Source organism: Meleagris gallopavo, chromosome 1, assembly GCF_905368555.1.
Source record: "Meleagris gallopavo chromosome 1, MGAL_WU_HG_1.1, whole genome shotgun sequence".
Lineage (NCBI taxonomy): Eukaryota > Metazoa > Chordata > Aves > Galliformes > Phasianidae > Meleagris > Meleagris gallopavo.
In genome coordinates, this window is record NC_139404.1 from 138,543,445 (window position 1) to 138,687,623 (window position 144,179).

Below are 144,179 nucleotides of genomic sequence, written 5' to 3' on the forward strand. Positions count from 1 at the left end.
GTAGTCAACACACCTTTCTCCAAGATTTTGGAAACTCCTTTTGAAAAAACTTGTTCAGGAAAAATAAGTGTCTGCTCATACCTTCATTTTGAAATCAGCTTTTTTTTTTTTTTTTTTTTTTTCCAAATAAAAGGGGCCAAACCCTTAATTATCTAAATAAGCACAGAATTGTGCAGCCAGCACTGTTTCAATTTAAACCAGGTGATAGTCCTTGTGTGTAAAAACAGATTTCCCACACACATCAGATTTCAGAGTTATACTGGCACAATGTGGAAGCCATTTCTTGTTTGGATGTTGCTCTTAATAGGCTGGAGCCTGCTGATTTGCTTATACAAACAATCAGGGAGTAATCCCTCGGGAAGATTCTGGGGAAGGAAAGCAGGTAAAGGCCAAGAATAAAAAAAAAAACCATTTAAATTGGTTTTGTCTTCACAGCAATTTTAGGTGATGTTTGAAAAGAAATACCACCTACTTTTATTTAAAAACAACAAAATAAAGAAACAAACGAAATAAGCAAGAGAAGAAAGAAAGAGATGAAGAAAGAAAGAGAGAGAGAAAGAGAGAGAAAGAGAGAGAAAGAGAGAGGAAGAAAGAGAGAGAGAGAGAGAAGAAGGAAGGAAGGAAGGAAGGAAGGAAGGAAGGAAGGAAGGAAGGAAGGAAGAGAAAGAGAGAGAAAGAAGAGAAAGAAGGAAAGAAAGAAAGAAGGAAAGAAAGAAGAAAGAAAGAAAGAAGAAAGAAAGAAAGAAAGAAAGAAAGAAAGAAAGAAAGAAAGAAAGAAAGAAAGAAAGAAGGAAGAAGAAGAAAGAAAGAAAGAAAGAAAGAAAGAAAGAAAGAAAGAAAGAAAGAAAAAAAGAAAGAAAGAAAGAAAGAAAGAAAATCAGCATGTAGACTGAAAGGGAAGAACAATGTATGTATATTACATGAAATCCTAAACTATAAAATATTGCAAAAGGTCTACCAGCCTAGTGATAGTAATGAGGTATAAAGTGAGAAAACAAAATATGTATAGGTAGATTTGACTATATTTAACAAGCAGTAGAGAAGTATCTGAATTCATACACATGGAGAAAATAATAGGTACAAAGAAATAATTACTTTAGAACTTCTTCATTTTTATTTATAAGGAAGTACATTTCATGTATCCCAGCAGATACTTTACAAAGATCATCACAGATATGTATAATCATGGTGAAAAATGAACATAAGATGAATGAATTTAAGAAACGTGAGGTCCTTCCAGGAATGTATTATTTTGATTTGTTCTACAACAATGCAGTCTTTTGATACATTTGTTACATGGCTGAAGAATATTTGAATTTCCTGCTTCAATACACAGAGATGTTGATATCCTAGTAGTAAGAGTTCTATAATACATTACTGTTGTAGCATGTCCATTGGTTTCTCATGTCTAGACAAAGCAATGGGGTCACTAGTTTTCTTTTCATAAAAAGATCTTTTACTGCACCCTCTGCAAAAATTAACCTATGCGTATTATTAAGATCCCTCCCATTACTATTATTTCATGCAAAGTTGAGACTCAGCTTGCTGACATTTTCATTTGTTGATTTGGATCTAGCAATAGGAAACAATTTTGTGATTTTTACATATATTTTTTGTATCTTTATGGAGAATCATGCAAAAGTGTACGGCATATGTAGATTCATTTTTACTCTCATATGCATTCAGTCTGAGTTGTCTGGATTTGCTTTTTTAAAACATGAAGGCAGTGTCCCAGCTTATAGTGGCACTGCACAGCTGCATGAGAACATTACAATAAAATTTGACAAGTGCTATGCACTATTAAACTACGCAATATCAAGACTTACAGAAACCATAGTGCCCCTGGCTCTAGTGACCAAATTAAGCACCGTGTAAAGTGTATTCATATTCAAGTATTGTTCATATTAGTTAAGATAATTCCAAGCTTGCTTTTTAGGTGAAATTAACAGTTCAGTAGCAAAAGAGTGAACATGATAGGAGATTATTTTGCACAGGAATCGTAAAAAGTTTCAGTCTGCTGAAACTCTTACCAAAATGTTGGGATAATACAAAGTTCCAGAGAGACCAAGAAAATTTATCTGAGAAAAGTTTCCTGGCTAATAGAAATAGATGTGCATTTACCAATGTCCAGGATCAGGTGCAGGACTAATTAAGCTTTTTAAAATTGAAGACAGAAAGCACAACCAGTATTGCATTCAGTTTTGGGCACCTCACTACGAGAAAGATGTTGAGGCCCTGGAACATGTCCAGAGAAGGGCAACGAAACTGGTGAGGGGTCTGGAGCGCAAGTTTTATGAGGAGCAGCTGAGGGAGCCGGGATTGTTTAGTCTGGAGAAGAGGAGGCTCAGAAGAGACCTTATTGCATTCTACAACTTACTGAAGGTATGTTGTAATGAGAAGGGTTTTGGCCTCTTCTCCCAGGCAACAAACAGGACCCGAGGAAATGGCTGCAAGTTGTGCCAGAGGAGGTATAGATTAGACATAAGGAAAAATTTCTTCTCTCAGAGAGTGGTCAGGCACTGGAATGGCCTGCCCAGGGAGATGGTGGAGTCACGATCCCTGGCAGTGTTCAAGAGGCATCTGGATAAGGAGCTATGAGATATGGTTTAGTAGCTTGGGGTAATGGGAGGATGGTTAGACTAGATGATCTTGTAAGTCCTTTCCAACCTTGGGATTCTAGGATTCTATGATTCTATATAGAAGTATCACTCTACATTTTATTAAAATGTATACTCATTACCTCAAGCCTCTGTTACTAACAGTTATTGGAGACACGACTTGAGATAGACAGCGTGATCCAAAGGTGTTGTATCTATATGGCTGAATGTTTCTGTCTCAGGGACTGATTGTTCACCTCTGGGCTAGGTGCTGTAGAATGCTTTCATATCTGTGCCTTGACCATCCTCATCTACAGCAGACTGGCTTCATCTGCATGACATTTGCCACAGGTATCCCCACTGCCCCATCTTGGTGGTTTTCCATGGTTTTTTTGTGGGCTTTTTCCTAGTTCAGAGTGTTTAAAACATCATGAGATCAAAGCTTTAGTCCACCAGCACAGAAGTTATGTATCACACACTAATAAAGTTGCTATGTGTCATGGACATGGCGTGAATTTGGAATGTTCCAGAGTGTAAAGCTTGCCAAAAGTGTTAAAGAGCCAAATTTACTGAATTTTACTGGAATCTATTTTTCCTGTCTTGAGGGGCCTTCAGAATGCACAGTCCCCCAAAACCATTGCTGGGTTTTGTCTCACAGAGACGAGTTAGTATACTTTAAAAGCAAATCAAGGAGTGAATTCTTCAAGATCTCAGCTCATTTAGCATTAAACATGTACTCTGTGCAGTTTCCTATATGGATGTGCAAAACAATTAAATTGAAGTGGTGAGAAGGAATGAGAGCATTTGGGACATTACTCCAGTCATGTGTGTAAACAGGACCCCAGTATAGGTCCTTCATCACTGTGCCACATCACAGGATTGCAGGGGTTGGAAGGGATCTCTGGAGATCATCATTTCCAAGTCTATCTCCTTGTCCAGTTAACACCTTAATTAAAAACAAAGCAGCACTTAGATTTAAATTACTTCTAAAGGTGGTGAATGTACACATTGTTTCAGAGCTAAGGAGATGACTTAGGGATAGTGAGAGAAGTAAATCTTCACACTCTTTCAGAGGTATATCAGATCAAGTTGTATGGACAGCATGGATATTTATGAACACAATACCTTCAAAGAGAGATTAGATACCACTGTGCAATGCAAATGGGTGAAAAATGAATAACAGTATGTCATGTGAAACTGTCCAATGAAATCACAAATATAAATACTAAACTTTGCCCAGACAAGCAGATCACTGTTGCAAACAAGTTATTACTTCTCCAAATACCATTTACCAGAGTCTAACTACAGTAATCAAATATTTGGTTTGAACATGCATCTTAAATGTTGCCTCAGCTCAGCTATTCCAGTAGCTCTATCTGGAACAAAACGCCTGTAGCTGGGAATTTTTAGGGAGGGACTTCATGTATTTGCACAAAGCAGTGAGACTTATGACCTGATGAGGACTGCTGTTGGGTGATGTCAGTTTAAGTGATCTCTATAGTTGTGCTCAGTTGCACTGTTCAGGTAAGACTTCGCTCTATTTATACAGATTTGTTTAGCATAAAATAACATCAGAGCAGAGATTGGAGCAGAGAGGAAGGAAAAAAAAAAAAAGCAGGCGGGAGAGAGAGTTGATTGGAGTTAAAAAGTACATAAATCACTTCAGAAATATAATTTGCAAATTCATTGTGTGAAGTAATTAATCAAAGCATGGCTGAGTTATAGTACTTGAGAGACTTTGATCTGACAACTGGAAGAAATATAAAGAAACTACTGGGTATCAAGCTACAGTTTAGAACGCAAAACGTTTCTCCATGCTAGTCACAAGTTTAATTACTTCTTTTTTTCTACTGACAGACCGAAATTAAAATAAATGGGCCACATCGAGACAAATTTCAGATGCATGGAGCGCTTGAGAATATATTGTTCCCATAACACAGGAATGCCATGAAATATATTAATAAAGTTGTTCAGGTTTTTTTTGTTTCACTGGGAAATGTATTGAGATCAGAAAATGAAATACACAATAAATGCTTAACATTTTCTATTTATCTGCTTAATTTAGAGATTCTAAAGTGTTTAAATTTTTACTATAATATACACATCTCCCCAGGTTTACAGCAACACGTCACAAGGAGAATAATTATGGTAAAGCAACAGAGACAGTAGTCAAATATTAACAGAACTACCTTAATACTACCATTCATTACCCTCAAATACAAAGAGATTCAGTCTGAGTAATACATAGAGACTGTTCTGGTAACTCATATAGGCTTGAAGTTGCTGAAAGTGGCTTGAAATATTTTTAAAATAACTAAATGCACTTTTGGAAAATAAAATCTTTCTTGTGTAAAATGTTTGCAAATCCATAATATAGATATTACATTTTTTTAAAACTAAGTGACACTACTAATAAATAAATTACTAAGCCAGTTTGTACTGCTACCACACCCTGTGAAACACAGCTGCTGCTGGTTCACCATACTGGAACTTGTACAAATAACCAACAGTCAGAAGCCATGTATTAGGGTCAGCAATCTCAGGGTAAACATTTCTAGTCATTTGCCTTAAAGAGACAACATAAGAGTGAAAAACTGTTACATCACCTGTGTTCTGTCTGTTCACTTCCTATTCTATACTCCATATTGTTACGTACTCAAATCAAACAAACAAACAAAAACAACACAGATGAAAACCAACCTCTAAAACTATTCCTCTGCTATATTCCTCTCTGATAGGAAGAAGTCTTGAATTGTGCTTTAATCTTCAGGGCAATGACCTCACTCTTTCCCTTTCCTTTCCAGTACATTTCTCCATCTGTTTCAGACAATCTCTTACCTTCTTGTCACTGTTTTCTGCCCTGAGTTATCTGTAATCAGCAAAGAAACACATAATCGCTAATGTTAATGAAGAATTAGGAAGAAAATCCTCCTTTTTGTCCATTACTGTGGCCAGCCAAATACAGATGCTTCACTGGCTGCTGCTGTTGTTTCTCCATAACTCCTCTGTATGTGGCACACACAACAGCAATGAAGTAGACTCATTTTCCAGTCCCTGAAGAATGAATGGCATGGGTTATTGAGCAGTTTTACAGCAGTGGGATCCAGAAACCCTCCCGTAACTATGTGAGTCTGCCAAGCTTGACAGTAGGCTGGAGTTGTAAGAAAAGTGAACCATGTAACAGAAAGAGAATAGCAGCATTTCCTCTGGGAAACAAACCCAAAATCAAGGCAATACAAAAGACGTGAACACCCTTTTTTTATGCGATTCACTTATGAAATCATCCTTAAGTAAGGTTTTTTTAAAACACATTCACCTTTAAGAGTCAGGATCTTTAAGATCTCCATCTCCTGGGATACACTGGTATCTTCAGGTCTTCTTTAGCTTCATAGAAATGAAGGAATCAGTAAATCACATGGAGTATCAAGCCTGACGTTTCAAGCCTTAAGCTAAAAGTATAATCTTCCTTTCTGCATACAAAACAAAAGCACTGTTTTAAAGCACTGAAATGTCTCAGCAACTGCAGTTCTAGAGACAATGAGTTCTGCAAGTCCCAGACTCACCGTATCCTTCCTGAGGCCCTGTTTCCTTTCAGACATCAGTGTTTCTTTCCCAGGCATCCAGTCTCAGCTTTCAAACTGTGACTTACTGAGTTCTCATGTCACCAGAACTATGTTTTGCAATCCACTGGTTCCCAGGACTTTTCAAGATATGTGTCATCCACTGGTTCCCAGAACTTTTCAAGACTTGTGTCTATCTCTTGCAAGGCTACAAAAGACAGTAAAGGAGGGTTAAACAGGAGAAGTAGAACTAAAGAAAGAGAAAGAAAGAGAGAAAGAGAGAAAGAGAGAGAGAAAGAAAGAAAGAAGAAAGAAAGAAAGAAAGAAAGAAAGAAAGAAAGAAAGAAAGAAAGAAAGAAAGAAAGAAAGAAAGAAAGAAAGAAAGAAAGAAAGAGAGAAAGAAAGAGAGAAAGAAAGAGAGAAAGAGAGAAAAATAAATAAATAAATATATAAATAAATAAATGGAAAAGAAAAAGGAAAAGGAAAAGTAGGAAGGAAGGAAGAGAGAGAAAAAAAAAAGATTCTTGAGTCCTTCTGTGTTCTCTCTGAATTTATGAAGACAAATACGATTAGGGAAGGCCACCCCACAAATGGAATGTCTTCTTGTTCATACAAGTTTGTTTAAAATGTATCTACATATGTCTAAAAATCTCAAACATAGGGAATAAATTTCTTCTATCTCAGTACACTGAGAAAAAAAAGATCTTATGAAATCTAGCTTATCTTCTTAACTAAAAATGAAAAACTAATTGAGTAGTTTTCCAGAAGAACTTCATCTGTGGAAAAAGAATTGCAAGAACCCTTGAAAAATAAAACATAAGACAGTCCAAAATATCATTAACCTTTGTTACATTTCTTGTAATTTTATTCTTATTCATTTTCTTCAGTGCCTTACACAAAGAGAAGATTTTGTGACTTTCAAATCTTCCCTTCTGCCTGTGTTTTATATACCCACTTTCTTTGGATAAATTTACTGTGAGAAAACAGAATAGAAGTATTTGATTCAGAAGACAAATCTGGAGGGAGGATGTAGAGGAAAGTAGTGAAGAACAGATAGAATAGGAAACTCTCTGAATAAAAGGAAAAGGTAAAGGGACACAAGACAGTAAAATACAAAAGGCAAGAAAAGATAAATGTTGAAATGTCATATCAAGTGATAGAGAATCTTTTTCGACAACAATCTAACTTTTTTTTTAAAGAACAATTTCTAAATGTTGCATTAACTCAGGGTTGGAGATCTGTGCTGTCTATAGAAATAAAATGTAGCTGTCATAATCTTGGGTACCTCAGTAGTCACTGCTTTTCATTTTGAGATCTGTTTCTTTATGTCTGTCACAAAGATATGCAACACTCTTCTCCATTGGATAAGTAATGTGAATGTTACAAATATCTACTACAGACAGATATTTAATCCTTATTTTCCACCTATTGACATTCAACTATGCAACCCGCATTTCGCACAGAAGTGAACAATGTTCCACAAAAGCAAGCATCTGTTTCTTTGATCGTTTAACTTTACCAGCAGGTTATTTCCAGTTATTTCTCTATCCTCTTTCCCTTGGGGGAAAATAAAAATTTGATTGTTAGGAATTCTACTCTATTACCAACCTTTGAGGGACCTTGCAGCTGTTCATTAGCTATCAAGTAATCTAGAGAAATGAAGTCATTACAAAGGATGTACACCATCATCCAAGATTCTATGCTTTCTGAATTAGAAGTCTATATGATACCAATAGCAGTCTCATGAAAATTTGTTATTATATATAATCATCTATGTTACATTCAATTTCTGTACTAAGGATGTGGTAACAACTAAGAACCTTCTATAGTGTGGATCCAACCCCTTTTGATATACTTCTCCCTCAAAGTCACAAGTTGATCCTCTTCACCAGACTTCAGCTCTTCTTGCCCCCATGTAATGAGCCACTAATATGACATTCTAATCACTTTTTCCTTGGTTTTCCGTGGTGTCCCTCCTTGAATTTGAACAGGTGATATTCCTTAAATCTGGCTGTCTAAGAAACAACTTTACTTCTTTTTTTATTTTTTTTTTCTAATTTGAATATATATGTGAAATTTTAAAAATAAAATTCCCAACATTTTCATTAATTCTCTACAGGATGAAATCTTATTGATCTCTTCTTACAGGCAGAAAACTAAGAAGAATGATAAATTCCATATTTCCAAAGTTAAATATGTGAAAAGTGCAAGTGCATGTGAAAGTCCTGGGAAGAAGTCCCTTCTTCCCATTCTCTTAATTTAGCCTTAAACTTGTGGAAACGTCTGTAATCAGCACTGAAAAGTGTTCTCTGTGTTGATACATCATACTTGAGAAAAAAAAATGGATGACATCAGAAATCTGTGATTTTGAGATGAGATCTGCACGCGCTTAAAAGGAAGATAAAACAGGAGGGGGAGCTCTCAGTACATCGGCCAATAACGAAAGCAAGCTCCAGTGCAGCAATGTTTCCCAAGGCAGGAAAAGGATCAGCCCCTCTACTCCCTCTGCTTTCATCGGGGAAAAGGAACCATTTCCCTAACTGCAGAGACTAACCTTCGGCATTTACTGGCAAAAATATGTTTCTTCAAATTACACCTTTACTTAATCAAAAGCTTTCTTGATCAGTGGTTATATGCAGCACGTTATTTGTTGTATTACAAAAGAAAAACTGACCAAATTATCTTCTCACCTTTGCCTTTTTGATAGAATACACAAAATCTAACTTGATTCAGAAAGCAACTTCAGCAAACATCTAGAGAAAGATCAAGGACAACATAAGTAACAAGTCAGAGATCCAGGAAGTGTTGCACAACTGCTCTCTGTTATCACTTTCTCTTTTAGGTAATTATTTCATGTTTTCAGCTCAGAACCAAAACCTTCTCCTGCCCTGTGACTTATTATGTCAGATACATACCTTAGTTTGTGATCTACCAGTGATCCCCCCTAGAAATCACATTCCTTCTTTGCAGCTCTTTCCTCATTTATTGCATATTCAACTCACTCGAGTTGAAGTCAAGTAGAGACATTTGGGATGTCTGAATAGGAAACAGCTAATTAGAGTCTAGCTATATACACAAGTAACAAGGGAAAGAAGCTAACTTTGTAAGCAAAAAAGAAATATCATTGAAATCAGTCAGTAATAACTCATCCAGCCATTGCCATCTAGCAATTTCATTACAGGTAACAAGAAGACCATGAAGAATGATTGAAAAGAAGGTTTAATAGACACAGAACAGGCTAGACATGGGAAGAGAGACTGTAAATATTTTTTAATCACTGCCATCATAAATTTCTAATAAAATGAGATGATTTCTTGTCTTATAACCCTAGGCAAGGCATGTGTGATGCAGAAAAAAAATCTTTAAATGGTTCTAAAATGATCTAATTTTATTTGCCTGGTAATACTGCAAATAATTCTGAATGTAACCTTCAAAAGAGAAAACAACGTGACATTTTCCATCCTCCTATTTTGAGTTTGATTCAGCCCACTGAATACTGTAATATCAATAGATGCTAGGTAAGCTGAAAAATAAAAAGATTTAAAGAAAGACTATGAATAACAAACTACTTGAGACCAACCAAAACTAAATGAATAAATGTTGGCTATTTAATGCTTACAAACTTATCATGAAGTTAGAAAGAGATAGCTGAATTAAGTCAAACAAAAATAGAAGTAACAAATCTGTACAGATACCAAAAAATAAAAACATAAAAAAGAAGAATGGTCCAGGGAATAGAAAGAAGATTTAGATGATGCTTGCTTAATTTAGCAAACCAGATGCTGAGAAAAGAGTATACACTAGAGAAGAAGAAAAGCTAGTAAAGCTGAAAAATAAAAGTTCATCCAAGACTGATTAAAAAAAAAAAAAAATCTTGTGTAAGATTGCACTGGAAAATTTGAGGAGGGTTTCCAATTGCCAGAGAAATAAGATAGCAGCTCAATTATTTTTAAGATAGAACTTGGTACATCTCTGAATGCAATGTGGTTGACAGGAATAGAAGAGAGTGGTACCAAGGAGGTACTAGCTGCTCCACATGACCCAGGACACCCTTCCCATTTTATGCCCATACAAAACAGAGGCTTGTCATCACTGATACTCTGCAAACAGAAAACGAGGCTAAATTTCTCACTTTCACTTTTGAAGCAAATTATCCATTGCAAATTTTGCACTAGTTTTATTATTCAGTAACTTGTGTAGTAAATAGAATTAATCTAATATTAATTTGTTCAAGATTTTCTCTTTTTGTCCTTCACAAATCAAATATTTCAATTATGATTTACACAAATTAAAAATTTCTGTAAAAAAAAGTAGCATAAGTAAAAATGTAATTTAAAAGAACTGCTGGTTCCAAAACCACTCTGTAGTGTTACAGTCTCAAGGCAGTACTGCTCTAGCATCGAACCTACTTGATGAAAGCTATCTGTAAAAACATGAACATATAAAGTTATAGGGAGACGTCTATAATGTGATCCAAAAGTTGTAGATAAATATACACATCTATTAAGTTACTTATAAAGCAGAAATGTGGAGGGTATCTTAGTGAAACTTGTTTCAGAATAGCCTTTGGGCTATAGCTCAGACATCCTGAGGGAGCTGAGCTTCTGGAAGCTACATAGCACACAACTCCTGGGGTACCACACTGAGGGTTTTTTGTTTTTGGTTTTGGTTTTGGGTTTTTTTTTTTGCAAGGTTACTCTCTTTTATTTCACAGAGTTCACTCGTGGTATGTGCACTCACAATCCTCAGTCTGAATCAAGTCTGACCAACAAAACAGGCCTGAGCATGCTCCAGTTAGGGAGATTTTCCCCTCAGGGAAATCTTCTGAATCGACATGGTTCACAATACCTTAATGATCGAGTGAAGAAAGTGAAAGAACTTACCCTTAGTGATAGGTACTTAATTTAGTTACGGACCTCAAAACTGTAATTATCCACTTGCAGATATGGGTCTTTGTGCCCTTTTTTAACACTTATATATCTAAAGAAGCCCTGAGCTGGCAAGTTTTAGTGATACTACTGCTTTGCAAGTAGAATGACACAATCAGAAAGAAGAAGGAAATAAAACCTAAGCTGATAAATGATTCTATTCATTTCATGGGATAGAAAACAGGAAGAAGTCAGTTGTGTGTCCATTTGCAGATCTAGTTGGAAGTTCACTGGGAAATATTCAACTACAATTAAAATGGTTGCCATTAAAAAATCTTGGGTAGATGAAATGCGCAGTAGATCAAGTGGTAGCCAGTGTCTCCCTCAGAGCACCCTAAAAACTGGGTTTGAATTCATAAGTGACCTGATTGTACATGTGCAAATGCTTCCATATAAAGGTTAGGCACCCATTGTTACTGCAGCGTCTGTTAAAAAAGATAGCCATATCGGTTGCTAGGAGATGGCAGAATTCTCCTGGAGAAAAATCACTCCTGATAAAAAAAATGATTTTACATAAAGACCTTCTTAAATATAAATATCTTTGACAGCAGCTATTATTATTCACTGAGTTCCTTCGCAACTGAATAAATGGCAGAAAAATATATTATTCAAATATCATTATATCCTAAAGTGTTAAATAGATTTTTCTCTCTTTTTTTCCCTTCTTTTTTGTTACTCCAATGTGATATTTCTTTCCAGTTAAAATTACTGCCTTCCTTTTTCTGTAGACCATTATGTGAAAGAAACATTTGGAGAACTAAGCTCAAAAATTGAACTTGCTTGTCTTCCACTATGAAACCAGCTTTGCTTGAAACAAATTGTACGGTAGGATAAATACTTTACTGGGAAGGAGTTGGGATGCAGAAAGATGAAGGGAAGCTTGCAGCAAGTCTTCACAAATGGATGGATGGGAGAAGGCAGGTGGGAGGCTGTGTCTCATGAAAGCAACCAACCGCCCAATTTCATTTCAATAATGTTTGTAATTTTCTCCTTATTGGGATTGCTGGAAGTACAGCTACCCTATATTTGTGACCATGTGCCCAGCTTTTGGTGAATATGACCCTAACAAATACAACATGAAACAAATGATATACTTGCTGTTTTAAACTTGCGCAGTCAATAAATGAAACAATAATCTTTCCTGATTTAGTGTGCTCAGACTTGCCATTGTAGCCATGAGAACTCCTCAGCTGCAGAACACAAAGGCATGCTGCCCACACAATACACAGTTCCAGCAGCTGTGCCTTCCATTGACTCAAGCTGGAAGAAATGTAGATCAAATACCAACAATAACAGATCAATGTTGTAAATATTAGCATGAGAAAGAGTGCACCAAACTCTGAGCATGTCTTTTTTGTCCAGTTGTAATAAAGTTTCTCAAGAATTTTGCACATGGGGACAAGAGTGTATGCACAGGTATTCTAAGCGCCTCAGAACCATGCAGCAGCATGTTTTCTTGTACAAATATTGACAAGAATCCTTAAGTTTATTTGGAATTTTCCTAAGAAAGCTGCAACAATACAGTAATACCTCTTTGCTACTTTTCACACAGTTGTTTCAACTGCTGGCACCAGGAAATCCTTTTTGTTTTAATCAACACCACTTGGAGTGATGACGTTTCCTTTTTTCTGTTAGTGACAGACATGGTGCATTTCCTTGCACAAAGTTCTCATGAGAGACTTTTGTGCACGTATATCCAACTGCAAATGTGTATTTGCGAGGTAGCTGAAAAAGGTCACTATATTTTCTTCTTCTACTTTTCATTCCAATGCTTTATGTATCATTGATATACTTTCAAATACGAAAATGAACTCAAGAAAAGCAAAGGAACTACTGTCAACAGTTAGAATATCTGAGGAATATTTGGAAGATAAGGAGTTGTTCATTTAGTGAAGCTTTCAATTTAAGTTTGGTGCTGCTTTCCTCCTCAGTCTTCTTTCTACAGCTTACACGTGAACAAAAAATTGTACAGTAAGACATTGGTGCATTCTCAAATGCTTTATAATAATTAGACAATTAAAGTTATTAAGGTAATTAGAATGTAACATGCATATACCCCAACTATTACACAGTGGTGAATATTTTTGCAGCACCATACTTCTCTTTGCAATTTTTGTATAATACAGACAGAAAGAAGCACTAAGAAATTACTTCTCTTGATACGGGAACGAACTGAGCCTCTGCTGTGCTGGTGGCAGCAAGAAATGCTCTGCTTCCATTGCTCAGAGATCAGTCAGGACTGTCATTCCCCATTCCCACAAACCCCAGGCAATGCAGGAATTTGCCACCTCACACTCATGTCAGTGTTTGGGACCAAAAGAAAAGATACGCTTGTTTGCACAATGCTATTTCATAACCAGCACCATGAATAACTGAGCGAAATAAACATTTTGACTTCAAACTTGTACAGCTTAGCACGTGCCCTTCAAAGAGCTTGATTGCAGAAGCTGCACAGTCACTGATCTGCTGCAGTATATGTGTTTTGATGCCCTCTCTGTTCTTTCTTTCCTCTGCCTTGATGAAGTGAATTTGTAGGTTCCAAGCTTCATTCAGCTAAATAATGCAAAGCAAGAAACATTTTGTGTTTTCTGTATTTTTTTCCAATTTATCTTCTCCTACTATGACTGAGACTTCCTCTTTGTCTCCCATAGACCTTGGCATCATCCTTCAGTCCCAAACTTCCTTTTCTGCACCAGCTCATACCACTCCAGATAGCAAGAACTTTGACACCAACTTTCTTGATGGTGGGAGTAAATCCCAAGTTTTATTTGTTTTACAAGGCTTAAGACAAGGAGTTGTTGAATGCATTTGCCTCTCATTGATACTCTTTGTCAACAGACTTTTCAGAGTCTTAGAGTGCAAATGATAACACCACAGAAAACAAATCAGTAGTTAAAGTATAAAATGCACCTGAACCATCTCACCCTTTGTTGATGGAAAAAAAAAAAAAAAAAAGAAAAGAAAAGAAAAGAAAAGAAAAGAAAAGAAAAGAAAAGAAAAGAAAAGAAAAGAAAAGAAAAGAAAAGAAAAGAAGAAAGAAGAAAAGAAAAGAAAAGAAAAGAAAAGAAAAGAAAAGAAAAGAAAAGAAAAGAAAAGAAAAGAAAAGAAAAGAAAAGAAAAGAAAAGAAAAGAAAAGAAAAGAAAAGAAAAGAAAAGAAAAGAAAAGAAAAGAAAAGAAAAGAAAAGAAAAGAAAAGAAAAGAAAAGAAAAGAAAAGTAATAAAGGAAAAAAGGGGGGATTTACAAGCAGGAAAGGTATCAACTTTTTACAGTCTGATATTGATAAGACAAGAGGGAATGACTTAAAGAGGGCAGATTTAGGCTAGATATTAGGAAAAGATTTTTTACTCAGTGTGGTGAGGCACTGGCACATGCTGCCCAGAGAAGCTATGGAAGTCCCATTTCTGGAGGCATTCAAGGGCAGGCTGGATGGGATCCTGGGCAATTTGATCTTGTGCTTAGTAACTCTGTCCATTGCAGAGGGGTTGGAACTAGATGGTCTTTAAGATCCCTTCCAAAGGGAAGCCCTTCTATGATTCTGTGATTCTATGAAGACAATAAAAGTAACAGAAGAAAGAAAGAATTATTTGTTTCCAGAAAAGAAGATGATATGAAATGGAGCATACAAATGGTTTGACTGCTCCTCTTTCCAAACTATAAATTCATTTCTCTTTTCTGAACAGAACTGTTCTAAAGAGGTAATCTCAAATGGTCAGTTCAGGAAGGAAAAAATCATTATTGAGAGTTAGATATTGCATTATTGACAGTCAGATATAACAAAAGATTGTAGTTTTTAAATTCTTCTAAGTGACTAGGTAGGCACTGTATAAATGCCTGAAGACATTTTTTAGAATAGTAATTATTAACTGTTTCGTTTAGGGAAAATACAAGGCCTAATACAGATACTCATAGAATCATAGAATTGCCTGGGTTGAAAAGAACCACAAGATCACGTGGTTTCAACCCCTGCCATGGGCAGAGTCAACATCCACTAGACCAGACTGTCCAGAGCCACGTCCAGACTAGCCTTGATTGCCTCCAGGCATGGGGCATCCACAACCTCCTTGGGCAACCTGTTCCAGTGTGTCACCCACCACCCTCTCTGTGAAAAACTTCCTCCTGATATCTAACCTAAACCTCCCCTGCCTCAGTTTAAGACCATTCCCCCTTGTGCTATCACTATCCACCCTTGGAAACAGCCATTCCCCTTCCTGTTTATATGCTTCCTTTAAGTACTGGAAGGCCACAACAGGAAGAGCCTTCTCTTCTCCAAGCTAAACCAGACGAGTTCCTTCAATGTTTCCACATAGGAAAGGTGCTCCAGCCCTCTGGTCATCTTAGTGGCCTTCCTCTGGACTCATTCCAAGAGCTCCATGTCCTTCTTGTGCAGGGGGTTCCAAGCCTGGACCCAGTACTCCAGATGGGGCCTCACAAGAGCTGAGTAGAGGGGGACAATCACCTCCCTCTCCCTGCTGGCCACCTCTTTTTTCATGCAGCCCAGAACACAGTTGGCCTTCCGGGCTGCAAGAGCACACTGCTGGCTCATGTCCAGCTTCTCATCTACCAGGACCTTCAAGTCCTCAGGGCTGCTCTCAAGGAAATCTTCCCCCAGTTTGTATAAACACTTGGGATTGCCCTGACCAAAGTGCAGCACCCTGCACTTGGTCTTGTTGAACCTCATTAGGTTGCCATGGGCCCACTTCTCCAGCCTGTCCAGGACTGTCCCCCTGTATGCCTTCCCTTCCCTCCAATGTACTGACTGTAACACTCAGCTTGGTGTCATCTGCAAACTTGCTGGGGGTGCACTCAGTGCCATTGTCTATATCATTGATGAGGATGTTGAAGAGCACCGGTCCCAAGGCTGACCCCTGAGGGATACCGCTTGTGACCGGCTTTCCACTCTGACACAGAACCATTGATCACATATCTCATATTTGGAAACAGTAGAGATAATGTTTATTTTTTTTGAAATTCTTCCAAAAGAGAGAACTACGTGACTGGTAGGCTATTATTGCTACGTTGCAAGACAAATTAGGAGCTTTTTTTCTCTTTTTAATTCTATATGCTGAAATATATATATATATATTCATAACACTGTGTATTCTTAAGCCATGGAATCATAGTCATTTAAATAGGAAAAGACACTTACAGGTCATTTAGTCCAACTTCTCTGCAATAAGCAGGGATACCTTCAGCTAGATCAGTTGCTGAGGGCCTGATCCAGCCTGGTCTTGAATGTCTCCAGGGATGGGTCATCCAGTGTATCTCAGGGCAACCTGTTCCAGTGCTTCACTACTCTCACTGTGCAAAAACCTTTTCCATCATGTCCAATCTAAATCTCCCCTCTTTTAGTTTGAAACCATTTCCCCTTGTTCTGTCACAACAGATCGTGCTAAAGAGTCCGTCTCATTCTTTCTTACAGCCTCCCTTTTGATATTGAAAAGTCACTCTCAGGTCTCCCCAGAGCCTTCTCTTCCTCAGGCTGAACAGACCCAGCTCTCTCAGCCTGTGCACATAGGGGAGGTATTCCATACCATGGACCATTTTTGTAGCCCTCCTCCATGTGCATTCCAACAGGTCTACACCTCTTCTGTGTTGAACACTCCACACCCAAAAACAGTGTTCCAGGTGAAGTCTCAACAGCACAGAGAAGAGGGGCAGGATTGCCTCACTCTATCTGCTGACCACACTTCTTTTGATGCATCCCAGGATACAGTTGGCTTTCTGGGCTGCAAGGGCACATTACTGACTCATATCCAGATTACTATCCACCACTATCCCCAAGTCCTTTTCAGTAGGGGCTGTGCTCCACTCTTACGTCCCCCCAGATTGTAATGATAGAGAGGGTTACTATGACCCAGGAGCAAAACCTTGGAGTTGGATTTATTGAAACTTGTGAGGTCCTCCTGCTTGAGCCTGCCTAGGTCTCTCTTGGTGGCATCCCATCCTTCAGGAATGAAAAGTCTTAAATTCTATAGTAAATAGAGCATAATAATTATAAAGGGGCAAAAGCAATATATCAAGAAAAAGAACTACTGCCTTGAAGAATAAAGATTACCTTCCCCTCTTCTTTTTTTTTAATGCTGGTATATTAATTGCTGTTTCATATTCAGAAGAAAAATTGGACAATAGAACTGTGACTGAAAAATACTTTTATAAGAGAACTTGATGAGACTTGCTCCTGTTAAACAACCGCTTTTCTGAGATTCCTTTAAAAAATAAAAAAAAAGAAGAAACAACTCCAGACATGGAGGAAATACCTGGTTTTGTGTTGTAGGCAGTCATGAAAATTAGGAAGTGTATTTCTAAGTGTCTTGAACAACAGACCATGTCATCATGATAGACATTTGTATCGATGATATGTAATATCATGTATCAATGATATGTAATGTAGATTCTCTAACTAATACACATATATAGATGGGTAGGACACAGCTGGGTTCACAGATATGTACAGCAGAAGGCTTTCAAAGTGTTTCAATGGTAAAGCTACATTTGACTTCAGTAGAATAGGGACATATTTCACAATGGAAATTTGGACATTTATATCATCTCTTTAAATACATACCCGCTTAGTTGGAATTGATACAGACAAATTTTTAAAATCACAACAGTAAGAATAAATAAAACCAACAATATACCCATTTCACAAGCAAAAAAGTCTGAATTTAAATGCTAGCTCTGACCTCTGCTCCATGCACAAAGTTAATGGGGGGGAGGAAAAAAAGAGAGAGAGAAATTCCAGTATGTCTTTTATCAAAAGTCAATTCAAAGCTCAATATAAAGTTCAAATCTTTTGCAGCATACATTATCGTTAAGATGAAATATTTAGTGTTTCTGTATTCTGGTCATCTTTTGAAAATAACCTCCAATGGCTCAGAGGTGGCGGGTGCTGGAGTATTCAGTCAATTATTAAAGAATGTCTCATTTTTCATGAAGAAGGGTTGAAAACTGCTAATTTTTATTAGCATGCCATCGATTAAATTGTACCTTTCATTTTAACATCCTGAACAAATTCCCTAAACATTAAATTTTTCAGTTGCTTTGAATATTTTACTGCAGCTTTATAAAACCTTGAAACATTGCTATTTAATAGCCATGCCCATCTCTTGCCCCGGTGAATGGGTATAACTCTTTGTCCTGTGGACAATAGGAAGTCAGATTTTCAGACTTCATGTAATGTTCTTCAGAGATAAGCTTGTCAAAAATTATAGTAATAATATTTCAGGCTTCTCTGTGATAGTTGCAAGGTGAACACAAGGTTGGAACAAAATTGAAGTAGAACTACTTATATTTCGTTTCAGATTAAAATCTCACTAATATTTAATATTTGAATTTAAGCAAAATGTCAAATGTTTAAAAGGTAAAGTTCTTTTGATGACTAAAGGAGAATAAGAAAGAAATAGAAATTGGATTGCGAAACATTCCATCATGTTCATGTGGATAAGCACCCAGGCAGTATCAAATTTTGGAAAATATTTGCAAAGAAAAAAGCTTTTAAATGCTTATTTTTGTTTAAAACTTGATTCACAGAGTTAATTCACAACACACAGAGGGCAGGGGAAAAAGAAACAACTTCTCTATAGGATGTCAGAAAAGTATTCCAAGCAAAACTGCTCTGAGTTTCAATATCATCATCATACATTGCATCATATTTCCATGACATTTTACCAGTCAAGTAGGGTTAGGTTGATTTCCTGCCAAGGGGTAAAATCTTTGAGGAATGTGACCTCAATCCATGTCCACTGTCATCAACGATGCTTACAAAGACAGTCTTCTCCATGACTCAGATCAGCAGGCTAAACTTTGACAGCTAAACCAAAGGAGGTGGTGGTACAGTCATTGCCTCACAGGAAAGGGCAATTGCATACAAGTTCCTCAGAGAAGTGAAAAACATAATCCTGAACATCTTATGATTATTTTATGCTAATCCTATGATTAGCATCAGTGGCTTTGGCTGAGTATTTCTCCATCATCTCATTCATTCTCTTCATCTTTCTTTTCCATATTACTACAAACAAACAAATAAACAAATGAAAAGACAAATCTATTTTGCACTTCCCTGAATGGAAAGTTCTGGATAACACTTACATGTGCTACACTTCAGAATATAACCATAAACTTTAATTTCCTTTAAATATATTCACCAAGAATAGGTACAAAGCAAACGTTAACCTAAAGGGATGGGAAAAAAGCTGAAGTAAAAGATACGAAACCAGCTCAAATTACAATGAAAAGCTTCTTCATTTTTTCTATTTGCTATCCTCTGGCAACAAGGTTCAGAGAAACCAGTTTCACAGATTATGAACAAGTGAACAGGTGCCTGGAGATTAGATGTAGACCGGAAATAAGGACAGCCCTAATCCTGCTTTAAAATTGATTTCACAGAGGAAATGGACTCTGATTAATATTTATGACTCTGTTTCTTGTCTAAAATGATATTTTTTAGTTCAAGAGTAAAAAATTCAGATTATTGTGACAATTGTGAGAATAAATTAGGCAATATTTATTAATCAGATGGAAGAAAAAGTGCTATTGCTGATAATTATGAAATTGGATGAAAACTCTGCAAAACATGCCACTGGAGAAACTGATTATTTCTTGTCCCTCTTCTTTTACATCTCAAAGCTGGAAACACAGAACTGGAGTAGCTACTGCAGTGCAGAGTCAAATACTGCAGACAAGTCTATTGGACTGCAAAGCCCTACCTGAATAGTCGCATAATTTTACCTTTCACATTTAGTAGGAATGTGAAGACAAATAACTTATTTTCATAACATGTCAGCTTTAATAAGTTTCTCTTTTACTTACAGACACCTAAATTGTATCAGAAAACAATCTGTATGCTTTAGTCTTGAGAAAATGCATCAAATGACTCCCTATTTCCTAAATATGTAACTCACAATTCATCTAAGCTATATTCCCACAAAAATATCAGCACTTGATTGTGTGAGATTGAGAGGAAAAAAACTGGCGAGGAAGGGAAGCCTTGAGGATCAACTTCCCCTGGAACCAACCAGCCACCCATGTGTGCATATACACACAGACATATAAACCATACTTCTCACAACAGACTTCTCATTTTTTTTGTTTTTTTTTTTTTCTTTTTTTTTTCTTTCTACAGATAAACAGAGGTTTGCATACACATAATTAAAATAATCCTTTCTTTCTTGTTGTAATAATAAGGGCCACTGTTTTTATGTTTGGTCTTGAGTAACAAAATATTTATCCCAAAATACTTAAGAATAAATACTGGAAAGATGGGATAAGTTTTTGTTTTTAAACATCTGTTTTAAAGTGATATGAGGGAGTGAAATTAAATTTAATAATCTCTCTTCCTTCCTTTGCTTTTGAATTCATAAGACAGTGTGGTAGGACATGTGTTTCAGATCTACTGTGGTATTTTCAGATGTAGACAATTCATTATCCTTGGTTCTCCTTTTCCGTATAAACCATAATTTTTCTAAGTACAAAATTGTCTGCTAAATTGTCCCCAGGTTACACAACACAAAAAGTATTTGTATATGGTAAGGCATTACCTCCACCTGCTATAGACAGTGTTTATCCTTCACATTTTGTTGTTTGTTCTTTTTTTTTTTTTTTTTTCCTACTGGATTGTAGCCAGCAAGCCCAATAGTTGGTTGGAAAGCAAAAGATCTTTCATGTCAAATTGTCCGATTTAGTTTACATAAGTTTAACCAATTGTTGGTCCTTTTTTGAGGGAGTAGAAGGGAATTTCTTCCATGCTTTTTAATAGATACTTCTCCACTGGAAAACTCGTTTTTGCTGTCCTTGTCATAACCTAACTCAGATATGTGAGTGCTTTAATTCCGACCACAGGATGTGCTTTAATTCCGACCACAGGAGCAGATTTAGATACTCAGCTATAGGAATTCTGCATGAAGGTTAACAATTCACTTGAAAATGTTCATCCATTATGCCAACTACCTGCCTGTTTTGATTTATACAATGTTTTCTGAACAACTTTGATTATACCTGTGCCCACCTGTATGCTTCAGAGCATCATCCCTTCCTGGACCAGTAGATCAGCTTAATCAGAAAGAGAACTTCACCACACAGAACCTAAATCTTTTGACTGACCGTCCATTTAAATGTCAGTCAAGTACAAAGCAGAGACATAACATTTTTCTTCCCCCATGCCTAACAAAGCTGTGCTTAATTAGGCATTTAAGAGAGAGACTTAACTTCCACAGTTCTCATCACACATGTTATTTTCAAGTAACTCAATGATCTGAAACACCAATTAGTTTCAATTCACACCTATTATCCTCCTTTAGTTCACTGTTAATTCAAAGTCTAAATTCCCCTCCTTGACAAAATATGATAATTTTCTCTTTTTTTGTTTCCTCTGAAGTTCTGAAAACTACAATGCCAAATGCCATTACTTAAAACCTGTTACAGAAGACTGAAATCATTTCTCAACTTTCCTGCTCTCATGTTTTTATCCTCTTGCTTTCCCTCAATGTACTGTTTCAACATTCCTTTCTTCAACATACTTCTCACTAAACTAGTGCCGTATCTTTATGGGATCCCATGGTGCTGCCAGCAAAGAGGATTTGGACCAGTACAGTAGTGTAGAACACTACAAATAAGCAAGAAATAAAAGATTAGGCAGAAAGGCTGAAACATCAACCCTTCTCACACATTGCAAGCTATTCTGCAGTTCCACCAGGAGAATGCTTAATATGAAAAAAGAGAAGCCTTCAAAACCTAAATTACTTGAAAATGCCTGCAAACAAATAAGCATACAAACAACAACAAAAAAAATGCCCCCCACTCTATTTATTTATCAGTTGGTTATAAATAAATCAGTGATACCCACAGCTCCGTGGGTATAGCTTATTTTTGTCACTTATTTGTTTTGAATGTTACTGCTACTTAAAAACAGATATTAATGGATAAAAATAACTTAATCTTCAAAGGTCTTTTGTCTAAATTCCTTTTCAGAAAAGGACTTAGAAAAGAAAGTGAGAAAAGAAAATTCAAGTGAGTACCAGCATAAACACTTGAAAAATGCATTTGTTACTACTATATCCCATTATTTTTCCTTTTGAAAACTAATGCTCATAAATTCTGACAACTGATTACCTTAATTGCTCTTGTTAGCTTTTTAAAAGTTTATTCTACATAATTGTAAAATTGATCATCTGCTCCTTAGTTTTTGAATGCTAATATTGAGTTTTGTGAAAAAATATGAAGAGGAATGATATTTCAAATACCTTGCTAATGAGCTCACAATACAGAATTACCCATCAGTACTAAATAAGTTTTCCTCCATATACAATAAAAAGTTACTTACCTGTTCATGTGCTTTCATACATACTGCAGAATTAGCATGTTAGATATACTGTTTCGGAGTACTTCAAACCAAAAAAATCTGTTAAACTTTCATCTCTTCAGCTATATTGCCAATGTTGCGTAAAATAGATTGAAAGTCTTTCTCAGAAGAACTCATCATGAAATCTCTGCACATTTCAAGATTGATAACATTTATATGACTCTCTTTAGTATGTCCACAGACTGTATAAATGTTTATTGTGTATTGTATTTTTAAAAACAAGATTTTCAGTGAAAAAGTGGAGAGAGAGAGAGCTCCACATGTGATGAGGAGCTGTTTAGAAAAATCTGAGCTGAATCTGTTGGTTCAGATGGAAATTTGGACCTATTTTTAACATGAACCACGGGTACGTCTTCAGATTTTCTGATTTTGGCACAAATATTTACAGTTTATGTGTATGCTATACGGCACTGCCAAATAACCTTCAAGCTCTGGCTTATAAATCTTCTGCATACCTTCAGACAAATGTAAATATACATATGAAAATTACTCTAATGAAAATTTGAATCATCCCTCACTTCAGTTGCTGAGAGGACAAACACATGCACGCAGGTCGGTTTGCAGATAAGTATGTTAAAGACCAAAACAATCTCAACATCAGATGAAATTTAAAAGCCAAATTAGAACATACCCAAGATGTACTATCCATTTGAGACAAATTTATTTTATAGACCTACCATCTCACGCTCTTTTTCCAAACTGGAAAAGCAGAGCAATAGCAAAATAACTGCAAAGTATTCGACTCCAAAAAACTTCTGGACATTTTGTCCAAACAAAATAGCTCTTCTTGCTATGTAAATTTATACAGAATCTCCACAAGTATTTGAGATATCAAAATAGAGCAAAGAAATCTTGCCCACAAAAGGAATTAATAAACTTCATATTTGTATAATGACAGAAAGTGAGGATTAAAAAAAAAACAGCAAATCTTAGCTAGTGGTCAGAACTTTGACTCCAAACCAATGAGGAATACAACTGTACTTGCTTTGCAGGGGTTAATTCTGGAAATCTCAGCAGTATATCTTCTAGAACATTTTGTTGCATATTGCAGTCAAATCTGGCCTATCACCAGAGATTTAGCCTCTCAAAATTGAGGATGTTCAACCTCTAAGCACTTACAAATGCTCTGCTTTTCATCTACATTTCATATCAAATTTAGAAACATCTTTCATATGTTTAGTTTTAACACAGATCTCAGTACTCCTCAAACTTATTTTAAACCATTTCATAGCTATCCTTCCTGCCTGTTCAACATATCAAGTACTTCAGTGCCAGCTGGTGTCAAAAAAAAAAAAAAAAAAAAAAAAAAAAGTCTAAAAACAAAAAACATACTGCTGGCTGTCTTCTATCCTTGTTGGCACCCACTGCTTGAAGACAGATTAAAGCACTACTTGTAGCTCTTTCAGCTTTTTTCAGACAGCAGAATTTTATAGTGGGAGAGGCAATTAACAATACCACGCTTCAGCAAGAGACTTTTACTGAGCTCCTTTCTTCTGTTCTGAGATGAACTTCAATCTGATCCCCTTTTGTTTGGAAAACAGCTTTCTATGTACCAAACAAAAAAAAAAACAAAATAAAACAAAATAGCAACTGGCAGGGAAATGCAAGGTGGCTCCAGTATTTTTTTTTTTTTTTTTTTTACCATTCTGTCATAACCAGCCAAAAGAAGCAAGAAAAAAAAAAAAAGGTTGCTTTCATATTGTGTACATTAAATCTTTCAGCAGATTTACATGTTTTTTGAAAGAGACCTCAAATGTCATCAAGTTCTAACCCCCCCTGCCACAGACAGCGAGATCCTAGATCAGATTGCAGAAGGCCCCATCCAACCTAGTCTTAAACACCTCCAGGGTTGGGGCATCCACATTCAATCTAGTATTGTATCCATCTCCTCTTTCAGTTCCCCCTCACTTTTGGTTTCCTCACAAAGACCAGGCACCAGTCACCTTATTTCCCCCTATGCTCACTACTAGTTAGCGTTGGAAGAGATGCTAAACTCACCACTACAGGTGAGACAGAGTAATATCAAAGACTGCAGAAGTCTTATAATGTTGAAAGAAGAGATATTGCATTAACATTTTCAAACTAACATGCATTAATTAAGCCCTACTTAGGCATTTAACAAGAAAGATAACTGAAAAGTGCCTCATTTAGTGCATGTAATGAACTTATTTCCTTCAGCTAAACTCTTTCCTACAATCAGTGTGGCAAATTTCCTACAGGTGTGAGTTTTCTTTATACAAACACTAAAACGCTCAGATCTTTAATCAGATCCATTTTGTGGAGTACTCTTAAAAGGAAAGTATGGATTTTCAAACAAATTCCTATAGAACTTAAGCAGAAGTTGTATGAAGATTGTAATATTTATTCATCGTTATTTTCAGTTATTATTTCCATAATACAATTGTATTTAAAATAAATAAATACAAAAATATATATAAATAAATAAACGAGGAGAGTATACCTGTTCTTCCTGCCATTAGAAAGTTTAAAAATTACTAACAATGATAACCTAACTGGAAAAATAAAGCCTGATTCTGGCAATTTTAGAACCAATGGATGGAAAAATATCAACAGATTATAAATTACAGTATATGAATCTTCTAATATCACCTTCTAAAAGTAAAACTGAAAGATCTGCATCTAACATAGAAATTATTTTTTTTAATACGAAACTTTTCTTCTAGTAAAATGTTTATTACAAGAATTAAAATATTTCCATGCCTATTATTATTCCTTTTAAGCAATACATGACATTTTTCACCAAATGCACTACCAGTAGGTACATAAATGCATAAATATCACTGATGGAAACAGTTGGAGCTGAACTAAAACAATGGTTTGTGTAACTTCAGTGTTCATGATTACCACTTTTATAAGACACAGAAGTGCTTTTCACTTAAATATTTTAAATTAAAAATTCAATCCAATACATTATTAAAACCTTAAATTCAATGTCTTTGATTATTATTCATTGTTGGAACAAAAAGAAGTAATAACAGCAACTTCCATTTTGGCAGACAGTTTATGAACCAAACTAATAACTACTTTGCAAGCAGTAAATTTTGAACCTACATCATAATAGTGATTTTGGCATTTTTCTAGTTGCCCTAGTAGAACTACAGTAGCATTCTATCTCAAAAGTTCTGGATGTAATACAATACTTCTACACTTTATGGCTCAATTCCATTTAAAGCCAGCTAACTATAAATAAAATGTCCAAATTAACTGAGTTAGTATAGTTACATTATGGAGATGCTCCAGCCAGACTAGCTTATCTTTCTGAGTAACCAGTTTTAGTTTTTCTGTAGGCCAATTGATTGCACTTTGTAGACAAAGCTAAGACTGAGATTGAGTCAAAGATACTGACATCTAAACCAAAATACATGCCATTAGAAGGCCTGTATACATAATAGCAACTTCAAGATAGTTAAATTTATCTGGGCAAGAAGGAGCACTCTCACCTTCTTTACGGAAGCTTAGCCTATTTTTCAGGGAAAAAAAAAATAAATTAGAGTATCAGAAAGAGAGCTAAGCAACATTGCTCTATGTCCTATAGTGAAAGTAACTAGGTGAGAGATCCAGTACATCAGGGCATCTACAAAGAACCCTTTAGTCATTGGCTACAACATATAAAGTCACTAAAAGCCTACAAACTTAAGAAAATATTAGTTAAATTCTTTTGTACTGTTTCAGCAGTGAGATGCGAACATTTCTTAGCATTATCTTCTGAACTCTAGATCTCAAGTTGACAGCGGCAGCTAGCTACAACACAGGAACAGGAAATAGAAGAGAAAGGATTTTAGATCTAACATTGTATTCAGTATTTCTAATTGCTGGCTCTGGAATTCCTCTGCAAAGTCATGTAGACACTCATAGATCAAGTTTGAATAACCATACTGAGAAGTACTCCAAGGTCCATTACATTCTCCAAGGTTGCTTTTCACACAAACAACTGTTCTCCTCTTCCTCTTATTTTCTGGTTGCCAAACAATTTTTTTACCAGGCTGAAAACTCTTCTGATTTTTTGTTTTTAACAGTTGTTCAAAACCAATGTTAATCCGAAACAGTGCCTTACAGGTTTGACACAAAATGCATATATATATCCCCCAAAATAGTTGGATGCTAAGCAAAAACACTCTTCTGCAATGAAAATTTTTAATTGATGCAAAATAATTATTTCTTACAGCCTTCATTTAGAATGATTAACTTGCTATTTTTGACATAGCAATTGCTACATTTTATGAGAATTAAGAAAGTATCTCTTTGCTATATCTTGCACAATACTTTTCCACCAGATTAAAATGTTAATATCTCTCTTTTATGAAAGATTTTAGGCAAGAAAAAGAATGCACTCAATTTTATGCTCAAATGTAAAGTTCCAACTTTTTAGATTTGTATGTAAAAATAACATGGCCTATCCAGATTTAAAACATAACAATGTGAATCATAACTTCTGTGAACTCAACTAAAAACATAGATCTAGGATTCTGTTTCTAGCCATTACATGGTACCAGTAAGCACACAGTTTATGTCAATATTAATTGAGCAATGGGAAAGAAACAATCAAAGATATATAGCCAGAACTGTTCATAAGATAAATAAAAAGTTTACTGCTTCCCACACAGTGTAATTATTCTACAGATACGGGTCTGATTTTACCATGACTAGGAAATCAGAATACCATCAGCTTTTAGGAAAGTCACTTCCTCCCAGAAAAGGCAAAGTAAGTGTTTCTGTTAAAAAAGCTCAGCTCCCAGGAATTAAGCTGATGTTGTCAGCTTGGTGATCAGGCAGGAGAAATATTCTGAAATGAGTTTAGTTGCCTGAAATTCTCCACTGAACAGAGCGTCCTTTTAGTTCTCTTTGGCCGTTCTTACTGTGAATTTATTCCTGAGAAAAATTTAAATTATGGCATCACATAGGAGCAGATTACTCCCCATTTAGGATCTTGGAGTGACTTCAGACCTCTACAGGCAGAGAGGACTCAGGGTAGTACACCCCGAGGAACAATAATTGTTCCAGCAAGACTAGGCTGGTCCTTTCCCCATGCCTCCACCCTGTGCCAGCAATCTGGCATGCCTATGATCTACACAAAATACCCTGTATGACTCATATCAGTAGTTGATAGCATTTCTTAACAAAAGGAGGAAATTTAGGCCTGGTCTGGACTCTGTATTCATGGGGCCTAATTATTTATCTGCCAACACAGGAGCAGACGGCAAGGAGAAACCTACAAGCTTGGTCTGCTCCCACAAGCAAACACAGCTTGCCAAAACACTGCTTGCCTGGAGGGGATGGTCCTATGCAGTTTGTCTTCTCCAATGTTCTCTGCCATAAGTCCCAGATGCCCCATTCCTAGCCAGATTCTCCACTGGATCAGTAAGACTAGATTACAGCAGCATATTGAAACAGACCTCTTTACTCCAAAGTGAATAAGGAATAGCATTGCATGTATATATTTTGAGAACAGAAAATTGAGTTAATGACAGGGAACCTCAGTTCTCTGGGAGTTTCTGTTGGAAGACAAACGTAATATGAAGTCTGTTATTTCCTTATAAACAACTACTACTGGGGTTTCTGTTCTTGTTTTCTTGGGTTTTATTGTGTTTGTTTTTTTAAATGGAAAATTTATCTCTTGCCATCACCAAAGAAAAGGTATTCATATCCTCATTGTCCTTAGTCAACTTGAAATCATTCAGTAGTAGTAGACAGGATGCTCTCTCTTCCAGTCTAAAACTAGGCCTACCTACAGTCAGGCCTAAGTTGCTTTGCACTATAACAGGTTCCAGGAAAGACCGACAGCATCACAAAAAGCCTCTGCCATAAAGAATCCTCCAAAAATATTCCCCAAATTAGTGGTGTGGTAGACCTGCAATCCTTCGCTGTAACCAGCACAGAACTGCACTAAAAAAAGATACAATAAGTGTCTTCTAGGAGCTGACCTTCAAATCAATACTATTGTCTCTTTTTCTAATTTTGCAGCTGTCATAAGTGATTTCATTCCTCAAATGAAATTCCAGCATAACACTCTCAAACAAAGGACCTTGAAGTCCAGAGTTTGATTTCTACTTAGACCCAGCATTTGTTCCCCAAAATTAAGCTCATGGGGTTTTGGGAGAACTTGAGTTGTGAGGAAGTTTGCTTCAGAGATGGTGCACAGTTTGCCTTCAGAGCTCTTTTCTCAGACTGTTGTCAGTATGAAAAGTAAGCTGTCATCAGATCCCCTGGCAAGCCAATTTATTTTACTTATCTGGCAGAAGAAAACCTGACTAGCTTCCTGCCAGACTAGTAAAATGAATTGTCATACTGCAAAAGCTGGCACAAGGGAAGAAGTGGAACCATATGGTTAGAAATAGGTGCAGGGTTATAAATGTGTAAGGAGAAAGGATTGGGACTGCCAGTTTTCACAGCAACAATGAGATTGGCTGCTAAACCACACCCTTGGTACTCACTTGGTTCATAGCCGTGGACTGTAAATACTTTGCAGAATGTACAATTCATGAAAGGCAAAGGGCAGGAGGAGGCAGTAGCATTTCATTGAGTCATTTAAGATCTGGGGATTAATTCTTGGCCCTTTTGAAATCAGTGGCAAAATTATACTCCTCCATCTGGACAGGCTTACTACTTGCCTATCTCATCAGAGACCCATTACGCTGGTTGACGAACAATAGCAACACAAATGAGTACTTTAAATTAAAAATATACAGTTTCAGAGGAAAAGAAAGAAAAAAAAAAGAAAGAAAAAAAAAAAACAGTAGGAGGGAAGTGCCTTTAGCATTTGAAGCTATAGCTATCCAGAAAAACATTTTCTAATTTCCCTAACTACTGCTTATTGGGAAGCTTTTGCCAACATTTTGTCATACCATAAAATTAATACCCTGTGACTGTTCCCACTGAAATCATAAGAATTTCCACTGTATAAAAGGCATGTATAAATCATTATATGATTTAAACCACAGATACGAAACTCTGCAGAAGTTTGTCTGGAAAAGACAAACAGTAGCATTGTAACAAGACAGGAACTGTATTAAATGTTAAACAATGCCTTGGACTTTAAAGATAAGACATAGAATAGGCTAACAAACTACACAGCTGATGAAAACAGTGGTGAATTGAAGACTTGAACAAAAAGTGTGAAAAGGAAGAACATCTGCAATACCAAACTACTAGAGGAAACAGAACAAATACCCCTGTTTCTTTAGCTACAGTCTCTACTTCTAAGGCAGTTAAAATTGAATGAATCTAGAGGTGATACATACCAGCAGAAAAGTATGAAGAAACACAGGATAATGATACACAACTCTATAATCCTATAGAAAAAAACACAGATGTTATAGCTATATGGAACACTGCAAAATATTTTATTTACAGCATTGATTTAGACTGATTTAATGCATGAATTATTCTACAATTTCTCCACTAGTATATTTTCAGCAAATTCAAATCTTCTTAATAGATCTTCTAGAAAGACCTCTATCATACTGTAAACACTTCGAGGTTAAAGATACAGCACCAAATAAAGGAGAACTGGGGAGCTCCCAGGCATTAGACCTGATCATCTGTATTGCTTAACTGTTATTTCAGTCCTTGCCTCTGTTTTTGACTGCTACAGTACCGTACCCCAAAAACATATGTAGTGCCACTCAGATAGCTTACTAAGTGATTGCTTAGAAAACCAAAATGGGGACAGAATGTTAAGAAAAGTATGTAAAGTAAGTAAATTCTTTAAAGTGTAGGTTTTTGTCCCAGTCAAAATGACATGCTGAAGAAGAACTTACATTGTGAAGGCAATTTGACAATGGGCAATTGGTAGGTACAAAGGAGACTCAAAAGTAAGTGCTGCCCACTACTGCATACCATATAATGATCTGATACCCTGATTAAAGCCACAGGATATGTTCTTCCTTTTGAATCAAAAGAAAATGGAGAAAAATTAAATGAATAACCAAGCCTCACAATATTGCTATTAAGGTATTTTGAGAGACATTTTAAAGGGACATTAGCTACATAAATGCGGTTCTGTAATCAAACTGTTAATTATTAATAGTTGGGGAGCGCAAAGAGACTGAAAGAAATTTTAGGCCATTTACACTTAAAATAAAACAGATCTTCTCCTGTACTTTTAGGTAAGTAAAGCTCCACAAACAATATTTATACAGATTATGTCAAACAGGACACTGTAAATCTACATCAATGTTGCATATTGCATTCTCTAAAGTCTCTCCTAAAGTATAGGTTGCAAAGTCTAAGGCTTCAGTTTCCAAGTTAGTTCAGTTGGCTAAAGCAGGTTTTAATAAAGGGCACTGTTTGCTTATCATCGTAATGAAATTGCTCCAAGCAGGATGTTCAGCCAAGGTAATTAATAAACTTAAGAATTTCTGGACCATGAATACCAGTGAGATATTTGACTCATAAACATTTCTTTTTCTGCAAAAAGGAATTTTAAAGGAATGCAGATCTGCAGAGAAATTTAAATAGATAAATATACTGTATAGAAGACCATTTCACTCATGTGGATAATGAATCTTTAATTAGATCAATGAGGCTCAACAGAAGGCTAAACCAGAATTGTTGTTATTTGTTCTATATTACTTAACCTAACTACTGTGTTTTTATCTTTATTAAATGAAGGGATTATTGTCACAGATAGCATACAGATATCAGAACAGGAGGAAAAGATCATTTTCCCTGATGATGATGTGAGCATCTTTGCTATGAATTTATAAAAGGCTGTGTTTATGAAGGCTTAAAGAGAAAAAAAAGAAAAGAATTCATTTAATGCTGAAACTCTCACCAACAAAATACATTGTGATCTTACTTGATTCTCATCAAATAGTGCCATTTCATTAAGATGAACACACCTTGCATACATTTTCCTACTCAGACTTTTGGTATATTAGTACAGGCAACAGGCTTTACAGGTCTTTTAGAAGATAGATAGCTGTAAAATCTTTTCTGTTCACAAGAGAAAGAAGGTGTAAAGATTTGCAGCATTACCTAATCTAGTTCAAATGGAGAAAGGAAAAAATAAAAGCAGCATAATGACTTTGGAGTCCTAATCAATATTTTATAACTTACTCTCTCTCAAACTCTATGTACAACATGCAGAAGTCTTTGTGAAACCTCTGGTAACATTCTCAAATATCTGCCTTGGAGACTATCTCTTTCCACAAGCAGCTACCATTGCCTAGACTCTGCAATGAACAGAAAAGCATTTTCCCTTAATTAGAAAAAGCAGTTAATTAGTTAGAATTTTCCCTTTTTAGGACATCAGAGGCACAGCAGTTTCCACAATTTCTTTGCCCATAATGGAAAATGTCCTTGCCATATTGCTACCAGAGGAAATGACACTTAAACTAGAATCTGGAAGAAAAAAAATGTCACTGCAGTGCAAAGGTTTTATTCTTAATGCTATCAACAAGAACAGTACGAGAAGTGGTATCACTAAATTCCAGCATATATTCCACTGATGAGGACTGCATCCCCTGGGTATATCTAACAACAACCTGCTTTTGTACAAAAGGTACAGAAGTCTATAAGGACTCACAAATTATGTATGATTGCATATCTAAATGTAAATGAATTACATAATTACGTTTATGTTTTTAGGAAGATGGATTTCATCATCAAAACTTAATGTGTTTCTTAGTGTAACAAACATCAAAGTCCTCTGCAGTAAATGCTTCTATGTACAGCAAGAAAGAAATATGAGACACTTCAAATGACAGCCTGAATGCCGCTTTAATACCAGAGAAAATTTAGTGGTCTCCCTCTGCTTCAGTTGCTGTTTAGGTCAGCTAAAGTTGTGAGTCCTTAAAAACAGAACTCTGAACAAACAGAATACAATCCTCTAATAAAACGTAAGTTGTTGCAAAGTTGTATTTTATGTACTAATTCAAGGTAGCAGTTAAAACTCAGCACCCTGAACAATAAAAACAGTTTTGTGGAGCTTCTAAGCTGCTCCTTCCCCCACTGTCTTCTCTGTAACTAAGTGAATACGAAAGAGACCAATCAAACAAGATCTTTGTTTACCTTTCACTGAGAGATAGAAAGTAGTGAGCTTGTATATGCTCTTTTGTCCACAAAGAACATACACTAGATTTTGTTTGATACACGTTTTAGAAGTTTCTTTTAAGTTTTCACTTCTTAGAGAATAGTTGTGTTGCTATAGCTTTTGGCCCTTTGCTAACAGCAGCTTCCCCCTCCAAACCCCTTCAGAATCTGAAGCTTTTGATCTCTTTTATCTTCTGCTTGTTCATACCCTAAGAATTGCATCTGTAGCAAAGCTTGTCCTCTTAAGAGACCATTGACTTATTGCTAGAAAGCAAGGAAATAGCTTTCTTTTCACTACGAGTCCCCGTTGAGATAATACATTCTGAGGGACACACTCTCTGTGGAGCAATCAGAGCTATTGTTCACCACTGTTTGAAATGCACAGTGAAAATATATTACTGTGAAAAAAATAAATAAAAAATAAAGAGGAAAGAAGCTTCTGCCTAAGAGAAATACACAGATAGTGATCCAAAGAAGGCTTTCCTAAATATCAGAGATCAGGTAGTATCAAGCTGCAACTAGGACAATAGTACATATTGGACACAAACAGAGCATAAATACAAATAAATACATATATTTTATTTAATTTCTATGCCATAGAAAAGGGGAAGTGTTAATAGAACTCAACTTTCTGATTCAGAATTGCCCAGCCCAATAGACTGTCCTATGGTAACACAGGTCTGTGTTTTCAGAGTGATTTTCTAGGCATTTGTGATTCTCTTAAAACCTACTCACAAAAAAAAAAAAAAAAAAAAAAACCTACAACAAAAACAAAAAACACAAAAGAGTGCTGTCCTCCACTGCATTATCCCCAGTGTAGCTTTCACAGAAGCTTGGTGAAATGATGAATGCTTCCTATAAGGTATTTGTCACTTCCATCTTACAGAACTCCATACTATCAAGTAACAAGCAGGACAAATGAAGCTATCACAGTACTCCAAGTGGTTGAGACTAAACATCTCCCCAGAATAAGATGTGGAGCTTCTGAAACAGGTCCAGAAGAGAGCTGCAAAGGTGATCAAAGGTGTGGAGCACCTCTCCTACAGTGAAGAGCAGAAGGAGCTGGGCTTGTTCAGTCTGTAGAAAAGAAGGCTCCAGGGAGACCTCATTGCAACTTTCCAATACTTAAATGGAGCTTATAAACAGGAGGGAGACCAACTTTTTACACAGTCTGATGGTGAGAGTACAAGAGGGAATGTGTTTAAACTAAAGGAGAGGAGATTTAATTTAGATATTACAAAGAAATTCTTTACTCAGAAGGTGGTGAGGTGCTGGAACAAGTTGCGCAGACTAACTGTGGATGCCCCATCCCTGGAGGTGTTCAAGGCAAGGTTGGATTGGGCCCTGGGCAGTCTGATCTAGAGAGTGCCAGCCTTTCCCACAGCAGGGTGTTGAAGCTGGATGATCTCTGATGGTCCTTACAACCCAAGACATTCTATGATACTATGAACCTGTGAATAAAGCAGTTGTAAAGGTGCTCTAAGTGTGACATAGGGGCTCCTGAGTAGTTCCTCACTGTGCATGAAGATTTGTAATGGTGCAAAGTGGTTCCAATGCTGCCAGTCAATTGCACTGAAACACTGCATGTACTGTGCTCATGCAGTTCCTTATTTTGCAGCTTTTTATAGAGGAGCTAGTTTGCTTAGAATATGTCATTACTTCTACTTAGTAAGAGTGGAAAGATGATTTGAAATTATATTTATCTATCTCTTCAGCTGTGGTGAACACTCCTCACATACAATTTAAAGAGTTTAGCAAGCAGAAAAAAATCAAGTTTTTAAGAATTACACTCTAAAAAAGGAGAATCTCATTATTTATAAAACATTTTTTCTTCCCCAACACTAGTTTATAACACCATAGAGACTCAATATAAATGAAAGGAAATTACAACCACCCTATACATATTTGCTAGCCAAATTCTTAACACCTTTAACACATAAAGCAGGCCATGCCCCTATATCTTAAACTTAATAAATAAGCGTGGAAATTATTATTATGTGAAATCCCCTCTTTATTCTGTTTCTGCAACAACAGTTGAAGGAAACAATTATTCAGGGGAACAGCAAAGGATGAACTTTTTGATGGATTAGGAATTGCCAGGCTGGACACAGCCAAAGGGTTGTGATCAGTGGTTCTGTGTCAGGATGGAAAGCCGGTCACAAGCGGTGTCCCTCAGGGGTCAGTCTTGGGACTGGTGCTCTTCAACATCCTCATCAATGATATAGACAATGGCACTGAGTGCACCCTCAGCAAGTTTGCAGATGACACCAAGCTGAGTGTTACAGTCAATACATTGGAGGGAAGGGAAGGCATACAGGGGGACAGTCCTGGACAGGCTGGAGAAGTGGGCCCATGGCAACCTAATGAGGTTCAACAAGACCAAGTGCAGGGTGCTGCACTTTGGTCAGGGCAATCCCAAGTGTTTATACAAACTGGGGGAAGATTTTCTTGAGAGCAGCCCTCATGACTTGAAGGTCCTGGTAGATGAGAAGCTGGACATGAGCCAGCAGTGTGCTCTTGCAGCCCGGAAGGCCAACTGTGTTCTGGGCTGCATGAAAAAGAGGTGGCCAGCAAGGAGAGGGAGGTGATTGTCCCCCTCTACTCAGCTCTTGTGAGGCCCCATCTGGAGTACTGGGTCCATGCCTGGAATCCCCAGCACAAGAAGGACATGGAGCTCTTGGAATGAGTCCAGAGGAAGGCCACTAAGATGATCAGAGGGCTGGAGCACCTTTCCTATGTGGAAACATTGAAGGAACTCGTCTGGTTTAGCTTGGAGAAGAGAAGGCTCTTCCTGTTGTGGCCTTAAAGGAAGCATATAAACAGGAAGGGGAATGGCTGTTTCCAAGGGTGGATAGTGATAGCACAAGGGGGAATGGTCTTAAACTGAGGCAGGGGAGGTTTAGGTTAGATATCAGGAGGAAGTTTTTCACACAGAGGGTGGTGGGTGACACACTGGAACAGGTTGCCCAAGGAGGTTGTGGATGCCCCATGCCTGGGGGTAATCAAGACTAGTCTGGACGTGGCTCTGGACAGTCTGGTCTAGTGGTTGTCGACCCTGCCCATGGCAGGGGGTTGAAACCACGTGATCTTGTGGTCCTTTTCAACCCAGGCCATTCTATGATTCTATGATTCCATGATTTTGACCCTGGAAGCAGAGCAACACAATGAAAAAAAAGAAAAAATAAATAAAAATCTACCAATGTAAATTTATAAGAAAAAACGATTTTAAAGGGAAGTTTTGCCTTCATCTCCCAAAATAAACAAAAAATAACTCAGCTCAACCACTGCTATGTGAGCCCTTTGCACCTTCCGTATGGAAATATATAAAACAGTAACAAAAAAACTTTCTGATCTTCTATCCTCTCCCAATTACTAATTGTTCTTGTTGAAAACTTTTCTTCAGATACCAAAACTTATAGAAAAACTACGCAAATAACAGTTATTTGACTCTTTTATTACTAGTAGCATTAGTATTATTTTATGGAACCGTTATGTAGTTTGACTTTATTTTGCTTGCCAACTTTCTTTTCATGGCCTATGTCATCAGTCACTAGGATTACTTATGGGAACAGAAATGACAGGGATATACCAAATTTGGACTTGGATTGCCCTTTCCCCTTATAGAACCTACAGGATAAGATGTATTATACGTCCCCTATGAGAATCCTATCACAAAGTTTTGCCTCTCTAGAGACACTTAACTTTGAAGAAAATCCCTCAGAGCAGTGCCACATCTGTTCTAACTTTGGTGACTTCCTTAAAGTACAACTTACATGAAATCATGCAGCACGGGACTCCTATTAGGGCCATTTGTGGCTTCTGTTTACAATATCCACCACAGGGAGAAAATGACTATTTTGATATCACCTGAAGTCGTATAGATCCAGAGTAAAGACACTAGGCTCCCCTACCAGATCCAGTCATAAAATGAGATGCAAAACTGTCCCAGTTTTTATCATACCTTTCCACAAGACTAAAGGATACCATAAAAAGCTATACTGATAAGGCACTGAAATAAAGCTCTGTTTTGTTCAGATAGTTTCCTATGAGTAAAATTTAACCTAGTCTAGACCCATAGCACTGATCGGAACAGTGGATGTAATCTTTTACTGCATTTTTTTGTTTGTTTGTTTCGTTTTTGTTGTTCTTGTTGTCATTTTTAATAATAATACTGATTAATAATAATCAGTAAAAAACACTTCAAAAATAACTCCGAATGATCGCAATGAGAACAAAATATATTAGTCAAGTAGTCACTCCAGAAGTAATCCCTACCTACCAGCATGGGTAATCTTATGTCTTATTTTTTAAAGCAGTCTCCTGATTTCTGTAATTTTGAAGAGAGACTCACCTCTCAATTTAGGATCCTGCCCAAGACAATGGTGTAGACATCCCACACCACCCAAAAGAAAGACAGCTGCCAGGAATAGTGGTTACCTCTTGCGCTACCATACGTTTCCATAGGATACAATCTAGAAACCTTCTAGTCCAAGGTTTAAAATAAGAATTAAAAACAAATCAACTATCAAATGAAAAAAAATCTCTTGTGTGCATAAATTCTTTAAAGAAAACTTACAGTATCATGAAAACTTATAAAGAAAACTTATAGTATCATATGAGGTATACACATTAAGATATATCCCAATTGAAAAATAACAATAATTAATCTTCAGTTTTAAAACAGGACTATGAAATCACTAAAATTTTATATTATTACAAAATCAAAATGATTTCAAGAAAAATAGTTCATCATCATCTTCCTACCACCAGTACTGCAATAGCAACTACAGAGACAAGGCAAAGAAAGGTTGAATTTCTTGTGCAGGCTATTATATTGCAGTAAATACCTCTAAAATGGCATCTTCTGAAACAACAGCTCCCTTAAAAGAGATGACTAAGAACTAAGTTCTGTGTAGTGACTCTGTGATGTTTCATGTGCTCCTTTTCCTAACCAACTTCAGATTGCATCACAACAATTCTAGTAGAGATTTTTTTTTAAGTTACATATTTCACATTAAAAATGCTATTAAAGGAAATCATTACATAAAATACAGGATCTCTCCAGCCACTTTGTATGCCTACAGCATTTTATTTATTTTTTACTGCTGAGGCAATTTTTTCACTTGGAATAATTCTGTTTCCACCAGTTCAGATACACTACTGTAAGGTTACATAAGAAAATCTGAAACCCCTGTGGCTTGATACAAGTAACACTTTACAAAAAAGTCTCTTCCCTGATAGAGCTCTATTATTATAGATATTTGCAGTCCAGCAGGGAAGAGTAACAGTGAGTCACCCACTGGCACTACCCCAGGGAGATTACCCCTTCTTGATGTCAATCACAATGAAGTCTCTCATCCTTTCATTTGCAGCAAGGATGCAATGGTCAAGGGTGGATTCAAGAATATTTTTATCATGGTACTGGAAGAGGTCCAGATCAAATGATGCTCTTTTATGTCTCAGATGATGTTATAATGATGCTACTGAGACAATGTACTACAAAAACAAATATTTTATGTAAAGAAATCTTACTAAGCTTAACAAGAGATCAAAGTTCTGGGTCTCTAGGATGAGTGCATCCATCTAATACTATACAAAATACTATACAAAATTCAGACCCAAAATTCTGGTCTGAATTAGTAAAAACAACCTCAGCATTTTCTAAATGCAAAATAATCAGCTGGCATCCTTCACACCATGGCAGCCTAACCTAATTGCATATATAAGGAAAATGGGGTGATGAGATGTGCTGTGGAGACTGGCAACACCTCTGGACTGTACAGGATTACCCAATCTGAGGCCCTATTTTGAAATCTCCATAATGATGATGATGTCAACAGTAAAAACACATTTACATTTCTACAGGAACATTCAACCCAATAGCTTATGGAGTAATGCCAGAGCTGACATTAAATTTACCAAAGTGTTTCTGTGACATTAGATGAGAGAAGAATCACCCAGATAGTTGGTAAACTTTGGTCTCTGTAAGAATCGGCCCAGTGGGGCACTCAAAATACTGTTCTCTGTGAGACCTATGGTCTTTATATCCATGGAAACTATTAAAATCAGGTAATCAGCCAATCACCATACCTATTTTTCTGGGTTTCTTATTGTGTTGAATCTTGTCGACTACATGAGGATTGGGGCATATTTAAAAAACAAATCATGAAATAAAGTAACAGAATACATCAGTTGCTGAATGTACTTGATTTCAACTGTTTTTGTGAATAAAAACCTTGTATTTCCATTGCAATCCATTATTGCTTTCACTGCCATTATTTCTACCATTATCGCTTCTTCATATTAAAATGAGGTACAGAAATCAGATGGGCAAAGAACACATTCTGATAGGAAAAAAGTTGACTGACTTTAAACACATTGTTATATCTACAGACTTATCTGCCATTATAGATACATTTGCTTCTATAAATAAAAATGACATTATCCTAATGATGAAGTTTTTCTTCATCAAGGAAGTTAATATGTTTGTCAGAGAATTCAAATGTGCAGACAATAAAGGGAAGGGTGCTTATTTCTGTGAATTGTTAACTTCCTGGTGGTTCTGTTCCAACATTTATGCTGAAGAGTTATTACTTAAAAATGGTTTTATTATACAAAGAACATTAGCCAGCAAGTAGGACAATATTCCATTTTACTTGTTAATTTCTAGGCATGGAATAAAAGTTTCTAGGTCTTTTTACCTCATTAATGATTCAAAATGTTTTGTATCCAAGTGTCATCAAGTACAATCCAGACATGTTCAAGTATATGCAAGTATGGTATTTTCTACTTACGAGCATTTGATACGGCACAAGTGTTGAGTGACAGGAAATACCCTTGAAAGCATACCAACCAATTGGGAGTTCAAGAGGTTTAGAGAAGGGAAAGCAACTTGTTACATGCTATCACTTTGTATTACAAAGAAGAGTTTATCTAAAGTAAAAAAATTATTCAGCACTAGTTCTGAGTTCGCCTTTACACAAGCTAACATCAATTTTTGCTGCATTAAGATGCAAGTTAATACTCTAACTTAGCTTAACTATGCAAGTTTAATCATAACAGAAACTTCAAATGAATGCCTGTTAACTAAATCAAGAGGAAAAAAAAGTCATGGATTTTAGGTAGCAAAAGGATCTGTAATAGACCATATTGCAACGGTGATCTCAGCTAGGCCAATCTTTAAATATATGTTCTAGTGCAGGCCCAATTGAAGACCTTTCTCAGACACTTAACAATTAATATAGTTTTTTATAACAGACGTTTGACATGAGACTACCAAGCACCTCACTATCAGTACGTGTTTCTGGGAATAATATTATATTCTAAATAATGTATACAGTAGCTACTTTCTAATTAAAAAAATAAAATAAAATAAAATAAAATAAAATATAGCCAGTTCAGTTTTAACTGTATGCAGCATTGCAAACTCCCTTTTCAATGAGAAATTCTATTTAATAAATTCTTATACTGTTACAGGAATGTAATAAAACGTCTGAACCATAAAAATTTGTGATCTCCCATAAAATGTAAGAATGAACAAACTGATTTGTCTCAACATTTATACAGAAATAATTGGACTGAGAATTTACATGCCAAGTTTTTACTTGGAAAGAAATTTTAGGGACTGTTATTATTACAAAACACTGAAAACGTGGCTCATAATGGAAATGCTAATGGACTTTTAACTTCAGCAGTGCTAGCTAGACACACAAATGCTCACACACCCTGTAAAAACCTAAAGTTTTCTTAGATAAACTCTGCTTCAGTGTATAAAAAATGAATGACAACCTTTCCCAGTTTTGCAGTACAGTACAGACGTAAGTAAAGAAATCACTATCTTGCAAATTTCATGACCTTCCAGGATAGCTTTGAAGCAGGAATTAGTCCTGCTTCATAGTGATGAGTGAAGGCGTTTATAAGAATTGCTGACGAGGCATAAATTGCACTTTTTAGTTTGGTGATTTGTTGTTTTTTTGTTTGTTTGGTTGGTGTTTTTTGTTTTTGTTTGTTTGTTTTTGTTTTTTGTTAAGAGATCATTCTTTGAAGAGGTATCCATGCCCAAGATATCTCTGTAAAGTTATTTTCTCCTTTCAGGGCAAACTGAAGGAAGCCATTTGTTTCACATTATCTATCTGACACAAGTTTGAGAAATAGCAACCTAATCAAATCATACACGGTTTTCATTAGAGTTTACTAAAAAGTACTATCTGACATTGCCAGAAATGAATAATATATCTGACTATAGTAATGTCTATACAGTAAGACAAAGCCAACTATGACAAGAAATTCATGGCTACTGTAAAATACCTTTAGCCTATTCTGTTCTTACGACTTTTTCCACTAGATGCTTTCCACAGAGAATTGACTAGATTACTTCTAGTTCATGTTTTTAACTTTTCTGGGAGTGGTTCCCAGTACAGCTTTGAGAGTGAGACAAGGTCACGGTCTTATTAGGAGCCCTTTCCAGATTTAATCCCATGATTCAAGCCACCATCCGGTTTTAAAAGGGAAAAACCCTTTGTGGAAATATTAGCCTGACATATCTCCAGTCTAGACCAATAATTATGCTAAGGACAGAGCAAGTCTATTATCCACACACAGTGGGTGGAGATTTTGATAAACCAGCAGTAATAGGCGTCAGACTAGTCACCAAGGACTTTTCTTGCTTACTTGCTTTCATATAAAAAGAAAATTTAGGCTCATTCAAGAATTCTGCTTCCACTGGGATTGACAAACAGTTCATTTATTTCAGTCAAAGGCAATGGACTGCATTTAGTGTGGTGCCCATAAAACAGGAAATTGAATGTCGTTCAACAAAGGTTGACCCGCTCCTGTAGATTTTGTCTACACTTCTTTTGTTCAGAATGGGAAGCAAGGTTCCTCTAATTGTAACATTCTAATTCTTCTCATCACAGCCTTTTATACATCCAAATGAAGACATTCATTTAAAATCACCTATGTTTTGTCAAAATTGTACAAGTAAAACAAGTGTTGAGAACGGAAACAAAGCTGGTAAACTTCAGTTGAAAAAAAAACCACGCAATTCACTTTTATAGCGGACCAGTTTCCAACTGCAAGTACCTTATCCCTTGCTTTAGCTATGCACATAGAACAGGCTTAACCTTCATTAAAAACACCATGCAAAAAACTTCAGGTAGAAGTCGATGGAAACAACCACACCACGGTTTTGAATCCTACAAAATTAGACCTATAGAACTGGGGAACGTATTCTTGAATGCCACCTACTGGCACCTTAACTATTAACTAACTGCTCAAGCATTTTGTGTACCAAGTACTTCAATGAGACGTCTGAGCAGACATGTAAATACATACTTATCTAGGCTATTCCTCTTTTAGTCATACTCACTTCTGAATTCTAGAGTAGGGCAATCCAAGGGTGTCTTGCAGACTGTTTTTAGTAGGGCATGCTAATGTAATATTTATACAATCATGTTGGCATTCATCTTTAATGCACACAGACCACCATCCAATATCCACAAGCATGACTGCAAATCCTTTTGCCAGCCACCATGAGTCTATTTAGAGTGCTGAAAATGGTCTTTGCAATTCAAATATGCTCAGCACAGTACTTACTCATAGGGAAAACTCTTTATTCCATCTTGAAAGAGAAAAGAAAATAGATTTTCAAATATACTTTATGGACAAAGAAAAACAAACTATGTATAACGCTATTACAAAATATTTGGATTTTTTTTATTGCATTTTCCATCTACATATCTCAAAGAATTGTAAAGAGTCTGAGAAGTATTGTTATCTCCATTTTCCACGGAAGGAAATCAGAAGAGGAAGCTGAAATGTGGCTTTATTTTTTTTTTTTCTTACAAATGAGGCAGTCATTGAAAAAGGAAAGAAAATATTTCAGAAATTCTCACTTTTACAGGCCATTTTTCAGATCAGTGTTTAAAACAGATAGGGTATGTGATCTGCTTGCTTCTATACTAGTTCAAGAGGCTGACATTTTTAAATAGCTGCATGCAAATACAAAAGGAAATAAATATTTCTAACCTCATTGGAAAATACTGCTGATGCTATCTGACTTCTCAGAGCTATGTCAGAAAAAGAGCACTTAATTTCATTTGTAGCATAAATTCCTGTCATAAATTAACAGAGGCTTTGCTACAAAATGAAGCAGTTTCATACACAGCCACATGAAAGAACCCCCGCACAATCTCTATCAGTCTTCAGATAAGATGATCATCTATTGAACTAAGTTGATAAACTTGGTGTCAAGTTTGGTTTTCTTTCTTTCAATAAGGAAAATATATTATTTAATATTAAAATACCTAGAAAGATGTAGAGACTATAAAAATTACTACCTACACTGTCAGTGTTCTTCGCTCCTATGCTGCAACTAAGTTCTAAAAGATAACTCTTTTTTATAACCAATATTTGGTTTTATAATCTGTTTCTGGGGGAGCAGAGGATAAACAACAAAATTTGAGAACTCAAAGTGATGTTTTTCTTTCTCTTCTCCAAAGTAACTAACAGGAAGTAGTTATTATTTAATGAGTGGTGATGCTAAATGTAGATGGAAAGGAAATAAAGAAAATGCAAAGATGCAGTAAAAATAAAGCAAAGGAGATGCAAATTGAGAACACAAAAAGATTTTTAGGATCTTGAAGGTCTGCTCTAATGTTAACAGATACTGTAAGAAACAGCCATCACTGAAGCAAAGAAAGAATAATATTAATCAGGAAAGATTTAGTCAAATGGCATTGTCTTCCTGTAGATTAAAAACCATGTGATGGAGCTGGTATAGGTGAGTGGTAATTAGCACCCTTGGAGGGAATATCCAATTCCCTTCTCTAGCCAAAGGAGGACATAGTTTACACATTATAGCTCTTCCCAACCAACTTGGATTCTTATCAGAGCACTGCTTCTCAGTAACTTCCAACAGAGTTTGAGGCTTGAGAAAGTCATGTTTGCCATAACACAGTCTTCTGTCTGCTATCCAAAGCTAGTATATAGATTTGAACTGTTGGGAAAAAAAGCTGCAGCACTCTACTAGAGAAACACGAATTGCAAACAAGACATAGTGAAAGGAGGGAAACATAGCTGTCTAAACCTTCACAGCAAACCCTGGTTTGTTGAGTACCCATTCCCTTCTGCCTATATACCCATATAAGTGAAAAAGTAACTCACAGTGAACTAGGAGCAAATCTTCCCCCAACTCAGCTGTATACTGTTAGTGAAGATAACATCACTGGGAAGGCAGAACAGCTGTTTGCACTATGACAAAGCTAAGCTAGATGGTGCCATTCAATGAGGAAGCACAGTTAGGACTCTAGCAGTGAGTGCATTGTCACACTGACAGAAAGCACAAGAGCACTGTCCAGATCACCTCACACCTTTCCTTTAAGGATTAATAATATCTACTATAACCTGGCCTTAGCAGGCTTTGTCAGTTTGCACTTACAGTGAAACGCAGCTGATTTTAAATAGCCCTGTTGCTATATGACCAAATATCTTTGTCACAAAACTGTGGAAATTCTTGAAGCCATGGTAGCAGTTCCCCCCGTCGCCCCCCCAAAGGAACTTTGTTCAACTATCTCATGATAGGTAGAGCCAGTGCTCAATAATTTTTTTTTTTTTTTTTTTCCCCAGTATTAGTAGTTCATTACTGCCACTCAGAAAGTAAGCAAGAAATAGTTACTGGTCTGTGATTTGGAAACTCCCTTGTCTGTCTTAAGCAGTCTGTATGGCTGTAAGCACAGCTCTGCTTCAGGCTCTGTTCCTCAGTTGGGAGGAACGCTTCACAATAGTGTTGTGAAGTTAAACACAATAAACCCTCAGGAACATTGTGGTCATAAGAAGAGTGAAGCAGCAAAGGCAAAAAGTCAGGGCATATTTATTTTGCTGGCAGAATACTACTCTCAGAGCAGTAAGTCAAACGCACTCTTGGTGTAATGACAGGTAGAGTTGCAAGTGAGATGCGTTTGGCCTGTTGTTTTTAAATGGTATTGTTTCTGTTGCTAGCTTTTCAGACCCTGCAATCAAATAATTATTGTTTCCCTGGTTGCCAACTATTTTTTTTTTTTATTGGTAATACCAACCTTTGTTTATTCTTCTTCCTCCCATGGGAAATTTCAACACGCCTCCAGAAAGGATGTATGACTCTCATTTATAATAGGATCACTCCCTTTCTTCTCAGGGGAGGCTTTTTCTTTCCATTTTTTTCTCCCTCTGTATTTGTAGATGTGGACACCAAATCAAATCTCCCCTGTGTTCACATTCATGTGATCTGAATAAGATGAACAGATCAGCAGTTCTCACGAACTTGCCTAGGAGACAGCTCAAGAGAATTCATCTCAGACACAAGTCCATTTAAAGTGTTTAACATTCATTCTTGCAACATTAGCAACAGACCATACAATACAGTATTGAAGAATACGTTCTTTTTCTTCTTTCTTTAATGCAGTGAGTATTTTCTGAGGTTTCATATTCTTCATTTCTATACTGTTTTTGTTCTTTACTTCCTTCATGTTTTCTTACAATGCTGAATACTTTCATGCCAGCACGTGCATTTTACTGTCCTCTATCCTATTCCTTGGTGTGGTTTTAGTCTGAGCTACCCATCCTCCCATACTCCTCTTTCACATACATAGCTTATTTTGTCTTCTAATCATGAAGCATTGTGCTACCCTGCATCCTAAAAATTCCTTTTCTTTCACTAGGTCATCATGTACTTCTGTCAATCTCATTTGTAGCCCCCAGCTTCACTGCTGGCAACTCCTACTGATGACAGATGTCTCACAATCAAATAAATCTTGGCTTCAAGCCTCAGGGAAGCTCCAGACTTCTTTTTCTATTTGCTTTTTGCAGCAGCACCTTTATACAGATGCACCAAAGTCACCTCTTCCTGAAGTACAGCTTCTTTTAGACAATTTCAAGTCCCTCAGCACCATCAAGACTGAATACCTGTAGAAACAGCTACAGAAAAACTGCAGACAATGCTATTCAGCAGGGTGAGTTAGTATGGATGGCATCTTGCCCTGGGAGTCTTGTTCTGAGCAGTCAGAGCATGTCAGTGCATTACTTCATTACCTAATATATACAGCAGGAGCTCTAGTCTTAAGTTTGCAGAGGAACCTTCAACATACCAACCCTAAGCTACATATATATTCCCCTGCCACACAGTGCAATTCATTCATCTCTTCCCAAGCCTTCTTTGCCATTCATCCTCAGTATTACCTTCCTCCACTCATTTCTCCTACTTACCTTCGGCAAGAAAGCATATGCAATTGCCCAACGAGGGCTTAAATGAAGAGAGTCTAGGGTGTGCTAACTCATCAACTGACTAGCAGGAAAGTCTACAAATTCAGATTGGCTAGATATCCCAATGCTATATACACTCACATTGGCCTGGTGCCTATCTATCAGATGCTGGCAGTCAAATAACACAGCCTTCTAGCCTGCAAAAAAATGACTTGAGGAGCTATTCCAGTATATATCCAACACACAAAGTTATTCTGGCCTAGACTTTTTGCAATATCTATATGCTTCTGAGCAAAGAAGCCAAAAGGAAAGCATTTGCTAACTCAGCTTTCTGTGATGTTAGAGGCTATGTCTGCATCAGCAAGTTGTACTTTGCAATTGAAAGTCTGTGAACTAAGATAGTTACTGCTGGGAGTCAAATGCCCAAGCAACATACTTCTGGAAAGTGCTTTAATTTGGGCTAGCTCTAGATTATTCCTACAAACTGAAACCTCAACATATATTTCACAGAATCAAAGAATAATGGAGGCTGTAGGTGACCTCTAGATGTCATCTGGTCCAATCCCCCTGGTTCAAGCACAGTCACCTAGAAAGAGTTGCCCAGGACCACATCCAGATGGCTTTTGAATATCTCCAAGGATGGAGACTCCACAAGCTCTCTGGACGACTTGTACAAATTTTCAATTGCTCTGAGAGTAAAGAAGTGTTTCTTCATGCTCAAAACTTCCTGTGCTTCAGTTTACATTTTATCCAAAAAATTCATTTTACCTGCTCCGAGACAAACATCAATCTGTATTGTGGAGTAAAGAGATCTGTTTCAACAGTAAAAATGCAACTCTTTATCCTAGTTAAAATGCTAGTGTTGACCCATAGTTCGGTGGTTTTACCACATCCATGTTCTATCACTATTAACAATTTCTTACTTTAAAGTAGTATTCAATATATTATTCCTTTAAAAGCCTTCACATACTATAAGCACTTTCCTCATCTCTAAAAACAACACAAATTAATAAGGGTCATGTCCAAAAAATATATAACATCAAACTGCACTGCAATTCTTTAAGCTATAGAAAGATATTCTTCACTCATCCAAAACTTTTCAATAATGCAAATAAAGGGACTCCTTTCCACATTCACATTGCTTCCAACACTGCTGAGATTATATCCCAAGAATTCATACAGCTGTAATTAGCATCTGTGATAGAAATTTGAAAATAACTCTATCAAAACTTGCATGCCAACCAAAACAAAACACTATCAATAAACAGTAACCATAAACACACTGATGTCAGCTACAACATTAGAGAGGTACGTATAAGCATTAGGATACTCCATGCACTTGGAAGCTTGTCCAGCTCTAACACATTGCCATCTTAGACGCAGATCAAAAGAAACAGGCCCCAAGTGCGTTTTGAAATCGGTTCACAGTCTGATGGCAGGTTCACAAATTCTAGAGTACATAGGTGAGAACAGTTTGACTCAATACTACACAAGCAGTGAGCTAGATGCTACACATGCAGATGCCCAATGCTCTGAGCTTTGCAAGCACTCAAGACAACCCTGTCCAGTATTACTGAAGAGCTATGATTATGGTTCCGTGGCAGATTGTCAGCTGAGACAACATCAAAGTTAGTCAGATCCCTCACAAAAATACAATTCAGTTTGACCTGCACAGTCACTATCATTGTGGTTTAAAAGTTATCAATCTGCAGACAAGTACTACTGCTAGTATTTCAGAATAAAGGACATGAACAACAATGGAACCAGACAATATGATGTACCACTCTTGATGTCTTCCAAAAAGAGTGGAAAGAAGAGATATGCTACTGAAAACTCCAAGAAGGCAGACTTCAAGATGCCTCTTTTCTCTCTAGTGCTTTGTTTCTCTTCAGATCATTCGGAAAGACGTCTCCAAGTACAGTCTCTCAATCTTGCTTTTTAATGAGATTTGCACAGAGCAAAAAAATGAAAAGCTTCTGTTAAAACTACACTGTAAAATAAATTTGCGTCCTGCTCCAACGCTTTATTCATTCAAAATTTAGCCTACTTAGCCAGACAAATAAATTAATTATTCAACTTGCAAAATGAAGTATTACTTCTCTGAATACAGGAGGCAGAATCTGGCACTCAGAAGACTTCCTGCTAAACTGGCTTGTCCGTATAATACATCATGTTTTTCTTATACTTCTTTTAAGAACATATTAGGAAAGTACTAACTAGAATTTTCTGCCATTTTAAAATTCATCAGTTTGCATGATGGTAAGAAAATAAAAGAAAAAGGCTTTATCTAACCTTTTTTTGGAAAAATTTTTAAGAGCATGGCTGAGAGCTGAACATTCAAATGTGCTTCCAGGTCAAATCGTGTTAATTACTGTAGCCCTCACTTTATTTTTAAGTGTAGACAGGATGCTTTTTCCCTATTTTTGTGATACGCATGCTGCTTCTTGACTACATTCCCCCAAGAAGGTAATCACTTCCAGGAATTTTCATATCCATACAGAAAAGTAGTGCTGCCAGACAGATTAGTGTCTTAATAAAATGAGGGGGAGAAACAGGAAAAAAAAAAATCTTGTTACAAACAAAATTTCCATTGCCAAGACTTCAACCAAACAGTTTTTCAAAATTAAACAAGAATTAGTTACTCATGAAATATGCACGCTAATAAAGAGTCACAAAGCCAAGCGGAAATGCTCTATGCGGAGGCGTGGCTGTCTGTGTTAAGGTGTATGAGTCAGCACCACAAGGGTGGCACCTTCATCTATTCAAAAGCCAAAACCTGGGAGCCCTCTCCTGAGGGAGTGCCTACAATAGCCTTTGAAGAATTGAGCAGGGCTCACCCACTTTAAAACACAGCTGCTATGGAAGAAGTTATGTAATATCTGAATAGTTACAGGACCCGCCAAGTTTTATATTCCAGTTTCTAAGATTGTATATTTCTCTCAACCCCTACCCCCCTCCCCCCGCCACGCCACCCCCAATGCCTATTTAATAAAATTCAGCCTTGTGAATAGGGACCAAAATCCAGAGTGACTCACTTCCCCCTTCCAGAGTACCACCATCACGAGGTTGCAGCCATGCTACCTCCTGCCACTGAACCTGTGCATTTTGTGAAATTCACTCATCTTCAGCTAAGCAAGGAGGACTTTGCTCCTAACCCTCTTCTCACTTTCCTCCAGCCTAGACAGTGACCTGGTGATTAATGTACTGTCATGGAGCAAGGGCAGGAGGGGGAAGGGGAGTGATGTAGATATGAATAAGGACACACCTGAATCCAGTTTTCACACTTGCTCAACTAGTCTAACCACTATGCTAACCTCATGATCACGAGCAACCCATTTTTGAGTAACAATGTCTATTGCTATTCTAACTTAAATATATATATATCCACATATTCCTATTGGATCAGTCCCTCATGAAACTTGGACTACACCTTGACTCTTTTCTGGTTGGCATATGTTTCTAGCTACACATGCCAAATGCTGCAAATGCTATGAAATCTTTCAGATAAGTCAGAATATGCCTACAGAGCTGAAATATCTCCACAATTATGCAGCTGCTGAACAAGGCTGGTTGGATTTTTACTACTGCCAGTCTTCAGTGAACCATGCCTTAGGTTCAGATATAAATACTTATATGTGATATTAAATCTGCATATTCTATGTAACATTAATTTTAAGAAATATTCACTGTGAGAAAAACTGAATATGGAAGCATACCCTGCTGATCAGTGCCTCAAGTTGTGATCAAAGCTTGCATTCACCACTTCTAATAGCGTTCAAGAACTTTTATTTAGTAGGTAAACGTACTAGGCAATGTGAGCAAAGCAAGTAATTGAACATTCTTCTTCCTTTCTTCCATGGAGAGAGAGATAGCCCAAATATTATAAAAGAGTGCTAAGTGGACTGTCATTGGACATTAACAGTAAAATTACCATGTCAATCATGATTTGGTAATTTCATTTATTTTCTAAAATTTAATCTAGTTGGAAATGAAGATAGATATGATTTTATGTTAATTTGATTGTCATAAATCTACATATTAGTCCTGATTATTCCAGCTGTGCCATTTTTCCACGTCCAAATTACAAAAAACTTTCAAGTACCCTGCACATCTCACTCATTTTCCAAATATACAATCATCATTTAAAATCTCTCTTTTCTGAATGTTCAGCTAATAGCTACATTTATATTAATTATCTACACAGCCTTTTTGTATAGATACAATGTAAAGCCCTTTCCATTTATTTGATTTCCCATTGTAAAACACTTCCTCTTTCTTTCAGTTAAAGATTTTTCCCTTTTCAAAGGAGCCCTTTGCAACCACAGTTTTAATGTGGTTCTCTCAAGCCTTAGAAAAGATTACTTCCCTTTCTGCCAACTGTTCCATGCTTCTGCAATGCTTTCCTCATGTTTTCTAAGTCTCCCAGATGCTTCATCTCCCCACCTCTGTAGTTTAGCAGCTCCAAACTCCATAGTGTTACTAAAAAAGAAACAGAGCTGCTGACAGAAAATGCTTCAGTAAAATAAGCCGCTTCGGCATCAGGTGTGAAAAAAGCAATTAAGCAATACAACCTCTACATCTGCATAATTTTTCTAATCCACAGTGTGGCAGGAATCTCAGTGCTGACTCATACTTAAAAAACAAACCCTCCATATACAGGTTCTGACCTTGTAACAAACTCAAGCTGAAATAGCTACTTTGAAAGATTTGACATTTCAACAGTTGTTCACCTCCCCAAAACAAAACCTTAGCTCCTCTGTGCTTATTTTGTCCTCTTACTGAAGCAAGGCTATGCCAGGTCATAGTAAATTATACACCAAATGCTTTATCCTACTATATCCTGCCCTGCTGCTTTCTATCTCTACTTACACTCCAGAATCCTTTCACTTCTGACCTATTACAAGGATCTTATATCCAGCTGTGCTACACTCTTAACACAAACCAAACTAATCCACCTTCAATCTCCCAAGATTCCCTTTGACCCAGCTACTACAGAAGCGATGGCATGAGAGCAGATATGATCTGCAGATTATCATAATACAGAATCTCTCCACAGGGCTACTGCCAAATGCCTACAGGTTGAGAGATTTCATATGATGATAGTAGCCACGTTACTGAAGGGTGAGGTGCTTTAATTATGCCAACATTTGGATACCAAATAAAGTGCTTTCCAACTCTAAGGCAACTGTTTTAAGAAGCAAATTATGTGTTTTAATCTACTGAATATATTAAAATGCAGAAAAATAATGATAAAACACAAGGGTTCATAGAAATCGAGCGTGGCTAGAAAACCATTAATAATACTGATGTTTACAAGTGACAAAAAAAACCCTCAAGAATTCTAACAATTTAATTCAGAATAAAACTTCAAGATTTTACTAAAAAAACTGAAAGTTTTGAAAGAGAATTGACTAAGGAAATGATCATCTTACCCCTAAGTTAACTTAACACAACAAATGAAAATACTTGATGAAAACAAGTTCTTAAGTTTAGAATTCATAAAAAATGTTATACTGTAATTGTACTGTAATTTCATATCCACTGTAGCTACACCTGGGAAAAAAAGACCAAGTAGTAATATTTTATTATTATTAAGCTATGGAAAATTACAGGATAAAAAACTACCAAGCTTCAAAGTAAAACAGAAATCACAGATAGAAATAGTCTTCCAACTTGACAGCACTGCATGCTGAGTTCTTGGACTTTTTTTTTTTTTTCCCCCCAGAAGTGCTAGTCTTTATAAATATGAAAGTAAAAGTACTACCTATACTATTCTAGTATAGGCGTTTAAGTACTTGTGTTCTTACTAACTCAGGAGTTTAAATGAAAACTAAGATGGAAAAATATAACAATGATTTGGGGAAATTATTTTATTATACCATATTCTATATTTCTGAGCTCCAAACAAACATATCATGAACTGTTCAAATAAGATATTGTATTTATTTTATACTTCTGAAAAAGAAAAAAAAATCAATGATATTAAATAAGAATAGAATTCTGGAGTTCAAATCTGTATTTCTTCAAATAACTAAGAAGCCAAACAAAGAAGCTACTAATAGAGCCATACCAAGGAAACAAAAACCTAAGGCCTTGGCTATTACTTTTACAATAATTTGTAATTAACTCATAACTAATGGCAAAACAATTAGTGGCTTCTCAATTTTTTCAGTATTCCAAGTATTCTCTAGTACATCCAGCACTCAGTGTAGTATTAATAAAGTTATAACAGAACTTCCAACCAGAATCTATTTGCTTCACATTAATTTAAAAGTTCCAATGCTTGAACACAGCCAAGTTGTTATAGCAATTATGCTAGTTGAAAACTCACAAGCCTGGTCCTGATTTAAAACATCCAATTGTCAAGTTCCTTATTAACCTGCTGCATGAACTATTGCCAGGGCTAGAGATGTGCAAATGCTCTCAAGGAATATGGCTCTATAAATCCCTGCCATGCCATTCAGCTTTCACAGTGTCCATCTGTTACTCTGTTGCTACTTGCCCACTGGCATAATAGAAAGATGTTTCAATTTTATTTATTTTCTGTACTAATTACAGAAAGCCTGAATTCCAAAATTAGAATCTCATAACCATAGAATATCCTGAGTTAGATCCATAAGAATCGTTGATTCCAACTCCTAGCTCCATGTAGAAACACTCAAAACAAACAGACAAATAAACAAACAAAAAAAATCCACAGATCATGTGACTGAAAACACTGTTCAAGCATCCCTAGTGCTCCAGCAGTTTGGGGCTGTGACCACTGCCCTGGGCAGCCTGTTCCACGTTCATCACCTCTGGTGTAGAACCTTTTGCTAACACTCAATCTGATCCTCCCCCTGATAGCTCCATGTCATTCCCTCAGGTTCTATCACTGTCACCAGAGAGCAGAGATTAGCACTGCCCCTCTGCCCCCCTTGTGAAGAGCTGTAGGCTGCCATGAGGCCTCCCCTCAGCTCCTCTGCTCTGGGCTGAATAAACCAAGGAACATCAACCACTCTTCACACCTCTAGACCCCTCACCATCTTGGTAGTCACCATTGTTCACTGTGGAACCCAGAACTGCATGCAGTACTCAAGGTGAAGCTGCACTAGTACAGTAGAGTGGAACAATCCCTCCTCTCTCAATTGGCTAGCAATGACACACTTGAAGCAGCCCAGGATGCTGTTGGCCTTCCTGGCTGCCTGGGCAAGCTGCTGACTCATGTTCAACTTGCTGTTGACTAAGATCCCCAAATCTCTTCCTTCAAGGAAAAGACAAAAAAAAGCTAGTCAGACAAGAGAAGTAGAAGAAAAGACTCTTTTGACTCTACCCAATGAATAATGTTCTGCAAAGCACACTTTTGAAGTTACTAAACAAAAACAGGTCTACTAGGAAAAAGTCTTAATTCTGAAAGACACAGAGCAGCAGGCTTCCTCCAAAAATTAAGAGGTTGATCTACCTACAACTCAGCAGAAACCAAGGACAGCATCAGTTGCAACTTTTGTTATGGTGGAAAAACTAACAATTTACCTACTTGGCAGAACAAGGATAAGGAACCTTACGCACCCATGCTGCCTGAGTCACCAGTTCACATTTTCCATCCGACTTGAACCTACTTTTACCAACATACCCACAGTTAACGAAAGACATCTACAGGTGAAGTATTGCGAACTTATATCAAACAGACATTCACTGGTAACATAGTAGAGATTAGCTACAACGAAATAGATTCCAGTAACTATGTAATTCAAGCGAGGATTCACAAAGACTAATTTTCACAATTTTATTGAGAGGGGAAGAGATATTTAAATGGCTTTTACAATTTCCACAACGTGTAGTGAGACATGACATCCACTCCTACTTTGGAATAATACAAGTAATAAATAACTAAAAATCAAGGCTCAACGAAACCCTGGGTTAATGAGGAAACAGCCACTCCTCAGCCACAGAGCAGCTCACCATTGGATGCGGGGGCTGTCAAGGCAGGTTCCAGCTCCCAGGAAGGCCACGGAAAGGAAACCCGCCCGCGGGCGGCATTACAGGCATGCAGGAGGCACCGAGGCAACACCTGCAGAACGCTCCGTACACGCACGGCTCAGCACACTCCGCGTTTTGAAGCCGGTACCCACGGCAGTCCCCGCCCCCCCGTCCCCATCCCCTACAGGGTGTAGCTCGACGACTCCTCTCAGGGTTGCCAGCCTAATAAAAGGAATGTGTAAAGCAGCTAGCAACGCTACTAGAAATGAAGCCATCCCTACTCTCCGCGGTGACTTCACAACAGCCAGCCCTGCGGCTGGACGCTTGCGCAAGAAAAAGCGCCACTTAACAGCGTTTCCTCCTCCGAGCAACGCCTGCCATTGGCTACCGAGCATTCCCGAGCGGCTTCGTACACCTCCGGAAAAAAAGCCGAAGGAGGGGGCAAAGGGGAGGGAGAGCAAACGGCTGGAGCGCGGCGCGGTGCATTCTGGGGCGGAAGCAGAGAGTCACCGCTCCGTTAGGGCCGCCATCTTGTCTGCGTCCGGACCTGCTGCTGCTCTCGGGGCCTGCTCGTTCTTCTCGTCGCGTGAAGCGGTGGAAAGAGTGAGGACGCGGCGCACGGCCGGGTGGTGCTGATGCGTGCAGGGTCTCCTCGCTCCTCCCTCGGGCGCCGCTAGTAGAAGGGGGCGGGGGTAGCCGGGCGGTCTCCGGCGCGGCCTTTCCTCTCCTCGGCCGGGATGGGTCGGTCCCGCAGCCGGAGCTCGTCCCGCTCCAAGCACACCAAGAGCTCAAAGCACAACAAGAAGAATCGGAGCCGCTCGCGGTCCCGCTCTCGAGAGAAAGAGCGGGCGCGAAAGCGCTCCAAGTCTCGGGAGAGCAAACGCAACCGGCGCCGCGAGTCCCGGTCCCGGTCCCGCTCCAACACGGCCCCCTCCTCCCGCCGCGATCGGGAGCGCGAACGCGAGCGCGCCTCGTCCCCGCCGGACCGCATCGACATCTTCGGGCGCACGGTGAGCAAGCGCAGCAGTTTGGACGAGAAGCAGAAGCGGGAGGAGGAGGAGAAAAAAGCAGAGTTCGAGCGGCAGCGGAAAATGTGAGTGCCGGGCCTGGGCTGGGGGCTGCAGGGTGTGAGATAGGTGGGTGGGGAAGGAAGGGGATGCTCTGCGTTGCAGTGCCTTCCTTCCCTAAGCTGGAGCCGTCTGTTATTGGCGAGAATGCGCTGAGGCCTTGTTGAGGCCTGCTGCTGCCTGTTTCCCGCCATCTCCTTCCCGAAACGTTTGTACTATCGGGTGTGTTGAGGCCTCCCGCTCCGAGCAGGGCGGGCTGCACGCAGCCTTCCCGTCACCCAGCAACGCGTGCTGTCTGTATGTCGCGCTGCTGCGCTGCTCTTAAACTTCGTCCGATGGTGAGGCCTCAGCGCCCGGAGGCTTTGTGCTGCGCTTCCACGCTTCGCGCCCCTCCCCTTAGCGTGGCGCTTGCTGTGCGTCGAGAGGAGGCATTCGGGATGGCCCATCTCTGGGTTTGAAGAAATGCTGAGCAGTCACTATGGTAACTTGGATTTTGTTGTACTGTGTATCAACAAGGGGGAGAGCGAAATCCGGAGAGTTGCTTCAAATGGAGCTCTTCCTTTTAAAGTTTTTGTTGTGGGAAATGCAGGTATGCATATAGTCTGCAGGTAGAAGGAGGATTCATTTTAGTAACGTTGTGTTACCTTAAGATGTTTAGTAACCTTCTTAAGTTAGGAAAGAGGCCTTTCTTCAGCAAGAGGATGTAGCAGTTATGCTAAAGTGATTCATTTTTGGATGCTACCCTCACTGGTCAAAGGGCTAGACGTAGAGGTAGCATTTATTTGTACATGTGAGGCCAGCAAGTTCTGATAATTCTTATGTGAAGCTTTGAGTTTCTATTCAACTATGTTATTCTGATGAAACTCATTTTGTAATTCAGAAGGTCTGAGTTGTCACTTTCAATTTTATTTTTCATCTTCATTTACTTCAGAATTTGGCAGTGGTGTCACGCAGACATGTAGAAACGTTAAGGGCTCTTTGAGTCATTGACCCTAGCTTTGCAGTTCAGAATTTTCTTTGGTACCTAAGTTAATAACAAGTATTTTCTGCACCTCTGGAATGAAGAATTGGAATGCCCATAATTATTTGGGAATATAATGAATAATATATCTTGGTATTCCTTTAGATGGATCTTATTTCATAGATGCATCTTATTTCATATGTGTTCTTTTAAATAAATGGCTTTTAAAATATTATTTAAATTATTTTAAAGACTACTAAATAAATAACAAAATAAATGCTGTCTAACTTAAAATATAAACAGTGTTGGTCTTGGTTATTAAGTTTATTGTCAATCTGTGTCCAGAACTCAGAAGGTGAAAGAGAGAATCAGTTCAAGTAGTTGAAAATGAAGTATTCGTAATATTTTTTTAAAAATATATTTTAAATATCTGACCTTTCTGTTTCTGTGGAGTGTACTCACTGAAAACAGCCCGATCGGTAGCTCATAAAGTAAAATTTGATGTAGCAACATGCATTTCAAGTCTTCTTTTTTTCTGTGCTAAGTTACCTGTGCAAGTTAGAAAACTTTGTAATTTGAAGATCTCCTGAAGTCCATGTAGGAAGAATGTGATGTTTGGTTGGTACTGACAACAGAATAATAAACTTGTGAGCAAGAAGAATTGTTGGAAAATATTAGACTGTTGATGCTTCCAGAACACACTTTGTGTTTCAAAAAGATCAAGCAGTAAATCTCAATGCAGCATAAACCTATGGTATTTGTGTAAGACATCCCTAATTGGTGTTTTATATAGTCATGTTTGGGAAGAAAAAATACTTGCTGACCGAATTAACTGGTGGACAGATTGTATGTGGAAAATTACTTTTCGTGTCTATTCAAATCTTAATATATACCATGACTTCTGCTTTTAATATCATTCCAGTTTTCTATTAAAAAAAAAAATGGTAGCCATGTGTAATTGGTGGGTTGTCCCTCCACTTCTTCCCCCACCATTAGAAGTCTGTCTATTGCTAAGCATACTTTGCATATTTTCTAGAACTGGTCTTCAGGAAGTAAATGGAAGATACTAAAATTATTTTCACATTAATGACTTTTCTGTTTATATGGAGTTATTGCTCAGAGTGACATTTGTGTGTAAAATACCGTAAGTACTTGTGATTAAAAAAAAAAAAAGAACGGTTGATGTCAACCGATTGAGGTTTATATCCATGTTTTTAACTCGGCTGGAGATCCTGTCAATGATTGGATATAATTATCAGTAGGCATAAGGCAGACTCCTAAACAAATTGTGAGAATAAATTTTGACTTTATTCTATTTTATTTCTTTCTGCTTCCAGTGTTTGAAGAAATCTGGTCACGTATACAGAACAATTATTATAAGTTTATAATACTGTTATTGCTTGTGCTCATGGAAAGATGCACTATGTGAGAAGATGTATTTGCTTAGTTTAATGGAATACAAATGGGATTTGTGGAGATAAGGATAAAACATGTGTATGGCATGGTGTTTACTTTGAGTACATCATCAGTTTCTTGAGGACATTTGAAAACTTGTTTCAGGCATGAGTGTCAGGGTTTTCCTATAGCTGTATACTGTCTTTATTCAGTTAGGTAACTTTCATTGTAGATTTCCCTAATGTTAAAAGTAAAGCTAAAATAGTTGAATAAAGCACTTGAATATGAGCTTTCTGAAAAATGAATTTCTGTAGAATAGAGCCTCTTGTGTGTCGTTATAAGACTCATTATGGAAAAAATAGTCCAAAGAGTGAATAAAAGTTCCAAAAAAGAAAGCATTATTTGGTATATAAAGAGTATTTAAAAAAAAAAAAAAGTGAAACTTTTGAGCATTTCTCCAACTTTTATCCAAAAAAAGGGAAAAAAGGGACCATACGTTGGAGTAGAAGTATTAACAAAATGGCGTTGATGCAATTTTTTTAATATCTATGTGGAGCTTTTATTTTTTTTCCATTTATTTATTTTTTAAAAATAAACCACCTTGGGAAATTTTTACTTTGAAAAAGCGAATGCTGACCTGATTTGTCACTGGAAAAATGGAAGAAGTCATCTTGTATTCTGGGTCTGAATGTCTAAGTTGGGGTTTCCAGAGCCTTTTAATGTACTTCATTCAGAATACTTTTGTTAAGAGGATATGTGAGCCAGGGGAATCTGGGTGCTTTTCAACCTGATATTTTAGATGACTATCTGGATTACAATTTTGTGTGCCTTGGGTTGTGGGTGATCCTGTGTGAAGTTAGGAGTTGGGCCTCATGGTCCTTATGAGTCCCTTCTAACTCTAGACATTCTGTGGGCATAAATAAGGTAGGAAAATGTTAGCACTATAAAAATTAGAGGGTATTAGAATGTTAAAACAATTGGTATTATTCTGAATCATGGCTTTCTGGTGTTGACAGACCAGAAGATAAGTTTGTTTCTTTGTTTCTTTTTTTTTGGTTTTACATGGAGTACTTAAAAGGGAAGTTCAGTTTCAAGGTTTAAAAAAAAAAAAGAAAAAAAAGAACAACTCTTTCCCTAAATCCTGTAAGCGTCCTAAAGAAATAGTACCATATGAAGTACAGCTATATATTATTCACTTTGTATTAGAACAAAAAAAATAGTGTAGTTAATTCTTGGGTATCTAATTGTCATACATAATTGGTTACTACCTAGAAGATTTTCTTTCTTCATTTGGTAATAAACCTGGGAATTGACCTAATCATTTTGATTTTTTTTTTTAATTTTATTTTGTTTTTTGTTCTTTTTTGTTTTTAATGAAAAGTTAAGTACTGATCAGGCTTAATGCTGCCTCAAAGCAAAAGTAAAAGGTGACATTGGAAAATACTTCCAAAAATCAGAACATGGAAAGCTGTAACAGCTATAAGAATTTATTTCATAGAATTGCCTGAGTTGAAAAGGACCACAATGATCATCTAGTTTCAACCCCCCTGCTATGTGCAGAGTTGACAACCGCTAGACCAGACTGTCCAGAGCCACATCCAGCCAGGCTTTGATTGCCTCCAGGGATGGGGCATCCACAACCTCCTTGGGCAACCTGTTCCAGTGTGTCACCCACCACCCTCTGTGTGGAAAAACTTCCTCCTAATATCTAACCTAAACCTCCCCTGCCTCAGTTTAAGACCATTCCGCCTTGTCCTATCACTGTCCACCCTTGTAAACAGCTGTTCCTCCTCCTGTTTATATGCTCCTTTCAAGTATTGGAAGGCCCCAATGAGGTCTCTCTGGAACCTTCTCCAAGCTAAACCAGCCCAGTTCCTTCAATGTTTCCTCATAGGAGAGGTGCTCCAGCCCTCTGATCATCTTAGTGGTCCTCCTCTGGCCTGTTCCACAAGCTCCATGTCTTTCTTGTGCTGCTCCAGGCCTGAATGCAATACTTCAGATGGGGCAGTATTTGGCATACTGGGAAACAAAGGAGAACTAAAAAATTTGAAATTTGATGTTAAATGTTGATGTTATTGGTGCTGAATTCGATGTTAAATTGGTGTTGAATGACAAAAACTACACCATACATTCTTACTAAAATATTAGATTTATAACTTGTATTGCTTCCGTTTAGTTTGTTGCCAAACTAGTCTGTTTTGTTTGATAGAGGTTTGAAGACAAGTCTTTACAGGGTCAGATTACTTTACTTTGTATAAAATTAAGGGTGAAGGATGACCAAGTTTTGATGAGGTGTCTTTTTTTTTTTTTTTTTTCATGTGAATTGATGTTTTTTTGTATCAAGAAGTACTTGATTAAGCTGAGAGAAGCTTAATGTCTTGAGATACAGAGAGATGCTAAATATGATATGTTCTTAACGGTCCTTATGGTTGCCTGAATGTTCATTTCAATGCACCTTTCAGTGTAGGTTGAAATTATTTAAATACCTGGCCTATACACATAGCTGTGTGTATAGCATAAAACTACTAAAAGTTGATTCAGTAGTGTGGTTGGTGCTTTGTATGTATTAGTCAGCGCAACCATTTTTATTGATTTTTAAGTTTATCTTCACATTTGCATTTTCTAGTCGTCAACAAGAAATCGAAGAGAAACTAATAGAGGAAGAAACTGCTCGAAGAGTGGAAGAGCTTGTGGCTAAAAGAGTGGAAGAAGAGTTGGAGAAACGGAAGGATGAGATTGAGCGAGAGGTTCTCCGCAGGGTGGAGGAGGCTAAGCGCATCATGGAAAAACAGTTGCTCGAAGAACTCGAGCGACAGCGACAAGCTGAACTTGCAGCACAAAAAGCCAGAGAGGTAACGCTCGGTCGTTTGGAAAGTAGAGACAGTCCATGGCAAAACTTTCAGTGTCGGTTTGTGCCTCCTGTTCGGTTCAGAAAGAGATGGAATACAACAAATCTAATTCCCTTCTCGTATAAACTTTCATTGCTGCGAAACTTAATTTTTAGCCTATTCAGAGGAGCTCACTGATACTTAAACAGTTATTCTCCTAAAACCTGAACAAGGATACTTGATTTTTAATGGAACTGACCTACATATTTCAGTATTGTTTGAAACTTTTGCCATGGCTGCAGGATTTATCAACGGTCCTTTCTTTTCTGGGGAAGGGTATTAAAAAATCTGTAATTGTGTATCCTTCATTTGTTTCATTTTGTTTACCTAGACTGTAAGAGGCTTTTGCCTTCAGTCAGGCAAAGAGCAGGGTCCAGCACTGAGCTGCAGTACCTGTCTTTAACAAATAGGTTTCTTACTCTTCTTTTGAAACATTTTCTTTGAGCGTACATTGGACTAATGCTGGGACTTCGAGCATAAGCCCATCCACGTCTTCATGAAGGATCTATGTCCAAATCATTATATCCATTTTTAATAACTACTAACAATTCCTTTTTTCCCTAGAAGTTAATGAAAGAGCAGATTGCCCTTGTCTGAAGTCAAGTCAAGCTGAACATGTGACTTGGGTTTTTTTTGGTGGTTTTTTTTTTTTTTTTTTTTTTTTTCGAATCAGCAGCTGGAGCAGAAGCTGAAAATGTCTTTCTGTGAGACAGTAATTTGCTACTAAGGGCTTTGATGCCTGCCTGCACCAATCATTCCAGGATCCAGAAATGTCAGGACAAATTTTAAATTTTGAAGAAAATTTGCGCTAAGCAGTCATGAGTATCAAATCTTTTTTTCACTTCACACCTTCTTTACTGTTTATCTTAAATTAATGTTTTGATTGGCTTACAAAAGGAAATACAGTAGTGTTGAAGCTTTATCTTCATACTAAATATGACTTGTCTGTCACAAACATCTTTAAAATTTAAAACAGAAGTCTCTCAGTTATAACAAGTATTAGGGATATTAAATTATACTTGTTCTGTAAATCCAGACTTTACTTATAAAGGAATTGAAATTGAATTTAGATGTGTATGCTCAGCAAATGCTTTGTATAGGTTTTTATTTAATCATATTTATGACTTTTTTTAAAGTATTTTTGTTACATTCAGTATGACGCAGAGAAGCCCCATCAGTTCTTTGCAGTGCAGAATAAACGTCTATGCCTGGAGTGGAGTGTGCTAGCTAGTAGCTGGTTACTAGTCATAGTAAGAAGTTTTCTCTTCGTATGCTTGCTTTGTTCATATTAACTTTTTTTTCTTACACAGACATAAACCTCTGGCTTACTTTAAGTCTTCCAAATATTAAAATAATTTGAATATATATTATGTGAACTGAAACACCTCAAAATCTTTCACGCAGTCTTCATATTTATGGGTTGCATAACAGAGTTCCATAAAATTCACCAAGAAAACAACAATTACAAGGCTTTATTTCCTGATCTTGCCTTCCCTGGATTCCTGAATTCCAAGTTCAGACTGCTAATGACAGTTTCAACTGTCTTAAAATTGTCAAAATATTGAATGTAAAGTCCATTCTCCCCATGAAGGAAGCCCATAGCTCCACGAAGTATGGATTACCATTTGTATTTTCCACTAACAGTAAATGTATTTTTCTTATTAATTGTTTGCCTTAGGAATGATTTACATATTTTTGTTCCTTCCTATCATAAACATCTGCATTCCTCAGCTCAGCCTTCCTTGTATGTTGTTTCTTTATAAATGGTTGAGCTGCTGATGCAGGTATTGCCAAGCTAACAGTACAAATCATTTTAAAGAGGAAGCTGGCGCGTATGGCAGCCGAGGAGCACACTCTGCAGGACACTGGACAAGACAGTAAATATTCAACTTTTAATGCTGATTAAAGGAGTATAGGTAAAGAATACGTAGGTATACTTAATTGGTGAGACAAACTATTCACTTTATTTATATTTTATATATTACTTTTAATTTGGTAAATACTTTCCAGTTTTTGTAGTTGTCCTTGTTGATTTGTGTGATATTAAAGTTGTAGTAATAAATTGTCAGGATTCTGTGATTAGGGAGGGTTTAGTTGGTTGCTGTTTGGACTGGGCGGGATGATATAAATTTAGTATTAGAGATGAGACCGATTTTTAGTGGCTGCACAATTTACCGTTGTGAGACAAAATAGGTGGCTGTAAAGCTACCACTTTAAGTCAGTTCACAAAAGAATTCTGAGAAAGATTAGTGAAAGTGCAGAGATGAATGTTTTACTTTACTAACATCTTACCCTGTCCTCCCCTTTAGGAAGAAGAGCGTGCAAAGCGTGAGGAACTAGAACGAATACTAGAAGAGAATAATCGAAAAATTGCGGAAGCACAAGCTAAACTGGTATGTAAAGATGTAGTTGACAGTTTTGTAGGGGAATACAGGTCCCTCTGCCTGATTTGCAACAGTATTAAAATAAGCAAATCAGTGCTTTTTAGAATTTAACTTACCTATTGCTGGCTATGTCAGCAGTACCGTTGCTCTCCTTCCCTCGAGCATAACTAACCAGATCTTTAGCAGTAACAGTAGTCTGAAAAAATTGCTCTAGTGCTTTGTTAATTTAGACCAGAATTGCTACTTTTAGAATTAAATGTGTTTTTGTATCTCACAGGGAAGGATGAAGTAAGTTAGTAAAGACGTTCAACTTGCAAAAAAAAATGACTTAATTTTTCTCACTGAGCAGGACAAGTGTAAACTGGATTTGAGACTTTTATCATATTGATGCACAGTTGCTGAGCGGGACTTTGAGTAGAAGTTTAAGACTTGAAAGTTACAAAAGTCAATTATGTTGATATGCAAACTGATTGAAACGAGTTCTTGCCTCATGATAATGTGTGTGGCTTAGCTGGTTCTAATCACCTCATGATAAAGTTTACGTTGTTAAATGGTGTAATGAACAAAATAAGCACCTGTTAGGAGAATATTGGAAGAGTTGTGAGGATTGTAAGTCAGTGTAAGGACAGACTTGTTAAAAATCAAGTCGAAATTGCTTTGAATTAGGAGGGTCTTGGAGGTGGGAGACCTTTGTTGAAGGTCTGTTATTTCATTACATACTGACTTTATCTGATCTGACAGGTGTCAGCCAAATTTCTCTATACGCTGACTTCCTTAATTAACATGTAATACATTGTTTGCAAAACAGTGCTGAAAAATATTTCAAGTAAGCATTCAAGATTCTGATATGTTAGCTGTAAATCTGTTTAAAAAGAAAAAAAAGTTTTGGCTCTTCTCCTGCATTTATTTAATGTCACCATTTTTTAAATAGTTCATTGAAACTGACTATGCCATCTAGCTCAGGTAGATGCTCGCACCAATATGTGGAATTGGTTGCAGACTTTTAAATTGCTTTTATGACTGCTAAATATGCTGGCCTAAATTCTGTCATTTTCATACATAGGCTGAAGAACAATTGAAAATTGTTGAAGAACAAAGAAAGATTCATGAGGAGAGGATGAAACTAGAACAAGAGAGGCAACGTCAGCAAAAGGAAGAGCAAAAAATTATCTTGGGCAAAGGAAAGTCTAGGCCAAAACTGTCCTTCTCACTAAAGAGCCAAGATTAAAATGCAACTCTGAACTCTTACAAGAAGAAAAAAAAAAAAAAACATTTAAAAAACAAAACAAAAAAAAACATCACCAACAAAAAAAACTTTGTATGGTAGCTTCATGTTGAAGTGTTTGTTTTTTTTTCTCTTTTTTTTTTTTGTCTTTTTATTTTTTTTTTTTTGAAAATCTGGAAAGTTAGCTTGTTCTAATAGGGGCTGTGCTCTGCAATTCTTAATTTTTTTTAAACTCCATTAAGGTAAACCCTTATCAGATCATTGTTGCCTTTTAGAGAACAGTTCTCATACATTGTTTCTGTATTAGTGGTCTGAAGCATATCAGGCCACTATGAATTGTGAATGATCTGATAAGGTTTTACAGACCTACTGATCAGAGTTTGACTCTGATAATTGACAGAACTTTATACTGGGTATTGCTGACTCTTAATTATTTTTTTTTAAAAGTCAGTGAATACATGAGTAAATTGCCATGGTATTACTGGACCTCTGTGGCTTATTGTTAAATCAGTGTCCTATGATACTGTCCCATTGTTGCGCTTGATGTTCCTGATACAGGTAAGGAAATAGTTTGTCATTTCTGCTATGAATACATAGGGAGAGTTCAGTATTGTCTCTGTTAGATTTGTTTTTATTACATTGACAGCATTCAACCAGCGTTCCCCATTGTGTAAATAAACCAATTTGCTGAATAAAGTGAAAGTCTTAAATTCATATGTTTAAGTAAATTTTTTTAGTACACTTCTATAAACAGCTATAAGAATGACAATTCACCTTATTAAATGCAAGACTATAGTGGTATATTTTTAATTTAGCTTTAAACTATTGTGGCTTCTCCTACTTACAATGCAAAATTACACACAGTAAAAAAATCCCTGCAGTTGTGAATGTTTTTGATGGCTGCTGCTGTTTTCATGAACGTTGGTTTTGTTGTGTTTCTTCCTTCTGACAGATACTTATTTCAGCCGTATTATCATGTTTAAACAGCTGTATGGCTTATTGCACCTACACCAATACCTAAATATCGAATCCCCTTCAGTTTACCTCATAAAATAGTATACTGCTATAAGTTAATATCATTACCGTATAATGAGTCAGATCCTAAAGGATTTAGAAATTGAAGGGTTTTTTTCCCCAAAAGGAAAGCAGAAACTAAGATTCTGTTTAAATAAATTGTTTTAGCAGACTGCAAATGCAAGCTCGTGTACAAGATCTTGAATGTTATCCACTATTTTGAAAAATGAAACAATAGATTGAAAATTATATTAAAAAATCCCCTTTTTGTATACAACTCTTTTACCAGAACCTGAATTACTATAGCTTGTCCACCTCTGAAACTTCTACCAGTATGTAACATCTGTAGTATACATAAAATGAAAGAAATCAGTAGTTGCCTGCATTTGAACGTTGCTGGATAAAGATGGAAATAATTCCTGATATTCTCTACGGATCTGTTTCTGTGGATTTGCCAAATGAAATGTAAAGCAAGTTGAGTGTGTCACTGACAGCAGCATTCAACATGCTTTGTATGAAACCTGGGCTTTGGGGTAGATGGATGTGTATCACTTTGTCCACTATGTCAAGAAAAATGCAAAGACAGTAAAATATCTACACTTCAACTGTACTCACATTTGTCTCTATATATTGTATTACAAAAGAAGGCTGAAGGTTTCTTAATGCATAAAAACAAAGGCGGAAACCAAATAAATCATGTACGTGACCTGTTGGCAGGAGCAGGCTGTATTTAAAGCTCAACTGATACCTGTATTTCTAAAACAAAACAACCCCTGTTCCCTTAAGAGAAACAAGCTATTAAAAGTGGATACTCAAACAGACCTATGCATTTTTGTTTCCTCTTCTGAAAGCAAGAAGCTACATTGTCATACATGCAGTTGTTAGGAATTTTTGTTTTAAGTCTCTGGTTTTCTGTTAAAAAGTAGTGTTTGTTCTTTATGCTTAAAATCAAGTAGACTTAAATTTTGGAAGGTTATTTCCGTTCACAGTTCTAGGACTACTGTGTGGACAAAATGTTTTAATTAGAATTAATCCATTCCACAACTTCCTACCTGTATTTCTTTAAAAAAAAAAAAAAAAAAAAAAAAAAAAAAAAAGTATGAACAGATAATTTTTGGGCGTGGGTGGACAGAAGTACAGGTGATGGGAAATGTTCTAGGCATTAGCGTCCTGTAGACGTGGCACAGATAAACTACATATTTGCATTCTTCTGGTGAGGGTGTGTGTTTTTGTTTTCTTAGTTACTGTAGGACTGCAGGGCTGTTTTTGATTTCTAGGGAAATATGAGGGGCACAGTTTGGGGATGGTTAAACTGACATTTGATAAGAACTTCAGGTATATTTATTTTCCTTTGATACACATCTGATGTAAAGTCTGTTAATATGCGGACTCGTATTTAGCTAATGATTAACCTTTCATAACCTAATCATAAAAGTCCTGGAGAATTATTTTAGTATCAGGCAATGTATCCTTCTGGCAGATGCAGGAAAGAGCAGAAGGTATCACAGTCCATGCTCTATTTCATAGCAGAAAGAAGTTGCTTTGGAGGTTAAACTGCCCATTGAGCTTCTCATGTTCATTTATTATTTTTCTAAAAATGTGGAAGACTGAATGCTGTGAGATGTACTGGAGAGCTCGCGTCCTAGAAGCTTCACAAGTCAGAGACTTGAGTTGCTCATACCTCTTAAGCTGCTGAGTGACTGCATATAGGAAAATATGCCAGTACTAGCTTAAAGTATCAATATTTTGCCCGTTCTCTTGTTTTGAAACAGAAGTGTACATCTTCACTGTCTGTTGCTGTTACTGATTTGAGGATCATAAACCTGTCTTTCTGATGCTGTTAATGCCCTCTATTTGAGTATTTCTCTGCTGTTCTTTAAGTGTACCCCAACCGTGGAGAGGTCTGCTCTCAGAGTTGTTTGTGATTCACTTCCAACTGCACAAAAAACGTCTTGTTAAGTGTTCTCAGAGTATTTGGGGCTGTGTACTTTGGCAAGTGACAGTGAAATGATTAGCTGTGCTCTTGTAGAGTCTTGACTTAAGTGCAAGTTCAAGTAAAATTCAGGTTTGATAAATACTGTTCAGTTTGCACTGCAGAGGTGATTTATTTCAGAAAGAGAGTTGTGGAGGTATCTGTGTGCCAATGACTTACCGATACAGATATGGTAGCAGTGCCCAGGCTTGAATAGTTTCGGACCATGACTGAACTGAGTGGAGCTGAGTCGTGACTTTTTCACACGTCTCTGTTTCATTTTCATGCCAGTGCCACCAAATGCCAAATGTATGTAAGGGGTATTCTCTCTCTTGCTATCCCATCGCTTTGTAGCCAGCTGGGGAGTACTGCATCTCTCCTGACATTTCCATACTAAACAAGCTAATGTTTCCTATCATCTTTCCTGCACTGACATTTAGGCTATGTTGGCTCAGTGGTCAGCTGTGGAAAAGGAAACATAAACCCTTATAAAAAGAGGGGTAGCGTAGTAGTGGTTTAGTTGCTGTTTCTTTCCCACCCTATCTCTCTACAGACCACAAATAAATAAGAATTTTTACTTTCACTAAATGGCAGTGAGAGTCCATATAAAAATAAATCAGAGGACTGAAGCGCATGGTTAGAATGTACCAAGTTCTTTTCCGATTTTTATTACAAGGCTGCTTCAATTCTATGGCTATATTTAGGAAGAGCCAAGCTCATTTTCTAAAAATCTATGGTTAACCAAAATTGCAGTTATAAAACAGGCATGGAGAAGTACTGAAACATCTGGATATATATTAACTCTACCACAAATACAGGAGATACATTGTTATGGTGTTAATGGTATTTTAGGAGCTTCTTCAAGTATCTAGCTTGGCCTTTTGTACAACCAATAAACGCTGTGTTTAAAGAGCTATAAAGAAGCAACAGTAGCCCAATCATTTATTAAATGCGGCAATACATGTTAGATCTTTTCCACTTTTCTTTTGGTAATTTTTTTGAGTAATTACAAATGAGTATGGGCTTTTCCACTTCAAAATTTCCATTAAAAATTTCCTGCCCCCTGTATTCTTATTTCATAGAATGGCCTGGGTTGAAAAGAACCATAATGATTATCTAGTTTCAACCCCCCTGCCACGGGCAAGGAAATGATGAGCTGTTATTTCTGATATGTGCTTAAAAAAGCGAATGCAGGGTATGGGCCCAATCTTTCTCCAGTTCAAATTTGCAGCTAATTTTGTCACAGATTTCTTAGCATTAGGGCAAATATTTATGCCTCAGTGCCGAAAAGAAGCCGAAACAAATTACTCTAGGATAAACCCGACTTTTGCCGTGAGGCTGGCTGAACTAAAGGAAATAGAGGTTTAAGCAGTGCAAACAACAGAGCCCTGATTTTTATTGTTACTTTTTCCCTGAAGGTCACCCGCACTTGGCTGCTCTCACTTGCTCGCCTGTCTGTCCTTGCCCGTGGCCTCCCACCGACCTGCATGGGCAGTCGGGGTGTAGAGGGGATGTGGGGCATCGTTCCCCAAAGCGTGGACAGGATTTCCTCCCCAAACTGTCACTTTCCAGTTAGTCCAGTTAGTCTGTCAGGAAACCACACTCCCCGCGAATCCCAAAATGCGCTTCTCTTCGACTTCCTCGTGAAATCACCCCCCTGCGTTAAAAAAAAAAAAAAAAAAAAAACAAAAAAAAACCCTCCTTAACTTTGTAATTTATTTTTCAGTTATTATTTTACCCCCTTCCCGTCTCGTATTCCCACGTCTCCTTGTCCGAGGCGACGCCCTTGGAAGCAGCGGGGCCGCGGGGAGCAGAGTGCCGGGCCTCGGCAGCCGAGCACCGCCCGCTCCCCACTCCCCTGCTCCGACCCGCAACAGCTCGGCCCCGCTGGCAGGAGGAGGACCCGAAGCCGCATCGCTTTGGGTTTTTTAACCGTTTCTGCTTAGGATATTCCAGAAATAAGTTCCCATTTTTCGCTGGGTTCCCAAGTCAAGGTGGTTTTGTTATTGTGGGTTATAGCGAGCACGGTGAGGACAAAAACAGCTGTATTTACGCAGAATGGTTAGCCGCTGGACAATAGGAGTCAAGTGATATATTTAGCCGCAGGAGGATATTTTCAGACAATACCAGCGCTCTTCATTTCCTCCGGTTTACTTAAGGAAAGGATACGGCGAGTTAGAGGTCACCGTTTACTCACAGCTTTCACAAAACACCGCCCATCACCTTTTGCTTCCAAACAAACAGAAGCGGCAACGTGACAAAATAGAAGCAAACTCACTTTACACGTCGGTGGTGCTGGGAGGTCTATCGGGCTCCGTGTTTACCTTGGTTCCCGCCGGGCTCCGCGCCGCGCGTTTGCTCACAGTCAGATAACGAAGCGCTTCGCACCGCGGCGGCCCCCGACGCGCAATCTGTGCCTCTCACTCGGGCGCTAAGCCCTGGGGAGCGGATCTTTTTCCCACCAAAGCACGTCTCCGGCTCTGCAATTCCGTCCCGCCTGCGAATTCAAATTGAATTAAGCAGTTTACTTAGAACGCGTTCGATGTTTGGTGCGGAAAGCAAACTGCAGCCGCTCTCCCTGCCCGTCTGCGCGACGTTCTCCCTCCGATTTTTAAATGAATGCCGATATTCCTCTGAGAATAAAATTACACGAATTTAGTTTTTTATTTGCAATCCTTTGTCGCACGCTCTTTGCTCACTTGAAGTAAACGGTAGGGAAAAGACTGAGGGAGCGGCGCCGTTATTTCCTGGGATTTAACTTTCAAGCCTTTCTGTAGATACTATTTTGGCATGAAATCCCTGCCGGAAGAAATTTTGCAACCCCTCTGGCCTTCTACTTAGCAGCTATTTGCCGCCGCGCGGCTCTGGACGCAGCCCGTTCGATTTCCAGCCTGGCTGGGAGACCCCCACCCGTAGTTCGCGAGTCCTTTCGGGGGGAACCGCGTGGGCTCGCGGCCAGGGCACGGCCGAGGGGCGCAGCCGACGGGCCTCTGACTGCCGCTAGTGGGAGCTGTGGGGCCGTGCAAGCGGCGCCGGGTCGAGAGAGGCAGGGACTCAGCCAGGGCAGCGGCGGTGTCCCTCCGTAGGTCCCCGCAGCCACCGGCCGAGCGCATCCAGTGCTGTCCGGGCTTAATAATAACTAAAGTGAATGGTGACATGAGATAACAGGGCCTAGTGGGATGTGCGAGAGGCTGCAATAAAGTCGGGTCCGAAAATGCAGTCCCTGTCAGAGTGGAAGGGCAGAAAGCGGCGGGCGTGAAACAGCGGGGGCATGAACCCGGCGCGGAGCTCTGACTATCACCGCCGGTTCCGCCGGTTCCGGCCCCAATCCCACTGAGAGCCGGGCCGCCGGGTCGCCGCGCAACCGGGGGCACTTGGGAAGCCCACGGAGCGCGTGGGAGCGGGCGGCCGGGAACGGACAAGGACAGCCCCCGTCCCATCCCCGGCTCCAGGCAGACGCGTGCTTCCAAAGCGCTCAATTTTAGCAGTGACTTTTAGTTCTTGCCTTTTTTTTTGCTTTTTTTTTTCCCTTGCTATTTTTTTTTTTTTTAAGCTCCATTTTCCGCTTCTCGGCTGCTCCCCTTCCCCGTCGGCCGCCCGCGGGGCCGGGGGGTGTTACCTGTCGGCTGAGCCCGGCCCGTCGCGGCCCCGCCCGCCGCGGCCCCGCCGCTAAGTGACACTCGCGGCGCCCAACCAGCGCGGCGGCCCGGCGGCGGCCCTATGAGCGACGGCGACGGGGCGGCGGGGCCGCGCTTATATGGCTACGGCGGCGCTGTGCCGCCAGCCGCGCTCCTGCGCCGGGGACTTCGCCGCGGTGGCAGTGGAGTGCTCACAGCGGCGGCGGCGCGGCTGAAGGCGCCGCGGTGGTAACGGCGGCGGCGGGCGCCGCTTCTTCTTTTCCGCCTTCTCCGCGCTGTGCTACGCGTACGGCTCTTCTCCTCTCGCTGCCGCGGCACGCACTGCGGATCTCGGGAAGGGAAAGAGAAAAGGAGGTTTTGACGCCGCGTCCCCCCCTTCTTCTAATTATTTTTTGTTGTTTTTTAATTATTACGATCGTCCTTTGCCCCGCTCCGGGGTCCGTGCTGGCGCCAAGGACAGCAGCGGAGCCCCCGGGGGTAGGAGCATTGCGGATACGCCTGCCCGGCAGCGCGGGTGCCGTCTCCAGGAGTGGATTTATGGACTCGCGGCTGCGTCCGAGCCGCCCGGAGCAGCGCGGGCCGGTGCCCGTGTGGACCTCACGCTGCGGGGAGCGTTGAGAGAGAGCCGCGGGAGGAGCCTCAATCGTGGCAGTGGTCTAACCTCTTGATTTCTCCCACCGCCTTTTTATTATTGTTTTATTATTATTATTATTGTTTCTACTCCGTTTCACGCGAGCCTTAGACACTGTGAATGTGTACGGCGCAGTGGATCCAAATGGGAGTTGGCAGTGTGAGTGGCATCTTCCGAGGCAGTCGGGGAATCCCGAGCAGGAGGAAGGACTGAGGTGCTGCCCGTTCCTGCCGTCGTCGTTCCGGAGGTGGCCTGGATCTTTACCCCGCGGAAGGAGTGCCCACACGCGCCTGGCATACATGACTCAGTAGATCGGTGGCGCTTCTCGCCCAGCCTCTGACAAACCGCCGCGGCGCGTCCTTTTCGTCTTTTCGCCCCGTCCCGGCGGCCGGGGACAGCGGCAGCCCCCGCCGCCAGGTGCGGGGGAGCCGGGCGAGGACTCGGGGGCCGCCCGCCGGCACCATGGCAGCGCGGCGGCGCGACGCCTCCGCCTGCAAGTACTGCTGGGGAGCCCTCATGGTTTTATGGAGAACTGCGCTGGCCAAGTCCATCGTTTTAGACCCCATCTATTGGAATTCCTCCAACCCAAAGTAAGTACCAGCCCTCCTCCTCCAGCCCTCCGCAGCCCGGGGAAGAGGTGCGGGGCTCGGCCCTGCCGGGAGGGAGCGGGGCTGGGAGTTACCCCCGCCGCCTGGCTCTGCCAGGAGGGGCTGAGGGAACCTGGGAGGGGCGGTGGCCCTGAGCCGAACTGTGTGGGGCTGCCGCCCCCTGTCCGGGGTGCGGGAAGGAACCTCTTCTTCCGGGGTGATCCTCTTCAACTTCTCCGTCTGCAGATGCACGCTCAGCCCACTGAGCCCAGCGAAGCTCCATCTGCTTATAGCAGGGCTAAATTTGGTTGTGGAGTTGATGGTATCAAGGCACATGGCAGTGAGTAATGAACTAAGCATTACCCATCACACAACCATTTAGTGTCATTCTTCATTAACAAACCCAGGCAAAAAAGTACATGCGCTCCCAGAACTTTGCTATCAAAGCACACCCTTAAAATAGGAGCATGTCCTTCAAGAGCTTAAGCATAAGAAATAATGAATGCTTTGGGGAACAGGAACTTTTTGGAAAGTGGGCCGTTCTTCTGAGGAGGAGTCTACAGGATGAGAGAACTCTTGTCCCTTTCATTTTTGACGTATGCAAAGTAAAAGTTGGCTTTCTCCAGCGGTGAAACCCTTTGAACTTGAGTAATGAGCAGCACCTTAGCAACGTTTTTCCATGCTAGGGAGAAAATCGGTAATGAAATAGGAAGCTTCCCACCAGAAATGAGTTGGAGTAATTTCATCTAACTCATACTGCATCTTTAATGATATATGTATTTAAAAGCAAACCGTGTACACTGAATTAATTGAATTTTAAATTTCCCATTAAATCCAGTGAGTACACGTCCGTATTCCCGAGGGACTTTTTGGAGGAAATGTTGTGCAGAAATAAGAAGAAAGGAGAATTTCTTGTATTTGGGGTTTAATCCTGTGTGGGTGGCAGACTCTGAAAACTTGGGGAAGGTTTCCAAGTTTTGGGCTCAAAGTGGCAGCCTGTGTTGACCGAGTAGTCTCGCTTTGCTGTCATCATTTCCCCAACGCTACTGGAGAAAAAAATCATTGAAAAATACTGGCAGAGATCAGCAATAATGAAAATATTTGCTGCGAGACTTCTTTCCAGATAAGTTTTCTAACCTTTTTTTTTTTTTCTTTAAAAAAAAAAAAAAAAAGAGAGAGAGACTGACAGGAACACTGCAGACTACCCACTGTTACATTTTTATTCCCAGCACTGTGTGACAAATGACCACATCACACATGCACCAGGTGGGAAGCCTGTTAAGATAACAAAGTTTAGCTCCGGTCTCTGGCTCTGCACTTCCATGCTGCGTGCAGCTAAAGCCTTTATTTGGCTTGAGGAAAGGTATGGCAGGACACTTGAGAATAAAGCCAACCGCCCGGCTTACGGCGGGCTTTACCATGCACTTTGAGCTCTCTAGAGTGGCAGCTGTGTGCCGGGCTGCGCTGCACGAGTGGGCCTCCTATGCTAAGGGCGCAGCCCGGCAGGAAGGGGAGGCTGTGCTTCCTCAGCCCTGTACGCGGTGTTTTCCTACAGAGGTCACTCTTCCAATACAGAACAGCCGCTGCTCAGGCCTCTGCAGCTGCTCCGTTTCCAACCTGCTTTCCCTCTTTTTTTTTTTTTTTTTTTTTTTTTCCTTCCAACTTACCGTGGTAGCTTTTATCGGCCACCAGTGAAATGAAAATATCCAAAGCAGCTGAATTCAACCCATCTTACAGAGCCTGGGGATACGCTTCCTTTATCACATATAAGTTGTGTTTCCATTTGGTGGATTCTAAGATTTTTTTTTTAAAGGCTTGAATGTTGTTAACGGTAGATCTAATGATAATATCTAATTACTTTTTCAACTTAAATGCATGCTTAAAAATAGGTTCTGTTGTTGATGTAATTGAGTTTTCTTGAGTGATTCATTGAGGCTTAATCACCACAGTGAAGAAGTACACTATTAAAATTAGTCTTTTCAATTGCTGGGGCTAGTGATTTATAGGCCACTCAGAGGCCTCTACTTTGAGGAAGCTTACAAATGCATTACCGATATTGCTGCCGGTGAGACAGCTCCACTTCTCAGAGCAGGATTTCTTACTAATTCTTGTCACAATTGTTTGCCCGAAGGATACTGAATAATTTCTCCTTAGACAAGGTTGTCTTCACTTGGAATTCAAGCTGCTTGAGAAGTAAGCTGCTGAATGGATCTCAGCATAGCATAATAAAGCTCCTTTCCAGGCTCAAAATAATAACTATCTTTAGTGCTGGTTAATTTATTCAGGGAAGCTATGCATTTAACTCTATTGAAAGCCTTAGTGCATAAATCTGCCGAACAGGTAGGCAATTAAATGCTGGGAGAAGTTATTAGTCGGGTTAATATAAAGTAAGAAATAATAAATTTTAGGTTAAGGTGAACATACAAACTGAATTGGTTTTGCACTGAAGTTTAGAGGTTGTAATTTCTAGCAGGTGGCAGGGATTGAGAGCATGCGGTAGCTGTTTGAACACAGACTTCCCTGCCCTGTTCTCCTGCTTTTCTCCCTTCCCAGAGCTCTGCTTTCACTGCCTCAGCCCAATCACAGGAGGTGTATTTAAGTGACACACACAAGATAATTATACCTGTGACTTTAAAGCTTGGGAGGCTAAGTGTCATTGTTACAGATGTCTTTGTAGGTGTTACGGACTTCTCATTTGAACAACAGTAGATTTCGTGATATTGAAAGTACAGTGAAAAAAATGTATTCTGTACATTTAACTCCTGTTGGTACTTTTTAATTGGGGACTTTCTGCCTTTGCCATTTCTGCCAAGATAAACAATGTGTATAGATTACCTCCGTTACACCTCCCAGCTGCTGAGTGCTACTTCTGAAATGTATGATGGAGCATAGCACTGTGGAGTGCATTTCAGTCAAACCTCAGAGAAATCTCATTCAGAACCCATTGTTTCTGTCTCAGTGTTGCTATGCGTTGCGTGCTGTAGGTTGGTGAGCGAAGCAGTTCTCCTTGGTAACATGTGGCAGCTTATCCTCAGAACTGCTGCATTGGACACTGATTAAGTTAGATTACATAGCTGTTTTTCTCTATCTCTGATAACCAATTATATATGGGATATTTCACAGTCCATCTCTGAATGCATGCTCAGATGTCAGAAACCAATAAAATAAACTACAATTGATGACCCTGTTAAATGGTCTGTTCAGTAGCGTATAGACTAGTCTGCTTCTCATTGTATCTGAAATTCTTATTTTTGTAGGTAAACAAATGCACATTCACTACCGATTGAATAGCCCCTTGAACTATGCTCTGCAGTCTGCATTTGGGTTAATCTTGTCGGTTTTAATATAGAGAGAAAAAAGGAGAAAGCACCAGGGGTGGAATTGTTAGTGCTTTCACATCCACATTCCTTACATTTTGTCAGGATGATAAACTGTAGGTAATGGACAGTCCTTGTTCCACAGGACAAGTGAGCCCAGCGAAGCACAAAGAGCTTGCTAAAACGATATCTCACAACACGTTTGGTAGCCTCTTGCTAGACAAGAATTTATTTGGGAGTCGAATGTCATGGGAGTGCACTTTCTAACCTCAACAATTGCAGCTTCAAGCTGAAGAAACAGGAGTGGAAGGCTAAAACGATTTAAACACATGCTTCTGAATTGTACCCAAAACATAGCTGTTGACACTTGGCATGCTAATACAAGCAGTGAGTGGTGGCCTCCAGTCCATTTGATATCTCTGGTGTTTGTAGCCAGGTCTTAAGACAAGTGAATTAGCAAAATGAATTTGGAACTAGCTGGCAGCCCAATTTTTTCACTTGGTTACTTTCTCCAGCTTTTCATATGTGCAGTATAATTGCTATATGACTTATAGCAATTATTGTAAAGTATGTTATCTGTAAGCTGTGCTGTATTGTTTCACTTTGTTTAATGAAGTAATTGCCTTTAGAAAGTCAGTGACTAAAAGTCAAGCTGGAATCACAAAGTTCTGTCTTCCCACACACAAGAACACCTCCTTCCCTCTTTTTTTTTTTTCCTTTCCTCCTTCTTGATTTCATTGCTTGAGGTGTGATACTTAGGATGGTCTCAGATTCATCCGAGGCTCCTGCAGTGGGAAGGTGGTGGAGGGCCTGAAGTGATGGTGGTGACGTTCTGGCACAGATACTGGCCTTGCAGGCCTGCACAGCAGCTTCTTCGAGGATCTGGTCTGCCTCTGTCGCACAACCTGCAGTACTTGAAATTGCTTATTGCAAATGAGAAGAAAGTGTTCTTCTGAGGGGAAAAAAAAAAAGTAGTGATTAAAATGTTATTCATGTGAGCCTAATGTCTGCCTGCCTTGACTGCTGACATAAAGGAACCTGTTTTTCAGGTCATTTATCATACAATCTACATGGATTTGCTTATGAGCTCATTCTTTGTGAGGCATTGTGGAAACTTAAATAGGAATGTTACACTGCTTGAAATATTTTGATTAAAATATGCAGTGCCATGGAACTATAAACTTTCAAGCAAAGCATGGTTCTGGGGGTGGAGGGGGGAAGGGAGTGGCAGAGGAGCAGCGTTTGGGAGGGAGCTGCCTGGAAAGCAGAGGAAGGGAGGATGGCAAAGGGACCACGGTGTCAGAAGAGCTTGGAAAAACTCCTGTGGCTTCATTGTCTCCTTAAAGCTGGGGAACACAAAGACAAGCGCAGCTCAGCCTTTCTCCCATGATGGAAAATGTAAACCGTTGACATAGCTCCCATGTTTAACTTGTTTAATTCTCATTTTAAATTCAGCACTATACCGGCCGTGTGAACTCTGAAGATTTCTTTAGTGTAATCCATTTTGTAGTTCCGAATCAAAAACAAAGTGAAAAGGTCTGACACAATTTGCTTTTATTTTTAGGCAAATCAACCCTGGTCATAGTTAATAAGGGGATTACAACCCAGACTAGGTCTTTACAGATGTAATGTAAATCAAGGGCAGAGTATAAAGAAACTGATCCCTTTTGATTGAAGTATGGTAAAAAGGCATAGAGAAACTAGCAGCAGTAATCTGATTGTATGGCAATAAAACCACCATTTTCTGTCTTTCAGATAAAAATAATGTGGTAAATCCATGCAGTTCATAAGATGCAAAGGCAGATAAAGGGTGATGCCATGGCAACATATAGATTAGCTTGATGTTAGAAATGACACGTCTCTGAAAGGGGTGCTGGAGACTAAGGGCCTTGCTCGGGGCTGCAGGGCATTATGTGAGAGCCGCACAGAACTTGGGAGTGGGATTAGGAGGTATGAAAGCCCTACTTGTGGCTCGGGCTGGGTAAAGCAGCGAAGAAAAGCTGCTCAGTTCTTGCTCATTGGTGGTGTATAATATGGTAAAGATAGATTTCATTTTGCTGCTCCATCTGGAGAGGGGGCCGGCTGAAGCGGCAGGCTGTGGTGGTGAGGCTTGGAAAGCCTTGTTCCTCGAGGCCTGGCCTGGCAGCAGCCACGTGCCTGCCTTCGTTCACCTGCACAGGGACAGGTCGGGCTGGGGTTATCTGCCCGTAAAAACAGAGACCTTGTGATTTCGGATATGTTTTGGGCCTTGCTGTCAATCCCAAACTCCGTGAGAGCAGCACAAACGTGCTGCGTTGTCCTTGCCTCAGCCAGGTGATATGAAGGCATTTCTTGTGCAAAAATAAAAAAGTAGTAGTATAAATAGAAACCAAAGCCAAAAACAGCATTCTTTCCTATTTATCAGGAAAGTTTGCAGATAACCGAATTGATTGGCTTAGTCTCTAGGTGGTGTTTACTCCTGAAAGGCTGCCTGAAATCTAGAAATGAACAGAGATAAGCATCTCCACCCTCTCCCCCCCCCCATCCCCAGTCATTGGGATGAGTTTGCTGTCAGCTTCTTGGTTCAGCCTGCAGAATATAGCCATTGCTTTGTCATTTATTTTAAGCGATCTGCAGCTGCAAAGGTAGTAAAATACCTCTCCCAGTGCAGCTGCTTGTGTGTTTTTTTTTCTTGCCTTTTCTCATAAAGCGCCTTCCAAGTAGTTAAGGCTTGCTTTTCTACCCAAATAGCAACCATAAACGCCCAGAACTTCAAGTCAGCATTACATTGCAAATCGGGGTTACCATTCGAAAGAGAAATATTTACTTTATTGCCTGCTCATTTGTCTACTGAAGGGAAAAAGAAAGTACTCTGCATTTGTTAGGCAGTCTAGACATAAGGGAAAAAAAGCATCAAGCCTACAATAACAGTTGTGTCTTTCTTTAGTGGGAATGAGCCTCGGATGAGCTCGGCAAAATGGGATTCATGCTGTTTGTTTGGCAGTGGCTTGGACACTTTTTAAGTGTTTTTTTTTTTTTTTTTTTTTTTTTTTTTATGAAGATGTTAATTATATGCTTGAATTTATCATTCTTATCCTACTCTATAGTAAGCTGGAATGCTTCACAATTCTGCCTGGAAAGAGAACTCCAGAATCCAAACTGTCAAGCTGCTGATGTCGATGTGATTTAGCAAACGAAAAATAAACAAGTGCATATAGGGAGCCGAACAGATTGGCGTAAGTCTGAAGTACTCAGATATGTTTCCTCTTTTGCAGCTTAACCTTCAGAAATCTGTATCAAAAGATCCAATTCATTTGCTGAAATTCTCCAAAGCGCAGGGGCACCTCATCTAATTTACAGGCCGGTCACATCCAAGCACCTTGCATTCTGCATTTGACAATGATTGCTAATGGGCCATTCAGCTAAAGTATTTGCTTGTTAACAGGGAACAGAGCATGATAAATGTCCAGCAAGCTTGCGGCCTCCTTCAGCTTTTCAAATGCAGACTGGTGCATATTTATGGCAGGCAAATGACAAAGAGAGAAGCTGAATTACTCTGGCCTTATGCTTTCTGTTAGAACAAGGGTTAAAGTAATTAAAGAAATAATGCAAAAACCGATGTCCTTTGTTTGCCAACCATTATCCAACATTTAGCTTTCGAACCTGCCTGTCATGTCACATTTCAGAAATGTGCGAGATAAGACTCAGTCCGTTTGGCAAGACACAGAAAGAAGTAGGTAATTCTTTGTGGAGGGCCTCCTGTGCTGGGGGTGCCAGAGCTGTGTCCCAAACAATCTGCAGGTTTCACTTTCCTGAACCAGTTTGCACTATTCTATTGCACATCAATTCAAAGATGCACTTAAAACACGGAGGTTTTGCAATTTGCACTTCGTTTCCCTAATAGAGGGGGTAAAAAAAGCATTGAGGCTGTAAGAAAACAAGCATATTTGCACTCAGTCTGTTTCTGAACGCCAAGTAAGAAAATCAAGAGGCAGAACAAAAAACAGTTTTGCCGTTGCTCCTCTGCCATCAAGGACAACTAGGTCTACAAAACTGAACTGGTAAACCACACATAGAAATTCCTTAAAATAATATTGTCTGCAGTGTCAGTCTGAATTAGTTGATGGTTTTCTTATTTTTGTTGTTATAAATACACGTTCGAGGCTGGCCAGATACTCAAAAATCTTCAAGCAGTCTTAAATACAGCATAACAATAATTTTAAATTCCATATTTGAATATGTCTTTAAGGATTTTGTATTTTCACTTTTAAGCTGATAAGCATGTTTAAGGCTTCTATCTAGCTCCTGTTCAACTCCATGAAAATATCTCCAGTGACTTCAGAATTACATTTGCCTTCAAGGGCTCTACAGTATAACTGTTTGGATTTTTAAAATTATTATTATTATAGGCAAAATTTTTAATTTTCATGCAATGAACAAAATCTATCGTTTTCCTTAAGGAAGAGAACATCCAGGTTCCTTTTTTTCTGCCAGCTCTGATGCAGAGAACTTTCCTTTGATGTGATTATATACATTGTCAAATACAGCGAATAAGGGCAGGACCTCTATCTTTTTTGGCAATCCTGGCCAGCCAACACCCACTGTTTATTGCGGTATCAGCATGATAATTATAATGCAGCTGATTTAAACTTTGATGTAATAGTCTGTGCTTTCTTCTGGTATTAAACACAGGTCCCAAGCCAAAAAAGATAAAGGCTGGTAGAGGATTATGTTGCTAGGTGAATCATTCTTGATGTAGAGCATATACACAAGTTTCTTCTTTTTTTGCCTATAGTGTTCTTTTAAAATGTCTCAATTATTGGCTAAAATAGAATTTCCAGAACTCTCTTTAGTAGCACTTGGAGCTATGTACACTTCAAAGAATAAACAAGTTTTGTGCATCAACAAAAACAAGAATTATATGGCTTACCTTGCACGGGAGGATAGGTTAGATATTGGAATGATATGTTAGCCTGAAAAATCTGCGGTGTTGTAAATTACTTCTCACTATTTTGTTAGTTTTCATTTGATAGTGTATTTACTTAGGTACCCATACCAAAAACAGTGGTGGGAAAAGTGAACAATGCTCTATAAAGGGAAGTGCATGTTAAAGCTTATAAGAGGGATTTAAAATTTATTATTATTATTAGTTAAAGCCTAGTTGCAATTGAAAGCTATTTTATTTTGAATTGGGAGATCTGCCAGACACCAGGCTGTCAGAGCTGAGAAGACTCAAATCAAGTCCAGGCCTATTTCTGCAGTAAACGGGAATCCTGGCTCCTTGCCTGTGGGTTCATTCAGGAAGGCCCATCTGGCTTTTGATGTTCTGCAAGTTTGAAGCAGTTTGTTTAAGGAACCTATGCAGCAAGTGCTGGTGAAAGCACACATAACTACAGTTCTTACTCTTCAAGCGGTGCATCATTTTCCATTTTCATTTTTGCTGGTGGTTGCCATCTGCTTACCTGCTGCCTGAGCAGTGGTTGGTTTCTATACCTGGTGGGATGAAACTGTAGATTTGAAGTGAGGCACATCTTGACTTCTTTTGAGGTTTTGCAGTCTCATAGCATTCACTGTCCGTATTAAGTTGCTTTTGTCATTTTTAATTAATTTCAATTTAGTTCAGAAGCAGTTTAGTTTAATCACTGCACAACACTTGGCCGTTAGCTTTGTCAATTCTCTTTTTTTTTTTTTTTTTTTTTTTTTTTCCTTATGTAGGTGTTTCCGGGCAATATGGGTTAGCTGAACAGGTCACATTGACAGAAAAGACTCCTGGTCTGCATGATAAATATTCTAAAATATGTGATTTTTGTTGGTAATCATTGATCCTTCTATTTTTATTTTTATTTTATCAGTGTTCACATCATTTTTGGAGAGAAACAAAAGATCTTACATATTTATTGCTCATTGTAATCTTCTCAGTGCATGACAGCAAGGTGAATAAGATTGAGCTGTGCTCCTAGAGCTTGACTCAGAAAACTGTCCTCATTCAGAAGAGCTCATGTTGAGCATGTGCTGAATGCTGAATATTTTTGCTGAAGCGGGACGAATTTAAGCATGAGCTGTCTTGAACCAAAGCCAGTGTGAAAAGGTTTTTTGGGGTTGAACAAATACACATCTCTCTGAAGCTTCATTACATTTCTTTCTATCAGAAAGTGATGTCAGAAGCTACAGCTCTGTCTGCACTTGGAATGACTCTTAATTTCCATGTAGCTTGCCAGCTGTCAGGACAGCCATGCTGGTAGTGATCCTTCTTGCTCTCTGGGACAGCTTGAGCAGGTCTGTCTCTGCACCAGTAGCTCTGCCAGTACCAAGTTTTATGTCCTTTTTGCTTGCAATTCAGTGTGATGCTAGTGCATTTCTACAGACAGCTGTTTGCTGTGAACAACTCTGCTGATCCCCAAAGCAGTACAGGTATACCCCCTGAAAGATAATCCAGTTGGTTCCTAAAAGGCTATTCTGAACCTCCCTGTGCTAGAGGCTGAGACAAAACTTTGCCAAATGCAGCGCAGTGAGTGGAGTCAAATAGAGTGGCTGAGGCTCCTGCAATCTCCAGCTGCTTGGTGAACCCCCTTTTCCAGCTGGGTAGGGATTTCCAGTCTAGTGATGAGTACACCTCTGGACCTTTGCAGGAGTGTTTAAACCATTCTACAGTCAGTTTATCTTAATTTGAGAGGCTCACCACTGCAGTGGACCAAAAGCTGATTTTTAGAAGTTCAGATGTTACTGCTGTCTTGGAAGTGGCAGCAGCAAATATACTTTGTTCTGTTTCTGCAAGTCAAACTTCAAAAAAGTTGGTATTTAACATAGGATCCCTACATTGGCTTAATCTGGGGTTTAATGTGAGGTGCAGGTGTCTCATTTGGGTTTTTTTTGCTCAAGGTCATTTTTTCCCATCCAGACCTGTATTTTTTTAATAAATAAGAAAAGAATGCAATATGGGAGTTAAAGAGGGTTGTAGCTAAATTCTGAAAATCTTTGCGTAACAAAGGTTTGCCAAAATGCATTTGTTTTGTCTTATGGTGGTATAGTTGATTTGGCCTAGCTTTTCCTAAATGTTGCGATTTAACAACTTGTTCCGCTTCCACTGTTTCCTTATGTAGGCAAATGGTATGCAGTAATATCTTTTCTAACAACTGCAAAGCAGCTGAATTTTTTTTCTTTGAATTTGAGATATCATCACTGATAATTAATGTCTCATCAAAAAACAAGACAGTCCCTGCCCTCTTTTATAGACTTTGCTTGAAGCATGTCTTGGGACAAGACTGTACAGGTGTGAACAAATTGTAGTCAAGACCAAAAACCTTGGTTTGTATCCCTGTGTTGTGGCTGACATAAGATTTGTTTCTGTAATAAAAATGGTGGAGAAGAGTGCAGAGCAGTGCAGCAATAGAACAATCTGTTTTCATTGTTTATTTCTCCCATCCATAGCCTGTGATTTACAGTGCTCTTCTTGAAAAGTGGTTTTTTGGCAAATGCCAGCTGGTCTCTGTTAGCTTTCTAACAGCAAAGACTTCAGTGACTTCTGTAAGAAGCACACATGGTTTGGTTTGACTTTGTGTTCCATGCTAACTACCGCTCTGCATCTTTTCAACAAAGCACCATGATTCTTAGGTTTGGCACTCCCTGCCTCTGTGAGCACAAGTAGAGCAGTGGTTTTGTGTTACGCTGAATCCATGGCACAGACTTCTTTTATTTTTTTCAAAAACCCAAACCATATAAATACCTGATTATCTTTGCTGCGAGAGTAAAGAACTACTTTAATATTCCCAGTAGCATATTTTGAACAACAATTCTTTAATTAAAACAACATTGGTCTCTTCCTGTATTTCATGGCTAGCAAATGAGAGAAAACACCAGTGTTAATATCAAAGGGAGTCAGTTTTCATTACAGTAATGGTTCAATTGTGCAATGCTGTAGGCAGTGAAATTTAATATTATTGTGACTTGTATTGTAATTGTAGGATGACAGAGTAAAATGGATTAAGTTTAAATACAAGCGTATGCAGCAGCACATGGACTTTGTCAAATGGAAGCTGAGGGTGAGGGCAGGACGAGTCCCCCTCTGGCTCTGTCATAATGAATTAGTATTTTGTAAATAACTGGCCACTAGACTATAGATTTATTACCTTTTGTAGATATATATGGACACACACAGACACACATGAATTCTGCACTGACTGTAATTGCAGTGTGGAGTTGAAGAACGGGTTTATGCCTGTAGGCTTGCAGGGTATTTGAATGTCTAGGCTTCTTGTCTTCACCTTTCATGAAAATATCCTTGCCTGCCAGTTTGTGAAGTTTTCTTCTGAAGGATACACCCATCCTTTCAGTTAAGAGATTGCTAACACATGAATGGCCTCGGACTAGAAAGCCCTTTGTCATTCTTTTCTTCCTATTGAATAAAACCAAATTCAAGTTGCAGATGATGTGTGCTTTAGAAAATTGTGACAGAGGGACAACTAGTGTCAATGAGCAGTATATATAGCTTTCTTTCTCTGTTGCCTATGTACATGCAGATTGAAATGGAAAATGGTGATTTAAACCACACTTTACCGATCTCTTCTATGGAAAATTAGGGACAATGAAAGCTAGATGTTTCATTTGTTTACAGTTCAGGTAAGTAGATGATGTCCCCAGAGCAGTGCCTGATAATCTCTTATTGTATAAACACTGTGCAGTCATCTTAACTTATTTCTTAACAGTGTTTCATAAAAGCATGCATATGTTGAAACCTGTTCTAATGTTAAAGTGCAAAAGGGGGCAGTAAAGTGCTATCCAAAAAATGTTTATTTTTTAAAAGGTGCTTTTTCGTGATAAAAGTTGTATTTCTCAATGGGCTTATAATCTTCTATATCTAGAATAATGATCATATGAATATTTTCTGTTTGAAAAGCTCGCAAATATAGCAAAAGTTGTCTGTAACCATTGTGGGAACAGCTCTTGGAGGGTATGTGTCCATGTTCTGTCCTTTAACCTAATCCTGAAACATGCTACATATTTGGAAGGAATTGAAGGCGGAAGGCTGCCCTCAGATATATTTAGGGCATAGCTATATGAAGCATTTCTGAAAGAATTCCAACACTGCTAATCATGTCTAGTTCTCATTTTGTGCACTACCAATGCTGCCTTTCTGGAAAAACAAAATGAAAAGAGTGCTGAGGCTAGGGGTTTCTGCTTGAAGTACTGAAGTGTGTAGTGGTGGCATGGGTCAAGAGTTGGGCTCCCATCCAGACCCGCATGCATCATTTGTCAAGAGGTAACTAGAAAGAGCAACTAATTATAATGCACCTACTGAGTGTTTTCTCTTTCAGAAATTCCTCAGAATAAGCCATTTATACAGAGTGGCTTCTGCTCTCCAGTGCAGCCACTTGCAGTTTTTAAACTCTACGTAGAAAGCATGTTTCTGCTGAGCTGCAATAAAAGAGAGAGTGTGTTTGTGTGTCTGCATGCTTGTGCGTGAGAGATAGCAGGCAACAATTTGAAGAGTAATTCCCTCTTTGTTGAAGTTAAATAAGTCCAGCACTGTTGTGATGGTTCATATTTTTGTAAATGCTGATGAAATTATATTACAACACACTTAATACACTTACAAGTTAAACGTTGGTCTTCTCCATCTTTTTTTTTTTTTTTTTTTTTTTTCCCCCTCTTAATTAGGAGCCTGTTCTGAAGCACATTAGGGTTCTTTGGTGATAACCAGCATTGATTTAGTAAGTAGATCACAATTCTGTAGTGCTGTATGTGCTTCTAGCAAAGCAGTAACTGCTTTATGCACAGTAATACAAAACGTTAATTGGTAATAATAGTGCTTTATGTAAAGATCAAGTAGAAAATCTAAATATAAAACCTAATAAAAAATCCTTCACCATCACTGGTAAAATATCAAATTGTATAAATTTTCAGTGTTCAAGCCTTATCTGTGCAGTAAGTATGCACTGCTTTGTGAAAAAAGTCTAGATCTTGTTTCCCTTTGATATAGACTGACTGTTCCACAGGCAACAACAACAACAAAATAGAAACAACAAAAAAAAAACTAGATAGATGTTTGCTCTCAGAGAAGTTTTTAAGGCAGAGGAAAATGTGCTTTCCTTTTACAGGAGGAAAACTGCACATTAATTTTACACCCTGGATTTATGTTGAGGGATGATGGGTAAAGCTCAAGATGCTCTGAAGATTTTATTTATATAACCAGGTGGTTTTTATTTTTATTTATTTTTATTTTTATTTTTATTTTTTGCTTTGTTTTGTGAGTGAGAACCAAGTGGCAAGGAAAAGTGTGTTTTTCCAGCAAAGCTAGCCCATCTCTGGCAGCAGGAACAGCAGTAACTCTGCTGTACAGCAAGGCCCAAGGCATGGAAGAGTCTCCAAAAAGATGTATCTTGTGCCAGGCTCCAGGTGACCTTCCATCTACAGGGAAATAAAGGAATAGGTATGGTTATCACCAGACTTGTCATAGCTGCAGGTATTGGGCTCTGTCAAGTGCAAGGCTGCTTTAGATTTGTGACCCTCTTACACTGAATGGAAAGTAGAAGTGAGCATATATATATCTGCAGCAGCAATAGTCACAGGAATTATTTGGTGAAGGAAACTCATGACACGTCGTTCAAGGAGGCATTTCCCAATGTGTTTGAAGAGTCATCGTGTCCGTGGGTGTTCCACTATACACTGCAAGCTCTGTGACTTAAGGACTGTGATGTGATGGTACAATTTGTCTGTCAAATCTTGCAGATCCATGCAAAAAAATGTCTTATTTGGGGAAAAGTGTATATGCGCTCTCAGCAAATTCTTATTTTACGCCTATAAAAAATTATTTGTTGTATTTTGAATGCTTTCCTGTGGTATTTTACAAAGGGTATAATAATGAATTGCTAAATGAAACAACTAAAATTTCATGCATGCTTTGTTCTCTGTGCGTTTAGAATTTTGAGAAAATATGTTAAATATTCCTTTTTGTACAGGAAGCTAAGCATTCATTTCTAAGAGTGTTACATGAGCATGCCCTAGTGGAGTCGATGGATGTTTTGCAACTGACTTCAATGAGGGTTCAGGAAAAGGCACAGAGAGGCGGCATCAATTTGTGTGGCTACGTGAGAGACAAAATGGTGGCACTTTTTTTTTTTTTTTTTTTTTACCATTTTGTCTCCAGGGTGGTGTTTAAAAGAAAATAAATCCTTGAGCGTTCCCTCTTTCAGTGCACTGCAAGGCTTTCTCCCAGAAGGCCTGAAAGAAGATGGGCTACTAGGGAGGTAAAAAAAGATGGGCCATGAGGAGGTGAAAAAAAGGGGAAGGGCAAAGTGGTGTATGGCAAAACCCAGAATGGCGCTGTTACAGTTTCAGTGAACTGTTTCAGTGTATTTATGGGCTTTCTGCAGGGGTTAACTACAGAAGCCTCTAAGCCCCCTGTAGAGACTCTTCCATTCCAATGGAAATGAGAAACACAAGAGCTGTAGCTTCAGAAACCTGTGCCACTGTATTTCATAATTTGGCTTTGTGTAATGTGGTGCTTAACATTAAAGATTCTAAGGGATGTGAATATATTTGTTTATTTATTTCTTTGAATTCCATTTAGCTTCCATTCTGCAATTCCTATTAATGCAAGCAACCAATGGTTTCGTTTCATTAACTGCCTGGAAAAATGTTACATATAAACAAAGGTTAGCAGATTAAACTTCTTAAATTTTATTGAAATTCAAAAACATACCTATTTAACATATTCTATAAAAGCCTTTTTATAGTATTAAAATAATTTAATAATACTGCACTAGCAAGGAAAAGCAGCTTCCAAAACTTGTTTAAAAGAATGTTAATAATATTAGATGTGTCTCCTCTGTGTTTTCAAAGTTTCATTTGTTAGTCTCTGTATAAAGACAGTTCTATCATTTTACTGTGTTAAGGCTATGGTAATTTTTCTTGCAGAGAGTTCATGTAAGAGTTGTGCCTTTCTTTTTAACTGAGTTCCTTACTCATTTTGAGACAAAGACTCCACATTAATCTTTTTTGATGAAGCCTGTTTTTCTGTCTGTTCCATAGCAGTTACTGATCCTGTTTTCATTGAATTCTTGTTCGCTTAATCCATTTAAACTGGCATGAGATCAGTCCTATACAATCACTGAATCTGGAAAAAAAGCATTTGGGGTTTATAGCTGGGTGTATACCTTATATCCACATGGTGTGTCTTTATGTGTAATACTGGATATGACAGAAACTAATATGAAAGCTCTGCAAGAAGCAAAAGACTCATTTTATAGAGAACTTTGGTCTGTGTTTTTGTTTTTTTTTTCAGTTCAAAGTCTTTAGGAATCAGTACACAAATTTTCAGTTCATTCAGCAGGCTATGGTTAGGCACTGCTACATCACTGAAATTACTAAGAGCCTTTCCTAGAACTTTTTATGTGTTTTATATCAAGCTCTGTTAGGAACTTTGCTTTACTTAATTATTTTGCAGTAGACAAAATGATGTTCAAGATCTAATTTTTTTTTCTCAAAAGCCAGATGATGAATACACAAACTATTAATAACCATTCTTTTTAAACAATAAATAATAGTGTGTGGCATGCTATTCTGTATTCCATTTGCACTTGCACAAGTAACGGACTAACACACTGTGCTATTAGTGTTCATGACATTTCCTTAATAAAACTTTTCAATGAATAATTTTAAGTCAGACTGGTAGTTAAACTTCATAAAGCTAAGTGGGTAGGATTCCCCAACAGAAGGTTTCAGGCTGCATTTTAAGAAGCCTCTTGATTGTTCACATTTCTAGGGTTGTTTTTGTTATATTAATTTAAAACTAACTGCCTACACTGATTAGTTCAGGTAAGGTATTAAAGAACAGAATTTTGGCACTGTTTCCCAGTTAAATATAAGAGCCTCTCAACAAGTAGTAACATGCTCTCTAAAACTGCATTTATTTAATAATTACTAGGGTATAGTTAAAGATAAGTGTCTTGCATGTGTATATATATCTATATGTAGTTTTACAAATTATGAAGAGTATGCCAACACATTTTTTACATCACTGTTGATTAAAAAAATCTTTCTAAAATTTATTTCTTAAAAAAAAAAATCTGTTGATGCTTTTGCAGTTTCAGAAATGGTTGTCTAGTGAGGAATAGTTGAATATTCTCAGTGAAAAAAATCTTTTGGCAGATAGAGTTCTAATTTTATTAAGAATTTACTATTATGTAATCAGGCATGTTTGAATAGTTATCATTAAGGAAAGTTCCATTAATATTTAGCCTGTGTGAATGTGCTACATTTCTATACAACAAAAGTGATATCCTGAAGAAAGCTGTTTGAAACTGTATTTTTTAATTAAAAAAAATAATAATCAAATTTAACTTTTCTAGGACTTGGACCAGTTAGGACACATTAATGCCCAGGAACTGTGGGACCTTAAAAAAAGTAGAGTGCTGAAAATTACTATAACACTGATGGGAGTGAGGAAGAGACTGCTCCTTCTTTTTTTCTTTTATTTTTTTCCTGGTTCCTGGGACATGTGATTTTTTGAGCTAAGAAAAACTTATTTTTAAAAAGCTTTGAGAACTCTGTATTTTGCTGTTTTTCGCTAAGCTGCGTGACTAGCTGGATGTGTGTGGGAGGGTTTCACAACCATGGGCTTTGCACAGATGTCATGTGTCACCTACAATACACCAATTTGGGGCTGCCAGCAAAAATACCCTCTGTATCCAAAACTGCCAGACAGAAAGTGGATTAATTTCATCATACAGCATTTTTACTGTACTTCATTTACTTTCCTGTGCTTTGTCACAGAAAATGCTATTATTATTAATTGTGGGTAAGATTGTTCAAATGCCCCTGTCATTTTATCTGGCTACTAGAACAAATGAGTCAGGAAACAAGATGAGTTTTTGTTTTTTTTTTTTCCAAAGTTTCTGTTGGGGTACAGGAACCTACATTGGTATGTAACTTTCCCAGTAATAAGAATTTATATTTGAGAAGCAGAAAGTTAGGAAGTTAGCTTTTTACAGAAAGCAATGGCTCTGTCGCTGTCACTGCTCCCGACTGCTCAAAGAGCCATGTAAGTATCCTAAGCAACCATGGATGTAACGCAGCCTCCCTTAGTGTCATCCGCAGGACTCTAGAAACCTCTTGTTCCATTCTTAATGTATTTATGTTTGGATTTAAAAAAAAAAAAAAAAAGATTTTTTAGTCACTGAAGGCGCATGCCCACTTCAAATGTAAACGCAATTTATCAACTTTTTATTTTTTACAGATGCAGCCCTACAAATGTATTTATATCCTAGAATGCTTAAGGCTACACCAGCACTTGCAGAAATAAAGATTTAGGATAAATTCAGCCTCACTGAAGTTTTTATTAGCCTCTACCAAGGCCAAGTATATATTAACTTCCTCCCCCTCCTCCCCCCCTTTTTTTTTCTGGGATGTAAAGTTGTTAAAGTAGTATCATAAAATAGATGTCTTAATCTTGTTCCTTGTCCTTAAGTAGTTTCAGGAAATGCTTGTTACCCAGCAAATAATTTACTTTAAGTCTTTGTGAAAATACAGTAGCTCAAGTACTATCAAACAGAGAGGGGTAGCAGTGCTGTCTGGTTAGGAGTGGTCACTGAGTTGTTGTGGTCAAACCGAAATGCACGAGGTGAAGCTTTTTTATTCTCTCCATCCACATTTGTGCTTTATTGTTGTAAGGAAGTAAGGAAAGTAAAACTAGTTTTACTGAGTTATACTAAGGATAGCAAAACTATCTTTCTTGTAAAGGTCAAAACTACAAGTTCTCAAAAAAAAAAAAAAAAAAAAAAAAAGCAGTATGATCAAGTTCTCAGATAAATCCTTTCATTTTCAGCCTTTTTTCTTTCCTAATCCTATCAGCATTAGATCCTAAAAGTTGAGAAACTGAAGTGGAAGCAGATTTACCGAGTTTAATGCTAAAACTGTACAGACTGCAGGCGCATAGTGAGAGTATTCCCCTGCCATAAAGTCTAACGAGCTCCTGGGTTAAAGCTCTTGTAAAATGTGCTTTAGCTGTCTGCTGGGGGTGGTTTTGTCCTTTGCTTTTTACGGGGCAATTCCTGGCTGCTTAACCAAGGTACATGAGTGTGCTTTCTGTCTGATAGCTGTTTCTGAGAATTGCTTGCCTGCTATCTCTGAGCCTGTCCTGATTGTGCTCAGAATTTTCATGGAGAACATACATTGCTGCTAGTTGATTATACAAATCTATATATGAAATCCAAGGTTAGATTTCTTCTTTGACAGCAGTTTTTAGGTCATTTTATTGATATTGACAGTCAGGTGCATGTTTCTAACCTTATGAATTTTGCATTTATTAAGCACACAAATCTAAATTACTCATTTAAAAAGCAAAGAGCCTTCCCTGAAAAACCCTAAACGTTTCCATGATATGAAGAACTACAGCAGGAAGATTGCATTTGTCCTGGCATGCAGGTGGACAGAAACATGGTAATGTTCATCTCCTGCAGCATTAGTTTGGGCTGTGGTCAGACAAGATGATAACAGTTGTCAGTGACCTGGGTTAGCCCAGAAATGTTTGCCTTTGCCTGGTCAGAACTGTTCCCACAGGAAGGGCTGAGTCAGAATCCGTGCTACTCTCTTGGAAACATTGCCCGCTGAGGTAGTTCTTTCCGCATTTCTGATGTGCCCTTGCAGAACCAGACACTCCCTTGGTAGCTCCTCACAGGGCTGGTGACTCCAAGGAGGATGTATTTCCACCTTTGCACTTCTGGTGCCATTTCAGTTTCAGGGACGTGGTAGTCACTGCATTCCTATGTTGTGTCTGGGAACTGAAGGAGGCGGTGCTGCTTCGTCCTGTCTCCAGTGTACCTCTATTTGCACAGCCGTGGCCAAGCCTGGTTTCTATAGTCTAGAAATTACACTGCACGACACAAAGGAGCACAGTGATTTATGCATCAACAGTCTCTCTTCGTGCCACAACATTTCATTGTTCTTTTCCCCTAAATCTGTAATTACATGTCTTTGTCCTTCTACTTGCTGCTTCACAACAAATATAATTCTTACACAGGCTTTGTGAGTGAAAATAATCCCACTCAATTAGCACAGATCATAAACTCTCATTGTATGGGAGCAAGCAGTTGCAAATGATGTGTTTAAAATTTGGGGCATTGCATCCTCCTTTTTTTTCCTCATTTTGTAGGTTCTCTTCCAGTAGTGCTGCTTGCTGGTGGGCTCCTTTAGCAAAGCAAAAGGCTGGGAGTAATCTACGCCTACAGTTTTGTTCCTGAGCCTTAATATTCTAATAAGTTTCCAGGAAGGCTGCCTGTGAATAAGCTAGATTTACTATGTGTACTGTTTAGCACTAGCTCTTGCAGAAGGGTGTTCATTAGGCAGCAATTGTTTCAGTCAGTTTTTCAGGCTGATTCCCCATTAAGGAAGCTCTTTGGAAAAGGCTGGCACACAGGAGAAAGAGGAGAGAAAGTCAGACTTTTAGGTCTGTGCATTAGAGGACATTGTATCATTGGCTGTAGTTCTAAAACTGTGCTTCCTGGCCTTAATTGGAGCAAATATATCTTAAGGAGAAAAGAAATGAACAAACAAACCTGCTGTGACTTTTGTACTTGTGAGAAGGAGGCTTCTTATCTTGTGGATAAAACAGTACTATACGTAATTATTTATATTTTTCATTAGTGAAGAAGTACTGAGATTTGCCTGGTAACTAATACCGATGAGAAAGATATCAAGTCTGACCCCAAACACTAAAGCTTTCTGCCAATCTATGTGAGAAGTCTCCATGTATACAAAGGCAAAAGCACACCCGTGTTTCATTTATAGCACAAGGAAAAAAAAAAGGATAAATATAATGATGAGTTTACAAAGAAATCACTGTAGTGTAGCAATCACACTGTCTTGAAAGAGTGTTTTATTAGAAGCATGTGCTGTCCTTGGCTCGAGTAGATCTCCAGTCCATCCTAGATCTGTAAAAATCATCCTGATGGGTGACTGATGTTCTTTTGTGCTATACCGGTAAGATTAATTAACGTTTCAATATGTTAAGTCTGAAAGTCTAAGTTGCTTCCTTTCCCATGTGGCTGCTCCAAATGAGCAGTCATTCTTGTCATTCTCCCATATCCAAAATTAGCAAAATATGTGCAAGAATAGTAGAAATGTTACCAACGTGGAAAGACAGGATTGTTGCCTCTCATATATTGCAATGGCTGCTGCAAATGGCCAAATGGGAGAAACTGTGCCTGCCCGAGATACAGAACCTTCTAGAGTTCCCAAAACAGGGAACTTTGGTTATAAAACTCAATCCATCTGTAATTTCAAAGATCTAAATAAACATCTTGCTGATATTGAGTCAGGCCCAGACTATTAAGATCTAGTTTGTTTAGACTGTCATTTTGGTTTTGGAAACTGTATTTGTTCCTTTCTGACTATTTAATTTGCTACTTTTCTGAATGAGATTTTGTCAAGTGTTTCACATTTTCCTTTTTTTCTTTCCTCTTTTTTCTTTTTCTCTTTTTAGATTCCTTCCTGGACAAGGATTGGTACTATATCCACAGATAGGAGACAAACTGGATATTATATGCCCAAAGGTGGACTCTAAAACTGTTGGCCAGTATGAATATTATAAGGTCTACATGGTTGATAAAGACCAAGCAGATAGCTGTGCTATTAGAAAGGACAATACACCTCTACTCAACTGTGCCAAGCCAGATCAAGATGTTAAGTTTACCATCAAATTTCAAGAATTCAGCCCTAATCTCTGGGGCCTGGAATTTCAGAAGAACAAAGATTATTACGTCATATGTAAGTTCAAAATAACAGCTGTTCATTCTTTATAATATCATTGTTTGTTCCTTTGTGTTTTGTCTCATTTGCTATAAGCAAACCAAGAAGACTCTGAATGGGTTTGTATTTTTTTACCTGAAAATATTTTCCTGGCAACTTGTTTTGATATTATTGCTGATTTTCATAGGACCTCTGACTCTTTTCCTTGACTTGTGCAAATCAAATCAACTGTACATCTATGACTGCAATGAGCTTCTCCTTTTGCTCACAATATCATGTCCTGTATTCACACTGAAAGGTTGTGTGCAGCCAAATTGTGATGTGATGTGTTTCCTCAGTGCGGCTCTGATAATATGCCATGCTATTGACCTTTCCCTTGGGTGCCTTTTATGCCAGATGTAGAATAGGGTGGTCCAACCATTGCAAGCTGAGGTATCCTAGAAGAGATGCTTGGCCTTTGTTCCAAGTGGTACGGGGATTCTCCTGGGAAACAAGTTTTGGCCATGTTGATTGCCAATCTTGTCAGTAAAATTTACGATCCCCAAAAGGTAGGATCGTATCTGCATACTTACCTACTGTGACCATACAGTAGCTAAGAATATTCTTGGGAAAAACCCAGATGCAGCATGAGTTTCCTCCTGTTATATTGTCTTAGACTTGTTGAAAGAATTTGGATGACACAGGCCTGTTTTCCAACTATTTCAGCTTTGTGAGAGTTTCAAACTAATCGAGGATTTATGCCTTAAAGCTAATCTGAAGTAACCACTAAATTTTGTGATTCAGATTACTTTTGTGATTGCAGATAACTTTACTGTGTTAACAGATCAGGGGACAGTATAAATTAAGACTTCAGTAGTACAACAACAGTTTGCATTAGTTTAGTTTTTGCCATAGTAATATTGTGTGGCCTGCAGATTTAATTTAGTCCTATGAGGACTTCTGAAGTCTTGAGCAAAGATCACTAACTAGTTAGTAAGACCTGGACAAAGTCTGTGCTCCTGGGCCTAGGGCCTCCAGCACAAGAATGATGTGGATCTGTTGGAGCAAGTCCAGAGGAGAGTCAGAAAGATCATCAGAAGGTTGGAGGACCTCTCGTGAGCAGAGGAGGCTTCCAGGACATCTCTTTGCAGCCTTCCAGTACTTGACGAGACTTATAAAGCTGGAGAGAGACTTTTTACATGGTCTTATAGTGACAGTACAAGGTAGAATGGCTTAAAGCCAGAAGGGGGGAGATTTAGTTATATGTTAGTTAGAAATTCTTTATTCAGATCGTGATGAGGCGCTAGAACAGTTTGCCCTGAGAAACTGTGGATTCCCCATCCCTGGAGGTGTTCAAGGCCAAGTTGAATGGGGACCTGGACATTCTGATATGGTGAAAGGCAACCATGCCCATGGCAGGGAGGTTGGAGCTGGTTGGTTTTTGAGGTCTTTTCCAAGCTAAGCCTTCCTGTGATTCTATGCATTGGCTGATCTGCATTTACAATAAAGACATCTACTAGTATGTCTTATTTCTCCCATCTTCTTGAAACTGGATTGTTCAAATAGGCTGATAACTATTTCATGTAATATCTGACATCTACATATATATATATATGTATGTATCTATAACATTATATATTTCTTCTTTTCTTAATTTAAATTATTGGTACTTTTACCAGTGCTCTAAGTACTTTAAAAATGGGAATGGAAATGCTTTAAATATAAATTAGTTCTAGTTACAGCCATAACGGAACATGCTGTGTCATTATGTAGAATACAAGTTGTGTGTCACAGAAATAAAGTAAGAATTCATGGTATTTAATATATATAGAAATAACATATTTTACTAAATAACAATTGTGGGAGATATAAAACACCGCTTGCTTTTTTAAGGTTTGACAAAGTCGCCACTTAACTCAGTTTAGTCAGGGGGTATATAAAAACCTGATGCTACTTACATAGCATTTAGCTTTGTCAAAGTTCCCACTGAAATCCAGTAGGATTTACTAGAGTAAGATTAGATGCTGAGAGATACTTGTCTGAAACGCCACAGAGAATGAGCAGCATAAAAATGGCCATTCTCAAATCATTGGTTTCGATGGTGAAATACATTACTGACTTCTAGTTTTTAGAAAACTCACAGCAGACTAGCTATATTGGTACAAATGGCACTGTTACAGTTATTACTCAAAAACTGTGGGCACAAACTGGGCTTCCTGTCACACTGTCAGTTCTGTCTTGTCCATGTCATGGATTTACCCACAGAATTATCAAGTACAACTCATTTTCATTAATTTTGTATAATTATTTCATTACAGCAATAAGACATAATAGATGTTGCGCTTCCTGAAGCGATTGTTTGGTTGATAGAACTTGCTGAGACTTCAGTCTTATGCCTCAAAAATCACTCTGGCTTTGCAATAATACTGGGCTGCCTTAGAATATTACCTTCTTTGACCAAACTGGCATAAACAAATGACTGATTTATCATGTATTGCTAGCATACTAACTCATCTGAAGCAGAATACTTATACATTTTAATAGGTTGAACAAAAAAAGCCATAGTAATCCAACCATCCTTAAACTCAAACTCTCTGGGCTTTTTTTTTTTTTTTTTTTTCTTTCATGGAAGAAAACAACATAATCAAAATGGCCTCAAAAACATGAAGAGGGGCAGGAAACTAGGCTGTGTCTCAGCTAGGACACTACAGAGACACTAGGGCTAGACAGGATTTTAACAGTTTGTGTTCAAAAGCCTTGTCAGACACAAGTTCTGGTAATCAGGTTGTTTACTGTCATTTTTTTAAGTAATACAATGCATCTTAATCATGTACGCAAATTAGCCCATAAATCATTTGTGTAAATCCCTATTACCAGACCTGTAAATCACCAGGTGTGCTCAGACCCGAAGGATAAGTGCACCCCATCTCCCTCCCACTAACTCAGAAGCACAAACATTGCTCCTCTTCTCTTTCCTTTCTGTTTGTCTCGGAATTTTGTTGGTTTTGTTGTTGATGTTTTGAGTATTTGAAGGTGAGGGGGATTGCTTTGAAGCGAACACATCAGTGCATTTTATACGCCAGCTTTTGATTTTGAGGTATTCTTGGATCTTGTATTCCCCTGAGTAAGGGGCATCTAACAGCCTGAGATGCCAGTTCACTGAGTCCAGCATTGGTTCAGCGCTGGCTGTGGCTATGTCTAGTGCTGCTTATGCAGGCATGCTGCTGTCAGCCCTTAAGTTCTCTGCATTGTCATGTACCCTTATCATCTCGCCATTACTTGAAACCATGGTATGTTTTTTGTTGTTGTTGTTTTTTCTTTTTTTTTTTTTTAAGCTAATTATATGTGGTCTGTGAAGCTGTATTATACAGTAAAATCTTTATTTAGATTAAGGTGTTAGTCATTTTGGGAGCCTTTAAGTAACAAAGCAGAGGAGTTATAACACAGGATAAAGAAGCTTCCTGAACCCTGTGTGCCTTTAGGGAAATGTGATTGTACATGAATTCTTCAAGCCATAATTTTTATATTACTTAGATGTATTCATGACAGATATAGTAGAACTTTTCTACTCACTTCTTCCCTGGGTCTAAGCACATAAAAGGTGTAACTTTTCTCATTCCCCATTTCACTTTTTTCTTTTCTTTTTTTTTAAAGTAGAAATGATTGTAAGTTTCTGATACTCCCAAAATAAGCTAAATCTAATCAATTTCTTGCAACAACAGCAGGGCAATATACTCCTCAGTATACAAGTTCCGGGATTCAAAGAGTTAATTCTGTGAATTGTAGTACTTAGAAAGATGATACTGAATAGTATTGTGTAAGGGAATAAGCGATGTAACAGAGTGTCCTTGTTTTTCACTTCTTTACCATCATCAGTTTTTGGTTCCTGGGAAACTAATAGATTCATTTTCCAATAGCTACATGATCTCTTTTCAGCAGAAGGTCAAATGCCCTTGAGATCATGGATATATTAATGTTAGATTATCTTAAAATATTCAACCATTTAGCCAACAAATCATAAGTCTCTAAGGAAATCCTTAATCAAATGCATGAAGATACACCATGCCAAATAACATAAATACCTGTGCAAAGGGCAAAGTTAAGCAGAACAAGGGTACGTAGATTTGAAATTCTAATGTTTGCATCAAAAAGTCCTTTTATGTCTTAGCGTGCTTTAGGAATGAATTATAGTTTTCTTCTGTGTGGATTGCTCAGAACGAATGGGGACTTCCTTGATTGTAGGAGATGGCTCTGCAAGTGTTTATCATGTAATTGCTTCGGTACCACTCAGCTGCAGCATTTCTTCTATGGGTAGGAGATGTGGTAGAGCAGTACAGGCATATGCACTGTGCCGAAGATGTTTTGTTATGGTGAATGGGAATTGTCCTGATCTCCTCCTGACAAACTTGGCCTTTAGTCACAGGGTAGACGCTGAGTTTGTGATGATGGAGTGCCTCAGGGAACCCTGCAAGAAGAGCACAGCCTGAGGGAAAGGAGTGCTGTGCTGCCACTTGCCTTCAGACCACTGTCACGCTTCTGAGATAGTTTGCCAAGCAAGCCCATCCTCTTCTCACTTCATATCTTCTATATAAAAGGAGGGTTGTATGCCAGCACTATCAGTGTAAAAAAAATCATACATTGCTTAAAATTAAATTTTACCTGCTCAAAATTTGTTCACTGAAATTGTGGATTTTTTGGTCAGTGAAGACTATTTGGGATTCAGGGAGAGGCTGCAGAATGGGCCTGCAAAAGGTTTCTCTAAAGTGCTTGCTCTGCCTGCAACTTCATTAGCCAAGCTTGCAGAGCTAGTGATGTTCATTGGCTTTGACATTGGCAAAATGCGATATACAGCTTTCCTTAAATGTTTTTTTGTCAATTTTTTTTTTTTTTTCAAATGACCCACATACATAAATGGCCTCTGGCTTAAATTAAAAAATATATGTATTCAACCTCTGACTGATTTAAAGGGTTATACTGCCTAGCAGTGCTTTGTTTTTGGATTAATTCTTGTAATAGTCTGGTGGCTTTTAAAATGGAAACAGTTGTTCTGAAACTTTAGCATTAGCTGGGTTTAAAAATTCACAAAGCTTTTATGTTTTCACTTTGTCATTCTGTTACAATTAAAGGGCAATAACTGTCTGAGGAAGAACACATTAAAGGACAATATAGATTGCACCCTGAAATACAGCCCAGTTGGGAAGAATAAATGTCTTTGCATGGCCAAATAGATTTACATTAAAATGCTATTTTAGTATTCTGACCAAACACCAGCTAATCTGCCTGGCTGGACATTCTGACACCTCTTTGAGATAGGATTCAGTCTTCATTCCCATTGCTGCAAACACCCAGCAAGAGCTACCCTAAAGAAAACAGTAGATTTTCCTTTGTTTTGAGGTTAATTCTCAATTAGCTAAGACTTCGACAAAAACAGTATCAAAATTTCAATTTGATTTCTTTTGCATCACAGACATTACAGACGTTTTTTAAAAAAGGACATTACAGGTCAGCAGTCAAATGTTATTTAGTTTTTGTGGGGCTGGTAGTATTAAGGAAAGCCTGTGTGATAACAGCCACCCTGATTTCAGTTGCACAAAGATCCATTTTTTTTCTTTCCTTTCTCTTCTACCTCCTTCAGCAAATTAGATAAATGATTCCTTAGTGTAAAATGATATCCAGAGGTCACTCGCTGACTTTGCTGAGAGTCTTTTAAGGGATATATCAGCAATGCCACTTAGCTCTTGTTGAATTAAATATAAATACAGCTCATACAAATAATATTACTGGAGAAGAAAATCAGTGTCTGTGCAGCTTCAGATTTCTAACAGTGTCTAAGACCTACAGGATTAATGGAATCATGGCCCTCTGGGGTTTTGTCCCAGACCACACAGATCTTCTTGTAAGAGAATAAGGCAATTTTAGATTGATGGACTTTGTTCATATTTAGTGCCATTACTTAGGCAATACCGACCGTTTATCTCCTTTAAAGTAGACAGAGATAGTTGAGCAGAAAATCTGTTATTATTTCTTTATTCCTTAGGGAAGGAAATGAAAGATAGGAATGCTCAGTTTGTTAATTGATGGTATATTGTGAAAAAATACATTCATCCTTCCTCCACATCCCCCAGGTATTCTGAACAGATATGGAATCAGATGAAAATGAAGAATAATTATTTGTGAGGAAGAAAGAATTATTCAGGAAATACTCAAGAATTAAACAGGATTTAAAATTTCACAGGAGGCTGTTTAATATTTTTAGTCACTTTGCTGATTTTATTAGCTCCCTATAAACAATTTATACATACTGAAAATACAGTACATTAACAAAGAAAAGCACAATATTCTCACTTAAAAGTCTTTATATGTATGTATAGAACACATAGTATTACAGTACTTTGCAAAAAAACAAACTCTAGTCTTCAACAGTTGTATATATTCTTACATTTACATATATATCTTTGATAGGACTATTGCAGCAGGAGAGGGTAGGGATGAACATGTGGTTTATATGCTTTATATTCAGACTATAAGTAACTGTTTAAATAGTGGGGATGTATTGTGGGGAAATACACAGTGCTATGAGGAAAGTACTCTGAACTGAAATTGAGAAATACACTAACATACTGAAACTCATTTAACTTTCACTTAAGTTAGGTGATGATCATATATGTCAAAGTAGGTTGATCAGTCTTTCCTGTATGCTGTTGCTTATAACATACCTAAGTTACAGCATTTTAATTCCTGAAATAAAAGACCAAGAAAGTGTAAGCATTTATTAAGGCTTTAATGAAACTGATTTTAAATATTTGAGATCATTTCCCTCTTTGAAGTCTTTACATAGTTGAACTGATGGGAAATGTATTTTTGTCCAAGAATTGCATTAGCCAAAGCATAGGATTGAAATGGCTGAAAACAGGGTTAAATGTCAGTTTATATTTTCTTTCCTGATTTTATTCAGTCCTGGAAACTTTGGAGGAAGAGTATTTCAGGATTAATTTCTGATAAGTCTAACTATAAGACTGAGCCCTAAAGGGCAGTCTTCCAGTTGCTTTTTTTCAATCCCAAAGAAATCATGCAAATATTTTTTGTGAGTAAAACCAGGATTAAGCTTCAGATTGTCTTAGTAGTTCTTGGAGAACACTTTCTACTAAGCTGATAAACGTGGTTTTAAAAGCATGTTCAGGCCTTTGTTAGCAGAATTTGTTGATTAGATGACAGAAAACATAACTAAACTGTAACAGCAGACTTGTCTTTATGCTCACTGATGTTCTGTAAAAGAAACAACTTTGAAACTGAATCCTGCCAGGGGAACTGAGAAGGAATTGTTTTTCAAATATTCTGTGTTAGCAAGTAAATGCATTAGACTGCTATGGTGCAGTTGTTCACAGAATCACAGAATGGTTGAATTTGAATGGCATCTCCCCAAGCAGGATCAGCTACAGCAGGCTGTCCAGGATCATGTCCAATGATGGAGACTGTGGAGCCTGCCGGGACAACCTGTTTGAGTGCTCAGTCACACTCACAGTTAAAAATACTTTCTTAAGTTTAAACAGCATTCTCTGTATGTTTGTGCCCATTGCCTCTTTTCCTGACAGTACTGAAACCAGCCTCAATCTTTCTTTCTTACTCTCCACAACAGGGTACACATATGTGTAAGATCCTCTTGAGCCTTCCGTTCTCCAGGCTGAACAGTCCTGGGTCCTCACCCTCTTCTTCAGTCCCTTGGTCATTTCTACAGGCACTTGCTGGATTTTCTCTGCAACATTCTATCTTTTCCACAGTGGGAAGCCCAGGCCTAGCTGCAGCTCTCCTGATGTCTCAACAGGATTGAATACTTGCAAGGGATCGCCTCCCTAGACCTAGTAACAGCACTCTGCCTAGTGCAGCCTTACGGGGTTGTTGGCCATCTTTGCTGCATGAGTGCACTGCTGGCTTGTGATCAATTTGGTGACCACCAGAACTCCCAAGGCCTTTTCTGGAGAGCTTCTTCCCAGGTGGTTGCCTCAGCTTGTGCTGCAGCTCTATGATTCCACCTGTCTTCCAGAGTCTGCCATAGCAGACATAGTAGAAAAATCAAGACATTAGTGTTGTTGAGAGAAAGAAAGAAAGAAAGAAAGAAAAGAAAGAAAGAAAGAAGAAAGAAAGAAGAAAGAAAGAAAGAAAGAAAGAAAGAAAAAGAAAGAAAGAAAGAAAGAAAGAAAGAAAGAAAGAAAGAAAGAAAGAAAGAAAGAAGAAAGAAGAAAGAAAGAAGAAAGAAAGAAAGAAAGAAAGAAAAGGACTAAATGTCCTGTAGCACCTTGAAAATTCATATTACTTTTTTCAGCAATGTTCCCTCATTGTTACTCAGAAGTTTTTTAAAAGTTCTATGCACAAACAATCATGCAGCAATCAAAACATTGCTTAACTTCTGATCATCTTTGCCAAGTGTGCAGTCATCCAATGGTATCATAATTGATCTCAGTACTGAGGTGCCAAACTCCATGTTGCTGAAAGATAGTTAGATGATGTAAATAGCTTTTTGTGTTTTGCAATAAAGCACACTTTTGTTGTGCTTGATGTAAAAGTGGGAGATGAAGGTATTCTTTTATTGGAGCAAACATGTGGAAAATTGCTCTAGATTGTTATAGTACAGAGCATCTCCCCTGAAAGGAATGAGGTTCATCTATAGGGCAAACTCTGACTGTGGCATTTTATTGGGGTTACTGCTGGACTCTGTGTGGTCAAAGCAAATAACGTCATGTCCATCTAAACTGTTATAACCATCAGACCGATGCATTTTCTCATCTATAGTGTTATATTCTGAACTGTCACTTGGCATTAACTCAGTCAGTGGTGAAGTCCTACCACCTAGAGATGAACTCTGCCTCAGAATGATGTTTTCCACTTCAGTGCTACTCGTATAGCAATTACTGGGTCATTAATATCATTGCATGCAATTAGTGACAGCAGAACGAGCAAGAGGTTTCTTATTTATTTAATATGAACTTTCACTATAACCCTTTCTTATCCGAGTACTGCAGACAGAAACATGAGATTTTCAAGGCAGATGAGCACCTTTGAAGAGTAATGATGAGTTCATATGATATAGAATATAGATCCTCATTTAATATTAAATCCTCTGATTTTGTTTCGTGCAAGGCCACTTGTCATTAGTGACAATCAGTGTAACTTGAATGGTAGCTAATTGTGTTAGTTCTGTTCAGCTGAAGCAGAGCTCACTGTGGTAGTGAGAAGGTATTCTCATCCATGAGAGCCTTTTGCCAGCAGTGTGCTGGGAGAAAGAATAAACTATATAAAAAACACTGCTCATGGCTTGTGAAATTAACTAGCTAGTAATCTGGTTTAGATGTATACATTCTGATATACACTGAATGTATCATAATTAGTGGGCTTACATCTGCCAGTTTCTTCAGTGCTCACAAATATATAATTTGTTTATGTAAACTAGAATCAACCATGTGTACAATAGATCATTATCTGAAAACATTTCTCAGAGTATGTGAATGTACAACTGAAATACTTTTAGAAATGCTCAGCTGTAATAAAAGACAAATTGTCATTTGTAGTGGTACAATGTTGAGATGCTTTTAATTTTTTTTCATCATCTGTAAATCTTTCTGAAAGAAAAGGGACACAACAGCAGTAAAGCAAGTAGGCTTTTGCTGTGGATGGGTGGATGCTGTGACCTTCTGTATTGGATAATAATGCAGCATATAGTGTACAGTTTAGTACACTTAAGTTATAGAGTTCCTTAACCAAGACATAATGTGGTGCTGTTTTTAAAATGATAGGCAGCAGAAACCAGTTAGAGCTCACAGCTTCTTTGGTACAAGTTGCTCGTTGTCTCTTTTTCCCTTAATGGAAAGTCTTTGTTTAAAAAATGAAATGAAAGGATTGTATTCTTCCTGTACCTGTATTCTTGTTGTGTGATGCCATGTCCACTTGGAATTAATAGAGTCATTCTGAGTATAGAAAAGGAGGGAAACTGTGCAAGTACTCTCTCCTTATTTTGTGCTTAATTCTTTGATATTTGGGTGTTCTTTTTTCAGTCAGGCAATGTAAGACTCAGTAAGGAGAATCTACAGATTTCCAGAGGTGTTCCTTTAATTAAACAGTTGTCATTTACAAGGTAAATATAAAGGCATTTTAAAGTACATTGTACAGTACAGACCGGTTGGCTCTGTCTAAGTTGTGTCCCCTACACTGCACCCTCAAAGAATTAAACAGTAAAAAAATCTACCTTGCTCTTGTTGTATGAATATAAGTAGAGAATTTTAGGGAAAATTTTATAGAGAACCCTATTATTCACAAGTCCATTCAAATTACCACCAGTCACGCCATTTGCATTTGGACAAGATACATTTCAGAGTAGTGGAAGTGAATCACAGAATTCCACTGTGGAGCCTTCGCCTTCTTCCAGGCAAGAAGAGGCCTGCTTTTTTATTTTACTTCATTTTGTTCTGGCTTTAGTTTGAATGGGGTGGGCATTGCTGCTTACTTGCTGTGCAGAGTACAGTTTGTGGATCCATTTTAGATAGCAATTTGGAGAGATGCAATGTTGGACATAATTTAAGAAATGATGAGATGTGAAAAAGAAGGGAAAATTCTTCTTGTCCTTCATTCATGTAGCAGTTTTGCCTCATATGGAGAATGGGAAAAAGGCTGGCTGCAAGAATATTTAGAACACTCCATAATATTTAGTTTAAGAGAAATTGTATGTTAATTTGAAAAAATACATAGAATAAAATTGAATCAGTGGGAGTTTCTGGGTGATCTTAAGGTTGAGAAAGTCCTCATGAAATTCTGCTGCCCACTTTGACTTCGCAAGTAGGACAAAAAAACAGAGGTGTTAAAAATATAATGAAAGATGACTGGTAAAGTGTATTTTGTTTATAGATGTTTAATGATTGTTTTGGTATCCTATAGTAGAAAATATTAATTGAGCAAATCCAGCTAGTTTTTTTGTTTGTTTGTTTGTTTGTTTTTTAATTTATTTAAAGATCTTCTCTTTGTTGCTGTAAGATCAGTAGTAAAGGTAGGATGCAATTGTGTTTTTCAAGCACAAAGAGTTAAACAGAAGAAGTCTCCAGCTTGCAGATAGAAACGTAGGCAACATGCTGACAATAGTCTGTGCAACTGTTCATAATGCATTGAAATATTACCACTTACAGTCCATGTTTGAGACCGCTCATAGTTACATACTGGGAGACATTTTCATTCTAAAAATGAAGGTTTCATTGTCAGTCTGAACTTTTGTAACTAGAAAAAAGGGTAGACCGTTAGTTACTAGTAGTTTAAATTTGCATATTTATCTATCTTTTCTCTTTAAACTTTATGCAGCTCATCCAATGCCATGTATTTGCCAAACTACCTGTTCTTTGGTGAGTGGCCTGAGCAATTTTTTTTTATGGCTGTCTCACATCTCTGTGCAAATCTGGCATTGCTACTAAGTGAAAAGAGAGAGAAAGAAAAAAAAAATAATAATTTCATTTAATTAAAACACTCTATTACCTCAGCTGCCTTGTTCTTCATCCCTGGCTAGTCTAGAAACAACTCTGTGCTGTGATCTGTGATTTGTGGTTTCTCAGTGTGTGATTTCTTGTGTTCTTAAACCTGTCCCATAAATTTAGATAATTTATGGGAAAAAAGAATTATTTATTCTGTGCTTTACTAAGAAAGTCATTAAAAGTACTGAAAGCAGATGAAAGCAGTCAGAGCCTGAATACATGATGCCTGGCCAAAATAGTGTATTATTACTTAATACAATTAAAAAAAAAAAACAAAAAAACACAAAACCTCAAAAGCTTTACGTGTTCTTAAAAATCCTGTGACTGCAAGTCAAGTGCAGCTTTGTATTAAGAATAACTTCTTACTAGTGTTGGATCTTTAGCTTTTGTGACTTTTTGTTCCCACAAAGTGTAGGCTTTTCCATTCTAAGCACGGAAACAGCACAGCTGTGAACAAGTGTAGATGGATAGAGTTTTTACGTTTTATTTAGCTCTGCTTTTGAGAAACCTATTATCTGATGCTGACTTTAAGGAACATCTAAGATAAAAGATGTTGACAGTCACTACTGTTAAAACAGTACTGATCTAACTCAAAGAAACCTGTAATTCTCTCCTTTCCTCTAAACAGATCCACACCAGCAACAATTATTTTGATGCATTACTAAATGGCTTTGTTGTCCACACACACTTTAACCAGTTTTGCCCTAACCCACAAGCTGAGATCACTTATTCTTTCCTATTGTCTGTGGCTTAAGGTTTATTTAATTTTCACAAATTATGTATGACAGTCCAAATTTCCCTCCTCAGGCACGTAGTTCATTTCATATCCAAGGTGCAGAAATGCATGTGTTATGAAGTTGTCTTGGTTAAAGGATGTGACATTTAATTTGGCAAGTGGGTAATGTTTTTCACTATCCTAAAGCATAAAAGTATGGATAATTGCGACAGAATTAAGTGGTTGAGGTTTTAGTTTACTGGTGTTTCCTGTTAAGTAATTGTGATGGTGTTTTTTAATTTTGTAATCTGTATTTTTAAGAGTGAGGGAGGATGAATTTTTGTTACTGTGCCTTCATTTCTAATCTCTTTGTGAATGAAAAGCTATACAGGCACAAATCCAGCAGCTTAATTCTCCATCTGATTAGAGCAATGTTACCAACCCGATAGGTCGAAAACAGCCAAGATCTGTGCAGTGGCTTAGCCTCCTGGGAGGCAGTGTAATAACAATCAAATGAAGACATATTAAAATGTAATATTACTTCCTCTCCACGGGGACTGTATAAGAATCATAGCCAGGAACTATTCTTGTCAGCTGATTCTGTTTTGCTCACTGATTCTCTGTCCCTGCATTTATGACTAATGCATTTCATACAACAAACAGAGCTTGTGAAGTTTTAAAAGCAAATGAATGTAAAGCATCAGTCATTGATTTATATGAGTTGCTTTCTTAACAACAAATGCATATATATATATACTTATATATATATAGATATATGCATTATATATGTATTTCAAAGAAGGGAAAGCAGAGCTGGCATGAAATTCTTTGGTCCAAATAAATTTATTTCTGCTTGTGTTAAATGAGATTATATATTAAGGAAATGCTTCATGAAACAGAAAATGTACAGTTTCTTCTCCAAAGTAAAACTGCGTCGGCAGACTCTTAGCCATAATTTAATATGAATTCATTTTTTCTTATAGTTGAAATCCTAAACTTGTATTCCTTACAAAATGACAGCTGCAGTTGTATTCAAGGAACACAGATACATGGGGTTTATGTAGAACTCAAATATCATTTTTTACTCACTAATGAAAAAATATCAACTAAAAATTATGATTTTGTCAAAAATTCTTAAAATTAATAGATATTTTAGGGCAATTACATGGATTTATTTGTAGGTGTGGTTAGACTGTAAATAAGAGTAATATATTGTGCTTTTGACAATGATTAGTTTTGCAGTTGACATCAGTGGAACAGAACAGCTCTCAGACAATCGGAGGTAGCTATCCATCAAAAGATTAAAAACATTTTGTTACTAATACTTAGTTTTAGTTTCCTATGTATTAATTTTCCTTTAGTTTCTGTATTAATATAAAATAAAGTATGGAATCCTGAGAAAATACTCATGAGAAACTTCATAGTAATTATTAATTCTTATTAATGTTAACATTTAAGTAGTATCTAGTCTTAGCACAAGGTCATGTGTATGTGAGTAAATTTCTCTAAATATATCCATATTTGGGCCTAAAAGTTAAAGAAATGCTCTTTTATTTATACACATGTATATAAAAATAAACTGAAAGAGGGTTCTAAAATTTGATCGCGTAAACAGTTGGAGAGTAGCCTTTCCCTCTTAACATAACATAAAGATCTTGTGTTATGTTTCTGTGTTCATATCCAAATCTGTATCACAGACACTTTTCTTTCTCTTTTTTTAATATCACGCCAGTATAAGCAGAGATCCAGGTACAGCGTTACTTTCCTGCAGAAGTGTGAGTGTAATGGAGGCGTTTGGATGGTAGCAAGTATAATTTTCACTTGAAGATCAATATAAGACAGTGGCAAGCATTTGAGGAATATTCTGTACTTGTTCCCTTGTTTGACTTCTGCGCACTATTCTGTCAAGGGGTATTAGCAGCATGAAACTGTTTTTTCTCTGATGTCCCAGATTACTTCTCCCTCTCTGTGTCACTTTTCAAAGCTTAGAAGTATGTGTTTAAAACTACCCACATTCTTCCTGGTACGCTAGGGATATGTGAGGTTATATTTCGATAGTCTTAATGAATTTTGAAAAATAATTTCCTCCAGTGGCCTTGGGTAATTGTCAGTTTAATTACAGGGAGAAGCTGAGACGGAAACTTTGCTTTGTCACTGAAATACTCCTCTTTGAAAATTCTCTGTTCCTCAGGATGTAGCGCTCTCTACTCTGAGCTATAACATAGGCTTTCAGAAAACCCCTTGAAGAACTGTGGAAAAAGCGAATACTTCTGCAAATTCATTCATCTGACATCAAAGCTATGAAAGCATTCTTTTAGCAAGCAAGTGAGGCAGATTGAACTCTCACAAGCACACAACCGGACTCATTGTATGTTTGGTCCCTCTCATTTGGAGACTGTATTTGAAGTAATTTTGCATTCTTTTTGCTGTCTTACTTTCTTATTCTGTACTGAGGTCAGACTGCATCCTCTGCATCTTATTGAGATCTCCTGCTCTGTAGGTTAAATGGATAGGCCTTTAAAGAATAAAAAGGCATTGATGTTCAGAAGAAGCAGCACTCTATTCAATTAAAATCAAGTAGAAGGTGGTTAAAGAGCTGTGAACCCCCATAGCCTAGATTAAAAAGCAAACGAAGAATTACAAAAAAGGAAGACAAAGTCAGTGTTTATTAGTTGTACTTTCAATTGATGCTCAGCTTTGGTATTTCTATTTACTGCTTTTTTTCCTTGTCCTTGTGCTCTGGTACATTGGCAAATAGGTCATAAAAAACACTTTCAGCAAAGACACATTTGATTTATGTCCAGAACTGGTTCTTAGTATTGATTTTTTTTTTCCCTCTGGAAAAAAACAAAAGAAAACAAAACTATATGTCTCCATTATTTTCTGAGCCTGGCAATACAGTGGCACATTTCAGATCTGTTTTTATCTTAGATTACTCATTGTGCTATTTTATATTTTAGAAGTCTTCCCAAGTCTGAAAAAATCAGTAGTTTCACGTACTTCCCTTGCCATGATTTGAGGGCAAGGGGAGAGAGGGGGTGGAGAGAATAAGAGGAGGAACTGGGAAAGCCTGTATACAGGGAAACGGGAATTTTAGGAGAAGAAAGCATGGTTTGGGAAGTTTGTATGGTGGCTGTAATTTGAGTTAGTCACAAAAGAGGCAGGAGTGGAACAAAAACAAGAAGTAGATCAAAGGCTAGGAAGCAGGGTTCAGCAGTATGGGGTTTATATCTTTACAGCTAGAGAGAAGATTAGAGCAAGAAAAATACTGCCATGGGGCTAGGAAGACATTGTGAAGGAATAAGGAAATATACGTTGCCTCCATTTGAAAGAAAATCCCCAAGGAAGCAGAAAGAGAAGGAACGAGAATTAAAAACAAAGATCTGAGCAGTGTGAAGTCCTTGTTGAATCAGATCCCTAGCTGAAAAGAGGGAGGCACACGTAGAAAAGTGCTGCTTAAGCTGTTTGCCAGAACCACAGCGAGCTCTGCTCTCTAGTTTTCCATTTGTTTTCTCCAGTTGGTGGCCTGGTCTCAGTGCGTGAGCATGTGTCTGCTTGCTTGTGCATTTGGGGCCTTGCATACATAGGTCCAAGAAATGACAAGAGTACAGGAGAACACATGGGTTTGAGACCTGCTGGTGGGGGTCACTGAGGAGCTGTTTCTCTGCCTGGCTCATGTGAAGTGTCCCATTGTGTGAGCCTGGCCCAGTCTCTCTGGACCCACCCCACTGAGGCCTGCTGTGCTACCATCATGGCTGGGCATCAGCACAGACTGGTGGCAGCTGGGACTTGGCATGGCTCGTAGTGGCAGTGGTGCCCAGTGTCCAGGAGCTGCCAAAGGGTTTTCTGGCAGCCAACAAGATGTGCAGCCCTCGTTGTGGTAGTGGTGGTGACTCAAACCTTTGGACTCTCCCTGGAAGCAGTGTTTTGCACATACGTCAGCTTGTAGTGACAGGATTATGCGGGGGTGTGCGGTCCCAGCAAGTGTGGAGATAAGAGAGAACAATATAAATACAGGGGAAAGCACCCGCTTGTTTGCATGAGCTGGAAGGTTTTTGTGAGAAGAGAGCGTGTGTTCCCCCACCAGCCTGCCCCCAACAAGGAAGGCTCCTCAATGCTGAGAAAAGTGAGATAGTACTTTCAAATATTAAATGGTTTTCCAATCAGTGCAGAATCTCAGCTTTCACCTGGGTCCTTTGTAAGCCTTTGCATCTTCCAGCAGGAGATTTGTAATAGAGGAAGCAGGTGTAACATGGTGATTATAAAGATATTGTTGAAAAAAAAACACACACACAAAAAAAAACACCAATAGGGTGAATTTCCAATGCTTTGCTCCTTTGAGACTGCCAGGGCTTCCCTTTCAGCTGACTGCATTACCTTTTAGCAGGTGCTGTGTTTTCGTCCAAGTCAGTCAGTCAATTGTGTGCAGAAAAAAACTTGCTGGGTAAATTTGAAACCTTGATAACACATTCCTCCATTTGTATGTATTGTACAGCTTACCAATGTATTCATTCCTTTGGCTTTCAACATTTCACAACTTTCCGTAGGTCAGCCTGAGCAAGAAGGACAAATCTCAGTAGACTGAAAGATTTCTGCTTTCAGATGCTCATGTTCACATTACTTTGCCTGTTGATTTCCTGATTTTATTTTTATTTTATTTTATTTTTTTTAATCAGCAACATCAAATGGGTCTTTGGAGGGCCTGAATAACCAGGAGGGAGGGGTGTGCCAGACAAAAACCATGAAGATCCTCATGAAAGTTGGACAAGGTAAAGACCATCTGCTGTTTCATGAAACCACTTTGATCGGTCTCAGTGTCCTTTTAGTTTTCAGGCTTCTTTTGCAAGCGTAGAGCAGAGAGCCAGCCGAGTCTAGTGTGGTTGTTCCTCCCTTACAGTCTGAAAGCAAAGACTATTTTCTGCTCCTCAGCTACTGACAGATTTCTGCAGGAGGAGGGTTGGTGTAATAAGATCTCTTCACTGGAGAGCTCCCTAGAAGGAAAGGTCACCTGGGAATTACGTGTTTCAGTCATTTTTATTTTCATTTTAAAAACAAAAGCCACAACTGCGCTGTTCAAAATTATTTAAAATACATGAAAGGAGGGAAGCTAATATTTCTATAGTTTGCTTGTTATGAATTCTGATTACAGAGAGGTTTTTGTTCATTGTCTCTTTTCATATATAGATAACCTATTGTGCAGAAAGAAAGAATTATTCTTCTAAGTAGAAGTTGGTTTAGTAGTCAATCAACTTCCTCAGTTAAAATGAAATGTCATCTGCAAAGCTTTTCTTGCCAATTACAGGAGTCCCTATAGTTTCTGCAGATGGCCTCACAATTTAAACCTCTGAAATAACTAATATAATCATTTTGCTTTAAAAGGAAAATTACATTCTTGTTTCTCCTAGTCCTTTGCATAAAGATTCTTCTGTTCAAAGCTATTCATGTCTCACAAGATACCTATAGCCAGCTTATAAAACTTAATATCTTCAGGCACCTAAGCTGCAGTGAGTCGCTTTTCTCTCCCACAGATCCCAATTCTGCAGGGTTACCTCGGAGCACAGACCCAACCAAGCGCCCTGAACAGGAAGCTGGTACAAATGGGAAGAGCTCCACCACAAGTCCCTTTGTGAAGGACCACTCAGGTAGGTACTATGAGGTTTTCCCTTGGAACAGAAAGGCTCTAACATGTTCACCTTTGTTCCCAAATATGTTTTTTTTTAAGCATTAAAATGTTGGAAAAGCAAATATTTTCACATTGAGATGACAGAAAAGCCAGTTCTGATGCTCTGATGGATAGAACTTTGGAGCTCCTGGTTTTGGCAACGGCTGCTCTTTCCCCTCTTTCTGCAGTAGAAGTTAATTACATCTTGTAAGAGTATCACTCATTTACAGGAAAGTTTTTGGATAGGGCATTCTCTAGCAGCTTTACGATGGTAAATGCTGCCTTACATTTAGTACTCTGGCAGATGAACGAGTCTTTCTGTCTTTCTCTTCCCGTATAATACATTATCAAGTGGTTCTCGACAGCCATTTATAAAGTTTATTTCAAGACATCTATAATTCATATCCTTATCTTTTAATTGACCATATAACGTCTACATATGATGGACCGGTCTTTCACTAAATTTAAAGATTAAAAAAGAAACAAACAAACAAACAAAAAAAAAACCAAGATAAAAAGATGGGGTTGTTCAAAACAAAAATCTCGAGGATGCATTTCAGGTATTACGAGCAAGAAAATTAATAACTTTTAAAACACAAGTTCTCTGGAAGAAAGTTGGGTGAACTGGAAATGTTACAAAGCAAAATTTGCTGACAGTTTATTTTGGGGTTCCCAAAAATGGCTACATATTTCCCTTGCTAGCTGCATCATTTGATGTCATTGATATGACAGTTCCTGGGCAGGCTTCAGACATTTCCTGCTGAGGTTCCAGATGTTATGAGGACATAGTATCTGCATCATTGTTCTACATGTAAGAGAGCATCAAGAGAGGGAAGTCAGTTCAGATTTTCAAGTGAGAAGGTCTCAAGTAAATGTTGGTTTAATTTTTGTGACAAATAATGTGACAATATTCAACTGGCTATTCAGCAATTGAGCCTTTCCTGACTACCTAATATGTGCTGTTATTTTCGTTTAAATAAATGTAAGATACATTATATAAACAAATATAGTCCATAACCATTTTGCCCATCTTTTGCACTGTCTCAAGCTCTTTTGTTTCATTTGTAAGCATGAGGAGTCCACATAAAGAGGCACTAGGGACAGTTAAATCAATATCAGAAGAATAAAATAGCAGAATTGTGTGACACTAAACAGTGCCAGTTGTTTTGAGAATTACCGTTTCACTGTGTTAATTTTCCCTTACCATCCTATCCCGCCCCCTTCTGCTGCCCTGAGCTGGCCAGCATCTGTTAAAAGATGCTGTGTGCATCAAAGGCTGCCTTGTCAGTGCCAGTCCTCTCTGCTGATGGATGATGATGTATGAAACAGGGTGGCTTGGGAACAGCACAAAAGTGAGACCAACAGACACAAAGTCTTGTTTAATATTGATTGCTGACTTCGGCTGTTTGCATTTAGCTATCTAACAGGGTAATTGGTTTGTCAAAGTATAGCTGTCAGTTAATTCTTCTAGCTTTGCTTACTCTACACATTTTTAAGCAGCGTAAACAGGTCACAGGATGGCAATAACTTTTGTCTGTTGTATTTCCATTCTTTCCAGGATCTAGCACAGATGGCAGTAAGGCTGGGCATTCCAGTATACTGGGTTCAGAAGTGGCCTTATTTGCAGGAATTGCATCAGGGTGCATCATTTTCATCGTCATCATCATCACTTTGGTGGTTCTATTATTGAAGTACCGGAGAAGACACAGGAAGCATTCCCCACAACACACCACAACTCTTTCACTTAGTACATTAGCCACCCCAAAACGCAGTGGCAACAACAATGGTTCTGAGCCCAGTGACATTATCATTCCTCTAAGGACTGCAGACAGTGTTTTTTGCCCCCACTATGAAAAGGTCAGCGGCGACTATGGACATCCAGTGTACATAGTTCAAGAGATGCCTCCTCAGAGTCCAGCAAACATTTACTACAAGGTCTGAGAAACACTCCACCAATTCTGTGGTACAGTTGAGGCGTAGAGGACACTCACTGGTCAAACGCTTTCTGTTGGGGTTTGTGATGACGCCCTGTGCACTAGCATTGACTCAAGCACAGATGGAAGAAGGCAACAGCTATTTCTATGAGAGCCAACTCAAGCTGGACAGCTAACCTAGTCTGTAGAATTCCTATCTCAGTGAATCGATATTCGCTAAAAGCTGGAAGACTTTTATGTAGAAGATGCCCATTCTGATTGCTGTACTCTTGTTACATTCATCATCCTCAAAGCCATGTGCTGCAGGCCTTCAGGCATGTACAAAAGCCAAGGGAAGATGGAGTGATCCGTGGATGTTAATAGCTCTAGGCATCCTGGGAAGGTGCTGTAGGATATCAAGCTTGAAATGCAATCTTCTGACTTTTGTGTGTCTCTCTCAGTGCATACTGGATTTGTCACACAGACCTTGGTGTCTAAGTAAGACTTGCTAAAGTTCTCTTGCTTTAGTCCGTCACTGTTCCATTTATTTTTGTTATTCAGGGCTCTGCCATCCTTCACATAAGATTTTCTTTCACTCCACCTCCTGAATCACTAATGGAACATTAATGTTTAGAGATGCGTGCTCCATCCATCTGCTACAGCAGCCTCACTTGAATGGGTAATGCATTTTTAGAAATTGTGTCTGATAGTAAGGAGCCTTCCAGCCAAAAAGTTAGGCTGTCAACAAGTCAAGAGTAGGACTGGGTGGTGGAGGGAAGGGCTGACTGTGGTTGTGATTGAATGCTGCTGCCTCAAAAATAGAAGCTGGGAAGAAAAAAAACATTTAGGTAGCACAGCACTTTGGTATGCTACGTTTTAAGAGGCAAGTAGGAGACACAATAATACGTGCAGTGACTTAGAGCTGCGTTTGAAGGAATTCACGGTTATCAAATACCAGTGTGCAGAAAAAAAATAGTACCTTCAATACAGTAGAACAAAGGGGTATTGTTAGGAAGTGAACAAGCTTGGAGGGGACAAGACAAGAGCGAGGATATATTAGGGCAGGGCTGTTGCGGTACTGGCAATAAATTATACAGCTTCAAAGCTGTAGCAAAAACGTAGTCTGCTTTGGAAGACTTTTAAGCAGACTCAGCTGCTATACTGTCACATTATACTAAACACAGGGAAGCATTTAAGAAAATAGCAGAGGGCCAAATCTAACCAAGGTGATTATAAGCCAACGGGTCAAATGAGCTGTAATGCTATCACTGGTAAAGTTTTGGGGAAAAAAACAAACAAAACCTTTCTCATCTCTAAGAGTAAAACAATATTTTTCTGACTGAGCCTTTTGACACTTTGGTTTATCCTAGCGCTGTGCCTGCATGGTGCCTGTGGGTATTGTAATGGGCACAGCAGTTTGTTGGTGCTCTGTGGCAAAGTTAAAGCACATATGGCAAACCTCCTGCAGTCCATAAGAATAAAATAAATAAATTATGACACTGAGATGGAGAAGGAAGATATGTCTTATTTATAATAGGTGTATAGAACACAAGGGATACAAAGTGAGAGTTTTTCTTTCTTACTTACTTTTTTGTTTTGTTTTGTTTTTACTAACACATGTTTTGAGATTGCACAGAATCTACACCAGAAGATGTGAATTTCATGTGCGGCAATTAAATAGTCTTAACTTGTCGTCATTCTACATATGTATGTGTACATGTACATATATATATCTTTATGTATGCATGTATACATACATACATATACACACATTATAAAGAAGAAACCAATTCTGGGGAAAACAGCCACTATCCCCCAAAAAATGGTAATGAGAGCATATTAGAAAAAGGAAATCCAAAGTCCTTTAATGGCATCATGTTAGAGAAAATTGGGAAATAGGCCCAAAGTGTCGTGAAGTCACATATGTAACAACAACAAAGTGTGCCGGCATATATATTCTGTGTTGTGTTTTCTCTTGCCTTATGGACTGAAGTGTTCTGTAGATTTCATTGAGATTCGTAGGGGGGGGGTGAGGTGTTCAGGTTAAAGTTTTCTCTTTAGCATGTCTGTTCCCCTACGTCTCCCACCCTGGGGAGGAAATAAAAAAACTCTACTTTTATATGTGCTATGCAAATAGACATTTCTAACATAGTCATGTTACTATGGTAACGCTTTGCTTTCTGATTTGGAAAGAAAATGTAGCAACAGCATTTTGGGGTTCTCAGATCTCCGTTGAGCACCTGCAAGAAAAGAAAAAGAAAATCTGTCATAGAAATTATCACTCTCTATTTCTTGGACCTGAAAATGACGTTGAGATGTTGGTCCAAATGAGAGAAACAAAACAAAAAATCCCAACCCATGGATCTGTGGAAGGTTACCATGGTGACTAACTACACTACATATGTAATTCTTTTCAACAACCCTTCCTTTCTGTGAATCCATCCATACAAGGTTCTCTTGTAAGTCATTAAGATTTTATTTTGGGGGAGGGGGAGGAAGGGGTGGGTTTGCTGATCCTGATTTTTATCAGATTGAACCTATGCTTCATCAGCTGGCTACATTCTAGTTATGTACTAAACTGTGAAAAAAAAATAAATCAGATGAATTGCTGAAGAGCAACCTGCAACCAATTGAAAAAAAAGTGTACTGTGTGTCTGCTTTGTGTCTGGTGCAGAATTATGACAATCTACCAACTGTTCCTTTATCTGACGTTGGTTCAGCTTTGAAAATTACTGTAAATGCCTTGCTTGTATGATCATCCCTAGTCACCCGACCTGAAATTTGCACCATCATGTCTAAGTGAAGATGCTGTAAATAGGTTCAGATTTACTGTATATGGATTTGGGGTGTTACAGTAGCCTTATTCGCCTTTTTAAATAAATAATAATAATAAAAAAAAAACAACACGTGAAAACAAGAAAAAATGGCTTTTCTTAACCAGATTGTGTATATAAAGCAATGTTGGTTTTTTATAAAGTCTGAGCAAGATGTTTTGTATAAAATTTGAATTTTGCAATGTATTTAGCTACAGCTTGTTTAAAGGCAGTGTCATTCCCCTTTGCACTGTATTGAGGAGAAAAATGGTATAAAAGATTGCCAAATTGCCACATATTTGTGCTGAAATTGTGTACCATGAATATTTATTTAAGAATTTCTTTGTCCAGTTTGTAAGTAACGCAGTATTATGCTTGAGTTATAAATAATTTCTTCTCTTTTTTTTTGTTTTGTTTTTCTTTTTCTTTTTTTTTTTCTTTTTTTTTTTTGTTTGTTTTGTTTGTTTGTTCTGTTTTTAAACTAGCCGGTAATAAGTTTGAAATCTGCTTTAGTTCCACACTGCAGTTAGCTCCCAGAAAATGAAAATTATGAAAAATCACATTCCACGTCTGTTTCAAACTGAATTTGTTCTTAAAAAAATAAAATATTTTTTTCCTATGGAAACCTTGCCTTCTAAGTATGTTCTTTTTATTTTTGTCATATATTTAAGTAAGAAAGCCATCAAGTATGCCTCTGCCAGCCCCTCCTTGCTTTCCTATCTGTCTCTCCCCCCCCCATCTCTCTATCCTGGTTTCACCTGGTTCATAAGTAAACAAGCTCCTTACAGCATACTGACTTCTGTTAACCTCCTTATTTTCCAGACCTTTGCTTACACATATCAATGGATTTAAAACACACAGAAGTCAATGAGTTTGTAGCAGGCACAGTAACCAGGTTGCCTGGATCATCTGGGAGGTGAGATTATAAACACACAGATAATTCCTAGAAATTATGGGGAGGATTTATATTGTGGGTAAAGCCAGAGGAAAAGAAAACAAAACAAAACGTGGATACTCCTGGGTGCTGTTGCTGCTGCTCATGAAGAGAAGGATCAAGCCTGGGACATTGGGGTTGAGTAAGAAGGGGGAGGAGATGGAATAAGCTAGGAGGAATGATGAAGAATTAAAAAGAACATGATGTCAAGACATCTGAGCATGTGTCTTTCAGTGGGGCCATGCAATGTCCTGTCCCTGCTTCACTGCTGTGAATAGGGCACTCTGAAGTCATCATTGTCAAAGCCAAGCTAAAGAAGATTGTTGCCAACGTACACAAGTGACACAAACCTTAACACAAATTTTATGGTTGCGTTGCTCTAATTTTCACTTGGTTAATCAGTCCTTGCATTTAACAAATACCTTAATTTCTGGGAAAGTCCAATCACCTTGAAAGTGAAGGAACCATCTTTCAGCACACTAGCAGTGCATAAGTGGCAGGATCACTCACGGACTAACAGGTGGGAAAGGTCTGCAGAGGGGAAAGATGCATTCGTCACTGTAACAACTAATGCACATTTTTCATTGAAGAAAGGCAGCAAGTTATTATGGTATTGGTCCTGCAATTCCTGTTTGTCAAATTATTTTTTTTTATGACTAGTCAGGGACAAAGTGACTGACTGCAAAGGTAAACTTTGAGGCATTGTATGTGTTGCAGTAGCACAAGTGTTCTCAAAGCAGATTTATGCAAGCCCTAGAGACTACTGATAGTTGGGCTAGAATGGCCTCTTGGTGGTGGAGTTCATTTTATCAGCCCAGCTCACAGAATCAGTGCTGGAGGTTGACCTTAGAGGGCAATTCACACTCAGGTTCCCCTCCTGCCTCTGCTGTATATGACCCTGGGGGAATTCCTTTGTCCAGCAGAAAGCTGTGCCCATGGTGGAGTGTGTGAGCATCTGCTGATTTCTCATGTAATTCACTTGGGCCTAATGCTGCATTTATGGCCGTGAGTCACCTCAAAGGAAATATTCCTGTGTACTCAGAGGTACAGAAATACTTGGATGGATCAAGACTGCACTCCCCGCTTTGTGCCTGCACATGGGGGATTTCACTTGCTCATCTTGGTGGCTTGTGGTAAGGGTTGCCATGTCAGTAGTGGCTGTGTGGCTCTCATTAATGCTGTGATCCACACTAAAAGCTTTTCTGATACAGCTTCTCTGTTAGAACTGCAACTCCCTACCTTATTTAAAGTTTGAATTGTTTGTTTTTATTTTAGGCCTTTATAAACACCCAGAGAAAAGTGATAAAATTGAGTCAAGCTTACACGTCATTTTCATCTCTGTGCCTCTTTTCTTTATCCATGATAAACATTATTATATAATTATAATATTTTTAGTTAGCATATATACCGACACCCCCACATACCTATTTTTGTCACTGTTTTAGCAATAAGGCAATGGAGTGTTGCTACAAATAGGGAATGAATGCTTGGTGGTGCAACTGTATAGATACACTTGGGGAAAAGGATGCTGTGTTAATGGGGGACCTTGCACACACATTCACACATAAAACTGAGCCCCCACTGACTCTGTTAAACTCACTGTAGTTAATGATAGTAAATGCTATTTAGTAAATAGCATAAAGCTATTAACTTATAACCTGTTTTTTATAACTTGCAGAGGAAGAAAAACATCATAGTTGCATTTTGCACTGCTGCTGACACTGCACTATTAATTATCAAACAAGCACAAAATCAGAATTTACTGCCTTTATTATGAAACTGGCTCCCTGGCAAGAACTAGTCCATGTCAATGGGCTTTGCTAAGTGGAAAATAAAATTATAATTCACAGTTGTTATCAATCTAGAGTGGAATAAGATTCTATTACATAAAAAATTGCTTCACAATGTAAGCATAACAGTGTTACTACCTGTGTTTAAAATGTTGTACTTCTTTCTTTAGCTGTGCTGTGATGCATTGATCAAATGCTTGCTCAGTCAGCAGCATGCTCATTCTGTTCTGTGTGCACTGTAAATTTCCTTTTTGCAGAAAAGTTTAAAATTGTGTAGTGGTTAGCAAAATAAAAGAAAACAAAAACTCGTTTTTTTCTCAGAGACATTCTTCACCTTTTGTAGCCAAAATAGAAATTGTAGTGGGAAAAAGCCCAGGGTTTTACAAACACCAAATGTACTCATTATACAGTTGGCATGTCATTACATGAAGCATCAGATCAAAAATCAAGTAATATTTGTTTTGGAAAAAGAAGAAGGTTGAAGAATATACCACAGTGTATTCATAGTTGTGCCATTCATAATCCGTATGGTGCCAGATTCAGCTGACTGAGCTATAATATATGAAATGAAATAATATCTGTTTTTCACATGACTCACAGATATACTTTGATGCTTAATTAAAGCATAATGCAACCCATAAAATTCCGGGACTCATGGGGGAACTAGAGTTACCATTGGAAGTGTAGTGTGCAGATGAGATCCTTGCCTGCACTTGGACCTTGCAATAAGAGGTGAGGTGGTGGCAAATGCTTGTTGAAGAGAAGGCTCTGAGGTGACCTGACAGCCACCTTTCAGAATCTAAAGGGGAGCTACAAGAAAGAAGAGGTGGTCTCTTTAGTAGGGTCTGCTGTGATAGAAAAAGGGGAAATGGTTTCAAGTTTAAAGAGGTTAGATTATAGTTAGCTACAAGGAAAAAGTCTTTCACAGTGAGGTGGTAAGGCACTAGAACATGTTGCCCAGAGATGTGGTGGATGTCTCATCCCTGGACACTTTAAAGGTGAGGATGGATCAGGCCTTGGGCAGTCTGATCTAGCTGTGGATGTCCTTGTTCATTTCAGAGGAGTCAGACTAGATAGCCTTTAAAGGTTCCTTCCGACTTTAAGGAATATATCATTCTAAATGTGGACTGGCAAGTTTTACAACTTATGCACATGAGCCTGCCAACACCAGGTGAGGATGGGGAGAAGCTGCAGGTGGCTCTTCTGGAGAAAGACTTCATGCAGAGCAGAGGAAGTAGGAAAGGAGAGAGAAGGCCAGCGAGCCAGCAGCAGCTGCCCAGGGAAGAGGTCTGGGGACATCTGTAATGACAAATCCCTGGGCAAAAATCAGGCCAGTAAGACAAGCTCAGCTGTGGAAGGAGGAAGAGAAACAGTGTCTTCACAGCTCTGATAGAGGGTTCAGTGGAGAACAGGTAACAAGCAAATAGAAGAAAAATGTTGGAGGAAAAGCAAATACACACAGTAATTTGTTGTGTTGGCTATTGTTATGAAAATGTGAGGAGACCAGACCAGGTTGCTCTGCTAAACACTGAAGGACAAATACACTATGTGGAATGGAGAGTGGACACCAGAACTCGATGTTGTTTGCTGTCATGGTTTCATGATTTTTCATTATTGGTATTCCACATCATAACATCATGCAATGCACTGGGGGTTTGACTGCTGATGCTCAAGTTCCGGGTGCCTGTCCAGAGGAGAAGAGCAGCTACGTTTCCCCAGGGGGCTTTGCGGTCAGCGAGGAGATATAACTCCCGGCAAGGTCACCTGATGCTCTCTTCTTTGCCTGCGCTGCTTCGCTTGCGCTTCTCTGCCTGCGCTTCTCTGCCTGCGCTTCTCGCCTGCGCTTCTCTGCCTGCGCTTCTCATCTCAGCGTTGTGGTAAGGCCGATCCACCATCAATTTCACATTCTCTCTCCTTATAAAATTCTGTTGATACCATATTTAGTAAATTACTTTGTTTTACCTCAGATTGTTGCCACTGTTTTCAATTATTTCGGGGTCCCTTATTTTCTTTTTTTTTTCTGGGGCGCGGATCCGCGGATCCCTCCGCCCTTCTAGTCACGGAACCGGGCCGAACCAGCCCGTAAACCGTTGACATTTGCATGCTGGGATCCTGTGAAAGGGGATCAAAGGTCTGCAGAAAAAAAAAAAAAAAAAGTGAGTAACTATGGATTATTGAAAGTCTGAACAGCACAGAACATTGTGCATAGCTCTTGAAACCTATGGAAAAAAATCAGTTTTTTCATAAGTACGTTGAAAGAGCCTCATATACTTAGGTTGTTAAAGAGGAGTCATAAATTTAATAATACGAAGAATCCATTGAGGGTAAGAAAAGATTGCTTCTAGATCAGGCCTTCCGTGGATATAAATTAGCATCATTCAGTTTGGTATCTGATCCTACTTATCATATCATAGTTCAGAAGTGCACATGCATAAGCAATACTCATACAGATTTTATTATACCTCTTACACTACGAGAAAGTGCTTTACAAGAGTGTCATCTTGAATATTATAAAGGCTGTACTAAAAAACATATCAACAATGACATGCTTTTCTAAGATACTTATATAGCTATTGTAATTTGTACAGTATTGAACATCATCAGCAATTTTGCTGTATCTGTTCATTAAAAATAGGTTGGGTTACTATCAAATATATAATAAAAAATAGTTCACATTTTAATGTGCCTTTTTGTCCTCTTGCAATTTTTAAACTCATTCCTTCCTACTCCTGCATTCAGTCCTATGCCATAAGCATAAATGGCAGGTCAGCTGTCTGCTGTTTTTAGGTTTTCTATTCATCCTCACACACCATTGTCCCAATATTTCCGAATCTCGCAATTAGCTCCAAATACTGAATGTTGGTTTTCTCTAAATTTGACTGTTGGAATTTGGCATGTTGGAAGACATGAACAATTCAGTACTTATTCAGAAGAAATAGCATTTCAGCCTTTGTCACAGTGAAGAACACTAAAGGATATGGAACAGTTTGCCCAGAGAGGTGATGGATGCCCTATCCCTAGAGGCATTCAAGGTCAGGTTGGACAGGGCTCTGAGCAATCTGAGTTGTATATGTCCCTGTTCATGGCAGGGACTAAATAACCTGTAAGGGTCCCTTACAACTCAAATCTATGATCCTCTGTGAGGCCAGAAGAGTCAGAAGACAGAATATGATGCAAAATATCTCCTTGTGTGTCAGTCTGAAAAAAAATCTCAAGGTTTGAAGAAATCCAAATGATGGTAACACAAATTAAAAAAAAAAAAAAAAAAAAAAGTTATATGGGCTGTCTTTGTTTCACATTCTCTCTATTATGCGCTACATATCCTTTTTGTCTATAACCTACAAAGCAGATGTGAGTTTTCCAGATTGCAAAAGCCACTGCCAGACTTCAGGCTGTAAAATTCATACTGCTAATTCTGGAGGTCTTCTACTGACTTTCCAAGACTGAGAAAATGGTAGCTGCATTCCTTTAGCCTTTAAGCCTGTATCACGCACCCTGATGCCATGCCCTGATCACCTGCTCAGTATACCAGCCCTGTCAGTTTCAAAGCCCTTTATCTTCCAAGATAAGGTTTCACTTCTGGACAAAGCTTTTGTTGCTCACTATGAAAGATTCTTTTCAAATGTTACCCTAGACTTTTCTTCTTTTATGTAACTGGGTCTGGACTTCAGCTGGTAACATTTTTGTAAAGAAAACATTCTGATGGAAAACAGTTCTTGTACAAAGAGTGTGTTTTCTGCTAAGCCCCTTATTTTCCAATCAGCTTTGGTTTGAATTTTTATGTGGCTTTATATTTTCCTTTTGTATTTATTCAATTGCATCTTAAGGAAAATAGCGCACAGTGAAATTCCTAAGTACAATTCAAATATAGCTCATTTCAGTCCGGTTGGTTTTACATCTCCATTCATCAATATATTATGATAAAATATTTCAGGTAATATTTTCCTATTTCTTGTGCTTTTAAATAAAATGGTAAGGTTTTAAAAATCTTTTTTTTTTTTTTTTTCCCATAAAATGTAAGCAGTTTGCTTTGGAAATTATTTGAGCAGAATTAAGAAATGGTGATTGGTGTGCTGCTCAGAAATGAGTGAAGATGTTACAAAGATGTAATAACTTTTGCCAAAAGACAGTATTTTGCTCTGTTTTATTTCTGTCCATACGGAGAAGCAGAAAGTGCTGCTGGTTTTACTGTCTGTTCAACAGTTTGGTGGCATCCACGTTGGGGCTTATTTATGTAGCTTTTAAGTCTCTTATGATGAGCAGTGGTGAAATTAAAGTCTGGATGCTTTGGCCACCACTACGTGTAACCTATGTGATTACAACCATACAAGAGATTTATACAAATACATTGTTTCTGCAGGAGAAACATAAATCTCTTTTGCTGTTCCCCTCCATCCGCCCTTTTCTAGTGTGTTTTAAAGCAGCAAACAGATTTTTCTCCAGCCTCAATACTTTAAAGATAGGACTACATTCGTCAAGCTACATAACACTTTTGTTTTTCTCTGTAGCTGACTGATGATTACAATGTTTCCACAGCATCCCTTCAGTGAAGTCACTGTTAATAGAGCGGAGCTTACGAATATGTAGATGAGACTCAAGATAACGTATTTTTGTGCTAATTTTATATCAAGGCTTTGGGAAATCTCTTACTGTCACATGACTGTCACATTTCACTCCTGCCACATCACTGACAGATTGAAGCGCGAATACAGCTTGGTGCCAAATGGCCTTGTCCAGGCCTTCAGGCACTGTAAGGACTGATCTTATTTTCTCAATAAGAGACTGCACTGGGTTGCCTGGGCTATTGTATGGAGGCAGATAGGCGGTAGGGAGGCATCAGTGCTGAGCTCTTTGATGGCTCTTTCTCAAAGCAAAGAGCTGCTCTGTGTTGCACAGACAGCACTGGTGGTTGCACTGAGAGATAAGTGCGAGGCCAAGCAGTGTGACAAGCAGTTCAGCTTTCTGCAGATGACAGTGACAAAGGGACCACTTGGAAATCAAAAGATTCCTCAGAGTGACTGATCATCTAAGGAGTGCAGGTGGGGGCTGATGCAGGGCTTTCAGCATGCATAGTTCATCTGACTTCTCCCTCTGTACCGTTTTCCAAGCTTTATTTTGCCAGAAATAATAAATGAGGAGGAACTGGCTTGACTAAAACCTCAGAACGAGCCTGCGTGGTGCAAACCACTGAGGCAGGAAGGAGCAGATGTCAATGTCACAGTGAGGCCTTCACAGACCTAGGGGTGGGCACCAGCTTCTCAGGACAGCATACTGCTGGGTGGTGCAGGGAGGCCTGGTACTCAGCATGGGCAAACTCCATGCGCTGCTGGCTCCTGGAACACTGCTGGAGCCAAAGGGATTTCTTAAATGTGAACCAGAATTTCTCACCCATGCCATTGACTGATTTCAGTAGCATGAGCGGTTCAGGCTCTTGTTTTCTCACAAATATGACTCTTGTAAAACTTCTGCCTGTTACCCACTATTTTAAGGTGAATGTGAATATAGCAAGTTCTTTTCTCAAAAAACAGTGAAAGTCAGGAGTCTGAGTGTTCTTAATCAGTATTTGAATTCTGATTTTTTAAATCTTACTAAATTCTAGGCCTCAGTGGCTTTCTGTGGAGCTGAGTTTTATAGTTCAGTCACTCACCATGCAGGAGAGCGATTTCTTTGATCAGTTTTTAGCTTTCCACCTTTAAAGTACTTAAACTCTATTAGTGTCTTCAGAGACAGGGAAAACTCCTAAATTCTATCACTTCTTAGCATATCTAGACTGCTTTTTTTTTTTTTTTTTTTTTTTTTGACAGTTTCATTCATCTCATTCTCATTCTGACACTGCACTTTTTTTCTCAATCTACTTGCATTTATGGAATTTTGCATGCCCTAAACTATTTTTTCACTCTATACTTTGAAATCTTCTTACTTTCTGCTGTATCCATACAAAGCAAAGACACCAAGAATATATAGTTTTCTAGTTGAGATTACATGGCTTTTTCTGATAGAGCAATCTTAGACTGGCTCAGTAAGAACTGCATATGAAACAGTTTGGGTGCCATCACAACCAATTATTTTGTCCACAGCACTGTGGCAGACTGCTCCTGTAAAACATCTGTATCTTGCTTGGTGATAAGCACTTTCAGCTTGCCTTAATAGTAGCTGGATTTGAAACTACTCAGCACCTCTTATGCATCTTATCCAGAGAGGATTATATTTTTGACTGCAGTCAAAAAAAAGATTTAAAGGTTTCTACCTGCATTTCTCTATAACAAAATCAGGATTTCTTTCACAATACATTGGATGGAAATATTTCTCTGTATACTCTGTCACTGTATAGTTCAACTTGATGCATAAAACTCCTTTTTCAAATATCCACTTTAATCCATTTCCTTCCTCACAAACCAAGTGAATCATCCACACATCAACAATTTGCCTTACTCCTCAATCCATCTTTTGCGGACAGATCATGCTTGAAGCAAAGGCTGGATACTTTCATATGTACTAGGTGTCACTGCCAGAATGCTACCATCTCCTATTCCTCTAAAAACACTCATTTGCCTTCCATTTTAGTTTATCCACCAGGGATACAAGAGTCCTGCATTTACTTACATGGCCAGTATGATTCAGAGCAGAGATATAAGTGTAGGATTTCATGTAAGTGCCCTATCAAGTCTTTTGACTTTCTCTCTCTTTTCTGTTGGATTATCAACACTTTTGATAGCTGAACAGCCAGGGAGGGCATAGAGTCTCTAACATACAGCAGTTTATTAACCAGTGATCTAGGGAGTGGGATCCTTACCTGCTCATCCAGCCTCATGATTTATATGTAGTGGAATTATCCTGTTGCTCTTCGGTAAGAGAAACCAATTTAAAACCTGACATTTAGGGAAATACCTTTCAATACAGAAGACAAAGCTCACATCACAGCAGAGACTACAAATAATCCATTATACATAATGGATTAATAATTCCATTATGTCAATTCAGTATATAAGTGGCAGTATATATCTTACTGGCAGTGCACATATTTGCAAGGTCTCTGAGCTTTTGGCTTGAGCTGAGATCCCAAACACATCACTGATGATGGAGAGTGAACTCTATTAGAAGAGTTTTTCAGCAATCAAGGTACCCACTTGTTTCAATAGGAGTAGGGGCTGTTGGTAGTGCCCATCTGAACAATTTAGATGAGAGCCTGACTGCTTCTGAAGATCTGGAAAAGAGGAATCTGTCAATTTTTGTTCTAAATGGAAAGCTGAACTTTAAGTCATGGCTTAACCAAAGGGCAGCATATGTCAGTCATGAAACTGTTTGAAACCCACTTGCACTTCATGCTGGCATTTTGACAAATGCTACTGTGTTGCAAATACTTGATGACACAGTAAATCTAGGGCCATATTCAGCTGTGGCATATGCAGGAGTAATTCCCACTGACTTTGTACATGTCTGCACCAAAAAAATGTACAGATGTGCGTAGGACTGAAACAAATATACAGCACTTATAAGTTAACCTTCTGGCAGATTAAAAACATTTTGATGCAGTTAGTCCCTTGCAACAGGAAGTGTAAATGCTAAAAGAAGAAACTAAGAAAAAATTAGGAAATCCATGAGGCCTAGGAGACGCCTGGAGATCTGAAAGTCAGAACTTGAATTTCTGTATTGTAGGAACAGGCTGCTCTTTATATGTGGAGAAGGGCTCCCCCTACACCACCCTCCCCCAAGATCCATTTGCTATCTTTCCTATTTTGTTTCTTATCTCTTTGTCAATTTTTACAAAACAAACAAACAAAAAAAAACAAAAAACAAAACAAAACAAAAAAAAAACAAAAAACAAACAAACAAAAAACCCAAAAACTCAGAGGGATCATTTTCTGCAGCTACAGCCTACAGGAGGCCTAAAAAGAGCATTAGACAAATATATCAGAGGATAGATCATGTTGCAAGGCTGTGGCTGCCAGTGATGAGATCTTCAGTTTCTTAGTCACTCTGGGTCAGAAACCAGGTGTTACAACGTTGATCTCACAGCTGCTTGCCATCCCTTGCCTCTTCCCGTAACAAACAGTCTCAGTCATACACTTTTTACATCTCCAGATGTTTAAAAATACACTTTTAAAGTACTTGAACATAAAGAGCTCTTCTCAAAGTACTACATTCTGTGCTATGGCTGAGCCTGTACTGACTCCAATACACTGATTTTTAGATGGCATTTTGAAGGCTTCAGCAAGTCTGGACACACATTTTCTTTGCTTAGAAGTCCATTTAACTCTTTCAGCTCTGCAGTTTTAGATCCTCTGAGGTTGTAACTATGAACATCTTAAACTAAGAACAGCAGAAAATAAATAATAGGAAACAAATAGCCTTCATTTTCTCAACGAGAGGAAAATCAGAAAGGAAGACTTCCGTAAATTTATTGTATGAATTCAATCTTCTTGTATGTTTTCAACCACTAAGAGCCAAAACTTGCTGGCTTGTAATTAACGGTCTGGAAGAAGGGGCAATTATGCAGATATGCAGAGTGTACGATAACTAGAAAAAATGCTATCCCATTTTAGCATTTTTGGGACTTCATATTCTAATAGTCACAGCCTGAATTGCATTAAAACAAATAACATCTACATATGGTTGGAAAAATAGAACAAGAGAAAAATGTTGTTTAAGGTTCAATGAATAAAATCTAGCCTCATGTTAAAGACACTTTATGCTAAAAGCAGCAGTGCCAGAGCTGGCATCAAAGACGATGTCAGCAGGAAGTGCTGAGGAAACAGCTGAGGCCTCGCACTTCAAAAAGATTATCTCTGGGTGAGAGATGTTCCCACCAACATTCAAGACTCACAGATGACATTTTCAGATGTCTTCAGTGTTTTGCATTCAGGCAAACACATGATGTATCCAATGCCATATGTCTTTCCCATCAGCTTCAGTTGCTTAGGTGTCTATAACCACTTTTCATTCTCCACTACGAGGTGGAAAATAAATGTATGAAAGCCTCTCTGGTGTGCCTTGTTATTTTAGAATTAATTCCAGAAGATTTGGACATATTCCTCTCTCTCTTCCATTAACAGAGATAATAATTTTTAGTTTCTCAATCAAGCGTTGACCATTTTCTCCAACAAGGACATGGCCAACCTATATATCCTTGACATATGATTGATTTTACTTTAAAAAGCCTGTTTACAAGCTATTGCAAAAAATATTAAGGATGCTTAAACTAATAAATGAGAATGCATTTCCCATGGCAACATGAATAAAATTAGTTAGCTGAGGAGAGAATTCAGAATTGTTTTATATGCTGTCTTGAGTTCTGTTCAGATAGAACAGGTGTAAACTTCAGGTCACATTACTGTTTCCCATTTAACTAGGTCATTAAAGGAAACTATCACCTACTGAACTATTTTTCTGTTTTAATTTCTTCCTGATAATGTAAAGAGAAATAATAAACTTGATAATTGCTAACATACAGCATCATATAATTATTTAGGTTGGAAAAGTCTTCTAAGACCATCTGGTCTACCATCCACCTACTTCCAATATTGCCCACAAAACCATATCCCTAAATCTCCATTGTCCCATAAAACCATCTACCTTTTCCTTAAACACTTCCAGGGAATGTGATTCCACCACTTCCCTGGACAGCACATTCCAATGCCTCAACACTCTTTCTGAAAAGCAATTCTTCCTAATATCCAACCTGAATATCTAGAGATCTTATCTAACTCCTACTTTCAGAAAAATCTCTATGTCTCTAAAAAAAAAAAAAAAAAAAAAGACTAATTTTTTTTTTCCACCCCTGAAACAAGACTCCAGCTTGAACACTTGTAATCTGAAAAAGAGATTCTGTGTCTTTAATATCCTTCACCATTTATTTATGAATGCAGGCCAGTTAACCACAGCTGAAGGGATGTGGGAGGGAAAAGCAGCCTTAGGCACAGCTGATGTAGGTCGGGGTGTCCCACGTGCAGAGAGTTGTAGGGATGGCAATGCTCAAACCTACATTTTAGGTGTCTGACTTCTGTGGCAGAATACAAATATGGTGCCTGAATTCCCCATCTAGTGCCTGGGGAAAAATGAGTGAGTGATAATCTGCCCAACTAAATTCTGCTGTTATAAGCAGGCTCTGAAGTCAGAGGAGTTAAATCAAAAATTAAGTGGAAAATACTTGGCCTGTGGGTTACTTGAAAGAAAAGAAAAAAGACTAAAAATGTGTGTTTCTTTAAATTTTCTGCTGACAGACAGGAGGGATAATTAGCCTACAGCTGCAGACTGGGGAGAACTGCTCTTTTCTTTTATTTTTTTCCTGCCTTGAAGCAGCAGGTGAAAGTCTGGAGAGAGAAGAAGCTGGGTGCCATTGACTTAATTTAGTTGCTTAAATTGAAAGCAGTGTATATAGCAATAGAGAAATAGGAAAGTGGCAAATCTTCAAGACTAGGATTTCTAAAGAGTGGCAGTTAATAAACAGAGATGAGAATGAGTAGGGAGAAGTAAGGATTAAAAATATGTGCTTCCATAGCATCTTAGGTGCCTTAGGGGTGGCTCAGCTAGATTTAAGCCCTCTCTCAGAAGTATTGCAGTCTGATGAGAAATGTGATATAGCAATGGAGAAATGGAATAGAAGGTGGAGGAGAGTTTCATTAAAACATCATGCACTTATGTACGATTCACAGATGTTAAATATAAAAACCTTTTCCCTGTGATTTTATATGCCCCCACACATCACTATGTCCTACTGAGGCCTTCTATTTTGCAGGCTTTCCTTGTAATGTTTGGATACTCTCTTCTATTGAAAGCAAAACCTCTGTGTCATGCATTGTTTGCAGCTCTTATTGTATTGTGAGAATCATTACTTTAGAACTTTATAAATGTGAAGATTATCTGATGTTTGTTTAGGGGAGAAAAACATTTGTCTCTTAATATGTGAAGGTTTAGAAACAGGAGAAGGTAATAATAACAAATTAACAGAATCATTTTTCCACATAATTTCTTATGATACATGTTCTACTGGGCATTTGTTTGGAGAGGCTTTTTTATCTGTATCGGTTGATAACATTTATACAGGTGAAGTTCTTCACTTCTTTTTTTTTTTCCTCAGGAAGAGTATTCAAAGTAGCCTGATCACTGCATACTGACATTTTAATAACATCAGTGGGAGCACTTATAAGGTGAATTTAGATAAGTGTAGCAAACTACTGTACAAAATTAAAATGTATTAGAATGAATAAGTAAAAGTTGTCTGTCCGACACTCTCATTTGAAATTGAGAGAGTGCAGTGTCAAAAGACTACCACATTGCTTTGTGGATCTGGAAATAAAGGAGATTAAGGTCTCCGTTAACTATACAAACTGCTGACAATCGCCATTTTCTCCTTCCTCCCATGTACTGCTCACACACAGGGTCAGCTCTAGTGAAAGGAAATTTTGATTTCATACAGTCAACCATGAGTACAACCATAATGTATGACTCCACAGGTGCAACATTGACCTGGCCATGCTTTTCAGATCATGTACCACGTGGTGTGAATACCAAGAGCTCAGTTTGAACAACCTTTACCCAAGGTTAATACTCACATGCTCTGACAGTTCTAGTTATAAGAGGTCTCACCAGGCAGGGTGCTGGTCCAGGTGAAAGAAAGCTACAGTATCCTGTGGCTTGTGCTGGCTCCCTGTGCTCACATACTGCACTGAGCAAATAAAATGGCAGGTGCCTAGGAGCTGTTAAAGAAGCAATACTGTCCAGGAACTAGGTCAGGTCAGGATACAAGCAGTTATTACTCAAGTTTTATGTAGAATATATTTCATTTTAATTCTCTTGTTATATTAGGAAATTATTTTGTTTCTGAGAGGCAATGAGGCATGTATGTCTTCCAGCATAGCTTTGAGTTATTACAGAATGTTGTGGGTTTTCTTTAAAGCCTTCGCTAGCAGTCAGTGTGTTTGATATACCATCACATCAGCAAATTTATATGCTTTCGATTAAATTTCTATTTGTTCTAGAATGGATCTTCATATTAATACATAAGTGCAGATACAAATAGAATCGCAAGCAGGAGGAGGAACCCTGGTAGAAAAGTCCTGCAAATTTTGGATAGCTTCTTAGAAATTTGAGTGAAAATCTGAGAAGAATTCTTTTTGACATGGGCTGAAGAAAAAAAAAAAAAAAAAAAAAAAAAAGGATTGCTTAAAAGAAAGAAATCCTTGAAAGAAGTGTTAACAACTTGGTGGTAGGCATCATTTTGCCTTTGTTAACAAGATAAATGGTTATTGTACCTAGGCTTTTCAAAGACTGTATTAAGTGGCAAGCACTAGCTTTTTGCTTGCTTATTTATTTTTATAAATTATTAGTGATGCATTGGATGCAAAAACATTTGAAGGACTGCATATTTATCCAGTAAGTATACATCTCAAGGCCTGTGTTAGATTTCTGGCATCAGAGTGAAACTCAGCGATGAACGCACACCTGCATGAAGTGGGTGGTTTTGCTCCTTGCATCGTGTGGATTATCTCCACTGTAAGGTATGCATTAATAGAAAAGCAGAGCAGGCACTTTCCATATTCCTTTATGGAATGAAGAAATAAAAGGGAGCTTGCATACTTGGCTACCTTAGAGCAAACATTAAGAAAAGAATGTTCATGAGGAAAATGCCAGGAGAATCATGATGAATGAAAAATAATATTGCTGGGCCACGGACAATGGGATGAAGTTCATCAAGACCAAGTGCTGGGTCCTGCACTTTGGCCACAACAACCTCAGGCAATGCTACAGACTTGGGACAGTGTGCTGGGAAGATTGTGTAGAGGAAATGGACCTGGGGTTGTTGGTTGGTACTTGGCTGAACATGAGCCAGCAGTGTGCTCAGGTGGCCAAGATGATCAATGGCATCCTGGATTGTAATGGAAATAGTATTGTCAGCAGGAGCAGGGAAGCGTTCATCCCTTTGCACTCAGCACTGGTGAGGCTGCACCTTGAGTGTGGTGTTTAGTTTTGGCCCTCTCATGCAAGAAAGACATGGAAGTCCTGGAGTGTGTTCAGAGAAGGGCAATGAAGATGGTGAGGGGTCTAGAGCACAAGTCTTACAGGGACTGTCTGAGGGAAACTGGGATTGTTTGGTCTGCAGAAGAGGATACACAGGGGAGGCTGTATCACTTTCTGCAACTACCTGAAGGGAAATTGTGGTGAGCTGGAAGTCAACTACTTCTCCCATGTAACTAGCAATAGGACTAGAGGGAATGGCCTCAAGTTGTGCCAGGGGAGATTCAGATTGGATATTAAGAAAGACTTCTTCTCTGAGAGAGTGGTCAGATGCTGCAATGGTCTTCCAGGCAGATGCTGAAGTCACCATCCCTGGAGGTGTTCAAGAAATGTTTAGTTGTACTGAGGGACATAGTTTAGTGAGAAATATTGGTGGTACATGGTTGGTTAGTCTGGATAATCTTGGAGGTCTTTTCTGACCTTGGTGATTCTATGATTTTATAATGAAAAACCATTTTAAGTGTACATGTATCTTGGAAATACTATCCCAAAAGGCTCTTGAAAAGCAGAAGATATTCATGTTCAATTTGCTCCTTTGCTGGCCACTTGAAAAACAACAGCAAAGCAAACAAACAAAGAAACAAAACAAGAAAACCAATCTCTTTCACAGTGAAATTATGTGTAAAATATATATTTTGATTAATTTTAGCCCTGAAAAAAATTATTTTTAGGCTATAAGAAATGTCTTGATGATCACCTCAATTTTGAATTTAATACTTGCCTCAGGAGAGGAAACAGAATCCAGAAAAACTGTCAATTCTGGCATCTATTTTATCAGTTATCATAGTGCAGTGCTCTAGCAGATAACAGTTTTATCAGGAATTTGAAGAGCTGGGAATGCATAGGTACTCTGCACTTCAAGAGGAATTCCAGAAGAAAAACAGGCAGAAAGACTGTCATGTAGGATAGGGTGGATTTGGTAAATGGAGGCACCATTATTAATATCAAATGCAGAGGGAAACACAGGTAAGCAGGGAACAAGATTCTGTAGAAATTCACTTTTTGTCCTCTTATCTACTTATTCCTTTGCACAAGCAGTTTGAAATTGGCAGGACTGTTTGCAGGGTGTAGCATGGAGATACTAGAAACTGTTTTTTGCTAATCAGAAATATCTGAGTTCTTGGGCCACTAACAGGGATGTCGGGAAGGCAGAAGGCAATCTTAGTCTATTGGCTACATTTGATACCATATCTATTTTGTAATGCCATATGAATAAGATATAGAACAAATTAATGTTTTGTTTCTTTTTTGTTGCTTAATTATATCTTTTGCATTATATTTTCTAAAGATATTTTATTTTTCTGGCACTAAAAATGTCACAGTAGTTTCTATTAGTGTTGTCTTGTATCAAGGAAACATATGCATGCTACCACAAGGATAATTGTGTGATATAAAAGTCCTTCAATGCTTTGTCACTGTAGGCTTACATTACTTTCCTCTTACAGGAGAATTATGACTGCTGTTTTTTGTTAAATTTGTGCAATATCTGCTATTTTTCTTAAGGCAATATACAACTATTGTGGACGGACAGTTAACCACTAACTTCCCTTTCTTTTTATTTTTTAGATGTGCTTACACTGTAAAATATTGTGCGACTTCAAAAAGATTTAAATGAAAGAATAGATTGAAAATAAGTAATTACATGTATGTCTCACACTTTAAACTTGTATCTTTCATGCACAGCCAAAAATGAGATGATTATATATTGTTTTTCCCTCCTTAGACTTGTATTTTAGCACTTATTTAAAAAAAAATTCAAGTCCAAACTAATCAAGTCCACACCTTTTTACATGTAACCGCTCCTTGAGGCAGAACAACTATGCAAATTGTTATACTGCTGTTTATTAAAAAAAAAAAAAAAAAAAATCCTACCATTTCATAGAATCACAGAACTGGAAGGATTGGAAGATGTCTCTGGAGATTATTGAGTCCAACTCCCTACTGAAAGCAGGGGAGTTGTTCTCCCTAGAACAGATCACACAGGAAAGCATTCAGGTGGATTTTGAATATCTCCAGAGGAGGAGACTCCTGATGGAGTTCTAATGGAACTTCCTGTGCTCCAGCCTGTGTCCGTTGCCCCTTGTCCAGTTGCTGGGCACCACCAAAAAGAACCTGACCCCACCCACTTGATTCCCATCCATTAGATATTTATAAGCATTGGTAAGATCCCCTCTCAGCCTTCTCTTCTCCAGACTGAACAGTCCCAGGTCTCTCATCCTTTCCTCTTAAGGGAAATGCTCCAGGCCCCTATTCATCTTTGTGGCCCTTCACTGGACTCTCTCAAGTAGTTCCCTGTCTTTCTTGAACTGAGAAGCCCAGAACTGAACACAGTGCTCCAGATGTGGCTTTAGCAGGGCAGAGATGAAGGGGAGGATCACACCCTCAGCCTACTGGCTGTGAACTTTTTAATGGACCCCAAGATAGCATTGGCCTTCTTGGCCACCAGGGCACACCGCTGGCTTTCAGCCAACCTGTTGTCCATTAGGGCACCCAGTTCCTAATCCACAGAACACAGTTTGTTTCAGTTTGTTTTTGCACATTGGTCAGGATGAATATAATCTTTTCTCACATATTCGTCTGTTCAGTCTCATCTAATTTAGCTCATTGAGTGTCAGTTTATGCATGGGCCAACTGTGCAAAGCAAAGTGCTAAATGAGGGAAGCCATCGTAGCCTAGGGCTATCAGTTTTATTGCTAGGACAGCTTATTTGACTGACAACATTATCAACCAATGTTTCCAACTCAGATGATAAAAATGGGAAGATTTGAACAAGATCATAATTCTTATATGATTAAAATGAAAATATTTGTTAAGTTTGCCAGAGTTTAGTAATCTGACAGTGGCCACTGCATCTTTTAGCATAGAGTAAATCCATGTCAGATTCAATTCAGCTAATCACAGGTCAGTTTAAACACTACAGCTGTAATCTTTATCTCTTTTTGTCATCGAGCTCATTTAGGCACATGGGTTCATTGACGTCAGGCTCTTGTGCAACAATTTATAAAGGCAAAAGAGGTTCCTGGGTTACTTCATAACTGTGAAGGCCTTGTTAATCTTCTAAAAGAACAATTTAGAAAAACTCCTCCAAGAGCCTGAAGGTATCCTAACCCCACACAGGGAAGGTGCCAGTCAGTCACTGGAGTGGGTCACAGAGGTTAGCTGAGATAAAGGAATTTTGCAAACCCTGCATAGATGCTGCATGACTCAATGTACCGAGAGGGGAATGAGCTCAGTCTGCTGAACAGTTTAATGTCCTGGAGTAATGAAATGTTAAGTCGTCTTCAACAGTGGCTTGTCAAAAAACAATAATAATGAAAATGGGATCCCCCTAGGAGAGATCTGGAAAGTTTTGCTCTGAAAATTTTAAATCTTAAATTATTCTAGGATAAAATGATGATTAAATCCAGTGAGCTCCCGTGGCATATTTTGCAATCAAATTAAACACTAACATTGAGAAATATTAATTCAACCATTTTTGTCCATTGCACACAGATGAAAGAGTTAACTACTGTTGTTCCTGTGGATCATTATGATTTGTTGGGGAGGAAAGGACAGCTTGATCCAGGAAGCAAGTATTTAATTTTACCTAAAATTATGTTTCGTTTATTTATTATTTTAGTGTCACGTTAGATGAAAATTAGAACTTTCAAATTAGACATAATCATTCATGTGTAGGTGTAGTGAAACTCACAAATGATGTGTACACACGTATGTGGCACAGTATGTGCTTCCATGTCCACACTCGTGTAATCTTTAAATGCTCATTTTTAATTAAAACTCATTAAATTAATATCTAGGAAAAGAGGACAATTTTTTCACAACTGCTCATTTTCAGAACAATAGCAATTTATGGAGTATGCAGATTAAAGAGTATGCAGAATATATAAGAAACAAGTAAAAACAGGTAGCTTATTATAATTTTTTTCATGTTATGCATTCACACTAGCAGAAGGTCTGTACACTTATTCTGCGACAGGTTGCAACACTTTTTCTAGTTAGAACTCATTTTTACAAGCTTTGCTCAGGTACAACAGGATGAAGGACAATTCCAATTCTGCCTATAGAACACTACTATAATTGCACCTTCAAAATACTGCTTTTAATCTAAGCAATACGATTGATCCCTATAGATATGAGGAAAGGCATTTTGTTAACACTACAGATAGTACATAGGTTTAAATAATTGATTTGTTAAGGTGTGTTTTTTTTTTTTTTTTTTTTACATCACACACTAAGTTTTAATTTGGTTAACCACAGCTTGTCACTATCACAATAGATACATGAAAAACAGCCATTTCATATTCGTCAGTAACTGGTTCTTATTGTATTTAGTAATATCCAACATAAAGTGACTTGGATTTAAGTCATTTCTGGAGCACAACTTTGAAACTTATCTCAGAAATCGTACATAATAGCAGACTGAAATATGGTTGCCATACGGGAGTAATATTTAGACATTTAGTTGTATTGTAATTGCATACTATTTTTCCTGAAGTAAAATCCATGTTTAAGTGCCTGCAAATATGAATCCATGTTCCAAAGTCAGCTGCCATTCTACTAAGATTTCCTGTCTGTTTTCTATTCTATTTGGCTCTGGTCTTATATCAGAATATCTGTTGTCACTGTAAAATGAAAGGGAGGTCATTCAAAAGTATATGTATTACCTTATTAATTTAAATTGCTTTTCTCTCACACGCACACAAAAAAGAAGTTTTAGAGAAAGCTTTCAACATCCCAGAGTTTCCTGGAGAACTTAACAAATGTGCTACCTATATCTTGATTTTAAGGTGAAAATATGTATATAATCAGACTTGACAAATGAATTCATTGATTTCCTTATATAGGAAACCCTTAATCTTTTACTTTGAAATATGTATTTCTATAAGCCCAGTGCTAACTTGCAGCTGCAGTTCACAGATAAATATGATAATTCACTTGACCTTTACTAAAAGCTTGAAGATGTAAATTCAACCTCCATTCGGACATATAGTTTGTGTGATTGGGGCATAAAGACATAAGAAGTTGTGTTATGCAAGTAGATAAATCCCTGCCTGAATTAAATATCTGTAGGTTTTATACATATTAATCTATTTGACTGGGTCATGAAACCTAGCAATTTGCTTTTCTTCAGCATAGCCCTTTTTTCTGTATTCTATACCGCAGAGATGCCACATTTCTAATCCTGTTAGAGTTGTATCTGTTATGATGTTAATTGGTGGAAAATATCCTATGATACAGTCTTTTCCTTCATCACAAGTTTGTTTTGTATCTCTAAAGCTCAGATTTTCCTCTGGCTTTAATTCAGTGTGTTTGAAAATTCAGAGCCTCAACAAAGGCATGAATGGAACAAATATATCTTCACCCCTTATTTTTTGGCTAACACAGAGAAAGCATAGCCTATCTCTCTTATGTTTCTAGGTAAAGGTTTAGAATGGCTTTTAAAATATCTCAAACTACTTTTCTCACTTTCTTTATCCAACATGATCAATTCATAGCAGGCTTTTTGCCAGTCTTCTTACTTATCAGTTTGCTTAGTTCTGCAGAATCTTTCTTGTGCATTGTTTTTCCCCTCACACAACCCTCACCACAGGTGAAATTCATTCCTCAGATTAGAGCCAAATCAAGATTCGTGTGTGAACTTATTCTTTAAATTTTTAGCAATATTATAAGGAATTAAATTCATTTTAAGTGCTTGGTATGGTCCTCTGAACAGGTCTGAGTTAACAGCTATTAAGGTAAATTTCCCTTTAGCTGGAAAACTTGCAGCTTTGGTTGTAGTTTCAAACAAGTTAAGCTTTCTGTTTCCTTTCCTATAAATGCAAGTAACAATGAGTGAATCCCATGGTAATATGATGCTTCAGCTTTATTTGTATGGAAGACAAACAGTAGCTTACAGAGCTTCAGAATGGTGTGGGGGACCAAAATATCCAGTAATTTCTGTATTTGTTGTACAGTGAAATAGTTTAGAACTTACAGAAACATTGATTTGACTTTTGCATTTTTATATGATATATAGTTGAATTCATGGTGGAAAGGAGCTAGTAAGGAAGTTTTTATAATAAAGATATGAAAAATAATGAGTTAATTTCACTGCTTGCCTTCCTGTCTTTATATATGAAGAACTCAATACTAGATCTATTTTGAATTACAACTGTAAAATATTGTTCCTTATATATATATATACACACACATAAGAGAAGAAGGAAAAAGAAAAAAAAGCCCCCATCAGTCTAGCTGTCTTTTTTTTCTATTTGTCTTTTTTATTACTTTCAAATAACAATTAAATTCTTAGCTGAGAAAAAAACATTCTCAAATCACATTTTGACATTTTCTGCTCAATATTTCAATTTGAAATTTGGTAAGATTCAGTAATGGGCAATATGATATTTTTTATTTAATTCTATATTGCAAGTCATGATTTCTGATCTATTTTAATTACAGCTTTTTGCATAGTGACATCGCTACCTGTGACAAACCAGGACTTGTATTAGACGTTAAGCAGAAGACAGAACTTATAAGCTACCCTCCTTCCCCATAGTGCAAGCCTGATGACATCCATATTCATCTTACTGGTTTTTTATTCTTGGACTAAGACACTATAAGACATTATACTAAGAAGAATAATGGAGAAAAAAATCTTGGTGCACCTTTCAGATCTCAGTTTTGAGCATTCTTTTCAATAACTTCAATCTGTAGCTAGTTCAGTGATATCAGAGGAGCTGTGCTGTGGTGCTGAAGACAATGAAGTTTAGAGATGTTGGGTGCAAATATGGATGAAGGGTATCTTCTCAGCAGGCTCTGTGAGAAAAGGATTACCTCTAGAAGACCTATTTCCTGGCTACAGCTTAGTGGAACAGGCCCTTGTACCTGGTGTGGCTATATGCAATGCTCTTGAATACCTCTCCTGTCACTTTTGGGGCAGAAATCCATCATGCAGGTGTTCTGTGTCTTGGTACCTCGTTAGGAATTGTGTGTCACGTAGCAGAGTGTTTACCTGGTCAGACTTGTCCCTGGCTGAGGGTGTGGAGTCCTGCATACCCAAGGAGGCCAGTATCTGAAGGGTAGATTTGGTACGGGCAGCACCTGCTAACAAAGGTAGCTTTTATGAAATGCTTCCTAGCAACACTCTGTGAAACAAAAGCATCTATTAACTGAGCACACAACAAAAAAGCGATGCAGTAGTAAAAGTAAAATGTAGTAATAATCAGCATCTATTGATGATTTAGACAAAAGAAGAAAGTAGAATTTCAATTAAAGAAAAAAAATTCAATGTCTTTCTTCCATGTTTTTCCTTTTGTGAAGAAGTGAAAATCAAAATACCCCCTTTCCCAGTGTTACCTACCTTCTCTGCTTTGATTTTGCCACTAGTAAGAAATAAAGTCATGCAGATTACATTGTTTTGTCAATTCATTTATGTATTTCCAGTATTATATTTGAACTTCTGATTCACCATCTATGAAATCCAATACTTGATACACTAGACACTATTACTTCATTCACTGCTTTTGTCACGCTTCCTTCCTCTCTTAATATCTTTCTTCACAATTACTCAGTCGTTATCTTCCCTATTATCCTGTTTCTCTTGTGCCTTATCTCTATTTCACTCATCTTTTCCATCCCTGCAGCTGATCTCCATCCCCTGTCACCTCTTTGGAGTTTAAAACCAGGCATGTGTCATCAAAAAAATATCTCGTATGCATTGATTTTTTTCTGAGTGCATCTGCTTGTCTCTTTAGTTCTGCTACTTGATCTTTCAGTACCATGAATGATAACATTTGTAAATGTTCAGTTTTGCTTCAGTATTTCATCCCTTCATGGGCAAAAAAAAAAAAAAAGTTTTACTGCATAGCTGAAAATCTGTCACCACCTCAAAAATCCCTGGTGCATTGTACAAATGCTAATGATGATTTACTGTGCCCACATGAAAAGCTAACTTTAAGAAGAGGTTGTACAGCATGTCTATGTAAACTGGCAATTTCTTATTCCAAGCCTACTGCTGCTGAAGATAGAACAATTTGCTCTGATGAGGAGGCAAAATTAGCTCAGACTGCTACCACTGGAGTAGTAATGATGTCTGAGCTAACTAGGTTAAGTTAGTTCAGATAGCTCTGTGCTTTAGGGAACTCAATTCTGAGCAGCCATATCCTAGGAAGAGAGATAATTAGGAAGCAGTCTAAGATAACTGATGGCAGAACTTCATTTTCTTCAAGGTACTGCTGTATGCTTCAGAAAACAGGTTTTTGACTTAGTGCTTTTGAATGCCTAAGATCTATCCTCTAAAAAACTTCTTAACCAAGCACGGCTGTTCAAAGATAGAACAATCAAAATCATACACTCTGTTCAATGTAGTGGAAGCATAAGTGTTCTAAAGAGCATGTTTGAAATTACATTACCTCCTGCTTTGCAGGAGCTTTTCTGACTTTCTTCATTATGAGGATGACAGAGACATTTCTATTTTCTTCGATGTTTTGCAAATCCCTTTGGGTAACCAAATCTCAATAGTAACTTCATCCTGACCATCTGGTCAACCTTTCTGGTTATTGTATTTTGAAGGGCTGAAGAAAGTTCTTCACATCTCAGAAGGCCTAACATGGTGTCCAGGGAATCTCTGGAGATATAAATCTAGATCTTTAGCACCTCTTCATTTTCTTTTCTCCAGACCTTTATTGAATATCTGAAAAATGATCTTATTACACTTAAAGGAAATGAAGATTGTTGCATCAGCCTGTATCATGTTAAACAATGGTGTCTCCTTAAGTTCTGTTTCACAGATATTAAACAAGTTTCTGGTGAGTGAGAGAGGATTTTCATAAACATACAGAGCTGACTATGAAACAGATTGATTTCTTTTTTTTTAATAATTGACATGACTTTGCAATTGCTAGGTGTAGTTGGTCCTTTCCATGAGATTCTTCTGAAACGAACAAACAATAGTAGATTTTCTGACCCTTTTTTTCCCTGTTTTTTCACATGGCAAGATTTAGGATTTATATATATATATTCTTAAATGTCACATTTATGGTCATATTTTTGTCTTTACTTTAAAAAGAAGAAAAGAAAAAGAACAACAACTAAACAACTATAGAGAAGATCTATTCAGAAAAAGCATGTATTCAAGAGTATCCTGCAATTAAAGAAACCACAGATATGAAAGATGGGGAACACAATCATCAACTCCATGGATCCTGAGGAGTCAAAAGTAGATCCTTATCCCTGTGCAGTGTGGAGAAGAGATTTCTTCCTGGTGAAGGTAAGGGTTCAATTGGAAATATCAAAAACCCTCTTTTTGCAATAACTGTAGTAACAGCCAAATCTCCACTGTAAGGTGTTGCATTGATGGAGAGGACAAGAAAGGTCAACAGCATTGGCTCCTGTTAAGGATTGCCAGCGAGGGTTGCCTGAACAGTGAGATTCTTCAGTTGCAGGAGACGCAGAACAGCAACTCTGACTCTGAGAGCCCCAGTTGAGGGGCAAATAGGAAGAATTCATGATTTTTTGAGGCATGTGATAAAATGCTGCTCAAGTCATGCAGATGTGTATTAATTGAAACACATCATTTTCAGGGAAAAGTCCAACTGGAGTGAATGAACCTTATTGGTCAAGGTTTATCCACTTGAAACCAGCGTATAAGGGATGCACTAAAATAAAGAATAAAGAAGATCATATGCATTGCAACAAAGAAATGGGAATGGACAAAAGTCTAGCTGCTTCATGTGGGAATGATGACCACCTCTTCTACTACACACCGTCATAAGACAGAGCAGGCTCCTGAAGAGGGGCTGAATCCCTACAAATATACATGGGCAATCAGGAGCAAATACAGGCATAACAGTTTACAGTTCACTCCACATCTTTTTATTATCCTTTTCCCTTCCTTCTCCTTTGAGTGGGAGGTACTATACAGTCTAACAAATTTTAATGGAAACCATTTGTGCACATACTAAATATTGTGAGTGTTACCTGCCTGGCGCTATTGGATAATTATTTGGATGATGGTTATGTGCATATCCTGTACTCTGAATATTATATTTTCTTGTCTTTCTCCACTCTCTCTGAATAAATATGTATTGAATTGAGGTAGAGTTCAAAACCATTACATTGGGCTGTGATGGAGTCAAGATGTAAGCACATCTGTCAGAAATAACATCATGGCTAATATTTTCACAGTAAAGTTTCTCTTTATTTATATGTAGAGTGGGAAAATGATTCTCATATATGATTTCCCCTTGTCTCAACGACAGGCTTTTCCTGAGGAAAGGCAGTTGGCTGAGATTTTAACCCTTCGTCCCCTTTGTTTTCTTTGGCTACTTGTACAGAAAAAAAATTATTATTTTTTTAAATTAGAGCCAATTATGTTACTCACTGCAGATGTCTGACAGACCATCAAAATTTAATTGCCACAAAAATTGCTTGCAAAAAATCAAACTTACCTATGGAACATGCAAGATAAAGACTCTCTTTTATTTTGTAAGTCTATTTGATAACAAGTTACAAAATGGGAAAAATACAAAGAAAATGAAGACGATCTTTATTTATTCCTGGTGTTCTCGTACATCTTTCCATACAGATAAAAACAACAATATTTGCTCTAGAGAGCTGACACCTTAATAGAAATCAGATTTTTAAGATTTGTTCTGCCCAGAACCAATGCTTGAAACTACGCAAAACTATGAAAATTTAGAACAGATAAATAGAAAGATTAGGATATATTAAAACTGTGCATTATGAAATATGTTTATTATGCCAGCTTACTGGCAATTGGTTTTTATATAAGACAATAAATTTCAATGAATAGTATTACTAGGTAACTTAACGTAAAAGTTTCCAGCTCTTTCCTGCTCTATCAATGTTATCAGAATTGCAATGATATCATGGAGACTAGCTAAAAAATAAAATGAACAATACACATAAAGCTATTTAGTCAAAAGTATATTTTCCAGCTTTTCAGCTGATTAAATAATAAAGCCTGGAAAGTAGATTTAAAAAAATCAAAAAATACCAATATTCCCCCCCTACATCACATATGTGAAGAATTAAAAGTTCATGATTAAAAATATGTTTGAAAATACCTTCAGAAGTCTCCTGTTTTAACATGAACCTGACAAGAGTCAACTTGTCATTTTACAGATAAATTCCTTTTGTTTTCATTTCACTCTTGCAAAACAAAGATTAGTGGTTGCAGTGAAATTCTGACACCTGTGAACCCCATTTTGTTCATTAGTCAAAATAGGTCATAGCTTTAGCCTTAAACATTGTTGATGGGGATTATGTTCTTTTTAGATGTAACCTGCCTTGACTTGCTCAATCTTTGATGTGTTGGATGGACATTAATAGAAAGAACAAGCTATACTGTTGAAAACAAGAGGATGTTATTGCAGTACCTGAGCCTGTTTAGGGCTGGATCCAACAATCTCTGAGCTTAATGTCAAAGTTCCTCCTGATTTGGCACAGGAAATATAAATGGAACAATTAGTTTTGCTCACTTTTCACACAGAGTAACACTCATAACAGGGAAGGGGACCTCTGTGAGAATGGAGAAACTTATGAAGACAAAAATGTCATCCACAAAATAAACTGTATCACTGAAAATATTTTAATCCTTAAGGGACATGTGACTGATTTTGTTTCTGTTAAAGAGAATGAAGCTTACAAGATACTGGTTACAGAAAGTATGTAGTGGTAGATCTTCAGACTTTGTCCTGTATTTGGAAGGAGTGGAGATGGGACTTCCATCTTTATTTAGACGTTCCTGCTGCTTGTGGATCCTGAGTATGAGGGGCAGAACTTGATCTCCTGATCTCCTACATGAGTGCACGTGTGTGTATCCAGAGATATGAAAAAGCAGAACAGATGAGTAGTTCTCATCAAAATGGAAGGAAAATCTGAAGTATGGGGAAACAGATAAAATAAATGGCAGACAGCTGAGCTGGAAAAGTGAAATCCCAAACTTGCATGCTGTACAGGGAAATGAAAGTCGTTTGGCTGTTCAGGAAACAAGAAAGCTAAATGCTTTCTTGAAATGGAAGTTTGTTCAATAAATGATCTAGAACAGCCACCACTCAGTGCTATGCACATAAATGCTTTATTCAGCTGTGTCCTTCACAAGTGACTTGTGGCACTAACTCACTGTCCTTTCTGCTGCAGCGCCAGAAAGGGATGCTTAGAAGTGAAGCTCTGTTCAAAACAAACAAAACACCCACCCAACTCAATCCTTGAAGAATCTTCCTGTATTTCCAACAACGTCCTAATTCCAGTTTAATACAATACCTGACTAAGAGAACTCCAGATCTCAAAGAAATAATAGAGCTGAAGTGAAAAGGTTGTTCAGGGAGATTCTATTTTAGCTCTGAAACTGACTCTGCTAAAAGAAACACTGTAATTACAGCTAATGGACATGAAAAATTCTTTTTTTTCTTTAAACAAATTTCCCAGATTTTCCTGTATTACCAACTAGTGGACATAATAGTATAGTTCAGAAAGGAGGGCAAGGCTGTGAATCTCTTAACTTTTTTCTTTCAAAAAAGACTTAGTTATTACACAGATATATATATTCAATGCTGTGCCCTTGAGTTTGCAGTTAGATTTCACAAACAGTTTAAATGTGATGTCAGAATTAGAATTTCAGCCATAAAATCAAATTATTTACTGACATTTCAATTAGGCTGCAAATATAAGCTTGTGTTTTCAGTGAATCTCTTGCAGATAGCTTTAGGAATGCTAGAACTGGTTGAGGAGAAATTATTTTTTTTTCAGAGACTTATTTTTTGTTTTAGCTTTTAATTGAAAAAGAATATACCGTATTGTTTAGTTGTCAGTAACCTGTACAAAGTTTTTTCTAGAAATGAGTGATTGTTTTCATATAGTTGGTGAAAAAGTGAGTATTTGGAGAAAAAGTAGAGAAAATAACATTTTGTCGTGCAAGAACCTTAAAATATTCAAAAAAGTAATTGAAATATAACATTCTTGGTTTGCAGTGATCATATAAATCAGCTTTCCAGGAACATACACAAACCCTTACTTTGATCCCCTATGACCTTGTAAGAACAGAATCTAATCAATCTAATCAAACCTGTGATTTGTGCAAGTTCCTCCTGAAACTTTCTGCATTAAACTTTCTGCTTTTCTTTTTTTTAAAGATAATTTTTAGAGAAGATATTTGCAGTCTTCTATGCTTGTAAAGTCTTCTATGAAGGCAAAATACCTTCAGTGCAGTATGTGTGATAGAGCATAGCATCACAAGGTGAAATTTTCAGCAGCTCACCATATGTGTTCTGGCAGAAATTTACCTGTCTGGTATAGAAATCTATGTCTGGATAAAATATTACTTTTGCAATGTTTTTGTTTTTGTTTTTGTTTTTGTTTTT

General features: G+C 38.1%; 3 protein-coding genes and 2 long non-coding RNA genes across 5 annotated transcripts; 3 read left to right on the forward strand and 2 right to left on the reverse strand.

Annotated features, from left to right (window-relative positions):
• Positions 1-1,091: 1,091 nt before the first annotated feature.
• Positions 1,092-50,999, reverse strand: LOC104917420 (uncharacterized). The gene is made up of 4 exons (XR_796851.4): positions 48,768-50,999; positions 6,161-6,365; positions 5,914-6,067; positions 1,092-5,651 (listed from the first exon to the last, which is right to left on the reverse strand). It is a non-coding gene; the product is annotated as an uncharacterized LOC104917420 (long non-coding RNA).
• Positions 51,000-53,664: 2,665 nt separating this feature from the next.
• Positions 53,665-54,327, forward strand: LOC146545638 (uncharacterized). The gene has a single exon (XM_085215530.1). It carries the CDS (start codon positions 53,680-53,682, stop codon positions 54,325-54,327), a length of 648 nt encoding a protein of 215 aa, XP_085071656.1. The 5' UTR covers positions 53,665-53,679.
• Positions 54,282-64,325, forward strand: ARGLU1 (arginine and glutamate rich 1). Its single transcript, XM_019612043.3, has 4 exons — positions 54,282-54,784; positions 59,741-59,966; positions 62,312-62,395; positions 63,450-64,325. Exons 1-4 carry the CDS (start codon positions 54,429-54,431, stop codon positions 63,612-63,614), a joined length of 831 nt encoding a protein of 276 aa, XP_019467588.2. The 5' UTR covers positions 54,282-54,428; the 3' UTR covers positions 63,615-64,325.
• On the reverse strand, positions 63,729-70,313 carry LOC146545639 (uncharacterized). Its single transcript, XR_014880838.1, has 2 exons — positions 68,876-70,313; positions 63,729-68,254 (listed from the first exon to the last, which is right to left on the reverse strand). It is a non-coding gene; the product is annotated as an uncharacterized LOC146545639 (long non-coding RNA).
• A 24-nt stretch (positions 70,314-70,337) lies between these two features.
• EFNB2 (ephrin B2) lies at positions 70,338-115,702 on the forward strand. The gene is made up of 5 exons (XM_085215529.1): positions 70,338-71,456; positions 92,226-92,509; positions 109,366-109,458; positions 110,218-110,331; positions 111,910-115,702. The coding sequence occupies exons 1-5, from the start codon at positions 71,329-71,331 to the stop codon at positions 112,290-112,292; spliced, it is 1,002 nt and encodes a 333-aa protein (XP_085071655.1). The 5' UTR covers positions 70,338-71,328; the 3' UTR covers positions 112,293-115,702.
• Positions 115,703-144,179: the final 28,477 nt, after the last annotated feature.

What these genes read in the sequence shown, in the direction of transcription:
- ARGLU1 (XM_019612043.3), top strand. Translation starts at nt 54,429, where the DNA reads ATGGGTCGGTCCCGCAGCCGGAGCTCGTCCCGCTCCAAGCACACCAAG. An exon ending in TTCGAGCGGCAGCGGAAAAT is followed by an intron (nt 54,785 to 59,740) that starts GTGAGTGCCGGG and finishes TGCATTTTCTAG; the next exon opens with TCGTCAACAAGAAATCGAAG. An exon ending in CGGAAGCACAAGCTAAACTG is followed by an intron (nt 62,396 to 63,449) that starts GTATGTAAAGAT and finishes TTTCATACATAG; the next exon opens with GCTGAAGAACAATTGAAAAT.
- EFNB2 (XM_085215529.1), top strand. Translation starts at nt 71,329, where the DNA reads ATGGCAGCGCGGCGGCGCGACGCCTCCGCCTGCAAGTACTGCTGGGGA. An exon ending in CCTCATGAAAGTTGGACAAG is followed by an intron (nt 109,459 to 110,217) that starts GTAAAGACCATC and finishes TCTCTCCCACAG; the next exon opens with ATCCCAATTCTGCAGGGTTA. An exon ending in CTTTGTGAAGGACCACTCAG is followed by an intron (nt 110,332 to 111,909) that starts GTAGGTACTATG and finishes CATTCTTTCCAG; the next exon opens with GATCTAGCACAGATGGCAGT.
- LOC146545638 (XM_085215530.1), top strand. Translation starts at nt 53,680, where the DNA reads ATGCGGGGGCTGTCAAGGCAGGTTCCAGCTCCCAGGAAGGCCACGGAA.